This window comes from Dipodomys spectabilis, unplaced genomic scaffold (assembly GCF_019054845.1).
Source record: "Dipodomys spectabilis isolate Male_0828 unplaced genomic scaffold, ASM1905484v1 ptg000051l, whole genome shotgun sequence".
NCBI lineage: Eukaryota > Metazoa > Chordata > Mammalia > Rodentia > Heteromyidae > Dipodomys > Dipodomys spectabilis.
The window spans coordinates 12,288,045-12,407,342 of record NW_024870728.1 but is presented as its reverse complement, the minus strand read 5'-3'; the positions used below and the strand labels follow the sequence as shown (position 1 = coordinate 12,407,342).

At 39.9% G+C, this 119,298-nt stretch overlaps 2 protein-coding genes and 1 pseudogene across 4 annotated transcripts; 2 read left to right on the top strand and 1 right to left on the bottom strand.

Annotated features, from left to right (window-relative positions):
- Window positions 1-3,517: 3,517 nt before the first annotated feature.
- Usp37 (ubiquitin specific peptidase 37) lies at window positions 3,518-84,933 on the bottom strand. 3 transcript variants are annotated; one of them, XM_042679243.1, is made up of 25 exons: window positions 84,766-84,933; window positions 79,741-79,871; window positions 74,994-75,215; window positions 69,397-69,565; window positions 65,682-65,782; window positions 62,130-62,305; window positions 61,598-61,675; window positions 60,518-60,615; window positions 59,177-59,261; window positions 56,631-56,792; window positions 49,136-49,267; window positions 48,871-48,994; window positions 47,843-48,033; window positions 45,179-45,296; window positions 43,869-43,948; window positions 37,967-38,131; window positions 36,050-36,115; window positions 32,373-32,514; window positions 27,646-27,901; window positions 22,115-22,281; window positions 17,220-17,280; window positions 15,063-15,178; window positions 10,808-10,877; window positions 7,680-7,818; window positions 3,518-5,837 (listed from the first exon to the last, which is right to left on the bottom strand). In XM_042679243.1, the coding sequence occupies exons 3-25, from the start codon at window positions 75,147-75,149 to the stop codon at window positions 5,750-5,752; spliced, it is 2,940 nt and encodes a 979-aa protein (XP_042535177.1). In that variant the 5' UTR covers window positions 75,150-75,215; window positions 79,741-79,871; window positions 84,766-84,933; the 3' UTR covers window positions 3,518-5,749. The 3 variants fall into 3 exon arrangements, with proteins under 3 accessions (XP_042535177.1, XP_042535178.1, XP_042535180.1); XM_042679244.1 differs by lacking the exon at window positions 36,050-36,115; XM_042679246.1 differs by lacking the exons at window positions 74,994-75,215; window positions 79,741-79,871.
- Window positions 17,373-17,977, top strand: LOC122107484 (annotated as a pseudogene).
- Window positions 84,934-85,167: 234 nt separating the features above from the next.
- On the top strand, window positions 85,168-112,149 carry Cnot9 (CCR4-NOT transcription complex subunit 9). Its single transcript, XM_042679128.1, has 8 exons — window positions 85,168-85,550; window positions 98,613-98,792; window positions 101,660-101,775; window positions 103,013-103,122; window positions 107,015-107,124; window positions 108,175-108,273; window positions 108,480-108,571; window positions 109,919-112,149. Exons 1-8 carry the CDS (start codon window positions 85,527-85,529, stop codon window positions 110,085-110,087), a joined length of 900 nt encoding a protein of 299 aa, XP_042535062.1. The 5' UTR covers window positions 85,168-85,526; the 3' UTR covers window positions 110,088-112,149.
- Window positions 112,150-119,298: the final 7,149 nt, after the last annotated feature.

Sequence of the window (119,298 nt, the reverse complement as noted above, 5' to 3'; positions counted from 1 at the left end):
ACTCCTTTGAAGGAGAGTTAAATGGATTAGGAAACTGCTTTAGAAGGCTTCATAACATTTTGTTTAAATAGTATCCAATGAGGGGAATACATCCACTGGGACTGGATTTGAGACCTAAAAGAAAGCATGGAAATGGTACTTCATTCCGTATACCCAGTACTTACTAAGAATTCACTAAGGCCAATGCTAGACTTGAAAACTTTTACCTCACTGGGTGCCAGTGGCTCAAGCCTATAATCCTAGTTATTCAGGATGCTGGGATTTGAGGACTGTAGTTCAAAGCCAGCCTGGACAGAAAAGTCCAAGACTCTTCTCTCCATTAAACTACTCAGAAAAAGCTGGAAATGGTGCTGTGGCTCAGTGGTAGATCACTAGCGTTGAGCACAAAGAGGCTCAGGGACAGCACCCAGGCCCTGAGTTCAAGTCCCAGGAAGCAGCAAAACAAACCCTGTTACCTCCAAAAAACTTCACAGACTTCTCCATGAAAGCATCAGGAATTCAGTGCTGATGGGCTAAACATTGGTTAGCTGCATGGAAATCCTATTAGAAAACCAACACAAGGCAATATCTGCTTCAAGCAACTGGTTGTTAATGATGTCTGCAAGAATGTGACCTTTTCAGAAATAAGTCAAATCAACGTAAGGTTAATAAAGGCTTTAATTTTCACACACACAAAAAAACCCCTCCATATAATTTAAAAAGGAAACAAAAACAAGGAAGAAACTGGAAAGTATACAGAGGAACATTTCTGCTAAAACACAGATATAAGTGCCTTTCCATACAAAACATCAAGAATCAGAATCAAGTCACTCTGAACACAAAGGAAAAAAAAAACCACCTCAAATAAAGCGGCCAAAGCTGCCAGTGGTTCAATTAGGCAAAGTGCAGGAACCTCACTCATTTTCCTCTCCATGCATAAATACCAAGCCAGTAAGCAAGGGAACTTGGGGAGAGAAGGAAATGCTTGGCGGAAGGGAACTTGGGATGAGGTGTGCACTCTCATGGACTTCTTTGCCCACAGTTTAGCTGATTGTTCTTCTTTGCTCTGGCATTTGAACTGAAGAACTGGGATCCTGATCTAGACCCTCACCCACTCTTGTTCTTATGCCAGCAGGCGTATCTATACTTTGAAAGTCCAGTGTCACAAAAATGCTTATTCATACTGGTGTATTTTTAATTAAATCTTCAAGAACCTTAGACACATAGCACACGTGGAAAGCAAATAGTTTACTAACTGTATGAATGATATAACCAAAGAGACTGGCTGTAGTCATCAAATCATGCCACAAAGGAGCCAACAGCAGTGGTGGTGAAACTCAGAATAATTCCATCACAAACTCTCAAGACCTAACAAACTATAACTCTCCAATAAAATATATATATTTCTCCAGGTGTTAATAAGACAATAGAGATAGTAGGATTTTGAAGGAAAGCATCAGAAAGCTGCTACCAGGCCAGAAAGCTGTTAAGTTTTTTGTATACAATTGCAAGAGTCACTCAGTACAAAGCAAGACAGGGAGGGAAAGGACAAGACCATTTTATTGGGATACCTTTATAGTACTTAACAGGTTAATTTTACTAAAAATCTCCCTGTATATACAAGATCCACGAGTACATGGAGATCTAGTTCTGTTTTCCTTACTTAGAGCAAAAGGAGTAGTCTCTGCTGGGTCATTTCAGAGGACAGAGAAGAAGAAGGACATCGTTTTGATTCAGTGGGTCATAAATGAATTTATAAAACTTTTTTTTCTTTTGTAATTTAAGTATCTACAGCTGATTTTCATTATACAACTGTATTTGTAGTATATATGTGTATACCTACAGAATAGTAACTTCAACATGAAAGAAGTAAATCCACTTATTATTTTGCTGAAGTTTTAAGTTTTAAAGCTTTTTTCAGAAGAGGTTTATAGATTATCAAGAATAAAGGCCAGGTGGCAGTGACTAATCCTAGCTACTCAGGAGGCTGAGATCAGAGGACTGTGCCTGGGCAGGAAACTCCATTGAGATGCTTACCTCCAATAAACTACCAAAATGCTGGAAGTGGAGCAGTGGCTAAAGTGGTAAAGCACTGGCTTTGAGCAAAAAAGCTCACAGACAGTGCCCAGCCCCTGAGTTCAAGCCCTAGGACTGGCACGAAAAAAAGGAAAATAAAGAAAATGTATAGTTTAATATTTGCATCCACAGTTAAATTAATGGATCCCTATTACCACATGCTTCTTAAAATGTAAACACACATTATGTGTGCTACTGAGTCATTTAAATTAGCCCTAGAATTAACAGAACATATAAGTAAACATACATTTTTTAATCAAAATACAATTCATAACTGGGTGCCTGTGGTTCATACCTGTTCCTGGCTGCCCAGGAGGCTGAGAGCCGAAAATTACAATTCAAAGCCAGCCTGGGAGGAAAGTCTGTAAACTCTCTTATCTCCAATTAACTACCAAGAAGCTGAAAATGGAGCTGTGGCTTAAGCTGGCAGAGCACTAGCCTTGAGCACAAAAGCTCAGGGATAGTACTCTGGCCTTGAGTTCAAGCCCCAGGGATAACACACACTCTCCCTCATTCATGGGCTGCTTCCTATCCTATCCTGCTGAGACAAAACTTTTAGTGTGTCAGCCAGGTACTGGTGACTCACACCTACAATCCTAGCTCTTCAGGAGGCTGAGATCTGAGGACCAAAGTTCAGAGCCAGCCCAGCCGTTTGCTCAAGACTATTTCCAATTAATCAACAAAAAGCCAGAAATGGAGACATGACTTAAGCAACAGCACACCAGACCAGATTTTAATTAAGCAAGAAAGAGAAGGACTCTTGAGTTCAAGCCCCAATACTGGCACAAAAAAAATTTTTTATGAGTGTGTTCACACATATATCCCTATAAAGTAAGAGCCAGTCTATATTCTCAAAGTCCTAAATTACAGTTACTTAAAGGATATAAACATCTAGCCACACTCAGCTTTCCAATTCTCCATAAGAGAATAAAAACCACCACGTGTTAGCTTAATTTTCCCTTCTGAAAAATTTCAGCTAAGATCAAAGCATATGCCACCTAAGTAGAATGCTGATGGCTTACTCCTATAATCCTAGCTACTCAAGCGGCTAAGATGTGAGAACAGCAGTTCAAAGCTAGCCCAAGGAAAACAAATCCACAAAATGCTTACCTCCAAGTGACCAGCAAAATGTCAGAACTGGAGGTGTAGCGTAAGTGGTAGAGCACTAGCCTTCAGTGAAAAATGAAGAAGGAGAATGCAAGACTGAGTTCAAGCCCCAGCACTGGCCAAAAAACAAAACAAAACAAAAAAACCAAACCCAAATATATAATTGTTATCCAATTCCAATTCAATGTCATTGTAACCACACACGATATTTTGAATATGAAGGTTAATTAGTTACTGTGCAGAATGCTTGGAGCTGAAGACCCTGTCCCTACCTAATTTGTCTCTTCCTGTCCCAAATATGCTAACTTCCCCATCATCCTACTTTGGGCAAACGATCACACTTTGCAAACAAACAAAAAAAAAGAAATATATTTATTTATACCTTTAAACTCAAACACAGGATAGCTGCAAGCTCCATTTGTAGTCAAATGAATAAGTTAAAGGAGAGAAGGAAGGAAAAGGCTGACAAGGCCACAAGAATGAACAGATAGTAAAACTCAAGTCCCAAATTTGCAAGAATGAGCAGTGAAAAACTCTTATCTTCTAATAACCTATTTCCAACTAACAAGTCCTGCCCAAGATATGAAGACTCTTTTGAGTATACTTCAAAGCTACACATATAATCAAGCCATGAAATAGATTAAAAATGAAGCAGCTCCTCAAGGCAGTCTAGGCTTATGGCGTAATTTCTGCAGATGTCACTCCAAATCATTCCCAACACTCTCAACTATAGAGAGGACAACAGCTTAAGAACATAATCATCACTTCACTCATCTATGAGACAATCAGTTGTTTTCAAGCAAAACAAGACAAAGTGAGGCTTCTGGCAGAACTGAAACAAAACTTTAAATGTTAGTTTTTAAAACAAATACTGTTCTAAAGCACTCCTGCATATTCTAGTACCAGTATCACTGTGGATCATCACTAAGATGAAGGTAGATGTAGGTAGATGGCAGGAGGCAAAGCATTCGTTGGTAGTTAACTAAAGTGCCAGGCCATTTAGAATTCAAAGATCCAAAAGTTCAGAATATCAATCACTATACCAGAACACACCCAGGTTCTAAGAGTCAGGCTGAAGTTCTCCAAGGGCAATCTTCCATCTAAGATGCTTACATCTTCAATGATGATGGGTTCCAATGTTCCTGCCCTTGAAACCTGATATGGTTTCATCCCTACCTGAAGAGTAATCCTCTCACTTATAATCAAAATAAGAAAACACAAGAAAGAAAATAATGAAAGATTTCATTTTGTATTCTTAATTCTGTATAGGCCTAACGACATCTGGGCTCACATATTTCTCTCAAACTCATTCTTTATATGATTCCATAAGCTGCTTATGTTGGCTAAGTGACTAACCATACAACTTTATATTGCATCCCCACTCTGTCTCAACTTAAGAGCACCTAATAAAGTGTGTTTGTGTGTGGCTATATATATTGCATCTTTGTTATTTGTTAGTTTTTAGGATTACCAAAATCGGTCACATTTTAATTCTCACCCTGCTTTGATCATTTACTGTTTGGCTTTGCCCCTTAGTCAAGCTCTGACCTACAGCTCGTGTACTTAATTTCACTTTTGTTCCCAGAGCTCTTTAGCTTTTGTTTAGCTTTAGCAGATTAGAGTTTGAGCTGTAACACAGCAGCACACTGCTTGATGTCTCTCTGCTTTTTCTTACCCTTATCATCTCTGTTGGAAAGTCCCAACTGGAGCAATATTATCTCTCTACCTTTTAAAGTTTTGGTCAAAACTCACTAAGGTTATGCCTGCTCCACGGAAGGATGATACAGAAGAAAAGACACGATTCCATCTTAATAATAGAGACAAATATGAGGAACAGTATGTGAAGAAATCTCTTTAAAGAAAATGTGAAATGTACAATGAACACCAGATGTGGGGCCATAACACATTCCAAAGCACCAACAATCCATTTCTTCAGAATTGTAAATAAACAGCATGGGCATGAGACCCATAAAATCAAGGAGAACAAAAACCTCAAGTTAAGTGACAGAAATGCCTCTTGCAAGGACAACAAACCATCATTAGTGTAACATGGAGAGCTGGCTTTCCGGTGAACTTTACTCAAAGATACACACACAAAAGGTCACAGAGTTGAGTGAAAATTCTCAAGGAACATAAAAGTTTAAAAGCCAACTGATATGTATACATTCACACATTTCTCAGGTGAATAGACTCTGATTCTCTGACTTATCCTCCAAACTGCTGTGCTTTTAATGGCAAGCAGGCTTACATGGGTGGTTCACCTGAACTCTTTAAGGCTCCATTCATTCCATATATGTGTGTGTGTCTTTATGTACATATATGTATGTATATATATATATATATTTACAATATGTATGTCTAAGACAAAAGGAAGCGCCACTCTCGTAGGAGAAAAAGAGGACTATCAGCTACAGATGAGACCAGTTTCCATTAAATACCATGGAACACTCCGCAATTTTGTCTTTTGTTTTTGCCCTGAGCTGTCTGTTGCTCCTGCATCAAGGAGAATTCCAAATTCTCTTTGGGCAGAGTAAAGGTTAGGTGGCAGTGGGAGAGAAAATGCACATTGCCAACCCAGAGTCTGTCTTCATGAGGCTTGACGGGCAGTCTTCCCCACTTCCATGCTGAGTGCCTGAGCATTCTTTTCTGTTTCCAGCAGCTCATCAAAGATCTCCCTTAAAATAAACAAAAAATAAAACATAGAATTCAGTGAGTGGAGCAAAGCATAAACAGGAGAAAAAGCAACAGGAAATGAACACTGCACAATTCCATCTGATGCCTAATTTTTATTAAACAAGCAGCTCACATGTTGGGTATTAACCCTGGGGTGCTGATTTTTGAGACTGAGGGAAAAGGGCAACAGTGTGCTTTAATAAAAATACCATGTAGTTTCTCTTTATGTAAGTCAGATCTTCTGACTGATAAAAACTAGAAACCAAAAAGGTTTATGATAGGGTAGCTTCTATCATAAACTGCCATATATTCCATACCCAGATCCTATTATGTGACGAATAATTAAGAGACAATACATTTGTAACTTTTAAGGAAATAAAGGTATTAAACTCAAGGGCTCACTTTTGTTACCATCTGTATTATGCCTGGCCCTAGGACAACTTTTTTTTTTTTAATGTTCTGGTCCTAGGGCTTTGAACTCAGGGTCTGAGCGCTGTCCCTGAGATTCCTTTTCCCACGGCTAGCACAGTTCCATTTCTGGCTTTTCTTGAATAGTTTATGGGAGATAAGTCTCCAGGCTGGCTTTGAACTACAGTCCTCAGAGCTCAGCCTCCTAGGTAGCTAGGGTTATAGATGTGAGCCACTAGCACCTGGCCAAGACTTCATTTTACTTTAATTTTTTTTTTTTTTTTACCCCAGACAGTCATAGGGCTTGAACTCTGAGCCTGGGCACTGTCCCTGACCTCTTCATGAAACTCAAGGCGAACGCTCTACCATTTGAGCCACAGTGCTACTTCCAGTGTTCTGGTGGTTAATTGGAGTCTCACAGACTTTCGGGGCTAACTTGAGCTGTGATCCTCAGATCTCAGCATCCTGAATAGCTAGGATATTTTTCTTTCAAATTTGCTTTATATTAATTGGGTGACTATACATTAATGAACAGAAATTTAAGCAATATGGATGCAAATACAATAAAAACAAAAAAACTGTCAACAAGTGAAATGATAGGAATACTTTATTCCAAAAGAATAAGAGTTTGGTAATTTTATTTATTTTGTGCTAGTACTGGGGCTTGAACTCAGGATCTGGCACTGTCCCTTAGCTTTTTTCTCAAAGCTGGCCCTCTAAGCTGGGGGCTGGGGGCTCACACCTTATAATCCTAGCTACTTAGAAGGCTGAGATCTCAGGATTGAGGTTCAAAGCCAGCCCAGGTAGGAAAGTCTGTGACACTTTTTATCTCTAATTAGCCACCAGAAAACCAGAAGTGAAACTATGGCTCAAAGTGGTAGAGTGCTAGTTTTTTTTTTTTTTGTCGGTCGTGGGGCTTGAACTCTGGGCCTGGGTGCTGTCCCTCAGCTCTTCAGCTCAAGGCGAGCGCTCTCCCACTTGAGCTACAGCGCCACTTCCGGTTTTCTGGTGGTTTATTGGAGATAGGAGTCTCACGGTCTCTCCTGCCCGGGCTGGCTTTGAACTGCGATCCTCAGATCTCAGCCTCCTGAGTAGCTAGGATTACAGGCGTGAGCCACCAGCGCCCGGCTAGAGTGCTAGTTTTAAGGAAAAATAGTTCAGGGACAATGCCCAGGTCCCAAGTTCAAGCACCCATGACTAGAAAAAAAAAAAAAAAAAGCTAGCCCTCTACCATTTGAGCCACAGTTCCACTTCTGACTTTTAGGTGGATTTAACTGGAGGTATGAGTCTCAGACTTTCCTGCCCAGGATGGCTTTGAATGTCGATCCTTAAACGTCAGCCTCCTGAGAAGCTAGTTATAGGCATGAGCCATTAATGCCCAGCTTGAGTTTGGTTAATTTTTAGCCCATTACCTCCATTTTAGCAAAGTTTCTTACTTGTGCATATAAAAGAAGATGTAACCACTCCGATCCCGGTCACTCTGCACAGCAGCCTCTTGGATTTTAGATACCTCAAGGTCATTGTAAGTGAACCAGGCTTGCTTCTTTATATCATACACATCACTAATATAATGACCTGAAACAAATAAAATCTTGAAATTAAGGCTTTCTAAAAGAGTACATATAGGAAGTTTGAGAAAGAGAAACAAGCTAACTCACCTAACTTACCCTCAAAAATGTTACTATAGTCCATTTAGAAAACATTTACAGAGAATTAACAGGCTTTTCCCCCTTTCAGTATGAGGGACTGAACTCAGGACTTCCTGTTTGCTAGGTAGGTGGCTCTACTACTTCAGCACACCTCTAGCTTCCTTTGTGTATTGGTTGCATTTGAAATTAGGTCTCAAGTTAAATTAGCCCAGGCTGGTCTAGGCTGTGATCCTACTTGTGTTTCCTCATGTCACTGGGGATGACAGGTGTATGCCACCGAGTCTAGCCACTGACTGTGATGGAATCTCTCAAACTTTTATGCCCAGCCTGGTTCCGAACCCCAATCTCCCTATATCTGCCTTCCAAGTAGCTAAGATTGAGCTACTATAACCAACTTAATTTTTTTTTTTAATTTTAGAGACAGGTGTTCACTATGTAGCCCAGGATGGTCTCAAATTCTGAATTCTCCTGCCTCAGTCTACTGAGTGCTAAGATTATAATTGTGTGCCACCATGCTCAGTTTAAGGGATTTTTTAAATTTTGAATTCTTATTCCTGGAGGTATTAGGGTTTAAACTCAGGGATTTAGTCTTCAGTATTGTTAAGCAGGTATTCCACCATTTGAACTATGCCCCAGCTGTAGAGGATAACTTTTTTTTTTAATCAGTCTTGGGGCTTGAACTCTGGGCCTGTGCACTGTCCCTGAGCTCTTCAGCTCAAGGCAAGTACTTTACCACTTGAGCCAGAGTGCCATTTCTGGTTTTCTAGTGGTTAGTTGGAGATAAAAGTCTTATGGATTTTCCTTGCCCGGGCTGGCTTTGAACTGTGATCCTCAGATCTCAGCCTCCTGAGTAGCTAAGATAACAGGCATGAGCCACTGGTGCCTGGCGGTTGGTCAGTTGTGGGGCCTTAACGCAGGGCCTGGGTGTTATCCCTGAGCTTTTGTGCTCAAGACTAGCATTCTACTACTTTAAGCCACAACTCTATTCCAGTTTTCTGGTGGTTAATTGGAGATTTGAACCACGATGTTCAGATCTCAGTTTTCCAAGTATCTAGGATTATAGGTATGAGCTACTAGTGCCCACATTATAACTTTTCTTTGCTTCTAAAATTACAAATTAATTTTCAAAATTAATGAACAGAGATTTAATTTTTCTCAAATTCAATTTTAAAGTGTCTCCATTATTGGCCTCATGAGGAAACTATACATTATAGTTCATTATTAAATTAAGCAAATATACTAAATTTTCCTATAACACAATTATTTTTTTTTGCAAATTCTTTATTGTGATTAAGTGATTACATAATTTCACAGTATTGTGGGATGGTGATGCTTAGTTAAAGTCAAATATATTCTAACTTTCATGGGGCAAATTGTCTATCTTGGTCTATTTTGACATTACAGTCATTTCTTCCCCATCGGGTGATATGTACATTCCTTTCCTTTTGCACAGCATCAGCTGTTTCCCTCTTTCCCACTCGTTCCCTCCCTCCCATCGCTGCCATTGAGTTGCTTAGTTCGTTTTGATGAATGTCCAGTGCAGCTGATGGGTCCCACTGTTGTGTGCCATAATGCAATTATGAAGAACCTTCAAAAGTACTGTGTATTGCATGTTGAAGTGAAACCCCTCTGCATAACTAAAGATAATAAAAAATACGTAATAAAACCTTGTGTTTTGTTGGTATTGTAAGCAAATATTCAATTCCATATGAAGTAATTCTAACGTCTTTGTTAGGTGGATTAGACAGCTCCTCTTGCTAACATTTAGCTGTAGTACTGATGAGCTGAACAAATGAGTCTTTGAGAACATGAGGAAACACACAAAGGCCAAATGGATAAGACATTACATCTTCAATGGGCTAGTCAATACTTCAGAAAATTAGACAATAAAGAGTATTACATTAACTGCAAAAGAAAATTAAGAAATTATACATTTGTGTACAAAACATGAAACACATTTACCTTTGCTCTTGAGGGTCTTCTTTTTCCTGTCAGTCATGGGGCTTGAACTCAGGGCCTGGGTGCTGTTTCTAAGCTCTTTTTGCTCAAGGCTAACATTCTACCACTTTGAGCCACAGAGCCCCTTCTGGTTTTCTGGTGGCTGGAGGTATGAGTCTTATGGACTTTCTTGCCTGGGCTAGCTCTGAACTGTAATCCTCAGATCTCAGTCTCGTGAGTAGTCAGGATCACAGGGCTGAGCAACTGGCATCTGGCACACGTGCGTGCATGCGTGCGTGCGTGTGTGTGTGTGTGCTTGTGTGCATGCGCGCGCCAGTCCTGGGGCTTGAATTTAGGGCCTGGGCACTGTCCCTGAACAAATTCTTTTGCTCAAGGCTAGCACTCTAACACTTGAGCCACAGTGCCATGTCCGGCTTTTTCTGTGTATGTGGTACCAGGGCTTCATGCATGCTAGGCAAGCACTCTATCATTGAGCCACCTTCCCAGCCCTGGTGTGTGGCTTTTGAGGGGCTTGTTAAGTGTATTTTGCTCAGGAGAATTTATGTCATTTATAAATAGAGAATGAAAACAGTTTTACTCACAAACACAATCTAGTGGGTGATAAGAGATTTTATTTATTTTTTGGGTCCGGTTGTGGGGCTTGAACTCTGGTCCTGGGCACTGTCCCTCAGCTCTTCAGCTCAAGGCTAGCACTCTACCACTTGAGCCACAGAGTCACTTCCGGCTTTTTTTCTTTTTTGCTTATGTGGTGCTGAGGAATCGAACCCAGGGACTCAGGCATGCAAGGCAAGTGCTCTACCACTGAGCCACCTTCCTAGCCCCAGTGATAAGAGATTTTTAAAGTTTTTCTGATGAATTCAATTTATACCTCAGAAAGACAGACATAGAATAACAGATAAAGGGACAGACACTGGGCACTTCACTTACAAATTGCGATTATCATGATGTCCACTTACCTGAAGAAGAGGTGCTACCAATGTGACTGACGACACTGATGAGTCGGTAGGAATGGGGGAGATTTCCCGTCTGGAAAACAGAAGTGGCATGACTTCATTTTCAAGTAAAAGCAAAGGGGCAGAGTGTTAGCCTTGAGCCAAAGAAGCTCAGGGACAGTGTCCAGGCCCCGAGTTCAAGCCTGAGGACCAGCCAAAAACAAAACAAAACCAAACAAACCACATACACACACACACACACACCCTTAAAAATAAAACTAGTGGGTTAAAGTAAAAGCAAAATATGGATGTTGTTTATTATCAAAGCTCATAAACTAAGCTTTAGCACATTGGTGTAGTCTAAGTAACAAAACGAAAATTAAACTGTTTAGATCCTTTGGCCTAATTTTATCCCCAAAACTTTCCCCTAAAAAGCCAGGTGCTGGTGGCTCATACCTGTAATAAAAAGGTTTTATGAGCTGGGCACCAGTGGCTTATGCTTGTAGTTATTCAGGAGGCTGAGATCTGAGGATCATGGTTTGAAGCTAGCCAGGCAGAAAAATCTCCATGAGACTCATGTCTCCAATAAAATGCCCCCAAAAGCTGGAAGTGGTACTGTGGCTCAAGGGGGAGAGGGCTAGTCTTGAGCACAAAGAGGCTCAGGGACTGTACCCAAGCCCTGAGTTCAAGCCCCAGAACCAGCTGAAAAAAAAGTTATGTGGTCCAGATGATGGTTCATATTTGTAGTCCTATGTATTGGGAGGCTAAGACAGGGAAGATTGCAGTTTGAGGTTAGTCCAGGCCAGAAGTTCACAAGAGTTCATCTCAACCAATAGCTGGGTGTAGTAATGTGTTATCTAAGCTATGGTGGGAAGTGTAAATAGTACTGTGGTTTAGGCTGGCAGAGGCCAAAAGAATTACTTTTTTTCTTTTGTGTTATAGTATTTGAATTCAGGGCCTCATGCTCCCTCAGTTTGTAAGCTTTCAAAAAGCAATGCAAGCTTTCAAGAAAGTCCTGCACACATGGTTCAAACAGTGAAATGCCTCCAAGCAAGTGTAAAGACCCAAGTTCAAACCCCAGTAATTTTTTTTTTTCTGTCAGTCATGGGGCTTGAACTCTGGGCCTGGGTGCTGTCCCTCAGCTCTTCAGCTCAAGGCTAGCACTCTACCACTTGAGCCACAGTGCCACTTCAGGCTTTTCTGCTTATGTGCTGCTGAGGAATCAAATCCAGGGCCTCATGCATGCAAGGGAAGCACTGTACCATTGAGCCACCTTCCCGGCCCCCCTCCCCCAAGTATTTTTTTTTTTTTATTGTGAAAATACCATACAAAGGGGTTACAATTACATGGGCAAGGTAATGAGTACATTTCTTATCAAGCATTGTTGCCTCCTCTTTTGTTTCCCCTTCTCATCCCTGCCCCCACCCCCAGGCCAAGGTTGTAAAGTTCGTTTTTCAAAATAACGACTTGTACATCTCATTGTTGCAACGGGTCCATCTGTATCCCTATTTAAATGGTTTGTTTTTACCCTTCCCCTCCACAAATTATACTAACATTAAATACAATGAAAGCAGGGGTTTTACCGTGGGGGAGGGACATACAAAGCAACAAAGAAATCATCTTATAAATATGTTAGAAACAATCGCAAGAAAGAAAAACATCTGAATACTTATCTTGGGGTTCATTTCACCTAACATCAACTTATCTGACCTTTTCTGCTTGTCTTAGACATATACTAGTTATTACAAATAAGGGAAACCATGGGACCTATCCCAGTATTGTTAAAAACAAAAAGTTATGCAGATCACTCAACATGTTTACTTGTTTTCCAAACTGGTATGAATGTACATAACTAATGAAAACAGTTATATTCATCCTTAGGTAATAGACAATAGAACAAAAGAGATGTGCATTGCTAACGGGATTGCAGGATAAAATACTTTCTTCCTTCCCATTTACATATGCCACATAGCTAGATGACAGATGTACCCTACCATGTCAGCTTATTAGTTGAAATGAGGTCTCACTAACTGTTGCCTAGCTGGCCTTGAAAAGCAAGCCACCAACGCCTGGTTTAGACAGAATTTCTAAATGTGTTGTTTTTTTTACAATGAAAAATTTAAAGCTAGATGTGGTGGTGATTGCATGTAATCCAGGTCTCAGGAGGCTGAGGCAGGAGGATTTTGAGATAGAGGACAACCTGGGCTAGAAAAACTGTCTTAAAAAAAAAATTCCAGGCACATGGCTCATGCCTATAATCCCAGCTACTCAGAAGACTGAGATCCAGAGGATGGGAGTTCAAAGTCAGAAAAGTCTGTGACTCTATGTCCAAAATAACCAGAAAAAAAAAAAATCAAGGCTAGAAGCATAGCTCAATTGGTAGCACCCCTGAGCAAGCAAGCCAAGTGAGTATGAGTCTTGAGTTCCAGTATTAGTAAAAAGAAAAACAGGGCTTGGGATGTAGCTCAAGTGGTAGTGTTTGCCAAGTAATTATGAAGTCCTTGGTTTAATTTCCAGTAATAAAAATAAAGGAAACCACTTAAACAAATGTTTGATATTAGTTAGAAATTAAGTAAGACTGGAGGCCAGTGGCTCATGCCTGTAATCCTAGCTTCTCAAGAGACTGAGATCTGAGGATTGTGGTTCAAAACCAGCCCTAGGAGACTCTTATCTTCAGTTAACAAGGAGCAAAAAACAAAAGTGCAGCCAGGTGCTGGTGGCTCACACCTGTAATCCTAGCTACTCAGGAGGCTGAGATCTGAGGATCTCGGTTCAAAGCCAGCCCGGGCAGGAGAGACCGTGAGACTCCTATCTCCAATAAACCACCAGAAAACCGGAAGTGGCGCTGTAGCTCAAGTGGTAGAGCGCTCGCCTTGAGCTGAAGAGCTGAGGGACAGCGCCCAGGCCCAGAGTTCAAGCCCCATGACCGACAAAAACAAAACAAAACAAACAAAAAAAACACACATTCAAGCTGGGCACGGGTGGCTCATGCCCCACGACTGACCAAAAAAAAGACAAAAACAAAAACAAAAGTGCAGCTGTGGTTCAATGGTAGAGTGCCAGCTTTGAGAGTAAAAGCTAAGAGACAGTGCCCAGGCCCTGAGTTCAAGCTCCTGGACTGCTATATAAGAGACAGTGCCCAAGCCCTGAGTTCAAGCCCCAGAACTGGCACACACACAAAAATTAACTAAAATGTTCACTGGAGAGAATATAACCATTAGTCTTTAACAAAAAGTTTATGACATTTTTAAGTGCATTTGTGGGTGGGGATGGTTAAAGAATAGAGCAAGTGCTAACAATAGTTGTGATGGGCTGGTGGGATCCTAGTAGCTAAAATTTTTTTTTTGAAAAAGGCAATTATTTAAGGGAAGAGAAGGGGGAAAAAAAAGTGCTCTAGTTGATACAATTAGTCCAAATTTCACAATTTAAATATAGATACTATCTTTACTTGATAGAACTAAATATAATTGTGCGTGTGGTAGATAAGAACAAGATGAACAAGACCTATTTTTGTTTTGTTTTGTTCTCAATCTTTTTTTCTTTCTTTTCTCTTCTTTTGTGGTACTGGCTATAGAACTCAGGGCCTTTTACTTTGTTGTTTTTCAGATAGTCTCAAGTTTTTGACCAGACTAGCCTTTGCCTCCTGAGAAGCTGCAATAACAGACATCTACCACCATGCCCAGCCTGTTGTGAAATACAGATCAAAAGAGAAGTTGAGCCGGGTACTTGGTGGACCACATTTGTAATCCTAAGTACTCAGGAGGCTGAGATCTGGAGAACTGCAGTGTGAAGCAAATGTTTTGTTAAAAATTCAGAACTTGTGCCGCAATACTCATAAATTCATGAAGCAGTCCATATTCTTAAATTACACAGGTTGACCCATTGCAACAATGAGATCTACAATACGCTATGTTGAAAAACAAACTTTACAATTTAGGCTGGGGGTGGGAGGAAGAGTGTACTTGTGGAGATGGGAGGGAAGGGATGGTATGGGAAAAACAAAGGAGGAGGCAACAATACTTGATAAGAAATGTACTCATTACCTTGCTCTTGTAATTATAACCCCTTTGTACAGTATTTTCACAATAAAAAACTTATTAAAAAATTCAGAACTTAAAAAAGCAAGATACATAAAAAAGATAAGAAAACATGAAGATCATTTGATGGTTGCTGGAAGGCAAAAATGAACCTGTGGTAGATACTGAAAGTGGAATCTCTGATTCTAAAAAGCAGAAGCAACACCGATAATCGGAAATTTTTACTCAGGGGTGAACACTACCTCAGCATTTCTTTTCAGTTCCTCTGCTTCTGCTTCGGTGTACTCCATATCAAAAACATCCTCATTGCCAGAGTCTTCATCTGAGCCCAGTGCATCCAGAAAGGAGTTATTAAACTCTGAAGAACAGAAAGACAAAATCTTGTAAAGGTTCTTAGAGTAGACCGGATGGTAAAAGAGCTAGAGGTACACATTTTATCATACTAAGAAAATATTACACATAATATTATTAGGATTCTAATTCACTTATTATCCCATTCTGAGGAGTAACATTATAGACACAGGTATCTGTATAAAGAAATATTCCCTTTTTTTTTTTTTTGGTTTGGTCATGGGGCCTGTGCGTGTATGCAAATGTATATATAACATGATAGGACTATTTGGGGGGGGTTGAGGGAAAAGTCATGTTGTATATATTTACACACACACACACACGTTTCTCTCTATATATGTACATGTTCCATTCAATGGGTGTCTCTTGGGTTTGGTAGTTGTTTCTTTTGCTGTGAAGAAAACTTTTTTCCCTTTGTCAAGAATTGGGGTTTAAACTTAGGGCCTTGCACCCTCTCTTGGCTTTTTTGCTCATAGATGGTGCTCATAGCTTGAGCCATACCTATAGCCAACAACTAGCTTACTTGGAAATGAAATAGCTTCATGTCTTGCTGACTTTTCTGCCTGGGCTGGTTTCAAACTATGATCCTCTGGGTCTCAGCTTCCTGATTACAGGCTAGTATAACAGGCCTGAGGAACTGGTGTAGAAACTTTTTAATTTGATGTAATTTCATTCACCGATTCTTGCTCTTACTTTCTGGGTAACTAGAGTCCTATTCAGAAGATAATTGCCTGTACTTATAATTTCCAGAGTTTTCCTGTAGTACACTTAATGTTTCAGGCCTAACTTCAAGTTCTTTGATGTACTTGGAGTTGATTTTTATACAGAGAGACAGGTTAGGTTTCAGTATGCTGTAAATAGACAGCCAGTTTTGCTGCACGCTTTGTTCAAGAGGCTATCTTTTTTGAAGTGCACATTTTTGACTCCTTTGTCTGGGACACCTGTAGCTGTGTGGCTTTATTCCTACGCTGGTTTTTTTTATTTTGGAGGGGGGAGGGGGTCCGGTCATGGAGCCTGAACTCTGGCACTGGGTGCTGTCCCTCAGCTCTTCAGCTCAAGGCTAGCGCTCTACCACTTGAGCCATAGCTCCACTTCCGGCTTTTTTCTTTTTTGCTTATGTGGTGCTGAGGAATCGAACCCAGGGCCTCATGCATGCAAGGCAAGCGCTCTACCACTGAGCCACCTTCTCAGCCCCCTGGGCTGGTTTTTGTGGCAGTACAAAGCTGATTTTTCTTTTCTTTCTTTTGGTGTACTGAGTTTTGAATAGGACCTCACCCAGCTTACTTGGTTAAGCACTCTAACACTTGAGCCATCCCTCTAATATCTAAGCAGTTCTTGTAACTATGGATCGGTAGTATAATTTGAAGTCTGGTATTGTGATACATGCAGCGTTACTCTTTTTACTAAGGATTGCTCTTTCTACTTCCGATCTTTTAGAATTCCATATGAAAATCTGGACTGCTTTTTCTTTTTCCATGAAAAATGACATTGAGAGTTTGAAGAGTATTACAATGAAGCTGTACATTGCTTCTGGTAGTATGGCCATTTTCTTTTTTTTTTTTGCCAGTCATGGGCGCTGTCCCTCAGCTCTTCAGCTCAAGGCTAGCACTCTACCACTTGAGCCACAGCGCCACTTCTGGCTTTTTCTGCTTATGTGGTGCTAAGGAATCGAATCCAGGGCCTCATGCATGCAAGTCAAGTTCTCTACCACTGAGCCACCTTCCCAGACCATTATGGCCATTTTCATAGTATTAATTCTGCCATTCCATAAACATAGAAGATCTTTACATTTTTCTGGTGTCTTCTTCAATTTCTTTCTTCAAGGTTTTTAGTTTTCATTGTAGAGCTCTTTCATTTCCTTGGTTAAATGTCCTTTTATTAATGTAACATAAAGCAGAAATTCAACCTTAACTCTTACATTTCATTTAAAGTACACCAAACACACAAATTCAAAATACACTTCTCTTTTACTATTTCCACTGGAGAATTCATCTTTATTTAAGAAAAGAATTCCATTTAAAAAAATGTAATTAAAATGATCTTCATACCTTGAAGACTTAATTCTGTAGCTCTTTTGAGGTCATCATCTTCTTTCTGTTCCCAAGCTTCCTAAGGGATAAGAATTGAAGTTTAGATGTTTAAAGAGATATCAGTGCAGCTGTTCTGTGTGGAGTTTCTGTCTCCCTGCCAGTTCTGCCCCAATGTCTGCCCCAAACTGTGACCCAGCCACCGCCATTGATCGCTGCCTCCAGTAAAGGAGTCAAGCCCAGCAGAGGTGCCAGCTGGGGCCCTGTGGTCAAGCAGCTACAGGAGAAGCTGATGACCCTCATAATGTCTGGTGCCTTCCCAGACTCAGGCAGCCTTTTCAAATAGGTAGGGACTATCCGTGGAGCACCTGGCACAGTATACGAAGACCTGAGGTACAAGCTCTCCCTGGAGTTCCCCAGTGGCTACTCTTATAACACACCTACAATGAAGTTCCAAACACCTTCTAACACTCCAATGTGGACACCCAGGGAAACATCTGCAAAGACAAGTGGTCTGCCTTGGATGATGTCATGACTATCTTGCTCTCTATCCAGAGCCTGCTAGGAAAGCCCAATATTGAAAGCCCTTTGAAAACACAAGCTGCCAAGCTCTGGGAAAACCCCACAGCTTTTAAGAAGTACCTGAAAGAAACCTACTCAAAACGAGTTGCCGGCCAAGAGCCCTGACCTGAGCTGTCCAGCCTCTCCTGTGTTGTCTGTTTTTTCCTTAGATTATCTGTCCTTTTCCCTGACTTCTGTACAGGACTCTGTTATCTTGAGCTGTGTTGTTTTTGTCTCTAAGTCTTTATGATGTATATTAAATAAATAACATTTTGGTTGTCTTGGTAAAAAAAAAACCACTGTATTTAATGAGTATAAAATTAGCTTCTCTGAAAATATTTGCTAATAATGTTTTCTATAAACATTACTAGCATATGGATATTTGGAATATGACCTTCTGAGAGATAAAAAGGTTGAAAAGGTTTAAATGCAGCTGGGCACCAGTGACTCATACTTGTAAACCCAGGTACTCAGAATGCTGAGATCTGAGGATTGTGGTTCAAAGCCAGCCCAGGCAGGAAATTCTGTGAGATTCTTACCCCAGTTACCCACCAAAAAGCCAGAAGTGGAGTTGTGCCTCAAGTGGTAGAGCAGTGGCCTTGAGCAAAACAGCTCAGGGACAGCACACCCTGATCCTGAGTTCAAGCCCCAGTACCAGCACACACACAAAAAGGCTTAAATGCTTTTTTCCTCTTATTAGTGACATTTATTTTGCCAGCCAAATATAATTCAATGTAACATAATTTCTCTTCTCCTCTTTCTCCTGCCCACACCCCATGTATGTATGAATTGGGGCCTGGGTGATATCCCTGAGCTTTTTCATTCAAAGTTGGTGTATTACCACTTGAGCCACAGGTCTACTTCTGGCCTTTTGGTGGGTCAAGTGGAGATACGCATCTCATAGACTTTGCTGCTTGGGTTTTCTTCAAATTGTGATTCTCAGATCTTGGCCTCTTGAATAGCTAGGATTTGTGGCATGAACTTCCTTTCTTCTCACATGTATGTAAATGGGAGGCACTGTAGGCAATTAGCAATTGCTGTCTACTTTTCCCCCAGATTTATAGCATTTGTTAATTTTGGTGACTTAAATGAAATACTCCTACCTACATGCCACTGAATGAACAGTGGAACAGAGGAGTGTACAACTGCTTTTCTGAGATGATGAGTAGCCACCTATATCTTGCACATACTGATCCTTTATGTTACAGCAAGATGAACAATATATCCAGAAGGTATTGTTTGTACATTTATAGTTTTATTCTTGCTAGTGAAATAAAACACATAGTAGTTGTTTGGTAGCAATAACAAATGAATGTCTTTGACTGTTACTGTTTTGAATTTTCTGAGGTTTTCTTAGGAAAAAATGGTGCCATTAGGACTAAGGATTACATATAGTTCAGTGGTAGGAAACGAGGCTAGCATATTCTAGGCTCTGGGTATGTTTCCCAGTATCAGGGCAAGAAAAAATAAAGATACTTTTTTTTGGGTCCGGTCATGGGGCCGGAACTCTGGGCCTGGGCACTGTCCCTCAGCTCTTCAGCTCAAGGCTAGCACTCTACCACTTGAGCCATAGCACCACTTCTGGCTTTTTTCTTTTTGCTTATGTGGTGCTGAGGAATCGAACCCAGGGCCTCATGCATGCAAGGCAAGTGCTCTACCACTGAGCCACCTTCCCAGCCCTAAAAATACTTCTAACTTCTGAAAATGTCTCAAACTCAATGACCACTTTAATGATAAAAAGAAAGTAGACAATTTTGGCTATAACAAAATTTCCTTTTCATCTTAAAAGATAATCATCAATTATTTAAAAATTTATCGTTCAGAATAGCTTATTCTAAAATCATAAGATAAAAGCCTCCTTTTTTAGTTATTAAAAAAATGATGTAGGTAGACTAAGTATTCCTTCTTACAACCCTATCTTCACATCTGGCAAAAATAGGCTAACTTTAAGTAAGCTAATAAGAAATAAGGCAAATGCCTTTCATCTTTGAAAATGAAGTGGTAGTGAAGTTTTCCTTTATTGTACTATAAGGAATTCTTGCTAAGAAATTAGACTTTGGGAAAAAAAAAAAGCTGGAAGTAGCACTGTGGCTTAAGTGGTAGCGAGTTAGCTTTGAGCTGAAGAGCTGAGGGATGGCGCCCAGGACCAGAGATCAGGCCCCACGACTGGACCCCCTCAAAAAAAAAAAAAAAAAAAAAAAAAAAGGAAATTAGACCTTGGGCTGGGGAGGTAGCTCAGCGGAAGAGTACCTGCCTCACATGCATGAGGCCCTGGGTTCCATCCCTCAGCACCACATAAACAGAAAAGGCTGGAAGTGGCACTGTGGCTCAAGTGGTAGAGCGCTAGCTTTGAGTTAAAGAGCTGAGGGACAGTGCCCAGGCTTAGAGTTCAAGCCCTATGATGATAAAAAAAAAAAAAAAAAAAAAGAAAGAAAGAAAGAAAAGAAATTAGACCTTAATTTTTTTTAATATTAAAAAGAATGCTTTTTTTTTTCTTTTTGGAGGGGTGGTGGGTTGGCCATGGGGCTTGAACTCTGGGCCTGGACGCTGTCCTTTAGTTTTTTTGCTCAAGGTTAGCACTCTGTAACACTAGAGTCACAACTCTACTTTTGGCTTTTTGGTGGTTAATTGGAGTTAAGAATCTCATGGATTTTTCCTGCTCAGGCTGGCTTCAAACCATGATCCTCAGATCTTATCTTCCTGAGTAGCTAGGATCACAGGCATGAGCCACTGGTGCCCAGCTACTAACTACAATTCTTAATCTGATTCACTTAAAAAAAAAAAAAAAAAAAAAAATCAAACCTGGGGCTTTGCACATGCTAGGCTAGCACTTTACCATTGAACTATACCCCTAGCACCAGTCAGTTTTCACTAACATGACTTTGATTGCAAAGGAGTATACACACCATGAAAATATCACTTATAAAAGTTAGATAATGCATCTGTACAAACCAATTAGCCTAAAGGAGTAAAAACTAGGAGCTGAGAATGATAGCTCAGTGGAAGAGTTTGTCTAGTATGTATGAGGTCATGGGTTTGATACACCACACTATAAAAAAAATGAAATAAAAAATGAATAGATTACTTCATATTACTATCACCTAAATGTGAAAGTTAAGATTCAGATTACATTCCTGAGAATTTTATGTACAAATAGAACTAAGGAAAAGAAAGATTTATAATGTGAGAGAAACAACTAAAACAAATTTATTGTCTTAAAATATTGATAAAATCATGGTGGGATATCCCTCCCTCTGAGGTTTCCAAATCTCCCTCTCTCCTTGCCTTTCTTCCTTCCCTATCTCCCTCCCTCCTTCTATTCCTTCTTTTTGTGGTGTTGGTTTGAATTCAGTACCTCAATAGACAATTACTCTACAGCTTGTTTGTTGGAGAAGAGGGCCCCAGTATATAGCTCAGGCTGAAGTGGCTCTGTAGTCTAGGCTGTAATTCATGATCTTCCTAAATGCTGTAATTACAGAGCATCACTACACTTAGATAACATTGGCTCTTTCTATAGCCTGCAGCAGTTAGACTAAGAACAATCTCTTTCTTGCTGGGCACCAGTGGTTCACACCTGTAATCTTAGCTTCTTAGGAGGCTGAGATCTGAGGATTGTGGTTCAAAGCCAGCCCAGGCAGGAAAGTCTGTAAGATTCTTGTTTTTTTTTTTGGTCGGCCATGGGCCTTGAACTCTGGGCCTGGGCGCTGTCCCTCAGCTTTTCAGCTCAAGGCGAGCGCTCTACCACTTGAGCTACAGCGCCACTTCCGGTTTTCTGGTGGTTTATTGGAGATAGGAGTCTCACGGTCTCTCCTGCCCGGGCTGGCTTTGAACTGGCTTTGAACTGCGATCCTCAGATCTCAGCCTCCGGAGTAGCTAGGATTACAGGCGTGAGCCACCAGCGCCCGGCAGTCTATAAGATTCTTATCTCCAGTAAATCACCAGAAAACTGGGAGTGGCACTGTGGCTCAAGTGGTAGAGTGCTAGCCTTGAGCTGAAGAACTGAGGGACAGCGCCCAGGCCCAGAGTTCAAGCCCCAGGACTGACCAAAAAAAAAAAAAAAAAAAAAAAAAGAATCTCTAATATCCCATTTTGCTTTAGTACACAATGAATTACAGTATGGAACATGAGACATTTTGTTGCATTCGGATTTTAAAAAAATCTACTAATGTAGCTATTTCAAACTCAAAAAGTAAGTCCCAAACAAGTTCATGTACTTTTTTTTTTTTAAGTGAAATAATCTTACTGTATGATAAATCATCTAGAACAATGTCTGATAGTAATTGCCAACACATTAGAATGATGATCCTATTTCTCAAGAAAGAGAGATAGAGGAGGTAGCAGTAGGAGTCTCTTACTTGCTCTTGAAGGCTCTGAGCCAATGCCTGCTGGAGCTCTTGTTCTTCTCTTTCATGTTCCATATCATACTGCTGGAACCAATCAATCTCTCCCTGAGATCCTTCTGGAGTTTTGTTTTCTTTATTCTCATCACAATCTTTGGTTATCTCAGTAAAACTAGCAGGCTCTGTGAAGTCAGAACATAGCATTATTTTGGAAAATTCTAATAATCCAAATTTTCTCAACTACAGTGACATCTACTGTTCAAAGTATCCTAACATCTAAACCTTGTTTGTGCTATATAATTCATCTTTTTTGTGTGTGTTGGTCCTGGGGTTTGAACTGAGGGCTTGGGTGCAATCCTTGAGCTTTTTGCTCAAGGCTAATGCTCTAAGCACTTGAGTCACAATTCCGCTTCTGGCTTTTTGGTAGTTAATTCGAGATGATAATCTCACAAACTTAACTGCAGGGGCTGTCTTTGAACCTTCATCCTCAGATCTCAGCCACCCGAGTAGCTAGAAGTACAGGTAAAGGCAGCAACATAAGATTCTCAGATCTCAACCTCCTGAGCAGCTAGGATTATAGGCATGAATCACTGGTGCCCAGCAAGCACTTGTTTTCTTAAAATATCCCATAACTCCTAATGCTTTTGAAATAAAATTCCAAACTCCTAAACATGGCTTTAGGTCTTGGAAACTTGGACACTGGCCAACTCTCTATTCTCAGCTCTTCTTTCCCCATTTCATCAGCACCATGCTATAGTATATAGATCATCCTAAACTTTTTGAGGTCTATTAGCGTACCACAGCCTTTTTCATGTCTGAGCCTTTGTAAACAGTATTTCCTCTGGCTATGTCTGGAGACTGAAACCTTCCTTAGCCAGCCTTCCACTCCTCAGGTAATTTATCAAATAGCCAAATTGTTGGTCTACAAGTATTTATTGAAAATCTACTATGTGACAGGAATTGTTTTAAGCAGGGAAACCAGTGATAATTAAGTTAAGGTAGCCCTTGCTCAAGGAGCTCAAGTACAAAGGCTCTAGGAATGACCTTAGTACATCTTAAATCACTTTTTTAGTCACAGCTTTTTGTTTTGTTGTTTTTTGGTGCCAGTCCTAGGGCTTGAATTCGGCCTAAGTGCTGTCTTCAAGCTTCTTTTTTCTTTTTCTTTTTTTTTGTTGGTCATGGGGCTTGAACTCTGGGCCGGGCGCTGTCCCTCAGCTCTTCAGCTCAAGGTTAGTGCTCTACCACTTGAGCCACAGCGCCACTGCCAGCCTTTTCTGTTTATGTGGTGCTGAGGAATCGAATCCAGGGCCTCATGCATGCAAGGCAAGCACTCTACTGCTGAGCTACCTTCCCAGCCCCTCAAGCTTCTTTTGCTCAAGACTAGTGCTCACTTTAGCCACAGCTCCACTTCTGGCTCTGTTGATAGTTTAGTGGAGATAAGAGTCTCATAGACTTTCCTACCCAAATTGGCTTCAAACTGATCCTCAGATCTCAGCCTCCCGAGTAGCTAGGATTACAGGTGTGAGCCACCAGCTCCTGAGTACAGTTTTTTTTTTTTTTTTGGTCGGTCGTGGGGCTTGAACTCTGGGCCTGGGCGCTGTCCCTCAGCTCTTCAGCTCAAGGCGAGCGCTCTACCACTTGAGCTACAGCGCCACTTCCGGTTTTCTGGTGGTTTATTGGAGATAGGAGTCTCACGGTCTCTCCTGCCCGTGCTGGCTTTGAACCGCGATCCTCAGATCTCAGCCTCCTGAGTAGCTAGGATTACAGGCGTGAGCCACCAGCGCCCGGCTACAGTTAAGTTTTAAGTGCAAGAATGACACAGTGTGATTTCTGCTCTAGAAAAGTATTATTCTAGTTGCTTTGTTCATAAAGTTTGTAGGGACAAAAGTGGAAGAATCATTATTTAGGATCAGTTGTAATGATTCAGGCCAGATAATGAGAGGCGAGAGTTATTGCCATAAAGATGTAAGTGGTTGAATTTGGAACATATTTTGGAGGTACAGTTGACTGGTTTTATTGATGGAGTGAAGTAAAGGAGGTACCATTTAACAAAGAAGTTTATGAATACAGTCTTGGTCAGGGTCATCCCCTTCAACAGTCTCACCTCCCTATTGCTTGCCTTTTAATCTTAGATAGAGCCACATTTCCACTTCCAACTTTTTGGCAGTTAATTGGAGAAAAGTGTCTTTCTCAGGTGTGTCTGCTTGAGTTAGCTTTGAACTGTGATCCATAGATCTCAGGTCTTGAGTAGCTAGGATTACAGGCTTAAACCACCAGTATGAGGCTAGGTATCAATTTGGTATTTCAGAAATATCTGAGTTCAAGGCCTACAACTGACAAAAAAAAAAAGAAGAAGAATCTGAGGCTATGGTACCATATGAGCTCATTTAGGAGAGAACTTAAGTCGAGAAGATCCTAGAGACAGTGTCCTGAGACACTCAGGCTCAGAAAAGAAAGAAAACTAAGGGGCTGGGAAGGTGGCTCAGTGGTAGAGCGCTTGCCTTGCATGCCTGAGGCCCTGGGTTCGATTCCTCAGCACCACATAAGCAAAAATGAAGAAAGCCGGAAGTGCGCTGTGGCTCAAGTGGTAGAGCGTTAGCCTTGAGCTGAAGAGCTGAGGGACAGAGCCCAGGCCCAGAGTTCAGGCCCCACAACCAGGCCCCCCCCCCCCAAAAAAGAAAGAAAACTAAAACAAATAAATGAGGACCAAAAAAAAGCACAAAAGGTGCTATGGAAGATCAGCAAATTAAGTTTATAAAGTTCTAATGTTCAACACAGAGTGGCAGGAATGAAAGCCAACTTAGAACAGGAAGTGTTAACAAAATTGGCAGTGTTCAGTGCCCATTTAAAAACTGTAGTTGTGAAACAGAAGAATCCAGTCAGCATTTTCATTTTTTCCCACAACTATCTTCAGTTGTTTAGTGCAAGCACAGAAAAGGTGGCTTGTTGAATGGTAAAATGTTTTTATTTTTGTAGTAGTGGGCACCCCAGGCCCTTTTAGTTTTCTAATTATTTTTTGGATATAGTCTTGTTATTTTGCTTGGGATTGGCCTAACAATTCTCCTATAGAATATTCCATATGGAATTTCATATGTGCACCAACATGTTCTGATTAATAGCACTGAGATGGGTCTCCCTACCTTTTTTTTTTTTGGTTGTGGGGCCTAAACTCTGGGCTTGGGCACTGTCCCTCAGCTCTTCAACTCAAGGCTAGGGCTCTACTGCTTGAGGCACAGCGCCACTTCTGGCTTTTTCTGCTTATGTGGTGCTAAGAAATCGAACCCAGGGCCTCAGGTATGCAAGGCAAGCACTCTACCACTCAACCACCTTCCTAGCCCCTCTCCCTAACTTTTTGACTGGGCTGACCTTGAAAAGCAATCTTTCCCAGCTACTGACAGAAAAAGGAGGAAGGAGACAAAAAAGATATCAAAATATGGCATATAGGCTAATGAAACAAACAGAAAAAAGTTAATGGATTGAAGGTTTTATTGTTAAAGTAAGAATATGAGATTAAGCTAACAAAGAAAGGTTCCAGAAGGAGTTCTGAAATAAAGATTCCATGGGCTAGAAATGTGGCTTAAATAGACTGCCTTCCCAAAGTCCTGAGTTCCAACTCCAGTTCGGATCCCTCCTTCCCATATAGAAGACTTCAAAGGTAGTGTAGTTACCAAAGGGTCTCTGAAGTTTTAGTATATACCAGAATCATTTGGAAGAATCTAGAAATCTGTTATCAAATCAAACTGCTGGGCTGCACATATAGAACTGCGCATAGCAAGTCTGGGAAGAGGCCAAAAAGTTTTTTTTCCCCTCAGTCCTGGGGCCTGGGCACTGTCTCTGGGCTTCTTTTTGCTCAAGGCTAGCACTCTACTACTTGAGCCACAGCACCACTTCTAGCTTTTTCTGTTTATGTGGTACTGAGGAACCCATGGCTTTATGCATGCTAGGCAAGCACTCCACCACATTCCTAGCCCCCAAAAAGCATTTCTAACAAGTTACCAGTAATGCTAGTGGTCTGGAGCCATGCTCTGAGTAGTATCTGTCTAGGCTATGACTTTTGTAAATGAGGTATTAAGATAAAGAACTGACAAAATAGTCTGCTCAAGGTAACACTCATGAGGATGTTGTTAAAGGCCCCAAGAACATCAATGGGAGAAACTAAAAGACAGCTACAGGATGAGTGATACATATGAATTCTGTTGTCATGTATTTCAAAGGATATGGTATCTTTGTAAGATGGAGGAAGACAAAGCCAGGTGCTGGTGGCTCATGCCTGTAATCCTAGGTACTCAGGAAGCTGTGACCTGAGGATCATGGTTCAAAGGCAGCCCAGGCAGGAAACTATGAGACTCTTAGCTCCATTTAACCATCTGAAAACAGGAAGCAGAGCTGTGGCTCAAAATGGTAGAGTACTAACCTTGAGCAAAAGAGTACGCACTGGGACAGTGTACACCCAGGCCCTGAGTTTATGCCCCAGGACCAACAAAAAACAAAAGAAAAAGGAGACAAACAATTGGAAATAGCACTTGGTAACAAATCAAGGAACAAATTTTGAGGCTATGCTTTTTAAAAAAGAATTCTTCCTTTTAGAGACAATGAAATTCTTACTACTGAAGTGATACAATATCTGGAATTCATTTTAAATAATCTGGAGCTTAGGGTAAAGTAACTTCAGGTAATACTGATAACTATTATTATTGTTGTTGCTATTGTTATTTGTTCTTATACTGGGGCTTGAACTCAGCCTGACAGCTGTCCCTGAGCTTTTGTGCTCAAAGCTAATGTTCTACCACTTGAGTCACAGCTCCACTTCTGGTTTTTTGGTGGTTAACATGAACTAATCTCACGAACTTTCCTGCCTGGGCTAACTTCGAACCATGATCCTCAGATCTCAGTCTCTTGAGTAGCTAGGATTACAAGAGTGAGTCTACCAGTGCCTGGCTATTATTGAAACTGAGTAATATGGGTATAAAGGCTAGGAGTAGGTTCACTGTAATCATGCCTTCCCATGTTTATCTTAGCTCAATACACTTTTTCTGCATGTTAAAGAAAATGAAAGGAAAAAAGCAGAATAGCTATTGCTATTCTGTTGCGATGCATGCTTATAATCCTTGTACTTGGGAGACAGAGGCAGGAGGATCAAGGCCAGCCTGGACTACACAGAGGGTCAGTCTCAAAAAAGCAGCAGCAGAAGAGGGAATCACTTTAGGTTTCAGATATAATAATCAGCTGAATAGAATGATGAGGTTGAAGAAACAGGAAATATAGTAATAAGTCTGTTCTCCCCAAAGCTGCTTTAGTTGTAGACTGATTGTTGATTACTTTGAAAATCTCAGTGTACTGAGATTGAAATGGAAAATCAAGAACTTACTAACATAGTTCCTTTGTTAACTTTAGGATGTTGTAGTTCTGAAAAAAAAAAGAACTAAGAGAGCTAGAGGCAGGATATAAATCAGGAAGAGACAAAAACACTAACAGAAGCCATTTTTTTCACCTTAGGGCTCTGGGACACCATTAGGCTATATGATGTTTTTCTTCATGAAACCTACCTGGCTCTGATACTGCTCTGGGCTTCTCAGTTTCCACAGTGTCTGGATTCTCAGGCAATTCTTGAACTTCATCTTCTGCAAATCCAGTGTCAGGGCTGTTAGTTGGTTTATCATCATCTTCATGACTGGGTGTTGGTGAAGCTTCTCTCTTACTGATCTCTAAGACAGCTGCTAGCAGCTCTTCTTCACTCATCCTGTCAAAGCCTGAGTTCTCCAATTCAGACTTATCAGACTCTGTTTTGCATAGTTTTGCATCCTGAAGAAGAAGAGTTACTTTTCTGAGGAAGCTGAAATATCTACAATTACAACAAACTTAAGAGTTTAAAGCAGGAATCTTATTTCTAAAATCCTCCTCCCCTTTTTTTCTAATGGTTTAAGGACTTGAACTCATGTCCTCAAGCTCTTGCTTGGCTTTTTTTCCTTCCTTTCCTCATGGCTACTCTGCCACTTGAGCCATACCTCTGGTCCAGGTTTTATTTTTATTTTTCCTGGTTAGTTGGAGATAGAGTCCTGTAAGCTTTTCTGCCTGGGCTAGCTCTGAGCCACAATCCTCAGATCCTAGCCATCTTACAAGCATAAGCCACCTGTACTCGGCTAAAAATTCCTTCTTTAGTACTTTGGGTTATTTAATAATCAATAACCAACATGAAACTTCACAGGCAAATCTAATTTAAAAAATAACAGCTACATAAGAATGCAATATATTTCTTGATTACAACAAGTGATAAGTATATTTTACATAGAATTTATAAAATATATAAAACTTGATAAAATTAAATCTTTTTTAAAATCTAAGTAAGTTCTGGTATATTTTTGTACACACACACACACACACACACACACGGATATTCTGTTTATACGGATTATTCCATTCTAATGTTAACTGGTCTTAAAAGAATAAAAGCTATACTATACACACACACAATTATTTTGTGGGTAACTTTCTTTTTTAATTTCTGACTTTACTTCCCATTCAAAGTGAGTAATTACGAACTACTGCTAGTTTTGTGTGTGTGTGTGTTGGTCCTAGGGTTTGAATTCAGGGTCTGTGTGCTATCCTTGGGCTTCTTGTGCTCAAGGCTAGTGCTCTAGTGCTTGAGCCTCGGCTTCACTTCTGGTTTTTTTTTTGCTAATTTAGTAGAGATAAGATTATTTTGCCTGGTGCTGGTGGCTAATGGCCCACGCCTATAATCCAAGCTATTCAGGAGGTTAAGACTTGAGGATTGTAGTTCAAAGGCAGCCAGGGCAGAAAAGTCTTGCTGAGACTTTTTTTTTTGGGTCCGGTTGTGGGGCCTGAACTCGGCCTGGGCGCTGTACCTCAGCTCTTTAGCTCAAGGCTAGCGCTCTACCACTTGAGCCACAGCACCACTTCCAGCTTTTTTCTTTTTCTTTTGTGGTGCTGAGGACTTGAACCCAGGGCCTCAGGCACGCAAGGCAAGCACTCTACCACTTAGCCACCTTCCCAGCCCTCTGTGAGACTCTTATCTCTAATTAACCACCAGAAAACAGGACGTGGAGCTGTAGCTCAGAGTGGTAGGACCACTAGCCTTGAGCAAAAGAGCTCAGAGACAGTGTCAAGGCCCTGTGTACAGCCCCAGGACTAACAACAACAAAACAAGTCTCACAGACTTTCCTGCCTAGGCTGGCTTCAAACCACAATCCTCAGATCTCAGCCTCCTGAGTAGCTAGGGATTATAGGCATTTGGCTCAAACTACTTCTAACTTTTAAAGTAAGATGAGGATCAACTCACAACACAAAATAACTACTATAATTCTATTACTTTACCAAAGGGGTAATGTAAAGCAAAACAGAATAACATGAGATAATGCAGACAAAACACTACCAAAATAAACGAAGTATGTAATATTTTTTTTTTTTTTGGGTCCGGTCGTGGGGCCTGAACTCTGGGCCTGGGCACTGTCCCTCAGCTCTTCAGCTCAAGGCTAGCACTCTACCACTTGAGCCACAGCGCCACTTCCGGCTTTTTTCTTTTTGCTTATGTGGTGCTGAGGAATCAAACCCAGGGCCTCGAGCATGCAAGGCAAGCGCTCTACCACTGAGCCACCTTCCCAGCCCCAGTATGTAATATTTTGAGGACAAAATGTAAAAGAAATTCTAAAGGTTAGTAGGAGAAAGTAATTGTTCTATAACTGCACTTTCTTAAAAACAGACTTTTTGGTAGTTACAAAAGGCATACTTTTTTTTTTCTTTTTGTAGGTCATGAGGCTTGAACTCTGGGCCTGGGAGCTGTCCCTCAGCTCTTCAGCTCAAGGCTAGCGCTCTACCACTTAAGTCACAGCACCACTTCCAGTTTTCTGAGTGGTTTCTTGGAGGTAAGAGTCTCACTGCCTTTCCTGCCTGGGCTGGTTTTGAACCACGAACATCAGATCTCAGCCTCCTAGAGTAGCTAAGATTACAGGCATGAGCCACCTGTTGTTGTTGTTGTTTTTAAATCTCCAACCAACTGCGTGCTAGTGGCTAAGGCCTGTAATTCTATCTACCTGCAAGACAGAGATCAGGATCCCAGATCCAGGCTACCCCAAGAAAAACAACTGAAACACTTCAATCTCAATCAACAGCTGGAAACAGTGGCATCTCTGCTTGGCATCCAGCTGTAACTGAAAACTAGTACCTGAAAACTGTGCCATTTAGTTTGTGATCCTGTGTATTTTTTTTTTTTTTGGGGGGGGGGGTCGATCATGGGGCTTGAACCCTGGGCCTGAGCACTGTCCCTCAGCTCTTTAGCTCAAGGCAAGAGCACTCTACCACCTGAGCTACAGTGACACTCCAGTTTTCTGGTGGTTTACTGGAGATAAGAGTTTCACGGACTTTCCTGCCCAGGCTGGCTTTGAACCCCAATCCTCAGATCTCAGCCTCCTGAGTATCTAGGATTACAGGCGTGAACCACCGGCACCCAGCTTCTGTGTATTCTTTTATGAGAAGGGGGAAGGGTATTGCTATATGATCCAGGCTGGCTCTGAGGGCCAGAATTCCAGGTCATACATATATCACCAGGCCCAGCTTATTTGTTTCTTTTTTTTTTTTTTGGTCAGTTGTGGGGCCTGAACTCTGGTTCTGGGTGGTGTCCCTCAGCTCTTCAGCTCAAGGCTAACACTCTACCACTTGAGCCATAGTGCCACTTCTGGCTTTTTCTGCTTCTGTGGTGCTGAGGAATAGAATCCAGGGCCTCATGCGTGCAAAGCAAGCACTCTACCACTGAGCCACTTTCCCAGCCATTATTTGTTTCTTTTGGTGGTAATGTATTTTGAACTCAAGACCTCCTGCCTGTAAAATAGGCACTTTACCACTTGAACCACTATGCCAGCTTCTAATGTTAGTTAGTTTCAAGATAGGGTTTCACTTTATGACTGGGCCAGCCTGAACTTCAATACTATTTGTGGCTTCCCTTTGATGATAGTGATGACAGGAGCGCAGCACAGCCCCCAGCCATTGAAGTGAGATGTAAATCTCACAATATTTTATGCCCAGGCTGGCCGCACACCATGATCTTCTGATCTCCACCTCCCATGCATCTAAGATTACAGTCATCAGCCATGTGCCTGGCCCTTTTATTTAGCAGTACTGGCAATTTAACTTTGTGCTAGGTACATGCCCAACTTCTTTTTTGTTTCTTTCATGCTCAACTTCCTTTTTTTTTTTTTGTCGGTCGTGGGGCTTGAACTCTGGGCCTGGGCACTGTCCCTCAGCTCTTCAGCTCAAGGCGAGCGCTCTACCACTTGAGCTACAGCACCACTTCCGGTTTTCTGGTGGTTTACTGGAGATAGGAGTCTTACAGTCTCTCCTGCCCGGGCTGGCTTTGAACCGCTATCCTCAGATCTCAGCCTCCTGAGTCGCTAGGATTACAGGCATGAGCCACCAGCGCCCGGCTTTCATGCTCAACTTCTTTTTTTTTTTTTTTTTAATTTAATTTTATTTTATTTGTGAACATACTGTACAGAGGGGTTACAATTACATGGGCAGGATAATGCGTACATTTCTTACCAAGCATTGCAGCCTCCTCCTTTGGTTTACCATTCACATCCCTTCCCAGCCTCCCCCCCCCCCCCGCCCCCGCAATCCCAATCCTTCTCCTTCCCCCCCCCCCCCCCCCCCCACCGACGTTGTAAAGCTTGTTTTGGACATGACACATGACATCATGCTCAACTTCTTAAGCCACATCTCCAGCCATTTTTTGCTTTGGCTATTTTTGAGATACAGTCACACTATTTGCCTTGGTAGATGAATGACAGGTGCACACCACCTTGTGCAGCTATTGAGATGGGGTCTTGGAACTTTTTGCTCAGGGTGGCTGCAAACCATGATCTTTCTGATGCTCATCATCTCCAGAATAGTTTAGATTACAGGTATGAGCCAAGCTCAGGCCTGGATTATCTTGTGTATTTCTTGAGTTTGCTGACACTAGTTATAAAAGCTATTTGTTTGGATAATAAAAGCTACACAAGAGGGCTGGGAAGGTGGCTCAGTGGTGGAGTGCTTGCGTTACATGCGTGAGGCCCTGGGTTAAATTCCTCAGCACCACATAAGCAAAAAGAAAAAAGCCGGAAGTGGCGCTGTGGCTCAAGTGGTAGAGCACTAGCCTTGAGTTGAAGAGCTGAGGGTCAGTTCCCAGACCCAGAGTTCAGGCCCCATGACCGGACTCCCAAAATAAATAAATAATAAAAGCTACACAAATCTTTGTAATATATTTTGATGAAAAGTTACTTACTTTTTCCAGGTCTTCTTGCTGCTCTTCATTGCCTGATATTTCACAAAGTCTCTGGCTAAGGGCCACAGAACGTTTGAGTTCATCTTCACTGTCTGAATCAAGGCATAAAGCTAAGGAGTACTTGGATTTGAAGGTGAATTTCCTATAATTAAAAAAAAAAGCCCAATAAACATTTGCCTTTGTTATTCTTTTGATGTGTAAGTAACAAAACAAAAAGCTTTTCCACTATGGAAATTATTTAACAGAGAATCAAAAGAAGTAGTTTGAGCATTACCTTTGACTCACTCCTAAAAAGCCATGCTTTGAAAATTGGGTAACTTTTAATGCTAATATATATAGCATCAAAATACTACTTTGTGCCTTTTTTCTTTTTAATGAGTACTTTATATAAGTACTCTGAGTTCATGCAGGCATAACAATGAATAAATGTTTTTGACAATAAAGTGCATGGAGTAATTTTTGATCTTTTAAATTATGATCTATGCACTTAAAAACAAAAACAAAAACAGTAACATTCCACTTATCTAATTCTCTGCAGGTCAGACTTCTGGCAACCTCTACCTTCCAGAACAGACTCCAAAGTAAGAAAAAGGCTTCTGAGGAAAGCAGTTCCAAAGCCCAAGCACTTACAGGGACCCTTTCTTATCCAGGACATGGTGTATAAAATAGTGTAGCAAGTTCATCAAGAAATGAGAGCTAAGAAATGAGAGAAAATAACCACACAAAAAAAGAAAGAAAAAGGGCAATAAAGAACTATGAAGTCATTTAGTGTAAAGGTAAACTGACATAATAATTAAGAGCTTCTGAGGGCAATATCACATTAAAACACAGTGCAGCTGAGCATGGTGGCACATACCCATAATCCTAGCACTTGGGAAGCTGAAGCAGGATTACAAACAAGTTCAAGGCCAGCCTGGGCTACATTGTACGATCTTGTCTAAAAAATGAAAACAAAAAACCCATAGTGCAAAAACTGATGTACATAACTGATTCTAAACCATAAGATACATAAATATCAGTGTATTTAAGAATATAAGAAATAACAACACTTTAGTAAAGTTTTCAGACAAAATGGCTAAAAATTTGAAATGCTTAAAAAGTTACATAAAAATAATTTTATGGAATACCAGATATAATTTTTCAAGGATATCATATAAATAAGATGTTAGTGTACTATCTTCCAGGTGAGCTGAAAATAAGCTAAAAATGGCAAAGGTCAAAGAGCAATAAGTTTCTCTGATGGAAGTGAAATTCACATGTAATTCTAAAATAATATAAAATGGAAATCTAAATGTGAAAACTGTAAAAAAAAAAAAATGTATGTTTGCTGCTGAGAGCAGAGCGGGTATCACTGTGCTCCAGCCTGAATGGTTGAATTACATATTCAAAAAGGTTTGTAATACAATTCAGAAATAGCCAGTTAGCCATTTCATACCTTAAAATCAAACAAACATTACTAATTTTTTTTTTGGGTGCAGTCGTGTGCCTGAACTCTGGGCCTGGGCACTGTCCCTCAGCTCTTCAGCTCAAGGCTAACACTCTACCACTTGAGCCACAGTGCCACTTCTGGCTTTTTTTCTTTTTGCTTATGTGGTGCTGAGGAATCGAACCCAGGGCCTCATGCATACAAGGCAAGCGCTCTACCACTGAGCTACCCTCCCAGCCCCAACATTATTAATTTGTTTAACCAGATAACTATTTTGCTGAAAGAGTGATAACTGGCTAAAACTTTTCCAGGGAACCAATGCTATTCTGGTTTAAAATTTGATCACTATGATAGATCTTCTACGGACCAATTATCCTTTACTACCTAATTCTCAAATCAAGTAGACTTGGAGAACAGATAACTATGCCAAGGTATAATAATACCCAGCAAAACTGTTTCTCGCAATTATAATGACTTGGGACATAAAGAACACATTCCATTAACAATTACTGTAATTACAGAAGGCAGCTTGCCTGCATCAATGACAAATATTTATCCTGTATATGTATCACTTGTGCATTTTCTAAGCAGCCAAAGTGGTATTGCTTATTTGTATCTCCAGCTCAAGGCTAGTGCTCTATCACTTGAGACACAGTGCCACATCCGGCTTTTTCTGCTTATGTAGTGGGAAGGAATCAAACCCAGGGCTTCATGCATGCGAGGCAGGCACTCTACCACTGAGCTACCTTCCCAGCCCCTCATTTGTATCTTGAGAACGGGCAAGAGTATTCATATTAGTACTATTTCAGATTTCTAGTCATATTAGTCATCTGATGTAAATTCCTCTCTCTCACCTCCTTCCCCCACCCCTTTCTTTTTCTTTTCCTGCCAGCATTGGGGTTTGAACTCTGGGCTTGGGGACTATCCCTGAGCTCCTTTTGCTAAAAGCTAGCACTCTCATACTTGAGCCACAGCTCCAAATCCAGCTTTTTCTGTAATTAGTTGGAGATAAGAATCTCACAGGTTTCCTGCCAGGGCTGGCTATGAACTATGATCCTTACATCTCAGCCTCCTAAGCAGCTAGGATTACAAGTGTGAGCCACCAAAGCCTGGCTCCCAAAACCTTCAAATAACAAAAATTTGTCTTTTCTAAGAGTATACTTTGGAACATCAAGTTTTGGGAAAAATGAAATTTAAAGCCAAATAGCAACTAAGTGAACTGGAATAGTCTAATCTGGAACTGGAACTTTATTTTAGAGAAGGTATAATTAAAAGAAAGTAAATAATAAACATGTTTCCCTCCTTGGACAAGAATAGGTACATTCCAGTGCATGTTTGTCTTCCTAATCTATTTCAGTGTTATTTCTATTTAGTGCCAAAGCCATGAAGTCTAAACTGTCTAGCAACAGGTAAAAAGATGAATTCTATGCCTATCTTTTTTTTTTTTTTTTTTTTTTTAAACTGGGCCTGGGGCTTGAACTCAGGGCCTGGGCTCTGTCCCTGAACCTCTCTATGCTCAAGGACAGTGCTCTACCACTTAAGCCTCAGCATCACTTCAGCTTTTTCTGTTTGTGTGATACTGAGGAATTGAACCCAGGGCTTCATGCATGCTAGGCAAGCACTCTACCACTAAGCTACATTCCCAGACCCTTGAGGCTCATCTTTGAAGAAGGATGAAATCGACCAACATGATTTTTTTTTCCTTCAATCTTTAAAATCCCTTGTCATCCATTACTCAATTTTTATACATATACATATATATTTTGTTGTTGTTGGTTGTGGGACTTCAACTCTGGGCATGGGTGCTGTCTCTGAGCTCTTCACCTTAAGGCGAACACTCTACCACTTGAGCCATAGCACCACTTCTGGTTTTCTGGTGGACTAATTGGAGATAAGAGTCTCAAGGACTTTCCTGCCTGGGCTGGCTTTGAACCATGATCTTCAGATCTCAGCCTCCTGAGTTGCTAGGATTATAGGGTTGGCCACCGGCGCCTGGCTATATATTTTTAAATTTTAAGAAGTTGAAAAACAAAATAAAGGATCGTTTGAACTTACTTTGTTGTTGAAACTTGTTATGTCCTAGGCTATATCCTAAACAAGATTCAGGAAAATTCTAAAGTATGGGCAATACAGAACAATTATCATGCAAAAGGAAAAACACTAAAGAAAAAGGGCATGGGTAACCTTAGAGATTAGAGTGAGCCAAATGGTTAAAAATACAAATTTTGGGTACGCAAAAAATATAACTCACTTTGAAGGTGTAGAATGGCTGGTGATGCAGGAATTCGCCATTTGAGAGGCTTTCAATGGTCTAGAACTATCAGAAAATTAGAAAATATATAATGCATACAATTGTATTACTAAAGATATATCCTTGACTCATAAAGTGAATTATTCTGTATTATAATCTCATATATCCTCTTGGAAAAGCAAATAATTATAATCCTTTAGTTAAAGTAACTAGTAATGGAGGCCAAGACAGACAATGAAATACCATGTCCAGGTCCTCCTTTGATGTGTAATAATTGAAATAAGTAGTTTTGAAATGAAATCAAGTGAAATGCACATGAAAAGAACAACTTGGGGGAAATTATCTTGTCAGTTCTTTACTTTTTTTGTGCGGGTCCTGGGGCTTAAACTCAGGGCCTGAGTGCTGCCTTCAGTTTTTCTGCTCAAAGCTAGTACTCTACTATTTTGAGCCATAGCTCCATTTCCAGGATTTTAGTGGTAATTGGAGATAACAGTCTCATGGACTTTCCTGCCTGGGCTGGCTTTGAACTGCAATCCTCAGATCTCAGCCTCTTGAGTAGAGAGGATCATAGGTGTGAGCCACCAAAATAAAGAGAGCTCTCATTTACTGAGGACTTACTAGATGTCAAGGTCTATATGGAGAAGTGTGTATTACTTTATTTAGTGTTCACAACAACCTTATTATAGTCTCCAAAAGTAAGTCAAGAAATCTATCCAAGATCTTAAAACTATTAAGTTGTATAAGTTAGCCTGTGATCATAAAGATGCTATGCTATACTGACAGCATTGAACACTCTTCCTGCTGCTCCACCAGTAGAGGGCAGCTTGCATCAAGCAAAACATTTACTCCAGATAAAAGCCAAAAGAAAAAACAAAACGAAAACAGAAATACTAAAGACAAGACACATGCTTTTTACTAGACTTCCTGAGGACTTCAGTGTAAACTTATGAGATATAACTGACAAATCTAAAGTTGGCAAATGATCATTTGCTTTTTACCATTCCACTTTAGTCAAGAGATCTGGCTTTTAAATTTACATATTCTTTTTTTTTTCCTGGACAGGGTCTTGTTCACTATGTAGCTTAGGCTGGCCTTGGGATCCTACTGCCTCAGTCTCCTGAGTGCAGAGATTATAGAAGTACCTACACAGAAGTGCATTACTATACCCAGTGAGTGAGACCTGGCTTTTTCAGCTACTGAATAACGAAACCAATCTCCTCTGCAAATTTGACTTGAAAAAAAAAAGCCAAAAATTATTTCACCTTTATAAAGTTTTAGACCTTTATGGTGCTATCATCTTAGTGTTCAAGTAGAAAAGAACTATAGCATAACATTCCAAAGTAACCCAAGAATGCAGAAAACAACAAACACAGCATTCAGAGAAACCCTAAGGTTTTCTCAGAAACATGGAGCAAAACCTATAAAGGTTATTTCTTTTTGAATAATTTTTAGGAATCACTGAAGTTATTCACATTGATCTAACTAATTTACATTTATGAAGGTACTATCTATTTTTTGGGCTTCAGCATAACATTTAGTTTGTCAAATTTGAATATCTTAGAGTTAGCTGAGGCATTTCACTGAAAGAGAATCTCCATGGAAAGAACACAGAAATCAGTATTTTCTGTGTCCAGGTGATGCTTATATTCACAAATTTAGTTTATAGTCCTAAATAATATCTTCATAGAAGAGTAGGGACTCTTCCTAAACAAATAGGCTGTTATGTAAAGCAGCTAATACACCTTGGAAGAATTCTAAGCATCTTCTTCAGTAATTGAACCCTAAAGTTCTAAAATAAAGCAAAACTAAAATCTTCTTGGTCTGATTTTACCTAGGTTATCTAGTTTGGACATTCTCTTGGATACAAAAACTCTATTGGAAAAGGGAAGATGAAAGTATTGTCTCTTCTGGACTTACATTGCCATATGTGCATTCCAACCAAGAGTAAAAGGTGGTTTTGTATTTTCAGTGCAATGAGATGATAAGGTCAGGTATCTTGGAATGATGACTTGCTGTCCAATCTTGTTGTTAAGTGAGAGGGCCACATTGTAGCTATATCGTTTCAAATGAAGAATGAGGATTCTGAAAAACAAGGAGGAGGAGATTTGAAGATAATAATTCAAAGTCAATACTGGCAGAAAAGACCATGGACTTTTGTCTCCAATTAATCACCAGAAAAAGCCAAAAGTGGAGCTATGACTCAAGTGGTAGAACATGCTAGCCATGAGCAAAAAGGCTCAAGACAGCACCCAGGTCTTGAGTCCAAGCCCTAGGACCAACACACACAGACACACACAGACACACAGACACACACAGATCATGCTAACCATATTAGACAAATTTTGATTAAATGAAAATATTTGGCCCAACTAAACATATTTCCAACATTTACTGAATATCTGCTATGTGCTAGGTGTTGAGGTATATAGAAATAGAACCCACACTGGATACTGATGAATTAAAGAGGTTTGGGTGAAATAATTACAATTATCATAGGGGAAAAAAAAATCACAATTTATTGTAATTTTATAATTTAATAAATTTTAAAATGTAGCTAGTGATATTAGAGTAAATCCTTATTTACCTTAGTGTTTCAAATATGTGGGTTTTTTTTTTTTTTTTTTTGTAGATCCTAGACAAAAATTTGCTTGATCTATGGAAAACTGAAGACACAAACTCAAAACTTTGTAAATTAAAGTTAATGATTATACTTCTCTTTAAGAAAATATGCTAGAAGCTGGGCACTGGTGGCTCATGCCTGTAATCCTAGCTACTGAGGAGGCTGAGATCTGAGGATCATGGTTCAAAGCCAGCCAGACTCTTACTTTCAATAAACTACTAGAAAATCAGAAGTGGTGCTGTGGCTCAAGTGGTAGAGCGCTCACCTTGAGCTGAAGAACACAGGGATAGAGCCCAAGCCCAGAGTTCAAGACCCATGACCAAAAACAAAAAAAACAAAATATGCTAGAGTCAGGCGCTGGTGGCTCATGCCTGCAATCATAGCTATTCAGGAGGCTGAGATGTGAGGATCACAGTTTGAAGCTAGCCTAGGCAAGAAAATCCATGAGATTATTTCCAACTACTCAGAAAAGGCTGGACGTGGCACTGTAACTCAAGTGGTAGAGTGCTAGCCTTGAGCACAAAGAGGTTCAGGGAGAGTACCCAGGCCCTGAGTTCAAGCAGGAAGAAAGAAAGAAGGAAGGAAAGAAGGAAAGAAAGAAAAAAAAAGAAAGAGATAGAGGGAGGGAGGAAGGAAGGAGAGAGAAAGGAAGGGAGGGAGGGAAGGAGGAAGGAAGGGAGAGACAGAGAAAGAGAGAAAGAGAGGGAGGGAGGGGAAGAGAGAGAAAGGAAGGAAGCAAGGGAGAAAGGGAGGGAGGGGAGGAAGGAAATGTGTTTAAAAAGAGAAAGAAAAATAAACATGCTAAAATTCATGACCTTCAAATTCACAATGTGAAAACACAAGGATCCTATTTATCTGGCAAGAGTAAAACTACTATCCAAAATAAAGTATTTAAACTTTCAATTCATCGTTTTTGTGTGTGTGCTGGAATTAAAGCTTGAACTTAAGGGTTTAAGCTCTTGCTTGTTTTTTTGCTCAAGGTTGGCACTTCTCTCTTTCCTCAAATTATCGTAAACAAAATAAAAGGTAACGTGAAACAGGAAGATGACATTACAAAAGGGATTTTGTAGCTTAAAAGTGAACAAATTTGACAAATATTTTAGATTCTGCAAGAATAAACATAGACAATCCCTAGCACTACAAGAATATAAAATAAAACAAAAATAATTTTAAAAAAAGAATATAAAAGCTGGGAAGGTGGCTCAGTGGTAGAGTGCTTGCCTTGCATTGCATGCATAAGGCTCTGAGTTCGATTCCTCAGCACCACATAAGCAGAAAGAGCCGGAAGTAGCACTGTGGCTCAAGAGGTAAAGCGCTAGCCTTGAGCTGAGGGACAGTGCCCATGCTCCAGAGTTCAGGCCCCACAACTGACAAAAAATAAATAAATAAATAAATTATATCTATATATATATGAACCAAAACAAAAAATAAAAGTAGAAAGCTAAGCACTGGTGGCTTATGCCTGTAATCCTAGCTAGTCAGGAGACTGGGATCATGGTATGGAGAAGAAAAGTCAGTAAGACTTTTTCCCCTTATTTTTGGTGCAGATCCTGGGGCTTGAACTCAGGCCTAGGTGCTGTCCCTGAGCTTCTTTTGATGAAGGCTGGCAATAGACCACTTGAGCCACAGCTCCACTTTAGCTTTTTTGTTATTTATTGGAGATAAGAGTCACACAGAATAAGGTTAAGCCAATGGATCACACCTGTAAACCTAACTACTCAGAGGGCTGAGATGTGAAGATCATGGTTCAAAGCCAGCCTGGGCATGAAAGTCCATGAGACTCTTATTTCCAGTTAATCACTAAAAAACTGAAAGTGGCTCTGTGGCTCAAAGTGGTAGAGCTTTTACCTTGAGCAAAAAAGCTCAGGAACATTGCCAAGACCCTGAGTTTAAGACCCACAATTAATCCCCCCACTCCCTGGGGGAAAAAAAGTCTCATGGACTTTACTACCGGGATGGCTTCAAGCTGTATCCTCAGATCTCAGCCTCCTGAATAGCCAGGATGACATGAGCCACCAGCATCTGGCTTATGAGACTCCAAATAATCACCAAAAACCCAGAAGTGGAACTATACAGGGGCAGTTCATTCTGAGGACCAGCACAAACAAAATCAGAGTAGCTTTGAATATTAAATGAACCAAGATAGGGTTGGGAAGGTGGCTCAGTGGTAGAGTGCTTGCCTTGCATGCATGAGGCCCTGGGTTTGATTCCTCAGCACCACATAAGCAAAAAAAGAAAAAAAGCCGGAAGTGGCGCTGTGGCTCAAGTGGTAGAGTGCTAGCCTTGAGCTGAAGAGCTGAGGGACAGTGCCCAGGCCCAGAGTTCAGGCCCCACGACTGGACCCCTCCCCCCCCCCAAAAAAAGAGAGCTTGTGAATCAAGTTCAGAACAATAAATGAACCAAGATAGAACAAGTGTAATTATTAGGACTTAAGATAAAGAGCTATTGCGGGGCGCTGGTGGTTCTCGCCTGTAATCCTAGCTACTCAGGAGGCTGAGATCTGAGGATTGCAGTTCAAAGCCAGCCCGGGCAGGAAAGTCCATGAGACTCTTATCTCCAATTAACCACCAGAAAACTGGAAGTGGCACTGTGGCTCAAGTGGTAGAGCACTAGCCTTGAGCTGAAGAGCTGAGGAACAGCACCCAAGGCCAGAGTTCAAGCCCCACACTGACCAAAAAAAAAAAAAAAAAAAAAGATACAGAGCTATTTCATGTAGGGTTAAAATAAACGAATCTTTAAAACAAATGAACTACCAGAAAGAAGAAAGATAAGCTGGATATGAGGGGAGATACTGGCTATCCTAGCACATGACAGACTAAGATTGAGGATTTAAGTTCAAGACCAGCACAGGCAATGGTTGGTTGCAGTGATGTGCACCTGTTATCTTAGCTGGTAAGTACAAATACATGGACCGTGGTGCTGGGCATATATTTGAGATTCTATTAAAAGAATAACAAAGGCAAAAGTGGCAAGCCCTAACAAGTGCAAGATTCTGACTCTTGACTTCATGATCTAAAATCAACTAAAAAAGAAGGAAAAAAAAAAAAGGAGAAAAGTTCCCTCAGTATTTTATTTTCTAAATCAAAGATCAAACAGCAGGAAGAGATAGCCAGCTTGTGTGGTTAACTGGATTCCTCATTGACAATTGGTAACAACTAATCCTTCGCCATTCTATTTCTTTCTCCTTCCTTCTTGGTGAAACAAACAAACAAAAAACCCTCATAAACATGAAAGAACAATCTCTTAAATAAAAAGTAGACTGGTGATATGCTATGATTTATAAAGCAGTTTCTTTAAAAGCAACTTATTTTCTAGGAAGGAGTATCTTAGTTTCTACGTAAGAATAAATTGCAAAATGTAGAAGAACTAGCCTCTAGGGGTTAGATTCCAGAAACTCTACACTTACAGAAAATGGAAGCTAATATATATGAAAGTAAAACACTCTGCAGACAAAGTGCCACATAAATATTTAATGTTAATAACAATCCTGCCTGTAGTTGAGATCTATTCTTGGAAAAAACTAAAAGCTGTCCTGTAAAATACATCATAACTTTTTGTAACTAGTTTAGTTTGATCTGTTTACATAGTGATAATATAAATTAATTCTCAAGCTAGAAAATTTGTTTTAAGATTATAAAAACCTAACTTGTAATATCCTTTGAAAAATATAAAAATTGTTTTCCTATTTTCATGTACGTACATATATGTGTCTGTAGCAGATTTTTACTAATGGTATTGGAACCTACAGCAAAAGACAGAATTACACATTTTAGGCGGAGTATCCCTAATGTATAAACTGCAAAATTCAAAATGCTTCAAATCAGAAACTTCAGAATACTGACATGATACAACAGTGAAAATTCCATTCCTAATGTGACAAATACAGTCAAAACACAGACATAGTTGGAGGCACTGCTCTGCGGTATTTACATAGCAAGTGGCAAGGCCCTGGGTTCAAACCCTAGTACAACCAAAATCAACCAAGCCAGAACACACTGAAAATATTGTATAAAATTACTTTCAGACAGTAAGTATAAGGAATGTAAGAAACGCAAATGATGTCATACTTATTAGAGCTAGATCCTGTCCCCAAGAATCTCATTAATTATAGAAATATTCCAAAATTCAAGACTCTTCTGGCTCAAGCATTCTGGATAAGGGACACTCAAGCTACAGAATTGATATTACATATTAGTGAATTTAAAAGCAAACACCTGGGCTGGGAAGATGGCTCAGTGGTAGAGTGCTTGCCTTGCATGCCTGAGGCCCTGGGTTCGATTCCTCAGCACCACATAAGCAAAAAGGAAAAAGGCCGGAAGTGGCGCTGTGGCTCAAGTGGTAGAGCGCTAGCCTTGAGCTGAAGAGCTGAGGGACAGTGCCCAGGCCCAGAGTTCAGGCCCCACAACTGGACCCCAAAAAATTAAAAATAAAAGCAAATACTTGGTCCTGATAAACATTTCAAAGTCTCATCAGCCATATCTTATTTCCATGTTTTTATGTTTTGGAGTACTGGTAGTTGGACTCATGAATCATGCCCTCACACCTTTTGCTTCAGCTAGTTGTTAACTTGTTTGATTATACTGGAGTTTGAACTCAAGGCTTGTACTTACTAGGCAGATGCTCTGCTTGGTGTCTTCCTTTTGTATCTCCTTCATAGTTGGCAAACAGGCAGATAGCCCTAGAATTATAATCCTCCTGATCACTGTCCCTTGACCAGCTTGGTTTATAGGCACAACGGACTATATGCCCAGCTTCTTTAGTTATTTCTCATGCTTTTTGAATGAGGCTAGCCTTGGACAACATTCTTAGTAGCTAGGATTACAGAAACTAGATATATAGTGTTTCACTAAGTTTTTACCCTTGCTGGCCTCAAAACTACTATTTCTACTTGTCAAGTAGCTGGAATTACGGTGTGTACCATGACATCAGGAATTTCAAAATTCCAGATCTGCTCACTCTCTTATGGAAGGCATTATAGCTCTCTACCTCTACATGTCCCATCTCAGCTTTCCTAATCTCCTTTACCAATCCATCTTAGCAGGCTTACTCATATTTGTATGCCCATTTATATGCCCATTATTTGTTTATTTTTTATGGTGCTATGGATCAAACCTAAGACCTTACACATGGTATGTAAATGCTCTACCAGAGCCACATCCTCTACCCTTGTATGTATTTTAAAAAGACAACTGAATTTACCTGGGAAGTCTGTTAAATTTGTGCCTGACAAGAGCACACTTTCCACCACACTTTTCACAAGAATATTCAAGTTCTTCTGCCTACAGAAAGGCAAGAGGGGAAAATAAGAATGAAGCTGAATCAGAATTAACCAATAAATGCACATCATCTTTTCTACTATTACTGGTTCAGTGGAATGACAACTCTAAACCAGTTTATTCTTTGTGTCTTGAGTAACAAATTAAAATCTAATATTTACATGTCCTATTCCAGAATTCCTTAATGCTGTGTGTATGTGCACGCACACACGTGCTTGAACCTGGGGCCTGAGTTTTTAGCTCAAGGCTTCCATTCTACCACTGAAGCCACAGGCTCCACTTTCAGTTTTTTGGTGGTTAATTGTGAGAAAAAGAGTTTCATGGATTTTTTTTTTGTCTGGGTTAGCTTCAAACCTTGATCTTCAGATCTCAGCCTCCTGAGCAGCTCTACCCCTTTTCTTAATGGAACTCAATCTGGTGACAGCCAATTAATAACAACTACACTAAAAAGGCCAGTTTGGGATGGGTACTACCTAGAGAAAACTGAAAGGAGAAATCCTTAATATTGGAGATAAAGATATATAGGAAAATCTTTAGCATATAATAGGAATGGTAGAGAATGATTAAATCAATCAAAACGAAACAAAACAAAACAAAAAAGCAGAGAAATTATCTTTGGGTGGATTTAAGCACCCATCATTTAAAGATCAGATTAAACAAACAAAAATCTCGAGGAAAACAACCTCATGTTGCTTCAACAAAATAAGGAGCATTATTATTCAGATCAAGAGGGATCTTGGCAAATATCCACCAGTTAAAAGATCAGCTACACAACAGGCCTGATTGTACTGTAAAAATATTCTGAATATCTGTGAAAGTATAACATACACACTAATGATTCTTCCTTCCTTTTCCTATCAAAGTACATACCACCTAAGAGAAAGCAGTGGTTTTCATTTCTCAACAATTAGCACATCAGCTTATACGTAGGAAAGCCATTTTATTTCATATTACCAAATTTGAGCATGTATTACTGCAAATGCCTTCATTAGTATTTGCTTAAAATGATAAACTTAAGATTATCTAAGAAAAACTTTGTCATTTAGTTAAATATACCATGTATTTAAACATCCAATTTTCTTCAATGAATTATCAGATCAAGCTTTATAAAATAAGTATTCATAAACATTTTTCATTTGCTTCCTTTCAAATACTTTTGCTGAAATTCCACCTTGAAGAAACAAATTTCAAAGACAATTTCGTGTGATATATAAAACATAGTTTATTACATACCCTAAAGAAAAGGTCAAGAGAATCTTGAATTGAACGAGGAGGGAGTGGTTTTTTTCTTCGAGGAAGGTCAATGGAGAGATCATTAAATTGTTCTCTTTTGGGAATAGTTTCCCCACACCTGAATAATAAAAGGAAATGAATATAACTACTTGGAACAATACAAAAATTCAAATATACTAGAAATACTACTCTACTATGGAATTTCTAGTGCCAAAACAAGTAACATTAAGGACTTTTTTGTGCTGATTTTAATATCGTTTTTTAAGTTAATACAGCTAAAAATCCTTGCAAATATTTAAGTACTGTTTAAAAATGTTAACTTTAAAATTTATATATTTTAACAATACCTTGAGCTTTAAAAAAATTAAAGTATAGCTGAGGCACAGGGCTCATTCCTGCAATCCTAACTTCTTGGCAGGCTAAGAATGGTTCAAGGCAAGTTAAGCAAAAAAGTTCACAAGATCCCATCTCAACCCATATGGTACAAGCCTGTCATCAAAAGCTACATGGAACACTGAAAATAGGAGGAGTGGGAGGCCAGCTTGGACAGAAAATTCTGTGAGATGACAACTCCAATGGAAGGGAAGTTGAAGGTAGTAGCATGCACTCCTGCTGGGTAGATGAAGTATCTATCTTCCCATTGGGGAAGCCTAAAAAGCAAGCAAACTGCCGCTCAGTGGCATGCTCAGATGGGAACTGGGACCCTATCCTAAAAATAACCAGTGAAAAACAGATTTGGAAGAATGGCTCAGTGGCATCACACCAGCCTTACAAGCACAAAGTTCTGAACTGAAACCCCAAGTACCACCCCCCCCCCACATCCCTAAACAAAGTATAACATATATATAGAAGAGTGAATTAATCATTGTAGTAACATCCATATTACTACTGATGAATTTTTTTCACTTTTTGACTATATGAACACTACTATGAAAATTTTGTGTGTTCCATGCATCATATAAGCCCTTTTGCTAGGTAGCAGCATCATTTGGTTATTGAATATATTTTTATAATGCTTTTAGAAAATGGGTTCAGAACAAATACTCATGTTTACTTCTCTTAGAAGCAAAAACAAATTTTTAGACAGTTGTAGCTGACTGCTTCACTTGTCCTCTTGTTATTATACTTTATATAGCTTTCAGCCCAGATTTCTTACTGCCACAGAGCAAAGTTAAAGAAAAAGGAAAAACATATTTTTCATTCAACAAATATTTACTGAGTGCCTCTGTCAGAAGGTGCCCTGTAAGGAGACAGAGCACCATAACCTGTGGAAGGTTGGTAGTCTGAATGTAGTATTGGAAAGAACAATTTAAATAACATGGATTTGGTTTTATTAAAATAAGCAACTAATAAGGAAAACAAGTATTCTTGCATAACTTAATCTCCATGGACCAATGAAAAGACAAAGTAAAGCACTGTAGATCAAAATTACTTAACCCAGCATGGCAATGCAGGCCAGTAAAACCAGCACTTGGGAGATGGAGAAAGACAATTAAGAATTTGAGGTCCAGCCGGGCGCTGCTGGCTCACGCCTGTAATCCTAGCTACTCAGGAGGCTGAGATCTGAGAATCGCGGTACAAAGCCAGCCCGGGCAGGAGAAACCGTGAGACTCCTATCTCCAATAAACCACCAGAAAACCGGAAGTGGCGCTGTAGCTCAAGTGGTAGAGCGCTCGCCTTGAACTGAAGAGCTGAGGGACAGCGCCCAGGCCCAGAGTTCAAGCCCCACGACCGACAAAAAAAAAAAAAAAAGAATTTGAGGTCCACTTGGTTTACTAGTGAGCTCCATCCACCCTGGTAACATCCTATCTCAAATCTAAATCTCAAAAGCCAAATCCTATCTCAAAAACTTAAAACCAAAACAAATAAACTATGAAACAGAATAAATATCTATCACACAATACTGAAAAATCTCCTTGGTTCTCTTCTCAACAGCATTTTTTTTTTGTGCCAGTTCTGGGACTTGAACAGGACACTGTGTCCGAGCTTTTTTTGCTCAAGGATAGCAATTCTACCCACTGAACCACAGCTCCACTTCCAGCTTTTTGGGAAGTTTATTGGCAATAAGAGTCAGACTTTCCTGCCCAGGCTGGCTTTAAACTGTGATCCTCAGATCTCAGCCTCCTGACTAGCTAGAGTTACAAGTGAGCCAGGGGTGGCCAGCTCAACAAGCATTTTATAGAAAGACTGAAAAAAAAAAAAAGAGATTTGGTATAATCTATGAGTTTATTATGCCTGCATTCTTTCCCGTCCGCCCAGCATAGGAAGGAAAATAAAGTAAGAATTCAGAGTATTTATACCTACAATACCAGCAATTCAGGAAGTGGAGGTAAGAGGATCATGGCTTAAGACCTCCAGGCAAAAACTTAGTGAGACCCTATCTCAAAACCAAGCCTTGTGGGGTAGAGCATGCCTGGTAATTCCAGAAACTTGGGAGTTGGAAGTAGAAGGATTGTAGTCAGAAGCTGGCCCAAGCAAAAACCTAAAACCTTTATCTGAAAAAATTGAAAACAAGTGGTAGAGTGTTTGCCTTATAATCATCAGTTCAATCTCCAATACTGGAGAATAAAATAAGAGGAATTCATAGCATTTGGTATAAGAAAGCTTTAATCACTTGTGATAAAGGATTAAAGAGGGAAAATAGTTTGCTTAGAGACTACTTACGCTTTACAAATGATGGAGTGCTGAACCTCAAACTCCAAATTAGTAATAACAGGACAAGTGTATACTCTGGTAGCTGAAATATCTGGTGAATTTTCTTCTCCAAGAACAGGCTCAGACTTCCAAGTTTTATTTAACTTTTCCATATCCTCTTTTAGTTGGTCTAGGCACTGACTTAGAAATTCATGAGCATCCTAAGAAGACAATAACATCTGTCTTCAGATCAAAATAATTTATTACCATAATAACAGCCATTACAATTTATACAAAGTTACAATTTATACAATTTATACCAGTTACAATTTATACAAAGTTCTTTGAAATCAGTTATGTAATCAAGGTCAGGCTTATTTATTTAAGGATTTTAGGGTATGCATTTTATGAATAAAAGTAAATGACATCTGGAGCTGGTGACTCACACCTGTAATCCTAGCTAAGCTAGTGTTAAACAAAAGAAGCTCAGGGACAGCAACCAAGGTCCTGAGTGCAAGCCTCAGCACCAGGCAAAAAAGACATAAATGACAAGGACTGGATGTAGTTCGTGGTAGAACTTGCATAGCATGCATGAAACCATGGGTTCATGCCTAGCACTACAACAAAACAAAAAAACAAAAACTGTAAGTAAAAACATATGACAAGTTTTATATTCTTAACTATGTAGTTGTATTAACATGATGAATATATGTCTTCACACTTTACTAAAAAAATACTTTTTCACTGGCAAACTACATTTGTATATTAAGATATAAGAGTTGGGCAATGGTGGCATGCATGTGAAATTCTGACATTTGAGAGACTAAGTCTTTAGGGTTGACAGCTGAGGTCAGCCTGAGATACATAGTAAGACCCTGCCACTAAAACAGAATAAGATCAAATACACAAAAGTATTATTGAGCTGCATCATAGCTCAAGTTTTTTTCAATCCATGATGACCATACTACACAAATAACATTTCAAAATAAAAACCTTGTTGCCTATTAAATAATTTCAATTTCCCACATCTAAAAATGTTTGAAATAATTAATACTCACATTCTGCATATAACCAGAGAATCTTTCTGCTGTAGCTGAAATGGCATTTTTAACCTTCTTGAGTAATTCTTTTTTGGTCTCTGAATTACAGACATCTTTTTTAACAAGCAAGTGTGCAAAGCGTCTGATAAAATAAGACACAGAATAAGCATGTTTTAAAAAGCACCAAATGGCATAATATTTTGAAGACTACTAACTATAATACATAAAATTTTGAGTACAACAATTAACATAAATGGTCCTTTAGGAAGTACTTAACAATTACCTAATAAGTGCATTAAGTGGAATTTTCTTCCATGGGATACCCTGTTTAAGTAAGTCGTTTGCAAATGATTGGAGTGAAAACAGAGATTGCAAAATAGCATTCATATAGCATGTATTTCCCAAGTTGGAAAATCTGAAATTGAAAGAAAAAAATATATTAAATACATTAAAATATATTCAGTATAGCAAAGGTAGGTAGGTTCCTGAAGTAGATTCAATACAGCACTTTGGCATGCATAAAATCTACCATGAGAAATAAAATAGAACACATTTGGAACTACAGGAAATTTCTTGTGTATGTGTATGCTGGTCCTGAAGCTTGAGCTCATCGCCTGGGCACTGTCCCTTGAAACTTTTTTTATGTGTGCTGATCCTGGGGCTTGAGCTCAGAGTCTGGATGGCGTCCCAGACCCAGACCGTTTTGCTCAAGGGCTAGGAGTCACAACTCTACTTCCAGCTTTTCTGGTAGTTTAGTGGAGATAAAACTTTCCTGCCCCGGCTGGCTTTTAACCATGACCCCCAGATGTCAGCCTCCTGAACAGCTAGGATTACAGACATGAGCCACTGGTGCCCTTTGATCAAGGTTAATGCTCTACCAATTGAGCCACAGCTCCACTTCAGGTTTTCTGGTAATTAACTGGAGATAAGAATCTCAGAGACTATCCTGCCCCAGCTGGCTTTGAACCGTGATACTCAGATCTTACCCTCCTGAGTAGCTAGGATTACACTGCCATCCGCACCTGGCTAGGAAATTTTAACACATCATTCTCAGAATGACAAAACAGATGAAAACAGGTAGAAAAGTAAGAATACAAAAGATCTAAAGTCATTTTGTTAGCTATAGGAGACATATTAAAATGTTATCTATCATATCATAAAAACACTACTGTGGCTGGGCACCAATGGCTCACGCCTGTAATCCTAGCTACTCAGGAGGCTGAGATCTGAGGATCATGGTTCAAAGCCAGCATGGGCAGGAAAGTTCGTGAGATTCTTATCTCCAATAAACCACTAGAAAACCAGAAGTAGCGCTGTGGCTCAAGCAGTAGAGTGCTCACCTTGAACCGAAGAGCTGAGGGACAGCACCCAGAGTTCAAACCCCACGACCGAACAAAAAAAAAAAAAAACAAAAACAAACAAGCAAAAAAAACCCACTACTGTGTCTCACAGTATCTAGTAGTTTCCACTGTTATGCAGGACTGTAGTGCTATTAGGTTTATACATTTATGGCTATCATACATTCAATGTGAATTCTGGCTTTTAGCACTAAGTATTCATCTTTGTCTTATTTAATAGTTTCTGGGCTAAGTTCTACTTCTTATGTATCCAGACTGCAACCTTTATTCTTTTTCTTTTTGAGAGTGGGTCTTACTATACCCCAGGCTGGCCTCCCTTGCCTCTGGTTTCTGAGTTACAAATATGATACATTTTTATTTTATTTTATTTTTTGGGTCCGGTCGTGGGTCTGAACTCTGGGCCTGGGCGCTGTCCCTCAGCAATTCAGCTCAAGGCTAGTACTCTACCACTTGAGCCACAGCGCCACTTCCGGCTTTTTTCTTTTTGCTTATGTGGTGCTGAGGAATTGAACCCAGGGCCTCAGGCATGCAAGGCAAGCGCTCTACAACTGAGCCACCTTCCCAGCCCCATATGATACATTTATTAATGTAGTTGGTCTCAGCTGTCATAATTTTTACTTATCTAGCATGGCTTTTAGAAATATTTGAGTTTTTGAAGGCTAATCATTTTTGTTTTATTTATTTATTTTTGTCGGTCATAGGGCTTGAACTCTGGGCCTGGGCGCTGTCCCTGCGCTCTTCAGCTCAAGGCAAGCGCTCTACCACTTGAGCCTCAGTGCTACTTCCTCATTTTTGTTTTAGTTGTTACATCTACATCTAAACTTTCTACATTGCAATTAAGTCCATCTGGATTGTTTGTTCTTAGACTCACAGCTCTTATTTTAGTTTCTTTCTCTCTTCCAATTTTTTAAGTGTGATTTTTATTACCTTAGTAGAAAACATTAAGATTATATACTACACTTCTAAATGTGTTCCCTCGGTTATTTAACTTATCTCTGTAATCCAAGAAAGGAAGTATTCACTCTTTATCTTCTGGCAATGCTCCAGTCACATTTTGGATGGATAAGCTTATCTTTTTTTCAGGAAGAGAAATGCATGTAGTATTTTGAATTTTTCCATTTTAAAATCTTCCTAGCCTGAATACCATTTAGCTTGCCATAAATCTTTTTTAACTCTTTCTTTAATCAAGTCTTGAACATAATGTTCACTGTTACTTTGTACATCATATTTTTTTAATTAAATTTTTTTCCTAATCTTTAGAATCTAATAGCTGTCTTAAGATATGTTTTGACTGGGGCTGGGAAGGTGGCTCAGTGGTAGAGCGCTTGCCTTGCATGCCTGAGGCCCTGGGTTCGATTCCTCAGCACCACATAAGCAAAAAGAAAAAAGCCGGAAGTGGTGCTGTGGCCCAAGTGGTAGAGCGCTAGCCTTGAGCTGAAGAGCTGAGGGACAACGCCCAGGCCCATGACTGGACCAAAAAAAAAAAAAAAAAGATATGTTTTGACTATTGCAGGCTGACATTCCAGGTACCTGGAGGGCTTTTTTTGTTTTTGTCGGTCATGGGGCTTGCTCTGGGCCTGGGCCCTGTCTCTGAGCTTTTTAGCTCAAGACTTGAGGCACAGTGCCACTTCCAGTTTTCTAGTGGTTAGTTGAAGAGTCTCATGGACTTTCCTGCCCAGGATGGTTTTGAACCATGATCCTCAGATCTCAGCCTCCTGAGTAGCTGGAGGGCTCTTTTAGTGTATAGATGGAAGGTTTTATTTTGGGGGAAGTTCTCTTAGATTACAGTTATCAATAGTAATACTAGTGTTTTTTTTTTTCTTCAGAAGAAGAAAATTAATTATTAAATATATAAAATTACATATATATTATGTAATATATATTAGTTATATGTAATATAGCTTTTTTTTTTTTGTCTATTTCTCAGTTCAACCAGTTTTTCCCAGACTACCTGAACTTTTTTTTCTTTTTTTTGGTCAGTCCTTGGGCTTGAACTCAAAGCCTGGGCACTCTCTGATCTTCTTTTGTTCATGGCTAGCTCTCTACCACTTGAGCCACAGTACCATTTCCAGCTTTTTCTGTTATGTGGCACTGAGAAATTGAACCCAGGGCTTCCTGCATGCTAGGCAAGCACTCTACCACTAAGGCCCATTCCCAGCCCTAGGACAATTTTTAATTCTCTAGTCTCAGTATTTGGTTGATTCACTCCTACTAATGATGATTCTTTGCAGCTGTTACTTCTGGTACTAGTCATTTTCACTCCTTTCCCTATAATCAGTGCAGAAACTATCAAGATCTAAACCTATATTCAGTATTTTGGTCTCAGTATTTATTATCTTTCTAGAAATAATGTTTTTCTAAGTCTTCCCCTCATACATATTCTCTTTCATGTAGTTCTTTAAGTCTTCAGTTCCCAACTATGAGGGAAGCTTAGGCAAAAGAACATGAACCCTGCAGGAAAATGGTTTGCTTCTCTACTTGGAAGATCACCTCATCTCTTAGTAATGTTAAAGCAGTTTTTTATTATCCTTTAGACCTGGCAGTTTTCTACTCAGATGTCTTCTTTTTTTTTTTTTTGGGCAGGGGGGGTCCGGTCGTGGGGCCTGAACTCTGGGCCTGGGCGCTGTCCCTCAGCTCTTCAGCTCAAGGCTAGCGCTCCACCACTTGAGCCACAGTGCCACTTCTGGCTTTTTTCTTTTTGCTTATGTGGTGCTGAGGAATCGAACCCAGGGCCTCAGGCAAGCAGGGCAAGCACTCTACCACTGAGCCACCTTCCCAGCCCTCAGATGTCTTCTTGTAAAAGAGTTTTTGATCAAAGTGCTTAAACTATTTGAAATACTATTAGTTTCTGAAAGAGGATTGAAAGAGATGTAATGTTTAGACTTACAGGCAGTATACACGAATAAAGAATTGGAGAAGACTAGAGCATCAACACTGGACAACACAATGATGCTGTCAAAAGAGTCTGAAGGAAGAAAGTGACAGACCAGAAGTAAACTATAAAATACCCAAGAGGTGGTAAGAGGAAAATCTGGATGAAGAATGGTTACCAATATAAGAATGCTGTCAGTCCTGGAGGCATGGTTTAAATGGTAAGTACTAGCCTACCAAGTACAAGGCCCTGTGTCAACTCTAGTACTACAAAAAGAAAAAGAAAAGAAGAGAGAAGAGAGGAGCCTAGGAAGCAGACAAAAGTAAGGATAATAATCTGAGACAGATCAATCAGAATGAAGAACAAAGGAAAACATGTATTAGAAGACTACTGAAAACAGAACAGGAAAGGCAAAAACTCATAGAGAAAAGTGAAATGTTTTCTCTAAAAATTTTCTGATGTTTTCTGCTAATAAACGAAGCATCTATTGTGGATAAACCAAATTTCCAGTACTACTCATTGAAGTAAAATGATGAGCTTAATGTTGGCATTAAAAAAAAAAATTTTTTTAAAGGCAGTAATTTGAGTAACACTATAAAGCTAACAGATTTTGGAAATGGGGGGGGTGGGGTCAGAAGTAGGGTTTGGCTTAATTTGCTTAGCTGGCATTCTATCACTTGAGTCATGCATCCAGCCCTACTTTATAATGGTTATGTTGGAGATGGGAGTCTCATAGACTTTCCTGCTCAGACTGGCCTTTGTGATTTTTCAGATCTCAGCTTCTCGAATAGCTAGGATTATAGCCATAAATTACCCAGCAACAGCCTTAGGAGGGCAATTTGTAAGAATAATTTTAATTTGAAAAACAAAACAACAATAACAACAAAAAACACCTCAGAGTGCCTTCCTTAGTCTCACCAATTTTACTTCCAAGAATTTACCTTATAGAAAAATTCCATCAAGCCAGGCACAGGTGGCTCATTCCTGTAATCCTAGCTACTCAGGAGATCTGAGGATTGAGGTTCAAAGCCAGCCTGGGCAGGAAAGTCCATGAAACTCTTTTTTTTTTTTTTTTTTTGGGTCCGGTCGTGGGCCTGAACTCTGGGCCTGGACACTGTCCCTCAGCTCTTCAGCTCAAGGCTAGCGCTCTACCACTTGAGCCACAGCGCCACTTCTGGCTTTTTTCTTTTTGCTTATGTGGTGCTGAGGAATTGAACCCAGGGCTTCAGGCATGCAAGGCAAGCGCTCTACCACTGAGCCACCTTCCCAGCCCCAGTCCATGAAACTCTTATCTCCAAATAACAACCGGAAAACCACAAGTGATGGCGTGATTCAAGTGGTAGAGTGCTCACCTTGAGGTGAAGAGCTAAGGGGCAGAGCGCCCAGGGCCAGAGTTCAAGCCCCATGATGGATTAAAAAAAAATTCCATCAAGTATTAAGAAGTACATCTTTGTCTACAAGAATGTTAATTCTAGAGTATCTTATAAAGGGAAACCTAAGTGCACAATAACATGGTTGAAAGTTAATACATATGGATGCATACAATTAATGAACAATGAAAAATTTAAGAGAACATCGAGCAAACTTAAGAGAACTGGAGAAATTGCCTGGATTTTTAACACTGAACTACTGGGGGGAAAAAACAAATCCAAACCTCAAACCAAACCAAACCAAACCAAACCCACCAATACTTTGAGAGAGCTAACTTTGCTAATTTACCCATTAAAGCAACTTTTTTCCCTTGAGTTTGAACTCAAGGCCTTGTACTTGCTAGGCAGGTACTGTACCAATCAAGCACTTTTTTGCTTCAGTTATTTTTTGGATAGGGTCAAGAGTTTTTGTCTGAGGTCAGCCTTGGAGCATGATCCAATCTAAGACTTTCTACATAGATAACAGGTCTGTGCCACCCTATCTAATGTTTTGTTGAAATGGGGGTCTTGGGAACTTGTTGCCTAGGTTGGCCTTGAACCACAAACAATCCTCTGTATCTCTCTCTTGTTTCTGAGTAGCTGGTATTACAGGGCTCAGTCACATCAGGGTACATTTTTTCTTTTTTTCCTTTTTGGTGGCACTGGGGATTGAATTTAGAGCCTCATACCTACCAAGTAAGTGCTCTCTACTTGAGCCATAACTTCAACCCCCTTTTTGCACTAGTTATTTTTGAAGCTTTATTCCTGGACAGGTCTGGGCAGGCCTGGGCTTCAATCCTCTTAGTTATGATTCTCTTGTCACTAGAGATTACAGGCTAACGGGTCCACAACACTAAGCCCAGCCATTGTACTTCCCTTTGTAGCTGGGATAACAGACATAAGCTACCTTACCCAGCCATTAGTTGAGATGGAATCTTGTAAACTTCTCTTTGATTGGGCTGGCCTGAAAGCCTGATCCCCCATATCTCTGACTCCCACATAGCTAGGATTACAGAGTTTAAGATTGCCTAGTAGAATTTTTTTCCTTTGATTTAAATATATCTATCTTATAGAACTTTTGAAAGTAAAGGAACAATGAGTTTAAACACCATATAGCATTTAACATATAATAAACACTTCAGTAATGCCCTATATTATTATTACCACAGGTCTCAGCTCTTCAGCTCAAGGCTAGTTCTCTACCACTTGAGCTACAGTGCCACTTCCAGTTTTCTGGTGGTTTATTGGAAATAAGAGTCTCATGGACTTTACCTGCTGGGGCTGGCTTTGAACAGCGATCCTCAGATCTCAGCCTCCTGAGTAGTGTGAGCCACTGTCATCCAGCTTTTTTTTTTTAATCATTACTAGTCAAGAGGCTGAGATCTGAGGATCTGAGTTCAAAGTCAGCCTGGGCAGGAAAGTCTGTCAGACTTTTACCTCAAATTAATCACCCAAAAGCTAGAAGTGGAGCTATGGTTCAAGTGGTAGAACTCTAGCCTTGAGCAAAAAGCACAAGGACAGCATCCAGATCCTCAGTTCAAGCCCTAGGACCATCACTAAAAAAACCCCCAAAAGCTGAAAGTATCAAAGAGTAGGATTAAGTATATAGTATTGGAGGATATACCTTAAACTCCTATATATTTCAAAATTTAAAAATTGTTTGAAAAAAAATTGCTTGAAGCTTGGCATTATAGACACACTTATAATACTAGCTACAGGCCAGGCTAAGTTTTTAAGAGGAAGAACTAAGGCCAGCCTGGGCAGAAAAAAAGAACTGGACAAGGTGGTATGTACCTGTTACACTAGCTACTGGGAAGCCTAACACAGATTATGTTCAGGTGCATACCATAGTTGGAAGCAACTATTCAAGCAAAAATCGGGGCTGTAGGTATGGCTAATTGTAAAGGGGCCTGCTTATTAGCAAGCACAGGGTCCTGAGTTCAAAACCTCAGTACTGCCAAAAAAGAAAATTGTTTAGAGACTAAATACTGGATTTAACTTATTTATCGATATGATACTTTTTTTTATAAGTAACCTGATTTTAAATATTTTAGAACTTTAACTGTGACTCTTTCATTATTTTAACAAAAAAGCATAATTCAGTTGAATCACATGAAAAAGAAAATACAATTTACCCACCCCTGTAGTTGATGCTGTTGGTGAGAAGAAAGGGGCACTCTTGGTTTGTTCCAGCCAGTGTAATCCTGGTTATATCTCAGTTTCTTCACAGAAAGAGGCGATGGCTGAGGAAGAAATCCCAAACTTCTTTTGGCAGAGGGAGTCTGGCTTGAAACATTAGTCCTATTTAAAAAAAAAAAAAGCATAATGAAGAAGAAAAAAATCAAAATTTGAATATTTCCCCCCCCTTAGTCAATTCAGAGAAAGTAAAGGGGAAATTTTTTTTTTTTTTTAGTAAATTTTGGTAATAAAGATCATTTTGGAGAAAGAAACTCACAAATGTCAGTACCACCCCCAAAATGAACCCTCATAAAAATAAATTATTAAGTCTATTGATAGAAAACTAAATTTTACCTACTGACTTACAATCAAAATTATCCAAGTTAGTGGGTGAGATGTGAGGATCACAATGTGAAGCCAGTCCAGGCAGGAAAGTCTATGGGACTCCTATCTCTAGTTAACTACCAAGATGCAAGAAGTGGAGCTATGGCCCAAAAGGTTGAGCACTACTAGTCTTGAACACAAAAAGTTCAGAAGCATAAAAGCTCAACAATAGCACCCAGACCCTGAGTTTTTATGCTCAAGGCTAGTGATCTACCACTTGAGCCACCGCTACACTTCCTGTTTTCTGGTGGTTAATTGAAGATAAGAGTCTCATAGACTTTCCTGACTTGGCTGGCTTCAGATCTCTACCTCCTGAGTAGCTAGGATAAAAGGTTGTGAGCCACCAATGCCTGGCTCAATACTTGACTTTTTAGACTTCTTTCAATATTATTTTTGTAATTAATCTGGTCATTTTCACCTATCTTTAAATGAAGCCTTTTTATTAAAAGTTTTCTCTCTTCATACATTTCTTTGTTTTTAGTTGGTCATGGGGCTTGAACTCGGCCTGGGTACTGTCCCTGAGCTCTTCTGCTCAAGGCAAGCACTCTACCACTTGAGCCACAGTGTCACTTCAGTTTTTTTCGGGTGATTAACTGGAGGTAAGTCTCACGGATGTTCCTACCCAGGCTGGCATCGAATTGTGATCTCAGCCTCCTGAGTAGCCAGGATTACAGGTGTGAGCTACCAGCACTGAGCTGTCTTCAAACATTTCTTATGGAATGTTTAGATGTGGAGTGGAGATGGACATTCTATTATTTTGAGAATCTGTACTGTATTTAACAAATCATTTGCAAACCAAATTAATGTTGGTTCTTTCTTTCTTTTCCCTCCTTTCTTCTTTCTTTGGTCATGGGCTTGAACTCAGGGCCTGGGTGCTGTCTCTGAGCTCTTTTGCTCAGGGCTAGCATTCTACCACTTTTAATCATGGCGCCCTTTCCATCTTTTTATGGTTAATTGGAAATAAGAGTCTCATGGACTTTCCTGCTCAGGCTGGCTTTCAACTACAATCCTCAGATCTCAGTCTCCTGAGTAGCTAGGGTTACAGGTGTGCGTCACCAGTACCCACCTAAAGTTTTTTTTAAATTTGGATTTCTTTAATATTCTTCTAATAAGCAGAAGAAATATCCAAAGAGTCTAAGCCTTATGCTTATATATCTGGTGTGGTGGTCTACAACTTGACCCATAGGGGTTGTTCTGGAAATGGAATTTTCAGAACTTTTTGGCCTGACCTGGCCTCAAACATTGATCCCATAGATCCTAGCCTTCTGAGATTTTAGGATTAAACATGTGCCACGGGTATTCAGCTGAAGTTTTTGTTTTAAAAAAACAAAACAAGGACTGGGAATGTGGCTTAGTGGTAGAGTGCTAGCCTTGAACAAAAGCAGCTTAGGGACAGTGCCATGGCCCTGAGTTCAAGCCCCAGGACTGGCAAAAAACAAAACAAAAGAAAACCACCTCTTAAGTATTGAAGGTAGCTTAAAACATAGAAAACAAAGAATATGTAAGAATAACTGAAAAAAGACATCTTAATATGCTTATACATGGGAGGATGGAAAATATCCTGATCTAGAACCTGGAAACATGACTAGTCTAGGCACAACCAATAAGTAGTCTTAACTAAAATATTTCTAAAGAGTACTTTTTTCTTTTTTCCTGTTTTTTTGTTTTAGTATAGTACTGAGACTTAAACTCTGGGCCTTCATGCTTCCACTCTTTTTTGTTCATGCCTGGTACTCTACTACTTGAGCTAGACCACCTCCTCTGGCTTTTTTGCTAGTTAACTGGATATAAAAGTTTCATGGCTTAATTCTCAGATTATCAGCCTTCTGAGTAGCTAAGGTTATAGGAATAAGCCACCGGCATCCAACCAGAGTACTTTCTAACTAAAATGTTAAGACTCTACTATTCTCATAAATTTTGATATTATTTGTTCCCACAGTACCAGAATTTGAAGTCAAGGCCTTGTGCTTATTCAGATTGCTTGATGGTGTTCTACCACTTGAGCCTCCAGTCCTTGACACTCCTAAATTAGGGCATTTATTTAGTTAATGCAAATTCCATCATTTAATATTCTGAAAAGTGAATGCCTTGAATTTTTCACAAGGAATATAACCAGTGCATACCTATCTAGGTTAGTGCTGCCAGAAGAGTAATCCTTGGAGCCAGCTCTGCTACCATAAAATGATGATGATTGCAAAGGTAAAAGTCCTATAAAACAAATGAAGCAAATTAATACCTAAAATCAATCACTAAAGCTCACTTAATAATAAAATTACACTTCAGGTCTCTTATATGTAATTAATGTTCTTTTTTTTCCCTTTTCATCAAAGTAAAACTTATGAATGCTAAGAGATTAAGTACTCTGGAAAAAACTGCAACAGAAAAGCAATGTTCCCCTGACCTAACTCTGCCAGTTCAAATAGTTTCTGGCCTTTTTTTTTTCTTTTTGTGGGCACCAGGGCTTTTAATTCAGTGTCTTTTGCCCACCTGCTTTGCTTGCTCACTTTATCACTTGAGTCACACTTGAGTCCTGCTTTTTGTTTATTATTTTAGAGTTGAGTCTTACACACTTTTTTGCGTAGGCTGGTTTTTATCTTTTATCCTCTGATCTCAGCCTCTTGAGTAGCTAGGATTATAAGTGTGGGATACTGGTACCTGGCTCTAGCCATTTTATAGTTTTTCTGACTTTTTCCACAGTGCTAAGTAATGTGTTTCCAGTATTTCTTGATTTATTCATTTAAAACAGTACCAGCTGATTTCTTATTATTAGAGGAAAGTTTTAAAAATTGGATATACTTTTTTTCTGTAGGAGTCAATGTCACAATCGCAAACTACTGAAACAAACAGTTCTACTGGTCTGATCAAGCAAACTCACACTATTTATCAAGATCATGACACATTTTAGCTTTAACTTCAAAAGGTAACATAATAGTAAAATCAATAGTAGATATCTAAGTTAGTTTTAAGAATTCTGGATGATAATACAGATTGGTAAGTGTGGGAAGCTCCTGTCAAAAAGTCAGGGATAGTCTAAATTCAGGAATAGCCTCAGTGCCACTTCCAGTTTTTTGGTGGTGGAGTAAGAGTCTTTCAGCCTTTCCTGCGCGAGCTGGCTTGGAACTGCATTCCTCAGATCTCAGCTAGGATTACAGGCGTGAGCCACCAGTACCTGGCTAAATAGTATTTTCTAATAAATAGTAATATTGATGACATTTAATTCCAACCTTCGAATAAATGCTTACTTCTAAAAAGTATAATAGAAAAATAAAAAAGGATGTAAAGCTTAGATTCTTATTAAACAGAATGGAACTTTTTATTACTTTAAAATATATTAGTCAATAACTGGGTATAAATTAAGTGTTCAAAGCTAGTACTGGATTTTGAACTATTCCTGAATAATGTAGACATATATCCCAGTATAGGTTTTTATTTCTATTTATTATATAAATAGAGCATCTCCTTACCTGAGGTCCGATTTTCTTCTGACTGTTTCAAGCTCAGCTGCTTTTCTCTACTGCTGGTTAAGTATTTTCGTGAGGGATCTGTCATGGCCTTGTTATTCCTGAAGTTGATATTTTTAGATAAATATTAATATGACTGTAAAAAGATACTCTCCATTAAGAAACTTTATTTCAATTTCCAAATTCATTTATATGCTTAAGTTAGGCTATAAAGTTATTAAATGCTCAAGAGATTTATCCACCTAAAGTAAGAATTATGAAAATAACTTTTTATTACTAATAGTCAATGTATCCACTGCTCTAGCAATTAAATAAAAACAAAAGAGCATTTTCTTTATAGATAAAAGTCAAATCAGTGACAGCCAATGTAGGTTTTTCTTGGCCCAAAACAGACCAGATGAAATGATTCAACAACTAAGATTAAAAGAATCATTAAAAAAAATAAAGCTGTTTTCTAAGTGGGATGGCTTACATCTGTAATCCCAGCTACTCAGTGGGTAGAGATAAGAGTGGACAGAGGTTCAAGGCCAGCCTAGACAGCCTAGACATCAACATGGTACTCTGTTCAAATTGAACATTTTTTCAATCTTTCCTAGTGGTTATAACTCTCAATATCAAGAACACTGATCAAGCCATGCACCAGTGGCTCACACCTGTAATAAATACTAGCTACTCAGGAGGCTAAGCTCTAAGGATCACAGTTCAAAGCCAGCCCAGGCATTAAAGTCCCTGTGAGACTCTTATTGCCAATTAACCACTTAAAAACTGGAAGTGGTGATATGGCTCAAGTGGTAGAGTGCTAGCCTTGGGCACAAAGAGGCTAGGCCCAGGCCCTGAGTACAAGCCCCACAACTGAAAGGGAGGGAAGGAAGGAAGAGGACAAGGGAGGGAGGGAAGGAAGGAAAGGAAGAAGGAAGGACAGAAGGAAGCAAGGAAGGACAGAAGGAAGCAAGGAAGGAAGGAAGGAAGGAAGGAAGGAAGGAAGGAAAGAAGGAAGGAAGGAAGGAAGGAAGGAAGGAAGGAAGAAAGGAAAGAACGAAGGAAAACTGACCAAGTGTGATAAGTGCTCTAAAAGCAACTTACGATGATGAATCATTTTCCTTAGGATAATCTTCATTCAGCTCTGAACCAGATGATAACATTCTTTTCCTCTTTTCAGTGCTATGAAGAACAAAGGGCAAAAAGGGCTATTTTTAAAGAGTTATAATTCATACCATCAAAAATTATAAACTAGCATATTCAAGAATAGAATGTGACTATTGTTATGAAATATTCTATACCACACTTAAATTAATGTACTACTTATGTACAAGCTTAATTCATGTCTTTGACATAAACTACCTATGACCTAATTCTCTACCAAAAATGTACTCTCTATCTTCTATTTCAAATTTCTTTTTTTTATTGTGAAAATACTGTACAGAGGGGTTACAATTACATGAGCAAGGTAATGAGTACATTTTTTTTAATCAAGCATTGTTGCCTCCTCTTTTGTTTCCCCTTACCATCCTCCTTCCCATCTCCCCCCCTCCCCATCTCCCTGCCCTATTTCAAATTTCTACAAGGCCCAGAAGACATCTATAAACAAGTTCACCAAACAAATAGTCTTTCTTACCGGTTTTCTAACAATCCTGATCTAAGAGGTGATGTGGGTGATAAAGAAGGAATTGTCCGAGGAATAGCTATTCCACTTCCTGGTACAGTCTTAATCGGTCCTCTACCTGGATGACCAAGAACTTTTCGAAATGGAATATCATCTTTAGTTTCCAAACTTCCTCTTTTTGAAGAAGCCTGTAATAGTAATGATTGAGATATTAAAATCCTCAAGTTCACTGCAAACTTTTAAGAACACTGATTCTCACATAGGGGCTATCAAAAATATAATGGGAAACTCATTTCTTATCTAACTGATTGATCCATCCATCCATCCATCCATCCATCCATCCATCCACCCACCCATCCATCTATCCACCCACCCATCCACCCATTCAGATGTCTGGCTTTTTTGCAGTGCTAGGGATCAAACTCAGAGCCTTATATATAATAAGTGCTATTCTAGTGAGCTACATCCCCAGCCCCTATAAATGTATTTTTTTGTGTTTTTGTCGGTCGTGGGGCTTGAACTCTGGGCCTGGGCATTATCTCTCAGCTCTTCAGCTCAAGACAAGTGCTCTACCACTTGAGCCACAGTGCCAATTTCAGTTTTCTGAGTGGTTTATTGGAGATAAGAGTCTCATGGAGTTTCCTGTCCGGGCTGGCTTTGAACCCTGATCCTCAGATCTCAGCCTCCTGAATAGCTACGGGCATATGGCCTATAAATGTATTTTTTTAAAGCATTCTAGGTGATTCTAATGCATAGTTGAGGAAGAGAAATTAAGCTTAACATTTATTTTCCTGCAGTATTATTAACTTCCTAGTGAGCTCAGGTTGGCCTAGAATTTGCCATCCTCCTGCCTCAGTTTTTTAGATATTGGAATGGTCATGTACCATCACACCAGCTCTCTTGTCACATTCTTGCTAACCTAAAAGTTCCACAGCATACTGAGGCAGAAGGCAGGAATCCTACCATTATTTAAAAAAAGAAGAAGATGATACAGAAAGACACAGATCTAGCCGGGCACTGGGCGCCAGTGGCTCATGCCTGTAATCCTAGCTATTCAGGAGGCTGAGATCTGAGGATCATGGTTCAAAGCCAGCCCGGGCAAGAAAGTCCGTGAAACTCTTATCTCCAATAAACCACCCGAAAACCGAGGTGGCGCTGTGGCTCAGACAGTAGAGAGCTCGCCGTAAGCTGAAGAGCGCAGGGATAGCACCCAAGCCCAGAGTTCAAGACCCACAACTGACAAAAAAAAAAAAAAAAAAAAAAGAGAACTGATTTTTGGAAAAGGAAAATATATATCTTGATTACAAGAAAAAGAGATGAAGGTATCCCTCAGTGGTAGTGTGTGTGTGTTTAGCTTGCAGTATGACCTATGTTTGATCTCTAGCACCAACAAAAACCAAAAAACAACCAGGTGACAGTCAGTGGCTTATGCCTCCCTACTTCTTGGGAGACTGAGATCTGAAGATCAAGGTTGAATGTCAGCCTGGTGACACAAATCCTAGTAACACTTATCTCCAATCAACCACCAAAAAGATGAAAGCTGGGGTGGTAGAGCTCAAGTGGTAGAGCACTAGCCCTGAGCAAAAAAGCTAATTGACTGTGCAAAACCTTAAATTCAAGCCTTTCAACTTGGCACAAATAAAACACAACACAACAATACGAAATAACAATGACATTTAATTGCCACAATTCAAATGCCAAGTCATGTATAATCAGCAAGACAGTCCTATTATTTTGAGAGGATTCAAGTTTGGAGGAATAATGCTGGGTAGAAGGAAGATGAGAAAGTCTATTCATGTAAGAAAACCAAAGAATCTACTGTATACATAGCAAGACTATCCAGAGAGAGTAGGATGCAAACATATTAATTGGGAAACTGTTTTAGATAAACACTCTGCCAGGTATGTTTTACATCTCTACATTAAGACCTATGTGGGCTGGGAAGGTGGCTCAGTGGCAGAGCGCTTGCCTTGCATGCTTGAGGCCCTGGGTTCGATTCCTCAGCACCACATAAGCAGAAAAAAAAAAGCCGGAAGTGGCGCTGTGGCTCAACTGGTAGAGTGCTAGCCTTGAGCTGAAGAGCTGAGGGACAGCACCCAGGCCCAGAGTTCAAGCCCCATGACTGGACACCCCCCCAAAAAAAAAAAGACCTATGTGATTTTACTAAGGAAGATATGTCCAATTACTTTTGTTTTATAGAATGACAAGCTTAGGACAGAAAATTAAAAAACCTCTAAGGTCACTTGAATGAATAGCTTAAAGGTTATTTCTACTTACAAATGTGTTCATCTCAAAATAATTATGTTCAGGGGCTGGGAAGTTGGCTCAGTGGTAGAGCGCTTGCCTTGCATGCCTGAGGCCCTGGGTTCAATTCCTCAGCACCACATAAGCAAAAAGAAAAAAGCCGGAAGTGGCGCTGTGGCTTAAGTGGTAGAGCACTAGCCTTGAGCCAAAGAGCTGAGGGACAGCGCCCAGGTCCAGAGTTCAAGCCCCACAACCGACAAAAAATAGGATAAAGAATAATAATATGCATTTGCTTTGTAAAAAGCAAAGAAAAGATCTCAAAAATCAGTATGGTGTTATACAGTATAAAGGCAAAGTAGTATTTGTAGGGCTGATTGTATACTCAGTATACAGTAAGCATATTACCTTTTGAGCATTATCTCACAGAACTCTTGAAATGTTATTATACATAAGTATTAAAGGCTCAGGATTCTTAAGAAATTTCCCCAGTGTCCCCACCTAGTAAGTAGCAGCACCAAGTCTTAAACTCATATCTAATTCCAAAGCCATGCTTTAAAAAATTATACTGTGGCTTATTCTGATGACCATGAGACATCAAGTGCTGTTCAGTAAAACTGTAAGAAGGAAAGAATGTGATAAATCCCAGAAAGTCTTCCATAAAAAGTTAAAAAAGGGCTGGGTGCCAGTGGCTCATGCCTGTAATCCTAGCTACTTAGGAGGCTGAGATCTGAAGATCACAGTTCAAAGCCAGCCCAGGCAAGAATATCCATGAAACTCTTATCTCTAATTAGCCACCAGAAAACCAGAATTGGCACTGTGACTCAAAATTAGCCACCAGAAAATCAGAATTGGCACTGTGACTCAAGTGGTAGAGCACTAGCTAAAGAGCTTAGGGGCAATGCACAGGCCCAGAGTTCAAGCCCACAACCGACAAAAAGAAAGTTAAAGAGAATGCGATAGTCAAAAGGATAAATGTGGTAGAGCGCTTGCCTTGCATGCATGAGGCCCTGGGTTCGATTCCTCAGCACCACATAAGCAAAAAGAAAAAAGCTGGACATGGTGCTGTGGCTCAAGTGGTAGAGTGCTAGCCTTGAGCTGAAGATCTGAGGGACAGCGCCCAAGCCCAGAGTTCAGGTCCCACCACCGGACCAAAAAAAATTTTTTTTAAAAAAAGGATAAATGTTAGCTATGTGGAAAACACCACTGTGACAACACCAGAAATATTGAATATTACCATCTAAATTCTACTTCCTGAAACTATGTAGTATGTCTATAACTATCACTTTCTTTAAAAAGCTAAAAAGATTGACATAAACATACCTGATTGTCTGAATAAGAAAGTTGTCTATTCGTTTCCTTCTGCGATGCCCTGCTGCTTAGAATGGCTCCAAAACTACCAGATCCTTGAGGTGTTTTATTGGCTGGTAACAAAAAACAGAAAACAAAAACAAAAGTAGTTTTTTTGAAAATCACTTACTTAAAAAAAAGATTTTTGATATAACATTGAAGAAATGGAACAAAAGGAAAAAGTTAAAACCAAGGGGACTTACTAAATAGGACACACATCTGAGATATACAGTAGTTAAACTTTATAGTAATGAAAATCTCAAGCAAAATATGCAAATAATACAAATATGTGAGAATTTGCAAGACAAAAAGAAATACTAGAAATTCTCCAGTAGAGTTGGTTACTAATACTATGGAAGAGTTAAGTTCTGTATCTAAGGCATGAACATTAATACTAAATGCAGGAAATGTCAAAAATGACAGGTGTTCTTCCAGTATCCTATTCTCCACAGCATTCTCTACAAGTAACAGTGTATCAATCACAATATGTATATATATATATGTATACTCCATAAGTATGTACAATTTTTATATATTTAAGGATCAGTTTAAAATTTTTTTTTTTAAGTTTATCAAGCCAAGTGCTGATAGCTCATACCATAATCCTAGCTACTCAGGAGGCTGAGATCTAAGGATTGCACTTTGAAGCCAGCCCAAGCAGGAAAGTCAGTGAGATTCTTACCTCTACTAAAACTACCAAAAAAAACCCCCCCAGAAATAAAGCTGAGGATCAAGTGGTAGAGCACTAGCTTTCAGCAAAAGAAGCTCAGGGAAAGAGACTGAGCCATCAGTTCAAGCCTCAGGACTGGTCCAAGCGAAAGAAGAAAAAAAAGAAATACCCAAAAAACCCACAAAGGGTCTGGGGATGTGGCTTAGTGATAAAGTGCCTGCCTAGCATGCATAAAGCCCTGGGTTCGATTCCTCAGTACCAAATAAACAGAAAAAGCCAGAAGTGGTATTATGGCTCAAGATGTAGAGTACTAGCCTTGAGCAATAGAAGCTCAGGGACAGTGCCCAGGCCCTAAGTTCAAGGCCCCCAGGACTGGCAAAACAACCACAACAAAAAAGTTCTAAGAAATTCATGTTAGCTTAAACATTTAAGGTATTCCACCAATATGAATTTGTATGTACTTTTTTGTGTTTACTTTTAAAAGTATTTTATGGCCAGGCACTGATGGCTTATGTTATAATCCTAACTATTCAGGAGACTGAGATCTGAGGATCACAATTCAAAGTCAGCTCACCCAAGAAAGTCAATGAGACTCCTTAACTAACCACCAAAAAACTAGAAGGGGAGCTATGGCTCAAATGGTAGAGTAACAGCCTTGAGCATAAAAGCTCAGAACAACACCCAGGCACTGAGTTCAAGGCCCAAGACCAGCACTATATTTTAATATAGTTTCCCTACTTCCCGTTGATAATGATTTGAAATATTTTAAGTTTTCAAAATTGCAAGCAATGCATAACATTCTCTTTTTGTACTAATGAAATGATTTTGTAAAATAAACTCCTAGAAAAAGAATTGTTTTGTTAATGGACATATAATTTTAAACTAAATTTAGATATTACATCAACTTACATTACTTATAGTCCTCTACTCTCCAACCAAATGTGAGTTTGCTTCCTATCAAACTGCTGCCAATATGATTGAGAATTACTAAAGTTGAGATTTTTTTTACATGTTTAAAAGCCATTTTTCCTTGAATTTCTTATTTGAAGTTTTTGTCCATTTTTTAAAGTTGACTTTTAATATGATTGTATAATAGGTCAGACTTTATATAATAAAAAAAATGATAAATCTTAGATTTTCCTAAAAATAAATGAGAAAAGGCTGGGAAGGTGGCTCACTGATAGAGTGCTAGCCTTGCATGCGTGATGCTCTGGGTTCGATTCCTCAGCATTACATAAGCAGAAGGGGAGCTGTGGCTCAAGTGGTGGAGTACTAGCCTTGAGCTGAAGAGCTAAGGGATAGCACCTAGGCCCAGAGTTCAGCCCCCATAACCAAAAAAAAAAAAAAAGATGAGATCGTCAGGTAGCAAAGGCCATGAGTGTATCTCCAATAAACTACCCCAAAAAGCTGGAAAGTGGAGCTGTAGTAGAGGGCCAACCTAGAGCAAAAGAAGCTCAGAGACAGTGTGCAGACCATGAGTTCAAGCCCCAGAATTGGCACAAGAAAAAAGATGAGATAGCAAAATGATAAATATTGGGTATGTGGAAAACATTATTGTAACAATTCCAGAAATATTGGATATACATCTACACTACTTCCTGCAATTACCTAGTATGTCTCTAATTATAGTTTCTTTTTTAAAAAAGTTAAAAGTTCATTTCTATAAGATCACAATTGACATTAACATACTACTCAGGGGCTAGAGATGTAGCTCAGTGATACAGCATTTGCCTAGTATGTATGAAGCTCTGGGTTCCATCACAGCACCAAAATAAATAAACAAATAAAATGTGACACCACTCTTTAACTCTAGCTAATATTTTGTCTACATTTATATGGTTTGTCTTTTCTTCACTATAGTTTTTATATTAGATTCAGAAAGGACTTTTCCATCCAGAGATTGTTAGAATTCAAAACCTCTTTCCCTAATCCGGCACTGAAGGCTCATACCTGCAAGCCTACTCAGGAGGCTGAGATCCGAGGATTGAGGTTCAAAGTCCTTGCGACCCTTATCTCCAATTAGCTACCAGAAAACTGGAAGTGGCACTGTGGCTCAAGTGGTAGAGTGCTCACCTTGAACTGCAGAGCTCAGGAACAGTGCACATAGGCTGAGTTCAAGCCCCACAACTGACAAAAAAGAAAAAACAAAAACCTCCTTCCCTTTTTTTGGTGGTGGTACCAGAGCTTGAATGCAAAGCCTGTTCTCTCACTTGGGTTTTCTTGTTCACAGCGTGTGCTCTACCACGTGAGACATGCCACCAGTCCAGCATTTTGCTGGTTAACTGAAGCTAGTCTTGAGGACTTTTCTGTCCTACAGGAATTGAGATCCTTCAGATCTCAGCCTTCCTGAGTAGCTAAGTTTACAGGAATAATCATGTGGGTTTTTTTAAATTATTATTTTTAACTTTGTTTTTCCTGTCTTTTCTTTTTTGGTACTATGGATCAAACCCAGGATGCTGCACTTGCTAGGCAAACATTTTTGCATTGAGTAATCCCAGCCCCGTTTTTTTTGTTTGTTTTTTTTTTTTAGTGTGCTATATTATAAAGACTGTCATATGTTGAAATAGCCTTACATTCCACATGTTTGGAAGTACTAGCATTTTGAACTCAGGCTTCTCACTTGCTACAGTGTATACCTGGGTCATAGCTCTAGCCTTTTTCTTCTATTTTTCAGCTAGAGTCTCACATTTGCCTGGATTTACCTCTCACTCCTAAGTAGCTGGAATTGTGTGTGCATCATCACACACAGCTGTTTCTCTAAGATGGAATCTCAATAAATTTTTGCAAAGATGACCTGGCACCACCATCTTTCCTATGTCCATTTCCTAAGATTACAGGTGCACAATACCAATAAATCCTTTTTAGTCACTCAGTATAATTCTTTAAATATGTGACTGAATTAGTTTACTAATATTTTATTAGAAGCTTTTGTTTCAACATTCATCAGAAGTAATAGTCTGTAGTTATCATATTCTTTTAAAACTACCAGTGTCAGACATTAGAATAATTTATGCTCACCTGTATGTCTGTTTTGATGGACTGCATCTAGAAACAACCTCATATCCTCTGCATCTTTACTCGGTACTTTATCAATAGACAAGAAGCTGTTATCTTGCAGAGTTAACATTAGGCGGCTTTGTTTTGCTCCACTGGGTCGAAGCACCACATTTTTAATATTATGATTTAGCTGACAAAAATAAAAGGAAAATTGTATTATAAAAAATATACAAAGTATAATTATATAACAAATAGAACCTTTTATCTTCCAAGTTACATTTCCCAATCATCCTATACTAATTCAATTTATTTTCAACCAAAAGAATTCTATTTCTTGATATCTTTAAATCAAAGATTTAACATTTAGAAGATACAACATATGGGGTTGAAAGTGTGCCTCATTTGGCACAGCACTAGCCAAATGAGCAAAAGATATTGGTCCCAAGTCTTGGACTCATAAGAAAGAAAAAAAATAAGATACAAACATACACTATTAAAATCTATCTTACACAATAATGCTACCTCTATTGATCTTCTTACATTAGAGAATTCCATATTTTCAGATATTAAGTTATGTAATAAGATAAATATAGTAAGTTAAATGTCAAAGCCTGGATGATTATACTATTAGTAGTATAGACAAATTGAATTAATCTTTCTTCTTCTTCAAACAAGTTTATAAATATGTAGCAAATCACTTAGATAACTGCAGTGTAAAAGAAAATAGAAAGCTAAGCTGTAATCCTCAGAATTCCAAAATCTTAAAAATACATTAAAAGTAAACCTTTACCAACACTGAGAATCTTTCCTAAATGTCCAATCAGACTCAATTTGACTCAATCACAAAGGTCTTGAGTGCCCCAAAACTCTTTGTCTTGGGCTCTCCAAGTCTTTGAAAAATGTGCTATGAAAGCAACATCTTTTGTTTTCTCTGGAATGAAATTTTTCCAAAGCGAAATTAAAATATCCTAAAATATCATTATTACCTAAATAATTTCTACACATTAGGTAGTTTTTATTCTCTAGTACTCTACCTTAGCAGACATCTACTGTGTGTGTGTGTGTGTGTGTGCGCGCGCGCGCACACGCGAGCGCGCACCGGCATGTGTTTGTTGGTATCAAACCTTGAATACTAGGCCTTGTACTTTCATTGGGCTTTTTTTTTCTTTATCATGGTTGGTGCTCTACCATTTGAACATCCCCTCCAGTATGGTGGGGAAAAAAGTATCTTGGACTTTTCTACTCTGACTGGTACCTCAATCCTCAGATTTCAGCCTACTGAGTAGCTAGGATTATAAATGTAAACTATTAGCATCTGGAACACATATACTAGAATACTGTCTTTTACTAAAGACATATCCCTTAAACACATAAAAAATAATGCATTTCGTCGGGTGCAGGTGGCTCACGCCTGTAATCCTAGCTACTCAGAGTCTGAGATTTGAGGATTGCAATTCAAAGCCAGCCCAGGCAGGAAAGTCCTTAAGACTCTTAGCTCCATCCAATAAACCATTAGAAAACTGGAAGTGGCGCTGTGGTTCAAGGGATAGAGAGCTCGCCTTGAGCTGAAGAGTGCAGGGATAGTGCCCAAACCCAGAGTTCAAGCTCCACGATGAAAAAAAAAATGCATTTCATGTTTTTTCAGAGAATTGAACTTTGCCAATTTTATATATAAAAATACAATTTTTTATCTGTATAAAATACAATTTTATCAGATTATACTCAAATTGTACATACGTATGTAAATATGTTATCTATATATTTAAGTTTCAAAGTAAGCCTAATGTCTGAGCAGATATTTTCTAGTAAAACAGGAAAATACATAACATAAAGGCATTATATCAATCAACTTACCATCTTAAAACATTAATGTTACATACAGGAAAGTGTTTACCAGTGAATGAAAATAATCCTGATCTTAGTCACTTCAACAAAATGAAAATAAACCCATCTAGCTCCCAAATTTCAGTAACCACCCAGATGGTAAAAACTCCCAACTTCTCTTAAGTCCAGACCTCTTTGTTACAATTCTAGACCTATTGACCTTCAGAATAGCTGACACCTCAGACAATACATGTCTCCGGCCTTTACTCCCCAATTCTTTCCTCTGCTCCCTACTATGGAAATCATGAAAGGGACCGCCATCCATTTGGAAACTGGGATTTCTTGATTCTTTCCTCCCAATTCTAATGAATTAAGTCTCGTTGACTATACTTTCCTCCTCTTGCTTCTCTATCTTTTCCTATGTTCAGGACTTTCATTCCTCATCCAAAGTAACAAAGATTCATCTCTCAATCTTATTAGCTTGTCTAACTCCCAAAGACCTGAATTTATGATTATTGGATCCATAGGACCTAAGCTCCTAGTAGAACAAGAAAACATGAAGCTCAGGTTGCTACCTACCTCTTCAGTGTCTACTTCCTATCATTTTTCCTTGCTTTTTTTTGTTTGTTTTTTGGGTCCAGTCATGGGGCCTGAACTCTGGGCCTGAGTGCTGTCCCTCAGCTTTTCAGCTCAAGGCTAGCTCTCTACCACTTGAGCCACAGCACCACTTCTGGCTTTTTTCTTGTTGCTTATGTGGTGCTGAGGAATCAAACCCAGGGCCTCATGCATGCAAGGCAAGTGCTCTACCACTGAGCCACCTTTCCAGCCCCTTTCCTTGCTTTTTTTGTTGTTGTTGCCAATCCTCGTTCTTGAACTCAGGGTCTGGGCTCTTCCCTTTCTTTTTGCTCAGTGCTAGCACTCTACCACTTCTAACACAGCACCACTTCTAACTTTTCTGAGTAGTTTGCTGGAGATACAAATCTCATGGACTTTCCTGCCCAGGCTGGCTTTGAACCACAATCCTCAGATCTCAGGTTCCTGAGTAGTTAGAATCACAGGCGTGAACCACCAATATCTGGCTTCGCCTTTCTTCCCCACTCACAGTATTACCAGGATTTGAACTCAGAGTCTCACTCTAGCTAGGCAAGCACTCTAGCACCTGAGCCATGTCCCCAGACCTTTTTGCTTTAGCTTGTTTTCAGAAGGGTATCATGCTATTTGGCCAACCCTTATTTATCCTCTAAATTCTCAAGCATAAATCACTTCATTCTTTGCATGATAGTGTCTTATATTTTTACATGTGAATATGCATTTGATTCCTCCTAATTTGGGAGAATGATGTCTCATTCAGCTCTATGTTCTTTCTTAGCTCTTAGTACAGTATCTACAATCAGTAGGTGGTTGACAGATGAAGAGTTAATGTAAATTGATAAAGACCTCAGGTGAGGCTAGAATTGTTAAATATAATAATTATGTGCTGATGATGACCTACATTTGCATTAACTATTTGAACATTCAGTGTCAACCTAGGTTGAAGATTGAAAACAAAATGAGTCTATTTGAGAAAAACCTTTAGTTGAAAAGAACAATTAATAAATATATGTGACAAACTTGTTTCTATTTCTTATCATCACTTACAACTTAAAGTTGTTGTTTTTTCTTTTTTTTTCTTTTTTGGTGCCATCCTGAGCTTGAACTCAGGACCTGGGTGTTGTCTCTGAGCTTTTTTTTTTACTCAAGATTAACGTTCTACCACTTAAGCTGCAGCTCCACTTCTGGTGTTTTGGTAGTTTTATTAGAGATAAGAGTCTCACAGACTTTCCTGCCTGGGCTGGCTTCAAACCACAATTCTCAGATCTCAGCCTCCTGAGTACCTAGGATTACAGGCATGAGCCACTGATGCCTGGCTCAAGGATCTTTTTTTTTTTTTAATCTGGGCCTGAGTGCTGTCCCTCAACTCTTCAGCTCAAGGCTAGCACTCTACCACTTGAGCCACAGTGCTACTTCCAGTTTTCTGGTTGTTTATTTAGACAAGAGTTTCATGGCCTTTCCTGCCCAGGCTGGCTTTGAACCACAATCCTCAGATCTCAGCCTCCTGAGTAGCCGGCACCCGGCTTCATGAATATTTTTGGCATATAAAATAATGAACAGCTCCCAGGCCTAGTATAACCCCCAAAACTGGCAAGCACACACACACGCACACACAAATTAACAATTATAGCTCATGCCTGAAATGCCAACTACTCAGGAGGCTGAGATCTGAGAACTAAAGTTTGATGCTAGCCTAGGCAGGTACTGAACTCTAACTAACCAGCAAAGAACTGGAAACAGAGCTGTGGCTCAAGTGGTAGAGAACTAGCCTTTGAATAAAAAGGAAACCTCAGAAACAGCACCCAATCCAAGTTCAAGCCCCAGGAACGACATATGGGTTCATTACACACAGACACACATGTACACACATGTACATACACACAAATGGAAATTCTTCCTCAGATTATATTCTCAAGCATAACTTCAACAGATTCTTCAACAGATCAGTTTAGGGCAAAAAGTATACTTTGGTCTAACCTAATTAACAAATTAATTTTTGGGGTGGTACAGGGGTTTGAGCTCAGCCTCTTATGCTGGTGGTTCATGCCACCACTTTAGCTATGCTTCCAGTCTTTTTTTTTTTTTTGGGTCCGGTCATGGGGCTTGAACTCTGGGCCTGGGCGCTGTCTCTCAGCTCGTCAGCTCAAGGCTAGCACTCTACCACTTGAGCCACAGCACCACTTCCGGCTTTTTTCTTTTTTCTTATGTGGTGCTGAGGAATCAAACCCAGGGCCTCAGGCATGCAGGGCAAGCGCTCTACCACTGAGCTACCTTCCTAGCCCCTCCAGTCTTATTTTTTGCTGGTTATTTTAGCGATGGAGTCTAGCAAACTTTTCTGCCCAAGCTGCCTCAAACTGCAATTCTCCAGATCTCAACTTCCTGAGTGTGCTCACTGCCTGTAATATTTTTTTTCTTTTTTTATTGGGGTCCAGTCGTGGGGCCTGAACTCTGGGCCTGGGTGCTGTCCCTCAGCTCTTCAGCTCAAGGCTAGCTCTCTACCACTTGAGCCACAGCGCCACTTCCGGCTTTTTTTCTTTTTGCTTATGTGGTGCTGAGGAATTGAACCCAGGGCCTCATGCATGTAAGGCAAGCGCTCTACCACTGAGCCACATTCTCAGCCCTGACTGCCTGTAATCTTAGCTTGAGATCTGAGAATAATGATTTGAAGTCAGCCCAGGCAGGAAAGTCTGTGAAAAAGTCTATCTCCAATTAACCACTAAACAGTCAGAAATGAAGCTGTGGTTTAAGTGGAAGATACTACTCAGGGATACTGTTAAGGCCCTGAGTTCAAGTCCCAGCCAAAAAGAAAATAGAAATCCAAAAGGGGAGGTGTGATTCAAGTGGTAGCATTCCAGCCTTGACCAAAAAAAGCCTGAAGTCCAAGGTCTTGTGTTCAAGCCCAGAACTGACATGTGCAAGCACATGCATACACCACACACAAGCTTAGGTATATAGTACCCAAATCCTTGTAAATTAATTTGCACTAGTTTTCTCTTCAATAATGGTGACTGCTTTCTGCTTTTTATTATATACAGCCAAGAATGCTGTTGAATAATTTACAAAATTATAAAATAGGTAGCTAAAAAATTTAGTGTCATGGAAATAAGCAAGAAGGGCTACTTTGATGGTTATTATGGCATGGGAGAGTTACTTACTAAAGGATCTGATTCAAGAAGCATTCTGAATCAAAATTTGGTTAATACCTGAAATATCCTTGGAATTCCTCCAGTATTATACTGAACTACTAGGCTGACTTTATTGTCTTTTTCCACAATTTCAAAAAATCCTTCTTTCCACTTTGTAATTCCAGTCTGCATACTTCGAATTCTGACAGGACCATGTATCTTCAGAGGAGACATTTTCTTTAAAAATAAATTGCTTCTAGCCGAAGTATAAAGCAAAAATATACATTCACCTGATAGGTTCTAGGAAAGAAAAATAACAAGTTACTAATGATTAAAAAAGACTTTAAAAGAGAATGTTTAATAAACCATCTTATGTCCAAAAAGAAATGTATTCTTTATTATGTATTCTTTATAACAACAAGAAATTTAGAAAAAAAACTTCAAAAGAGAATGCTTAATAAACCCTCTTATATCCATTTCTCCATTTCAATAAACAATTTTTATGATGCATCCTTAAAGGCCCTGATTAGTTGTAGAGCACAGCTAAGAAAGCTAAATTAAAGCAAGCACTGACAATCTAATGGCTGCAACTAATCATTTTTAATTTCTTCTGTACATGTTTTCTTCTTTGCCAAGTGTCCAATAACATTTCACCATTCATGAATTAGGTAATGTGTTGATATATCAACCAAGAGTAAGAGTTCACTCTCAATGTAACTGTCTTCACTATTAAAGTGTTGGTTCTTTTTTCCTTCATGAATGCTAACAGGTCTTGAATTTCAAATAAAAAATTTTTTAAATTTCAGTCATATGACTCTAATTCTTAGAATGGAATTTCTCCCAAAACATCAAATTCATCAATAGTATAAGCATATCAACATGTACAAAAGACATTAAATTAAAATTTTTAATCAAATTTATTTAACTTTTAGAATTACATAAAAAAAGAATTTAACTTCTAATAAAAACAAACAAAAGCCAGACCTTGGTGGGTCATGCCTGTAATCCTAGCTACTTAGGAGTGTGAGATCTAAGGATTTTGGTTAAAAGAAGCTCAGGCAAGAAAGTCTATGAGACTCTTACTCAGTTAATAACCAAAAAGCCAAAAGAGGAACTATGGCTCAAGTGGTAGAGCACTAGCCTTGAACAAAACAGCTCAGGAATAGCACCAAGGTCCTGAGTTCAAGCACCAGCAATGACACAAATAAAAATAAAAATGAAAAACCTGCTCTAAGAACCAAGTAACATTTTAATATTACCATTACTACAAAGAGTCTTCAGTAATTTTACCTTTGACAAATAATTCCTAAGTGAACTTTTTTTTGTTTCAGTCCTGGGGCTTGAACTCAGGACCTGAGTATTATCCTTGAGTTTTTTTACTTAATGTTAGTACTCTACCACTTGAGCCACAGCTTCACTTCCAGCTTATTGTATTATTATATTATTATTATTATTATTAGGTGGTTAATTGGAGATAAGGGCCTCAGACATTCCTGCTCAGGCTGGCTTTGAACTGCAGTCCTCAGATCTCAGCCTTCTGAGTAGCTAAGATTATCAATAGCTAAGCCACTAAGACCTGGCAACAGTAAGTTTTTATGTAGTTTCCTTCTTCCCAGCCTTTCTGATTCCCTTTGTGGCTATAAAGATCAAGATTCAAGCTTTGCTCATACCCTCTTCTGACTTCTTCACTTGTTCCCTCCCCCTATACTGAGAGCTTTCAAATCCTCCTTTGTCTTCCAGTTGTACTCTGTGCCTCTAGTAGCACATTTATCACCCAGTACTATAAACTTTTTGTTTCTCTACTATTTCAAGATAGAGAATATATTGTTTAAACTCATCATCCCCATTAAGACAGTGTATGAAATCAAGGAACCAGAAATTCATTGTTTAATAATGAACAAATCAACATTATTAATTTTATTCAATTTGTTTTAAAAATGCACAACAGGTATGGGAATCATATCTATCTTTTTTTTTTTTTTTAATGCCAATACCTGGGTTTAAACTCGGCCAGGATGCTATTAGTATTTTCGCTCAGTAGTGCTCTACCACTTGAGTCACAGTTTTGCTTCCAGCTTTTTGCTCGTTCACTGGAGGTAAGACTCAGAGTTTCCTTCCTGAACTTGAACCTTAGATCTCCTGAGCAGCTAGGATTGCAGGCATGAGCCACTGGAATTCTACACTGTAGGATTATACTAACTAACCTCTTTACAAGGGTACTTATTGTAAGAATTATCTTATACATAATCATTGTGAGTAAACCTGTACTTTTTCTTTTCTTTTTTTTTTGGATTCGGTCGTGGTGCCTGAACTCTGGGCCTGGGCACTGTCCCTCAGCTCTTCAGCTCAAGGCTAGTGCTCTTCCACTTGAGCTACAGCGCCACTTCCGGCTTTTTTCTTTTTGCTTATGTGGTGCTGAGGAATTGAATCCAGGGCCTCATTCATGCAAGGCAAGCGCTCTACCACTGAGCTACCTTCCCAGCTCCTACCTGTATTTTTTCTATGTGTGTCCAAACTTCTCCACTAAATGCAAAACTATACTCAAGCCTTGTAAAAAATTCAATAAAAGAGAAATTGCTTATAAATAAAAATATGTGGTTACAATTATAATATTTTAAAAATTGATAAATTTACCCAAACTTGGATTTATTTATTGCTCAATGAATCATTCTGTATTAAGGGTCATATCTCATCAGATTCCCTCATCTTTCTTTATATGTCATTCTTTTTTTCTGTCGGTTGTGGGGCTTGAACTCTGGGCTTGGGCACTCTCCCTGAGCTCTTCAGCTCAAGGTAAGCACTCTACCACTTGAGCCACAATGCCACTTCTGGTTTTCTGGTGGTTTATTGGAGATAAGAGTCTCAGGGACTTTCCTGCCTGGGCTGGCTTTGAACCGGATTCTAAGATCTCAGCCTCCGGAGTAGCTAGAATTACAGGCATGAGCCACCAGCACACAGAGTATATATATGTCAGTCTTTAGATCATGCCAAAATAAAAACAATACAAAACTCCAAAATCTTAGTTGCTTACCTTATTAATACTGTCATTATTAAACAAATTTTCAGATGAAGATTTCAAAGTTCACCAAAGTATATGGGAAATAAAAACGTTAGTGGGCCAGGCATTAGTGGTTCACACCTGTAATCCTAGCTATTCAGGATGCTGAGATCTAAGAATCATGGTTTTGAAGTCAGACTGGGCAGAAAAGTCCCCATGAGATTCTTATCTCCAATTAACCACTCAAAACACCAGAAGTGGAGCTGTGGCTCAAAGTGGCAGAGCACTAGCCTTGAGCAAAAGAGCTCAGGACAGTGCCCAGGCCCTGAGTTCAAGACCCATGACCAGCAAAACAACATCAACAACAACAACAAAACAAAACATAGTATTGGTAGTTTCTATTTCTGTCTAATTCTCAATGTCTCAAAATACCCTGATGTAGAATTTTAATTATCTAAGTAATATTTTAGACATTTTCTTAACCATTTCCACTACCAATCTTGCTTTTTTCTAAGGAATAAAAGTAAAAGGTGCAGGGCAAAATCAACAGAAATAATTTAATGAAGCCTTTTCTTAATGCTTCAATTTACTGCTTGCTTTTATAAATGAATTTTTATAAATGAATTAAAAAGAACTACCTTTATACATTCATCACATAATCAGGGATTGATTTCCCTATTTGATAAGTGAAAAAAAAACTAAGTTTCTTTTTTAGTCTGATGTGCATGACAATAATAATTGAACTTTTTATAAACCTAAGACAAAGCTTCCTCTTTCATTTTTTAATTTTTATGTTTTTAATGAGAGTACTAGGGCTTGAACTCAGGGCCTGGATCCTATCCTTCAGCTTTTTTTTTTTTTTCTCAAGACTGGTGATTACCATTGAGATGCAGCTCCACTTCTATTTATTGGGTAATTAGGGATGAGAGTCTCATAGGTACTTGTTCCCATGGTGGCTTCCAACTTTGATCCTCAGATCTCAGACTCCAGAGTACCTAGGATTACAGGTATAAGCCACCAGTGCCTGGCAACAAAGCTTTTTTAAACTATGTTTTCCTAATTCTCCTATCAAAGCAACAATAGGAAAAAAAATCTAATTAAAATGAATTATTCTCAGCCAGGTGCTGGTGCCTCATGCCCGGAATCCTAGCTATTCAGGAGGCTGAGATCTGAAGATTGTAAAGCCAGCCTAGACAAGAAAGGCCATAAGACTCTTCTCCAATTAACTACCAAAAGCAGAAGTGGAACTGTGGCCCAAAGTCGTAGAGCACAAATCTTAAACACTAAAGTTCAAGGACAATACCCAAGGCCTGAGTTCAAGCCCTAGGACTGGCACAAAAAAATTAGATTAAATTTAAAAAAGAAGGCTGGGAATGTGGCTTAGTACCACATAAACAGAAAAAGTTGGAAGTGGCTCTGTGCCTCAAGTGGTAGAGTGCTAGCCTTGAACAAAAGCAGCTCAGGGACAGTGCCCAGACCCTGAGTTCAATCCCCAAGACTGCCCCCCACCACTGCCACCGCCAAAAAAAAAAAAGTCATTCTGTAAGCATATTAAAGAGATTCCCTTTAACTAAACATTTTCACAATTAATATTACTGTTCAAGTCTGAGCATTCCATAATAGTTCCATCAGTTATTTTTCAACCTTGCTCACTTAAGCTCACATTTAAGGTACTGCTTTGAAAATATCCTCATCCTCATAGCATTTAGCATATCATGATAAAGCAAGCTAAAACATAAAAATGCTGCACAAAATTAAAAGAAAACTGTCAATTCTTTCCAGCTTGCACACTCTTGAGAACATATCCATAACAAAAACATCACTTACTTTTACTGAAAAACCCTATGTAATACCATTTCACCTTTTATTCTGCTCCTTGTGCCAAAGGCAGTGCGTTCTTCTTGGGAAACTACTCATATTCTGCAGCTATGCCAGTTCTCCAGGAGCCATCAACTCAGCTAAAGAAAATATAAGTGTGCCTTTTTAAAGATAATTTAACATATAGAAAATTAAAACTTAAGGAAAGTTATTTATATAACAAAGATGAACTCTTTAAAACCACAATCACTTACACTTGCACATACACATACACATCCTATCAACAGAACGTTAAGAATATTATCTGCTGTGGAAAATGAGGGACTATCTCAGGAGCCTGCACCTTCATCAATTTATATCTTGGTTTATTCTTGCTACATTTTGAAACTAAAAAGTTAGTAGACCCTTTGTTGACTTAGTCAACACTGTTACATTTTGACAGCCCAAGCCCTAGAAACAATCACTTCTATAATGTGTTGATACAAATTTGCAAAGGTGGGAAAACTTGATGTCTTTGCTTATCTTTGGAAATGAAAAGTAAGTAAAACTTGTTTTTCAATTTTAAGTCTCTATAAGCCTGAAGTTTCTCCGGAATTCTATCCAGGTATATCTCTCATTAACTACAATATCAACTTTAAGCTATTGTATTCATTTAGTAAAAAGTTATCTACTAAATTATTCCAGTTGGAAGGCGCTATGGTAGGAGATATAAATGTGAAGATGATACAGGTAAGCCATAGCCTCACTAAGGTTCTTAGACCTTTTTACTCTTGTCCTTTCACCAAGATTCAGGCAAGAAATCTTGGTGTCAGCTTTACCTTCATTCTCATCTATCCAACACCCAACCCTTCTACAGCTTCTTCCCTAATTCAGAAACTCATCACTTTGGCATCACTTCACTCAATATGTACTTAAAGAACTAGCATTTTAATAAGCACAGTGCAAAGTACCTCACATGCAATGTTTCACTTAATTTTTAGAAAAGTTCTAGAGAAGCCAGGTGCTAATGGCTCACATTTGGAATCCTAGCTACTCAAGATGCTGAGATCTGAGGATCATGGTTCAAAGCCAGCCCAGGCAGAAAAAGTTAGTGACTCCTGTCTCCAATTAATCACTAGAAAACCAGAAGTGTAGCTGTAGTTCAAAGTGACAGAGTACTAGTCTGAGTGAAAGAGCTCAGGGACAGCCCTCAGGCCCTGAATTCAAGACCAACAAGAACAACAAAAGAGCATTCTAAAGAATAGGATTGTGTCTGTTTTCCAGATGAGGAAAACTGAGGCTCAGAGATTATATAATTATGTTCAGTCACAACAGACAATGCTATGTTTAAGGCTACACTCAAAATTTTAAACCACTACCACAGTTCATCCTCATCCATAAATTTTGTCAGTCACTTTCCAGCATCCATTCTCACAGGATTTTTCAATCAGTCCTCTTCTTTACAATATCCTTTCTAAAGAACTGTTTGTATCTCTTAGAAACTAAAATATGCACTACTCATCTTCTTAACTTTCTCCATAAGTGGGAAGAGGACAAGACACAGACCACTCAACTGGAATACTTTTTCTTTTTTCTTTTTGGTGGGTTGTGGGGCCTGAACTCTGGGCCTGGGAGCTGTCCTTCAGCTCTTTAGCTCAAGGATAGCACTCTACCACTTGAGCCACAGAGCCACTTCCAGCTTTTTCTGCATATGAGGTGCTGAGGAATTGAACCCAGGGCCTCATGCATGGGAGAAAAGCACTCTACTACTAAGCCACATTCCCAGCCCTGGAATACTTTTTTCATATGTACTGCCAGCAAAATGAATACTAAGGGCAAATACTACTGACACGAAATTCCTTCCTGAACAGTTTTATTCACTCACTACTACCTAGGAAAGGAACTTAACTGTCTATGGTTGGCATTTATATGCTAGCTAATTTTTATAATCTTTTTTTTTTGTAAAGATACTATACAGAGGATTACAGTTAGTTACATGAGTAAGCTAATGAGTACTTTATAATCATTTTTAACAGCAATCTTAAGAATTATTAAACTTTAAACTTTCATTCCTCATCCACCAGGAACTGACATAAATATGGACTTTGATCTGTTTATAGGAACCCCTTCTTCACTAACCTCATAGTCTAACCTGTTGCTAAACAACATAAACCACTGATCTGATTTTCAAGAGCTTTCTTTCCTAATAAAAAACTCCTAAGACAAATATTACAAAAGAGATAGTGTGGTAACTGAAGGAGAGAGGGATCTTCATCTCAAGCTTTGTCTAATATTTAAACAGTGTGTGTGTGTGTGTGTGTGTACCTGTGTTTGAACTCAGTGTCCAGAGCTCTTGTTTTTCTTGCTTACTCGTGGTTGGCACTCTACCACTTGAGCCACAGCTCTAGTCCAGCATTTTGCTGGTTATTTTGGAGATGGAGTCTTACAGGATTTTTCTCCCTGGGTTGGTATGGAACTGAGAACCTACAGCTGGGATTACAAGCACGAACCATTAGCTCCCAGGGCGTTGTATTGTTGTTATTTTGTTTATACATTACTGGGCGGGTGCTCCATCACTTGAACCACCTCCCTTCATCCTAAAAACTGAAAGATTTTATTATACAAGAGTGGGTAAAAGTAACCGACTACTAGATAATTGTTTGCATCATTCCTCTTTCCATCCTCTGTACTGGAATTAAACTCAAGGCCTTGAAACTCAAGCACTTGCTAAGGCAAGTGCTCTACCAATGAGCTACATCACCAATTGTAGTGTCTTTTAAGCTGGTGTTTTTGAAAGACTTAATGGTTCTATATCAAGTTCTAGTTTAATTCATTTAACCAATTCTTGAATAATGAAATTGAAATAGTCATTATTCTAGGAGACAGATTTAAATAGTACAAGTAAATATATAATTACAAGTTTTAAAAAGTTACATAAATTAAAATGCAGGTCATGATGAGATTATGATTTAAGACCTGAAGGTTAAGAGAAAAAAAAAAAGGCTTTTTAGAGAAAATATCTTAATCTGAGAATTAAATAAGTTGATTGGAGGACAGTGGTAAAGGAACAATTCAGGTCAACATAAAAGTATGTGCAAAGGCTCTAAATTGGAAATTAAAAGCACTATGTGTGGAGATCAGTGAGAAAAAGGAGACATTGCAAGATGAAGCTAGTGAAACAGGCAAGAACCAAGTTATAAAGTCATGTAGATAACCATAAGAGTTTCAAACTTTAGCCTAAAGGTAATAAGCACTTAGTAATGGGAAGTCCACTATAAGACTTTAAACAAATAAATGATGTATTACTGCTAAATGAATGAAGGTTTGTTTGGGTTTGGAGAACACACTGGAAAGAAAGAAAAATGGAAAAAAAAAATAGGGCAACCAGACCTGAAAATACTGTTATGCAACTTATAATAACAATTACAGTAACAATGCTAACTTGAAATTTTTCATGTGATCAACCATATGTTGACCACAGTTATTTACTTAGTCCTCCTAACAATTCAATAAGATAAGAACCCTTATCATTGCCATTTTACAGATGAGAATGCTGGAAGCAAGAAAGCTCAAGTCTAGGTAAAAAAGGATTCCAGTTTAGAAAAGTCACAGTGAAGATATACAGAAATAGATCTATAACATACTGGAAGAAAAACATATAGGACTTGGAGAAGATATTGATAATATGGAATGTAGTGGTCATCAAGTTCCTAACTTTTAACATGATAAATAGATATGACACTTAATGAAATGGGGCTATGGAGGGAAAAGAATTTGAGTACAGAGAGACAAATCAAGATTTTGCTTTTCAGCATGTTAGGTTCAAAATTCCTAAGAAAAAAAATCAAGTTGAGATGTCAAGCAGCCAGTTGACTATTTGGATAAGGAACTGAGAACAACCAGAATTGCTGGAAATAAAAATTCTTAAATCAGGGTGATAAAGTACACTGTATGAATGAATTATGAAAATGTTACAATGAAACCTCCACTGTACAATCAATGTAAGCTACTAAAAAAATCTTTAAGAAATTTAAATCACTAATATATAGGTGGAATTTAAATCTTAGGGAGTGCTGAAACAGCAGAAGAGAACCTAGTCTGAACCCTATTCTTCACTTTATTTTATCAAACATCTCCAATGATTACTCTCCTGTCACTAGGTTTTCCATTCCTCCTCCAATTTTACCTTCCAGTAGAAAGTAATATCATGCATGCCTTTTTTCATCACTTAAAAGATTCATCACTTCTGTGCAGCTATTAAACATCAACATTCTCTCAATGATTCATCCTAGGTCTCCTTTTTTAGTACTATACTCTTCTTAGGCAATTTCATCCATATCACAACAGAGGACACACATGCACACACACTAATTTCTGGCTCAATATCTCCAACTATTTAACAGTCCCTTTTAGATATTTCTTCAAGCAAGAGGACTTGTCAGGCACTGCGACACACTCCTCCCCATAGTAAAAAGTCATTTATACATGGCTGAAATTCTAAAAGAACACCACGAAAGCACCCATAAGTCAACTCTCCAAAACACAGGACTTTTTTCATCAACCCACATTTTCTTTCACGGGTCATGACTTAAATTGGCAAACCCGGTGTGATGACTAGAGATGGAAAGCAACCTCACGCACGACAAAAATACAATCCCTGCCTTTCAAGTGACGGATGGCTAAGAGGAGGAAGGAGGTGAAGAACAGTCAAACAGGGCGAATGAGTACCCGGTCCAAGGCCCGAAGGATGTATGGAAGTCACCTGAAAAGGCAGCAGGCCTGGTGAGAGAGCAAGCGGCAGGCGAAGACAGCCCCGTAAGAAGGGGCAGTTTCGGGATGCAGGGGAGAACGAGTGACAGCACAGACCGAGTCAAAGGAGAGGGAAAGTCGAGGGGGAGAAGGAATACCTGCGAGCCCCTAGGAGCGCCCGGCGGGTGGGGTGGGCTGAGCCGTGGGGCGAACTCCAGGAGAGTGAACGCCGAGTGGGCGGACCGCACGGGGTAGGGGCGGGTAGAGAAAACGGCTCAATTCAAAGGCTACCAAGGCCCACCTTACCTGAGCCGGAAGGTCTGCAACTCCGGGACAAGTCTGCTGGAAGCACAGAGTTCACGAAGAAGAGGAGCAGCCCGGGACAAACAAAAAAGAGAGAGACGCCAGTCCGAAAGAGCGAGGTCGCTCACTCCCTCAAGACAGGGAGAACGGCTGATGGCGGGAACTGTAATCACACGCAAATACGTACGCACGCACACTGGACGCGACCACACCAGGCGCGTGCGCGCAAGCCTTCAAGCGCCGCCCCTCCCACCCTTCGCTCCGCCCCATCGCCGAGTGCCTTCTACCCCGAGAGCCCCGCCCCGGCCATGACCATAGTACGCATGCGCACTTTTCCTTCGCCCAATTTCGACCTCCCACCATTTCCCGTTTACTCAGCCCCTTTGGGCATGCGCAATCCTTGTCCTCCGGAGGCTGTTGGTATTTTTCCCGCCCTTCCCTGGCCTTTGGGTGGAAGGTCAGAGTTCACGCTTCCCCGGATGCCAGCTTGATTCCCGGGGAATATGCAGACCACCGTGTTGTCAACGTCCTCCTGGTCCGGAATCTTAAAAGGATAAAGAAAATGCCCTGGGGCTGTCCAATTGACTAGGCCGACGGCTGGAGGCGGGAATCTGTGTGGGCGGAGCTAGGGGTCAGAGGTCAGAGGTCTGCGAAGGGGGCGGAGCGAAGCGGATGGCGGCTCCTCTTCGGCTTCTGAGGCGCTGAAGCTGGGACGCGGGTCGGACGCGCCCAGCGGAGGAAGGAGAGCGGCGGCCGCTCCCAACATGCACAGCCTGGCGACCGCCGCGGTGAGTGTCTGGGCCCAGACGCCTCCTTGGCCCGGCGTTTCGGGCCTCTTCGCTGTCTCTGTGTCAGGCGTCGCGCAAGCTATTTCTGTCCCCAGCCCGCGAGGCCCGGGGCCCTGGGTGCTGTCCCCCGGCTGTGGTGGAGGCGGCCCCCGCTCTCCTCGCCGGTGCTTCTCACGGCCTCCCGTGCGTGCGGCACATTTCACTTCCCTCGTCAGCACTAGGCCTGGTCCCGCACCCAACGCGCCTCCTGCGCGGCCCCGGCCGGCCATTCATTGATTCATTGCGCTGAGCGACAGTTTGAGGGCGCCAGTTGTGTGCCGGGTGCCGGGCGCCCGCCGAGCGGACGGGAATTCCACGGTCAGTCCGGCGAGGCTCGTGCTCCTCGAACTCACCGCCCAGGCACATCCCAGTGGGAAGGACATGGGGATTCCAAGCTCAAGCCACTTGCTTTGCGGGGTGGAAAGCCAGAGAGGCCCAGAGAGCCTGCATAGTTACTGCGTCGGACTTAACGTTTCTCAGCGTTTAAAGCTCCTGTTACCAGCATGGTCTTAACTAGAAAGACGAGCCGGGTATTGTAATCCTGTGGTTTTCCATGGGCATTTAGGGAGTCTAGACTCCTCGCCGTGGTCTACCAGGCCCCTGTGTGTGATGTCCTTACCCACGTGTACGGCCTCGGTATTTGTCACACCTTTAGCTCCAACCAAAAGTACTTGTGCTTTTCTACTCCAGGGTTCCAGCTTTTTTTTTTTTTTTTTCTGATTAATTGGAGATGAGAGCCTTTTGGATTTGCCTGCCAGGGCTAGCTTCGAACCCGAGTAGCTAGGCTTAGAGGCGTGAGCCACAGGTGCCCAGCTTACGTTACTGATTGAAAGGCTGAAGATGAAAGAAGTGACCACTGAGCTTACTTAGCCGTAATCGGGAAAAGGATCATTTAGTCACCTGCCTCGGAAGGCTAGTTCCTTTAAAAAAAACAACAACAAAAACACAAGAAGTGATTGAAGGATTCAGTGTACTGAAATTACAATATCAGACAAAAATGATAAAATTACTAAGTAGGTCAGGAAAAAGCCTTAACATTAAGTGTACAAAATGAAAAATCCAGCTGAATGTGACTAAGCAGTAGGAAACATTGCTTCTTGAAATCTGATTCCTGTCAATTTGCTATTTCCAGAGACAGTATTCTGCCTCTTGTCACCATGTTTCTAAGTGTTTGTAATTAGTCTAAGTGAAAAAGTGTCCTTTATAGCTTTCAGTTAGGTGATTTAAATTTCCCTAGCTTTTTGTTCCTTCTTCCAAATTACAGCTATAATTTGAGAAGAGTCAAGTTGGAAGATGTGGTTGCTGCAGGTAGAGGACAGGCAAGTTAAACAAGGAAAATTCTTCCAAAATTGGTTTGTTGATCTCCCAAAATCTGATCATGTCCTTTCCAGAGTTTGTACTTTAATAACAAGCCACTCTTCCTTGTATCCCTACACTCTGCACCTACTTAATTCTTTTTATCTTCTGTTGCTTGGAACAGCCACTAAAAGAGTGTTATATTACTGATAGTACTCAGTACTCATTTCTTCAATTAAATTTACAATGCTTTATGTTAATTTAAATACTGATTTTTTTTCCCCTCCTGTGTCCACACTAGGGCTTGAACTCAAGGCCAGATGCTTTCTCTTAGCTTTTTCACTCAAGGCTAACACTACTACTTGAGCCACACCTCCACTTCCAGCTTTTAGTTGGTTAATTGGAGATAAGAGTTTCATATACTTTCCTGCCTGGGCTGGCTTTGAATCTTGGTCCTCAGATCTCAGTCTTCTGAGTAGCTAGGACCTCAGGCATGAACCATTGGTGCCTAACAAAAATTTCATTGTTTGAGCTAAAGGTGTGGCTCAAATGGTAGAGCACAGATGTGATTGAGCAAATCAAGTGAGAACAGGGTTGAGTTTAAGCTGTACCGGCAAAGCAACAAAATTTGAACTTTAGCCAGGTGCTGGTGGCTCACACCTATAATTCTACCTACTCAGCAGGCTGAGATGAGGATCACGGTTCAAAGCCAGCTTAGGCAGGAAAGTCCCTGAGGCTCTTATATCCAATTAACCACCAGAAAACCAAAGTGGAGCTGTGGCTCAGAGAGGTAGAACACTAGCCTCTAGCAAAAGGGCTCAGGGACCAGCGCCTAGGCCCTGAGTCCAAGCCCCATGACCGACAACAACAGAAAATTTAAACTTTTAAATGTACTTTCACTTCTTATACTGTTTGGACTACAGCAGTTCCAACAGGTCCTTTGTATCACTTATTGACTAGACTCTTCAGTGATGAGACTAAAACATAAAAAGTGAGCCACCTCCTCAATCCCTCATGCCTATCCCCAATGTCCTATGGTAATCTCTCTTTTAAAATAACAGGTAAAAAGCTGGGCGCTGGTGGCTCACGCCTGTAATCCTAGCTGCTCAGGAGGCTGAGATCTGAGGATCGCGGTTCAAAGCCAGCCTGGGCAGGAGAGACCATGAGACTATCTCCAATAAACCACCAGAAAACTGGAAGTGGCACTGTAGCTCAAGTGGTAGAGCGCTCGCCTTGAGCTGAAGAGCTGAGGGACAATGCCCAGGCCCAGAGTTCAAGCCCCACGACCAACAAAAAAAATAAAAATAAAAAATAAAATAACAGGTAAAGGGGCTAGGAAGGTGGCTCAGTGGTAGAGTGCTTGCCTTGCATGCATGAGGCCCTGGGTTTGATTCTTCAACACCACATAAGCAGAAAAAGCTGGAAGTGGTGCAGTGGCTCAAGTGGTAGAGTGGTCACCTTGAGCTGAAGAGATGAGGGACAGTGCCCAGGCCCAGAGTTCAGGCCCCGTGACCAGCAAAAAAAAAAAAGGGGGGGTCAGGTAAATTGTCCTCCCAGTTATAGATATAGAAAGTACTATTAAAAGGAGAATGTGATTACATGTGAATTTAGGATGCTGTTTACTAGGAGGGGATAGCACAGATAATGAAATAATTGGAGAAATAGCTTATTTAGACTGGAAATTATTATAATAGAAATGGTTAGTATAATAGACTCCTGTCATGAAATGTACCCTTTATATGTATATTTTTATTGCTGCCGCCACAGAGCATAATTTCCTTATTTTCCCCTATTTAATAAGGACAGAAATACAACACTAGAATATTCTAAAACTTAATGAGAGCCAAAAGCAGAGCTATGGCTTAAGTGTTAAAAACACTAGCTTTGTGCACAAAAGCTCAGGGACAGTGACCAGGCCTCAGGGCAAGTCCCAGGACACAGACACAGATATACACAAAAAATTAATAACAAAATGCTTAGTGGTTACCTAGGTACATTCAGTAAATAATTTGTTCTTGCCTAAGTAAAGTAACAGATTACTTTGTTATAGACCTTGGAGGTTCCTTCTTTTTGGATATTGCTAGTGAAACAGCTAAAATTAGACCTTTAGCAAAATGAAAGAGTTACAGTTTCAGGGAAATTTCCACTAAGTCCTCAAAAGAAAGATTAGGAGGCAAGACCACATGTAGCAAGATTGGAGTAGCTGAAGGCAGCTCCACTAGAGGGAGATGCATGAAGCTGTGAAACTTCCTTAGCTGCATTGGAGACATGAGGATGGAGATCCCAGGAACATGGATTGTCTGCTAGAGAAAGCTACAAGCAGAGAGTAGAGCCAGCCCTAGAGACTATGTGCACTACTGCCAACAAGGCCATATAGATGGGATTGCCTTTGCCTCTTTCAATTCATGTCCTGCCATTGTGTGTCTCAGATGCTAGATATGGAAGTATAGGATTTAATGTTTGTCAAGCTGAGTTTTGATCTAGCTTTGGTCCCATTTCTACCTTTTGTGTCTCCATTCTTCTCTTTTGGATAGAAATGTTTACTTTGTGCCATTGTACCTTATATTATATAATTTTTTTATTTTTTGTCAGTCATGGGCCTGGGCACTCACTGTCCCTGGGCTCTTCAGCTCAAGGCTGGCACTCTACCACTTGAGCCACAGCACCACTTCTGGCTTTTTGGTGTTTAATTTGAGATAAGAGGTCACAGAGCTTGGAGCTGGTGGTTCATGCCTGTAATCCTAGCTACTCAGAAGGCTGAGATGTAAGGATCACAGTTCAAAGCCAGCCTGGGCAGGAAAGTCTGTGAAACTCTTATCTCCAATTAACTACCAGAAAAATCAGAAGTGATGCTATGGCTCAAAGTGGTAGAGCACTACTAGTCTTGAGCTGAAGAACTGAGGGACAGCACCCAGGCCCAGAGTTCCAAGCCCCACGACTGACCACCACCCTCCCTCCCCCAAAAAAAAAAACAAAACAGAGGTCACAGAGTTTCCTGCTCAAGCTGGTTTCAAAACAGATTCCAGCCTCCTAAGTAGCTAGGATTACAGGTGTGAGTTTGAAATTTTGAGAAGTTATTTGTTACTGATAATTCTGACCTAATGAATGGATTAATTTCTTGATGGATTCATAATATGATGTCATTGTTGAGAGGTCGTAGAAAGAAAGAAGTGGAAACATTTGGAGGAAACAAATCACTGAGGGCTTGCTCTAGAAAGATGTGTCTTAAGTTACTTTGCTTCTGGCTACTATGAAGTGAGCAGCTTTCCTCTGCCATGCCCTTCCTCCATGCTGTTTCTTCCTTGCCACTGGTCTAAAAGTATTATAGCCAGTTGACCATGGAATGTGAGCCAAATAAGTTTTATCTCTTTAAAAATAGGGGAAGAGTGACAGGCGCCTGTGGCTCAGGCCTGTAATTCTAGCTACTCAGGAGGCTGAGATCTGAGGAGCTCGGTTCAAAGCCAGCCTGGGCAGGAAAGTCCATGAGACTCTTATCTCCAATTAACCACTAAAAAACCGGAAGTGGCTCTGTGGCTCAAGTTGTAGAACGCTAGCCTTGAGCTGAAGAGCACAGAGACAGCGCCCAAGCCCAGAGTCAAGCCCCACGACCGACCAAAAAAAAAAAAAAAATAGGGGAAGAGGGAGTGGCTGGTGGTAGAGTGCTTGCCCAGCATCCTGAAGCCTTGGGTTTGATTCCTCAGTACCACATAAACAGAAAAGGCAAGAAGTGATGATGTGGTTCAAGTGACAGAATGCTAGCCTTGAGCCAAAGAAGCTCAGGGACAGTGCCTAGACCCTGAGTTCAATCCCCAGGATTGGCAAAAAAAATAAAAAAATAAAGTTCTCTACTAGCCAGGTTCACTCCTGTAATCCTACTCAGGAAGCTAAGATCAGAGGATCTCCTTTCAAAGCCAGCCTGGGCATGAAAGTCCATGAGACTCTTAATCTCCAATAAATTACTGAGGAAAAAAAAAAAACAGAAGTGGTACTTGAGCAAAAAAAAAAAAAAAAGCTCAGGGACAGCGCCTCAGGACCCACAAAAAAAATTCTTTACTGATTTTCATTGGCAATTCTAACATTCCTAAATTCTTTTCTTTCATTGTTCACTAGTTACAATGGTATTGTTAATCATTTTTGTTGAAGCTAGGATATATTCACAGAGGCTCTCTTTGGCAAGTGGAGGAATCCTGTGCACTCCACAAGATCTAATTCTCTGTCTTATCCCAGATCTCTCATTGACAGTTTAGGCAAATTGTGTAACTTCTCTTTGCTTATATTTTTTTATTTTATAATGTTATGAGGATAATTAGGTTAATACTTTACTACTTTAAAAGTATTTTTTCTTAAAATGTCATTATATTGACATTCAAAGCTACATGTTGAGTACAGACTTGGGAAAATTACTTCTGTTTTAATCTAATCCATTTTTTGAAATTGTTACATATCAAGAAAACAAAAAGATACTCTTCTTTTTACGTAACTATTAGGATCTTTTAGAGATTAAGGACCAATTACCAGTACTATGTGTTTCTGACAATTGGAGTTAGCCATTGGTGACTCATTTAGATATATATCATGATTAAGCTAGGGGGAAAAAAACCTTAACTAAATATAAGATTCTCCTGCAATCCATCAGTACCACTTTTAGGCATCTATCTAGAATATTACAAGTCAGATACAGTAAAGACACTTGCACATCCATGTTCATTCCTGTACTACTCACAATAGCCAAGGTATGAAAACAATTCAAATTTCTACAATGGATGAGTGGATCAAGAAAATGTGGTACAGGGGCTGGGAAGGTGGCTCAGTGGTAGAGCGAATGCCTTGCATGCCAGAGGCCCTGGGTTCGATTCCTCAGCACCACATAAGCAAAAAGAAAAAAGCCGGAAGTGGCACTGTGGCTCAAGTGGTAGAGTGCTAGCCTTGAGCTGAAGAGCTGAGGGACAGCGCCCAGGCCCAGAGTTCAGGTCCCAGGACTGGACCCAAAAAAATAATCTTTGAACTGTATACTTAAAATAAATGTACTTACAATTTGTATGCAAATTATACCTCAATGAAATAAATTTTTTACTTTAAAAAGTAAATATATTTAATTTCTGAGATTTTAGAGCTAAGACTGGTTATTTAATACAGTATTCCACTTTAACCATGATAAAATCGAGGATTGGAAAGTTAAATAATTTCTCTTAAGCTATATAGTTCTAGAAATGGCTATACTATGTTTTGAAACCATTGGACCTCTCAATCCAATATGCATTCAACTTACATTTTTATGTTGTCACTTGGAAGTTTAGATCTTTCCTATTTTATAATTTAATAAACAGATTCTTAATTTTAGATCCATGATTGCATTGTAAGGAAACAGTTTCTTAGTGCAGTTTCTTAATACAGTTTTGCAATTGTATTTTTCTTTTTTTTTTTTTTTTTTGTCGTTGTGGGGCTTGAACTCTGAGCTTGGGCAGTATCCCTGTGCTCTTCAGCTCAAGGCTAGCACTCTGCCACTTGAGCCAAGGGCCACTTCCGGTTTTCTGGTGGCTAATTGGAGATCAGAGTGTCATGGACTTTCCTGCCCGAGCTGGCTTTGAATTGTGATCTCAGCCTCCTGAGTAGCTAGGGTTATAGGCGTGCGCCACCGGCGCCTGGCACAATTGTATTTTTCTTTCATGGATTCAATTCCTTGGTAGCACATAAATAAAAAAATAAATAAAATTAATTTATTAAGATAAAAAAAACTGTCCCTTTTTAAAAAAAAAAAAAGATTTGTGGTTTTCATTTGATTCTTTAGACCCAAAAAAGGGTCTAGACCATATCCATTGTTAATGTTTTAAAGTTAGATGATCTTCCAGTAGGCAAATCATACAGGTGAATTTGCTTATCTACTACTACTACAGGGCAGAATTGTGCTAGCTACTACCTTGACATCTGTATCAGCCACTGCCTCAGTAATTAAAGAGTTGTAGCACATCTGAACTAGGACTCTGCTTTATAGATGATCCTTTTTTTTTTTTTGAGCCTGGGTCTTATTATATTGCCCAAGTTAGTCTTAAGCTCCCAGCAATCTTCCTGCCTCAGCCTTCTAAGTAGCTAGGACTAGAAATACATGCTGCAGTGTCCTTTAAAAGGAATGGGAGAAGCCAGGTGCTGGTGGCTCAGGCCTATATAATTCTAAGTATTCAGGAGGCTTGGGTTCAAGGATCGCAATTCAGAACTAGCTGAGGTAGGAAACTGAGACTCTTATCTCTAGTTAACCATCAAAAAAGCTGGAATTGGATGTATGTCTCAAGTGGTACAACATTAGTTTTGGGAGAGGGAAAAACAAAAGCCTCGGGACAGCACACAGGTCCTGAGTTCCAGCCCCAGGTCTGGCACAAAAAAAGTACAAAACAGTTTCTGTTCTTCCTCACAGTGTTCCTTTTACTTCACTTCCTGTTTTAGAAAAAAAAAATAGTTTTTAGGTTCTTCTGGTTTTATAATCCTTGAAATTTAGAAGGAGAATATGATATGTTTTGAGTTTTTATTGTTATCTGCCAAATGAGAGTTAGGCTTTTGATGTTTGGGTTAGAAAAAGAGTTTGTCAATTGGTGATGAGTGAGGCTTTGTATTCAATCCCCAACAAGATAAAAAAAATTGTATTTGAATAAATTAATACATAGTTCAAACTATACAAATATTTTCCCTTTTCTAAAACTAGATTCCTATGTGTGCTATAAAATTGTGGTTGCCACAAACTAAATTAGTGCCCTCTTTCTCTTTGAGCCATAATTTGATGACATAATATATTCATAATGTATGTTAAACTATTTTCCTATCACTAAAATATTAAGTGCTTTGTAACCTCAATAGTTAATTTTCTCTTAACATTAGTGACATTATTCATGGTAGTGTTCTTTCAGATTCTGTTGAACTAAATAAGTTTTACCAAGATTTTTTTTTGGGGGGGGAGGGGTCCAGTTGTGGAGCCTGAACTCTGGGCCTGAGTGCTGTCCCTTAGCTCTTCAGCTCAAGGCTAGCGCTCTACCACTTGAGCCACAACACCACTTCCGGCTTTTTTCTTTTTGCTTATGTGGTACTGAAGAATCGAACCCAGGGCCTGATGCATGCAAGGCAAGCGCTCCACCACTGAGCCAACTTCCCAGCCCCAGTTTTACCAAGATTTTTATATATTCACTATCTTTATTGCCTAAGTTAAAGAAAATCATTTATTAGAAAATCATCTTTAAAGCCAGGCGCCAGTGGCTTACTCCTGTAATCCTAGCTACTCAGGAAGCTGAGATCTGATGCTCACAATTCAAAGCCAGCTTGAGCAGGAAGGTCCATGACACTCTGATCTCCAATTAGCCACCAGAAAACCAGAAGTGGAGTGGCCCGTGGCTCAAGTGGTAGCGTGCTAACCTTGATCTGAAGAGCTCAGGGACAGTACCCAGGCCCAGAGTTCAAGCCCCACAACCGACAAGAAAGAAAAAGAAAGAAAGATTAGCTAGAGCTAATCTTTTCTGACAGAAGAGAAGCAGTATTAGTGAAGAGGTTAAGCATGAATAGTGTCTGACAAAGTCAGTACTCTAGGTATTGACTCCTATTTTTATGTAAAAAGCAGTTGTATTTATCCCTGGATAGGTGGATATTCAGTTCTAGAATGCTATTAAATTGGTAGTGAAAATCAACAGAAATGACCAAAAAAAAAAAAAAAAAGAATTACAGATAGGCACTAAACTGCCCTACTCTTACTGAATGGTTGCAGAACCCATAACACCAAGATAGTGCCTGTGAGGGCCACATTAACACCCACCTGGTAGAGTGCTAGCCCACTTAAACCCAGGTTCATGGAGACTACAATATCCACCAATAGGTCACAAGTTGGAGTATTTCTTGAGGACTTGGTGATGGCCTTGGAACCCAAGTAATCACAAATCATTGGCCTTCCAGAGTACCAGCCCACTTCTAGGGACACCATTTCTTTTGCTGGTATTAGATCATCTTTGAAATGGAAATGTAGAGGGGTTAGACCTGGTTTACAAGAGTCATGGTGTGGAGGGATATCAAATGCAAGTTGCAGGCTGGCTCTTAATAGAAGTGATGGAGTGATAGTGGTGTAAGTATGACAAGATTTTGGGGAGGACTGGAAGGAATGAGTACTGATTAATCAGCATATATTGATGATGGAGCAGTATCTATGAAATCTCCTTTAGTTATTAGATTGTGAGTTGTTTTTTTTTCTTAAGAGACTGTCAGGGGAACTAAAACAAGTTTACCCTGTTTCTGGTGTGTGTGTGTGTTTCTGGTGTGTATGTGTGTGTACATACATGTGTATTTATATGTATGCATGCATGCCAATACTGGGGCTTGAACTCAAGGCCTGGGCACTGTCCCTGAGTTTTTAGCTCAAGATTAGAGCTCTATCACAGTTCCACTTCTGGCTTTTTGCTGGCTAATTGAAGATAGGAATTTCATGAACTTTGCTGCCTGGGCTAGCTTTGAACTAAGATCCTCAGATCTCAGCCTCTTCAGCAGCTAGGATTATAGCTGTAAACCAGTGCCTGGCTTTTAAGGTGTTGTAATGCTTTAAGATATTACTGTAGATAAACATACCCTTTCTTCTGGTAGCAATGACATTTCCAAAAATACTGTGGTCTTTAAGTGGGGAGCTTAGCTAACAACATAAAAAGGGTCATGTTTCAAGGGCACTGTTTTTGGAAGAGAGGGGAATTACCTTATTCTTTCAATCATATTATTGTAGGAGTATTTGATTCTTGAGGAATACTAGTGGGAATTACAAAACAGCTTTTAGCAGATTACTGTAAAAGAAGGCTTAAGTTGTATAATATTTTCAGCTGTAATTTGTGGTTCATTCTATGAGGCAAGTGGAGTAATAAGCATCAAACTAAAAGCTTATAATTAGGCTTCCATTTATAGAAGGACATTATTCAGGTTGGATAAAGTAAATTTGAGTCCATTTCAAAGTCTTTCTACTTCATTCTGTACTTCGCAAATACAGTTCTTTCTGTTTCTTGCCTTTCAATATCTGTGATGGGTAGGTTATCACTTCATCACCCTGAGGTATATTAGAAATATAGTTTAGAAAAGCATTAGGATATGCCATTTGAAAACTGGGTAAATTGAGCAAGGTAATTCATCTGTGTATTAGTGACGTCATTTGCAAGTATGGGTGACTTTAATACCCTTTTATTCTCCCTGATTTAGAGGAAATTATATGTGAGAATGTTGGGCATAGGGATAGAAATCATCCTGAATTTATTAGAAATTTATAGTTTAAAATGTAAGATAAATCATATAAAATAATATTTATCAAAATGAACTCTAGAAAATGAAAATGAAGCTTTTTCCTTTATTGCTTTGTTTTCTTTTGTTTTTTTTATTTATCTGCCTTTGAGGGAGGCATAATAATAGAAAAGGTAAACCAATGCAGCAGTGATACTCACTAGATAGTATGTGGAAAATGAACTGTAAAACTTGTGTGGGGCTAGGAATGTGACTTAGTGGTAGAGTGCTTACCTGCATGAAGCCCTGGGTTCAATTCCTCAGTACCACATAAACGAAGGGCTAGAAGTGGCACTGTGGCTCAAGTTGGTAGAGTGCTAGCCTTGAGCTTCAGAAGCTCAAGGACACTACCCAGGACTGGCAAAAACAAAAAACAAACAAACATAAAACCCACAACACTTGGGGCTGGGAAGGTGGCTCAATGGTAGAGCGCTTGCCTTACATGCTCGAGACCCTGGGTTCGATTCCTCAGCACCACATAAGCAAAAAGAAAAAAGCCGGAAGTGGCGCTGTGGCTCAAGTGGTAGAGCGCTAGCCTTGAGCTGAAGAGCTGAGGGACAGCGCCCAGGCCCAGAGTTCAGGCCCCACGACCGGACCCAAAAAAAAAAAAAAACCCACAACACTTGTGGTGGGGACAAATGGGAAAAACAGAGAGTACTCGTAAAGGAAGGAGTGACTTGATCCAAAAAGAAATGCACTCATTACCTGACTAATATAACTTAACCTTTCTGTATGTCATCTTTATAATTTATAATAAAAAATTTAAACAAAACAAAATTATGTAAGAGCCCTGTGCCAGTGGCTCATGCCTATAATCCTTGTTACTGAGGAGGCTGAGATCTGAGTATTGTGGTTCAAAGCCAGCTCAGGCAGGAAAGGCTGTGAGATTCTTTTCTCCACTAAACTACAAAAAAAAAGAAGAAGAAGAAGAAGTGGAGCTTTGGTTCAAGAGGTAGAGTGCTAGCCTTGAGCAAAAGAAGCTCAAGGACAGAGCCCAGGGCTTGAGTTGAAGTACCCAGGACTGGAACCAACAAAGAAAGAGTGTAAGTTAAGGAAGAATTTGTAATGTTTTTTTCTAGTCTACTATTTTATTTTCCAGATAAAACTAATTAAGAAACACAATTACAGTGCTGTTTGACAAACGTTGAAAATTAGAGAAATAAATTTAGAGGAAATGTTGTAAATCTTCAGCATAGTAGTGAAATCAAGTTCTATAAATCTATTTGTATAGTTCCTACATGAGTAATGATTGTCTCCAAAGGGATATAGATGGAGTATATACAAGAATCATAAGGAACAGCTTTTCCATATTTTGGAATTTGTTCCATGGAAGGGATGTCAGTAAGGAGGGACCAATACTGGACAGAGAGATTGTAATTTTTTTCTCTCTCTCAGCTATTAGAGGCATGTCGTTAAAATGTTTTAAGTATGAGGAATATAATTATTGTGTATAATGCATGAAACGCCTATATAGATACCCAGCCTTGGACATAACTACTGTTTACTTAGGTGTCCTTCTATGAATCTGGTATATAAATATGTGTGTATGCATATATTGTTGTTTCCTTTTTAGTTGCTTTTCATTTAGTATCTGTATATACTAATATGTAGAAAAGAGGTTTTTTTTAAAAGTGCTACATAGTATTGCATTATAAAGGTGTACTGAGATATATTTATCCTTTTTTTTTTTTGGTCAGTCATGGGGCTTGAACTCTGGGCCTGAGTGCTGTCCCCAAACATGTTAATTTCATTTATATCAAATGTATATATTCAGAAAAGCTCCTCTGAGGGGCTGGGAAGGTGGCTCAGTGGTAGAGCACTTGCCTTGCATGCATGAGGCCCTGGGTTTGATTCCTCAGCACCACATAAGCAACAAGAAAAAAGCCAGAAGTGTTGCTGTGGCTCAAGTAGTAGAGCGCTAGCCTTGAGCTGAAGAGCTGAGGGACAGCGCCCAGGCCCAGGGTTCAGACCCCATGACCGGACCCCAGAAAGAAAGAAGAAAGGAAGGAAGGAAGGGCTCCTCTGATATTTATGGCCAGTATATTCCCTCTAAGGAATAAGCACTATTAGCTACAGCGCCCAGGCCGAGTTCAGACCCCACTACCGGACCCCAGAAAGAAAAAGAAAGAAAGAGAGAGAGAGAGAGAAAGACTCTGATATTTATGGCCAGTATAGGCTGAGATGTGAGGTTTGAAGCTAGCGTGAGTAGGAAAGTCTGTGAGACTTTCATCTCCAGTTAACCACAAAAAGCCAGAAGTAGAGCTGTGACTCAAGAGGTAGAGTGCTAGCCTTGAGCACAAAAGCTCCGGGACTATGCCCAGGCCTAGAGTTCAAGCTCTAGGACTGGCCAGAAAATAAGAGAGGGCGGGGGGGGGGGGGGGTGGAGAAAAGGGAAGAGTTGGTTTAATTCTAATAAACTCACATTTACTTTACTGTTTCCTCCTGAAGCCTGTGCCTACTGCACTGGCTCAAGTGGATAGAGAAAAGATCTATCAGTGGATCAATGAGCTATCTAGTCCTGAGACAAGAGAGAATGCTTTACTGGAGCTAAGCAAGAAGCGAGAATCTGTCCCCGACCTTGCACCCATGCTGTGGCATTCATTTGGTACTATTGCAGCACTTTTACAGGTGAGTGTGTGTGTGTGTGTATCCCATGTTATTCAGCTATCTTCATCACACTTCTGTTTTCTTCTACCTTTGCTCAAATTATTTAGAAGATTTTAGAAGGATGATTCTTAAACATATTTTTATTATTATAAAAGTGATGTACAGAGTGGTTACAGTTAGTTACATTAAGTTGGGTAAAGAATCCATTTCTTTTTGGGCAGTGTCACTCCTCCCCTCACTTTCTTGTAAGAACCTATTTTAGAAAATTCTGTGGTATTGATTCAAATGTGGATCCTTGAATCCTACTCAAGAGATTCAGTTTAGTCAGTATGGGGTAGACCCTAAGATGTATCCTAAGATGTAAAGATGGATACATTTACAAGTAAAAAAAGAAAAAGTAACTGAGCCAGGTATTGGTGGCTCATGCCTGGCTGAAATCTAAGGATCAAGGTTCAAGCCAGCCCAGGCAGGAAAGTCCATGAGATTCTTCACCTCCAATTAACCAGAAATCCAGAAGTGTCACTGTGGCTCAAAGTTGTAGAGCGCTAGCCTTGAGCAAAAGAACTCAGGGACAGTACCCATAGACACTGAGTTCAAGCTTCACAACTGATCCCCCAAAAAAGTAACTTTGTTTCGGGCCAGATGATTTATTGATGAAGAATAAATTAATAAATACAATCTCCATATATTTAAGTAGTGGAATATTCACTTCTTAAAGTGTTGCCCCTAATTCCTAATTTGTGTGTGTGTGTGTGTGTGTGTGTGTGTGTGTGTATGTATGTGCGCGCGTGCATGCGTGCCAGTACTGTGGCTTGAACTATGGGCCTAAGGTGCTGTCGCTGAGCCTCTTTGTGCTCAAGGCTAGCACTCTGCCATGTGAGCACAGTTCCACTTATGACTATTTTTAGTAGTTTATTGGAGATAAGAGTCTCATGGGAACTTTTCTGCCAGGCTGGCTTCAAACTGCAATCCTCAGATCTCAGCCTCCTCAGTAGCTAGGATTCCAAGTGTGAGCTATCAGTGCTTAGCTAAGTGTGGAAGACTCTTATCTCCCATTAACCCCCAGAAAACTGGAAAAGGAGCTGTGGCTCAAAGTAGTAGAGTGCTAGCAGTGAGCAGAAAAGCTCAGGGACAGCACCCAGACTCTGAGTTCAAGCCCCATGACTGGCAAAAAAATAAAGTAAAACAAAATGAATTGTATTCACCAAATCACCAAATTTTGATAGAGAGTACATATATTCAATGTTGTTTGTATATATATGTAGATTCCTTGTCCTTATTTCTCCCTTTTTACAGTTGCTACCTCTCCAGTCTCAGACTTCCTTATAAGCCATTATATTTGAATTATTCTTCATTATAACTGAAAGCAGAATGCAGATAAAAGAGGAAGTTATAAAAAAGTAATTGTGGAAGTAGTCCTGTGGCTTAAGTGGTAGAGTACTCATCTTGAGCTGAAAAGCTCAGAAACAGTGCCCAGGCCTAGAGTTCAAGCCCCATGACCGACAGAAAAAAAAGGAATGACATATAAAGATGAGTGAAACTGATGAGCTATGACCCTTAATATGGGATGATTCATTGAACAATAAATAAATCCAAGTTTGCTTTAAAAAATTATAATAATTGTTCCTCATGTAAGAGACTGCAACTGCAAACTCTAAAGTAGAAACACTGGTAACCATACTTGTTCCTGTAGAAATATTCCTTAAATTTTTATTTTTTTTTTTATATTTTGCCAGTCCCAGGGCTTGAACTATGGGCCTGCCTGGCCACTGTCCCTTAGCTTCTTTTGTTCAAGACAAGCCAAGCATGCTGCCACTTAAGCCACAGCTCCACTTCCAGCTTTTTTGAGTAGTTTATTGGATATAAGAATCTCACATAGGGGTTGGGAAGGTGGCTCAGTGGTAGAGTGCTTGCCTTGCATGCATGAGGCCCTGGGTTCGATTCCTCAGCACCACATAAGCAAAAAGAAAAAAGCCGGAAGTGGTGCTGTGGCTCAAGTGGTAGAGCACTAGCCTTGAGCTGAAGAGCTGAGGGACAGCACCCAGTTCAGGCCCCATGACCGGACCCAAAGAAAAAAAAAGAAAGAATCTCACATAGGGCTGGGAAGGTGGCTTGGTGGTAGAGTGCTTGCCTTGCATGCATGAGGCCCTGGGTTCGATTCCTCAGCACCACATCAATAGAAAAAGCCACAAGGGGCACTGTGACTCAAGTGGTAAAGAGCTCCCCTTGAGCTGAAGAGCTGAGGGATAACGCCCAGACCCAGAGTTCAAGCCCCAAGACCAACCAAAAAAAAAAAAGAATCTCACATAGTTTTCCTGCCCAGGATGGCTTCGAACTGCGATCCTCAGTTCTCAGCCTCCTGAGTAGCTAGGATTACATGCATGAGCCATCAGTGTCAGGCTCTCCTAAGAATATTAAGTAGACTGTTGTAGTTAGTTGGTTATCTTTGTGATCAAAGGAATGAATATTATTTCTGTTCCTTTTTTTTCAATTTTGTGAATTTTTTTATTATTATGAAAATACCTACATAGGGGTTACAATTACATGGACAAGATAATGAGTGCATTTCTAATGAGTACATTTCTTCTTTCTTTGTTTCCCCTTCCCATCCCTTCCCATCTCCCACCCACCCACCCCACTTCCCCGCCAAAGTTGTAAAGTTTGTTTTTCAACATAACTATTTGTACATCTCATTGTTGCACTGGGTCCATCTGTATCCCTATTTAAACCATTTGTTTTTTCCCTTCCCCTCCACAATCTGTTCCTTTTTAGATGGTTTAGTTTTTGCAGGAAATAAGTTTGTCTTTGTGGTGTTTCTTCTGTAAAATGGTAACTATTTTTGTAATTAGCTATTTGTTGTTCATCTGATACTAATTTCCATTTTTCAGGAAATAGTAAATATTTATCCATCTATCAACCCACCCACCTTGACAGCACACCAATCCAACAGAGTTTGTAATGCTCTGGCATTACTGCAATGTGTGGCATCACACCCAGAAACCAGGTAAATGTATTAGTGAGTTGGTAGGGGAATATTTTATTGAATACGATTCTTTTGCTGAGTGATGAGAAACAGGACAGTATTATTGTATGTGTTTCTGTGTATGTGTGTCTGTGTTTTCAGTACTCTACTTTTTACCCACTCATAGCGATGAGTTTTTTTTCCTTTTCATTAGTTTAATGTGTTCAGTATTTTTTAAGTATTTCCATGTGTCTACTTATGTTTTTACTTGACAGTTTACATTCTACATTAAAGTCTGGTTTCAGCCTTGAGGGAAATGTGTTAAGTTTTAAAATGTAGCAGAATATAATTCCATACTTCCACATGGGAGTAATTTTAAAAATCAAAAAAATTGGAGCATAAGTAGATCAAACTGATTTAATGATTTGCTAGTATTTTAGAGAGCAAAAAATACTGCTTAATTATACTAAAACTGTTCCATAGCAGCGATTCAAGCCTAAGTATAAAATCAGCTTCTTCTACAAATGAAAGTTAACAGAACAGTGTAAAAAGTTCAAAAATAGGCCAGGCGCCAGTGGCTCATGCCTGTAATTCAAGCTATTCAGTAGACTGAGATCTGAAGATCACAGTTTGACGCTAACCCAGGCAGAAAAATCCCCTAGTAGCATTTTACCTATTTTTTAAAATTCAAAGTTGGATATTGTAATTAATTTTTAAAATACTTGGTGCTGGGCTGGGAAGGTGTCTCAGTGGTAGAGTGCTTACCTGGCATGCATGAGGCCCTGGGTTCGATTCTTCAGCACCACAGAAGCAGAAAAAGCCAGAAGTTGGCACTGTGGCTCAAGCTGAGGGACAGCGCCCAGGCCCAGAGTTCAGGCCCCACATTGGACAAAAGACAACAAAAAAAAAAATACTTGGTGCTGATTATAGCCTTAAGCATCTTAGCCTGGACTAGTTTTATTCAACATTGTCATCATTGACGTTTTGGGTGGAAAGATGAAGACAGCTTACTGCTAATTATACTCTCCTAGTTATCCAGTGGCCTCTGTCCATTGGATGCTAATAGCCCTCAACATTTCTTTCTTCTGGCAGCTAAAAGTACCTCTAGATTTTGCTACATGTCTACTAGAGGACAAAACTAATCCATCTGAGAATCTTTCCAAAAGATTGCTTGCTCTGCTAATATTTAGGCCTTACAGATGATTGGAAATTTCAATATTCAAGATACTTAGAAATTAACCTTGTGCTTTGAAAGTGACTTTTTTTTCTTCTCTTTCAGGTCAGCTTTTCTTGCAGCACACATCCCACTTTTTTTGTACCCCTTTTTGCACACCGTTAGCAAAACACGTCCCTTTGAGTATCTTCGGCTTACAAGCCTTGGAGTTATTGGTAAGTTATTAATTTTTTTTTTTGCAAGCCTGAAATTGTAATTCACAGTAGTGGTTTAAGCTGGGCATTACTTGTTTTTTCTTGTTCATTTTCATCTTTGAAGTCTTCTCATTCACTAATATATTAATTTATAAAAACATGGTAACTCTTATTAAGCACCATTCTAAATGTTAGCAGGCTTTGGGGATCAATATTTAGGATTCAGTTCAGTTTATATATAAGTAGGAAGAGTAAAGATAAGAACTTTATTTAAAACAATATTATATGACAGGAACAAGAATTTAAATTCCGACTTTATTCTTTTGTTTATTTTTTATGGTTTTTCTCACTTCTGAAATTCTCAGGTTTTCTCCATGGCTTTAAGGATGTACCATCTGCTATTTCATCTAATTAAACTTTTTCATGATCAAATTAATGTTTGTATGTTCATTTAGTATGGAAGATAAATGTAAAATACATTTCACTCAAGAAAATATTTAGGCTGGGTGCCAATGGCTCCTGCCCGTAATCCTAGCTATTCCAGAGACTGAGATCTGCACTGTAACATTCCCCGTGAGATTCTTATCTCCAATTAACCACTCAAAAAGTGGAAGTGGAGCTATGGCTCAAAGTAGTAGAGCAATAGCCCTGAGCAAAAGAGCTCAGGGACAGAGACCAGTGCCTGAGTTCAAGCTCCACAACCAATAAAAAGATAGAAAGTAGTCACTTCAGATCTTAGACTGCTGGATAAAGAACTAACTTTGGTCTTACAAAATATAATACATTTGATGAGACATGCCTGTGATCCCAGCTACTCAGGAGGCAGAAAATCAGGAGGACCATGACTTGAAGCCTACCTAGGCAAAAACTTGGCAGGACCTCTATCTTGACCAGTAGTTGGCAGTCATGGTACATACTTGTCATTCTAACTATGAGGAAGATGTAAATAGATTCAGGTTGAGGCCAGGCCGGGCAAACAGTAATTTTAAAAATTAACAAAAGCAAAAGAGACTGCAGGTGTAGTTTAAGATGTAGAGCATCTGAGTTCAAGCCACCAAAAAAAAAAGAATACATAACAAGGTTTATTTCCAAATCACTCTTCCATGTTTTGTAGTTTTTGTTTAGAAACTGACTAAAGAAGAATATTGATTATATACACTTTGTTTTGTTAGATTATTTTTATCTTCAAAATATAGTCAATACCTGTGATTATAAACCATGAATTAGGAATTATAATTGTTAAATTGGCTATTTCTCAAATACAGTCTATTCTACAGTTTGTTGGTGGTGGTCATGATTTTGTTTTTCTTGAGACAGGTCCCACTGTGTAGCCTAGAGTAGCCTACAACTCACAATCTTCCAGTCTTAGCCTCCTTCCCTAATACTTGGATTATGAGCATGAGCCACTACACCTAATTCTTAACCAGAACTTCATATATTTCAAATGAAAAAAGGGAGGGAACTATAAGTTGCTAGGGGAAAAGTCAATAAAATTTGTAAATTTCTAACCAGACTAACCAAGGTAGGAAAAAAAGGCATAAATTACAAATAGGAATAAGGAGGGTACATTATTACAGATTCTACTGTCACTAAAAGGATAAAGGAGTTTTTGCTAACAACTGTGCTTAAAAATTGACAACTAGCCAGGTGCTAGTAGCTCACGTCTGTAATCCTAGCTACTTAGGAGGCTGAGATCTGAGGGTTACAGTTCAAAGCCGTCCCTGGCAGGAAAGTCCATGACACTTTTATCTCCAATAAACTACCAGAAAACTGTAAGTGCTGCTGTGGCTCAAGTGGAACACTCACTTTGAGCTGAAGAGCTCAGGGACAGTGCCTGGACCGAGAGTTTAAGCCCCACTGCCGACAAAAAAAAAAAAAGACAACTAGCAGCTTTTTTTTTTTTTTGTCGGTCGTGTGGCCTGAACTCTGGGCCTGGGCACTGTCCCTGAACTCTTCAGCTCAAGGCCAGCACTCTACCACTGAGCCAACCTTCCCAGCCCCAACTAGCAGCTTTTGATGACTCACACCTGTAATTCTAGGTATTAGGGAAGTTGAAATGTAAAGATCGTAGTTCAAAGCCAGCCCAAGCAAGAAAGCCCATTCAATTCTTATCTCCAATTAACCACCAAAATGTTGGAGATAGAACTGTTGTTCAAGCCCCAGTACTAGCAGACACAAAAAATTAACAACTAAATTGAAATAGAATTTTTTTTCTTGCTTTCAAACAAAGTCTATATATCCCAGTTTGACTTTTCTGCCTTAACTTTCCCCAGTATTGGGATTATAGACATGTATCATCATGCCTGGTTATCAGATTTTATAATTTGTAATACTGGTATTTGAATTTTGTATTTGGTAAGCAGGCATTCTGCTGCTGAGCCAAGCCTGTAGGGCACCCCACCCAACCCCCTTTTTTTTTAATTGTGCTATTTTGAGATGAGGTTTTCCTCTTTACTCTAGGATGCACCTACCCAGAGTATTTTAGGCTTTCTACTACTGTTACTGAGATTAACAGGTACATAATACTACACCTACCTTCTTCACTGAGATGGAATTTTGTAAAACATTTTTGTCCAGGCTGGTCTGGACCTGCAGTTCTTCCAATCTTGGCCTCCCATGTAGCTGGGATGACAGGCTTCTGCCACTGCAACTGGCTATTAGTTTGAGAGAGGGGATCTCAAGAACTTTTTATCCAGGCTGTTCTTAAACCATGATTCTCCTGAATTTAGCTCTTGAGTAGCTAGGATTATTGATGTGAGCTACCAGCACCTAGCTAGAAAATTATTTGAAAGACATTATTTGCCAAATTATAGTTCAAAAATAATACTTGGAATATTTTTATTAATTTATTGTCATGGGGCTTGAACTCTGGGCCTGGGCACTATCCTTCAGCTCAGGGCTCTACCATTTGAGCCACAGAGCCACTTCCGGTTTTCTGGTAGTTTTGGAGATAAGACTTTTCCTGCCTGGGCTGGTTTAACCGAGATCCTCAGATCTAAGGCTCTTGAGTAGGTAGGATTACAGGCATGATCAGGACTGGGAAGGTGGCTCAGTGGTAGAGCGCTTGCCTTGCATGCTTGAGACCCTGGGTTCGATTCCTCAGCACCACATAAGCAGAAGAAAAAAAAAGCCAGAAGTGCCGCTGTGGCTCAAGCCTTGAACTGAAGAGCTGAGGGACAGCGCCCAGGCCCAGAGTTCAGGCCCCATGACCAGACCCAAAAAAAAGAAGAAGAAAAAGGATTACAGGCATGAGCCACCGGTGCCCAGCTGAATATATATATTTTTTTTGGGGGGGGGAGGGGGTCCAGTCATGGGGCCTGAACTCTGGGCCTGGGCGCTGTCCCTCAACTCTTCAGCTCAAGGCTAACACTCTACCACTTGAGCCACAGCGCCACTTAATACATTGACCCTAAAATTTTCATAGAGAAGCAAAAGAAATGATCCTTGTATGTGTCAGTTCTATGACTTAAACATGGGTCTGATATTTCTTTTTCATTTGGGTTTTTTGTTTTGTTTTGTTTTGCCAGTCACGGGGCTTGAATTGGACGCTGTTCCTGAATTTCTTTTGCTCAAGGTTAGCACTCTATCACTTGAGCCACAGCACCACTTCTGGCTTTTTCTGAGGAATCAAACCCAGGGCTTCATGCATACTAGCCAAGCACTGTACCACTAAGCCACACTCCCAGCCGAGGGCCTCATGTTTTTCTAGGCTTTTTACTCAAGGCTGGCACTACTATTGGAGCTGCACCTCCAGTTCCATGTTCCTCTTCTTTTACATTTATGAATCTGATTCCCTGACATAGAAACTAGTTTGTATGTTATGTTACTTAAATTCTGCAACTCACTTAGTAATCAATATAAATTTAACTGGAAAACTTTACTTAGTGATTTTGTTTCTGTATATTTTGTTTAGGGGCCTTGGTGAAAACAGATGAGCAAGAAGTAATCAACTTCTTATTAACAACAGAAATTATCCCTTTGTGTTTGCGCATTATGGAATCTGGAAGTGAGCTTTCTAAAACGGTATGTGCTTTAAACAGTTTATCTTTTGACTTCAGCTGCTTCTTTGTGGTCTTGGAACATTTCTTGCCATTTTTTGGCATTTTGAAACATATAAAGATATCTTTTGTCTTTTGAAGAAAAATTCTTATAAAAGGATCATTTTGTAAAAACCCAGACTATGGAGGTTGAAATGGGAAAATACCTAGTTTGAGGCTAGTTGGAGCTACACAAGCAAGACCCTGTCTTAATACAGAAAAGAGAGAGAGCAGGTTAAACACTAAATTTCTTCCTTTTCTATGAACTTACATCTCTACAAGTAAACTGTCAGGTTATTATTTATTTTTCTGAGAATTTTGTTGTCATATCTTTATTGTTTTCTGATACTTGAATGTGCAGTGAAGTCTTAGCCAGCCTAATTTTTTGTGTGTGTGAAATAAAAAGATCAAATAGTACATATATACAAATAAAAGGAAGTTTCCTCCTTTCTCAGCCTCTCAGTTTTCCTCAGCTACCACCTTCTTATAAAAAGCTGATGACTCCTGAAACTTACCCTTTTAGGTAAAATGAGAATAATGGGTTTTATTGGGGAAAATACAGTATGTAAAGCCTTTAGAACAAACCCTCACAAAGCCAGGTGCCAGTGGCTCATGCCTGTAATCCTCTAAATACTCAGGAAGCTGAGATCTGAGGATCTCAGTTCAAACCCAGCCCTGGCAGGAAAGTCTATGAGACTCCTATCTCCAATAAACCACCAGAAAACAAAGTGTCACTGAGTCTCAAGTGATAAGAGTACTAGCCTTGAGCTGAATTGCTCAGGGACAGCGTCCAGGCCCAGAGTTCAAGCCCCATGACCACCAACAACAACAACAAAAAACCTCACACATAGTAATGTTCAATACAGTAGTGTTTATTATTTATTATTAACTCTTTGTACTATGTGCGTATAGTTGAAAAAAATTGTTATCTACAGAGTTCTCTGCTATCTCAATCACCAAATGATAATGCTTAGGAAAGTGGGTAGACAGTTGAACAGAAAGTATGAGTAACTCTTAGGACTTCTCTTTATTCCAGGTTGCCACATTCATCCTCCAGAAGATCCTCTTAGATGACACTGGTTTGGCTTATATATGTCAGACATATGAGCGTTTCTCACATGTTGCCATGATCTTGGTAAGTTCTTTCATATATTCTTTATAACTTACTTAGGACTGCATAGCTTAGTCTGTTAGCAATTAGCACTAGGCAGCTCTAGTTTTCTAACTAGAAATAACAATAATTCTTAGGTGTTCTGACCTCTGATATCAATTAAAATTATTTTATAGTTCTTTTGTGTGTTTTTTTTTCCCCTTCCCCTCTCCCTATTTGGGGTGAAACAGGGTAAAATGGTCCTGCAGTTATCCAAAGAGCCTTCTGCCCGTCTGCTGAAGCATGTAGTAAGATGTTACCTTCGACTCTCAGATAATCCCAGGTAAACATTTAAGGATTTATAGGACTTCAGGGAAATACTCTTCTGAATATGTTTTTCAACTTTTTGTATATATTCACCTATATGCACGTAGTTATAGACAGATAGGTCTATGTATATCTTTAGGACAGAGAAAAGAAAAAACTTCCGTCTTGTACCGAAAAAAACCCAACTTTTCAAAATCTGTAGTGGTAAGTTTAAAATCTACCAAAGTTGTATCTTCCCATTGTAACTTTCTATCCTACTCTAAAATTACAAAGATGAGACAATTCTAAGGGAAGCCTTATTACGCATTACTTGTATGGTTTGAGCTGCTGTTGCTGCTCCAAGTGAACAGAAATAGAAGTATACTTTCAAAGATCTCTCAGAAAGTACCGTAGCCCAAAGGACTCTTAAATTGTATTTCCAATCTTCTGATTCCTGTAAGGTCTTTCAGCTAATTATTTTATTTCCCTACATTCTTAGTGTTTCTGCCAAAATCATACATTGTAGGTATAATGCATTTTAGAAATGTTTGACCTTTGCTTTGTAAATCCATAATTTATGCTGAAAGCTACTTGCTCATATTCTGCCAAGCCACATGATGGAGTTGTTTTTGTATTCCTAAGAATGAGGATCACTTGATTTAATGTGAACTCAGTCTCCTGCCAGTTGGGTTATTGTAGCCCTACGATTTTGTCCACACATTCTTCAGTGATTCCTGGTTTTGCCAAAGTTTCTAAGCTATAACTTAGTGTAGAATAGTCCTATCCAGAGTTAACATCTATCTGGCACTGGTAGCTCATGCCTGTAATCTTAGCTACTCAGGAGGCTGAAATCTGAGGATCATGGTTCGAAGCCAGCCCAAGCAGGAAAGGCCCTCAGATTCCTTTCTCCAATTAACCACCAGAAAACCCAAGATCTTAAAATATAAAACTGAAGCACATTGTGTAAAGACATAAACTGATAAGCTAGGGGTAGAATTAAAACCCATTGATTTGTCATATAAGTGAGATACCCTATCTGCTATTGTACTGATTTTTTTAATGTTCTATTTGCTATAACCTATCTATTCTAAAAAGAATTTTTGGTAGTGCTTACTGTAATAAATCAGAAAGCAGTTTGAGATAGTGAGCTATTGAATGATTTTATTTCACTTTGCTTTTACATGGAATTCTGCATTGAGGCATCATAGAGATCTCTGAGCCTAATAGAGGCTTTGGAGAATTTGATGACTTCTTAACGTAACTTGATGGAAGCATAGATTCCCAGGATACTGTATATTTATGGCTAAGAAGGGGCTCATTCCCAGCCCCAAAATGTCAGTTTATTTGTTGGTCTCCCTGGTTGGTTTGTTTGTTTCTGATGTAGGGCACGTGAAGCACTCAGGCAGTGCCTCCCTGACCAGCTGAAGGACACAACCTTTGCCCAGGTGCTAAAAGATGACACCACCACAAAACGCTGGCTTGCACAACTGGTGAAGAACCTGCAAGAGGGCCAGGTCACCGATCCCCGGGGTATCCCTCTACCCCCTCAGTGATCCTTCCCTGTCCCCTACCACTCCTCCCCCAAGTTGGGGAAGGGAAGGGGATCCTACAAGGAAAACAGCTCAGGTTTTATCGCCAACCCGGAGTAGACAACCTCAATATTGAACCGCACTGGAGAAAAGGGGCAAGGTACCCTTGCTGAGGTGTATAGGCTGCCATCAGGCTGCCTTGAGGACCTGGGCTCCCTATGCTACTCCCAGGAAATGGGCTCCTGACACAGCAGTCCGAAATCACAGCCCCAGAAGGGTGTCAACACCAGCAAATGCTGTATTTGCAGCATGCCCAAGATGACCCTGATCCCCAGCCTCTACCTAGCCACTGGTAGAGAGGAGAGACAGTGGTTATAGCAGCAGAACTCTAGGCATGGTGAGCGCCTGGGACCAAGCCATGTGGCGTTTTTGTTTTTGTTTTTTACTTTGCCTTCCTGGAAGACTCAAGATGTGTCTCTTAATTCTCTCTCTCAGTATTTGTTTACTTTGGTTTTGTTTTAATCTCAGAGAGAGGTGTGTTTAGTGGACACAGCTGTAATTTTCAGCAAAACTTTGTCAATTGGCACTGTTTACAAGTCTATTAGCTGCATAAGCTCAATAAAAAGTTGGTCTGGGCATTACATCCCCTCTGGCAGGCCAATAGCTGCATCGAGCTGCTGGGAGAGATGGGAGGCAGGGGAAAGATATAAAGCCAAAGGACAGCAGGAACCCTCCGCCTGTTTCCCTCCTCCCATTCTTCTACTTTCAGTCCTGGATTCCATGAGGACCCTAACCTTGTTTCTGGCTTTAGCTGCTAGCTTTTTTCAAATCTTAGTGCTTTTCCCCTTTTTCACTTTCCTCCTATTAAGCTTACAACAGACGTCTTAATTCATCCAGCCATTGAAAGGGTATTTGTATTAAGGCAGAAGGGATAAAGGATCGTTTTCCAATCCAAGACCTCAAAGATATTTCCCAAATGTCTTTTAAAAGGGCAGCACATGGGATTAAGATGATAAGCTACCTGATCACATTTTTTAGTGTGAATTTTCGTAGCGCCATCTCTTCATGATTATACTTGAAGCAGTATTAGTTGAGTTTATTTTATTCAAATATAAGATGAAGGGCTGGACTCAGCTTACTCAATCTTTTTTTGTTGTTTTCTTTTGACATGTTTTCTTTCAGTCTGTGGAAATTACAGAGATGCCACTAAAATATTCTTCACTTGTTTGTATTGTATTGGACAATTCCTCTCCCTTTTCTACAGGCTTGACTATACTCCAGTGCAACCCTTCCCCTGTTAGCACCTGCTCTCATCCTCACCTCTGAAGATGGAATTGCTGATCCAATTGTAGAGAGGAACTAAGTCTTTTATGTGCACATCTCACATGTGTGATATGTCAGACAAGTTTAAGAAGGGGCCATAAGGGGCAAGCTCAGATAAACTTGCAGAGGCAGTTTTGCCAACCCAAGGGCTCTTTCAAGCCGACTTTCAGAAAGGGAGTCGGCCTTGTCAGTTGGCTTCTGTCTCTAGAGCCAGGAAAGTAGTAACTTAGTAGCCTAGATGTAAGAAGGGTAGAATAAGCACTTATTCCCTTGCCTTCCAAAATGAAGAGGAGAACCAAGCCAGCTCTCGATCTGAAGAGGAGAGGTCTTGGAGAAAGCAGAGATGAGCATCGACTGGATAGACGTCTTGACTCCTTCAGCCCATAGCCTAATGTGGCAAGTCCAACTAGGCTAACCTGATTTTTGACAGCCACCTTCCTGCTGAGCCAAAGTTTTCTCATTACCCCTCTACAGGGGAAACAGCTGAGGCCCAGGGCCTTGCTCCCTGGAAAATTCTCTCTCCATCTCTCGGTGCACTGGCCATCTTACTGTGCCAATGGTGTCTTAATTCTTGCCCATCTATTCTCAGCTGGCCTTGGAACCCACACAGGAGTGGGTGGGGGAGGGGTGTAATGGGTATTCCTTGTGGTTGGTCCTGATGTGTGTATTATATAGAGACCCCTCCCCTTTATTTTGTGTTTTCCATCCTTTTCACTCCCTCAACAGGATTGAAATAAAACATGCTTCTGGTTTTGTAAAAATACTTTTTTCCTTCTAACTAGAGGTTTTGTTCTGTCAGCATAAGGTGTCTAAACACTTTGGTTAGTGGTTCTTGTCATGCCTCTGTCTACTTACGTGCACTGTCCTGTCAAGAGGACAGTGATGATTCCTTTGTAGCAGAGTCCTTCAGGAGTGTAAAAAACTGCAACTAATGTACAAAAACTGGTACTATCAATTGGCTTTAAAGCATCTTTTCCAAAAACATCCTAACTGCTGGTTTTCATGCCAGTCAATAGGATATTTCTACAAGGGAAGAAATAATGCTCAAAACATTTTATTATGGACTTTAGTTTTTCATCTTTGGAGTTCAAGGCTTAGAGAACATCCTATGACTTGTTCCCAGGCCTGTCTCTCAGAACATAGCCACCCTGATTCCAGCCTTTTTTTTCAAGGGCCTGTGGCTATTGCAGTGGTAGGACAGGATAAAGAAAGGGACAGAAGTCTTCAGAGAATGTCTTCCTCACTATATACATGAGATTTACCTACTCACTATTCCTGTTGCTTAAAGGCTAGGAAAAAGAAAGTTGTTTCTACACCGCCACCGCCCCCACACACACAAAGAAAAGGCAAAAAGCTTGAATAATGGTCAAACCTGACATACATAGAACTCTTAACTAGAAGTATGCATGTTTTTTAATTGCACCTGAAGCATTTACCAGAATTCTTCACAAGAAAATTCTAATGCTGGATGGTTCATACCTTGTAGCTACTCAGCAGGCTAAGACATGGAAGATCATTCAAAGTCAGCCCTAGTAGCCAGGTGCTGGTGGCTCACACCTGTAAAACTAGCTACTCAGGAGGTTAAGATCTGAGGGTCTCAGTTCAAAGCCAGCCTGGGCAGAAAAGTCGACAAGACATCTCCAATTAACTTCCAAAAGGCCAAGTGCAGCTGTGGCTCAATTGATAAAATGCTAACACAAAAGTCCAGGCAGGGACTGGGAATGTGGCTTAGTGGTACAGTGCTTGCCTAGCATACATGAAGCCCTGGGTTTGATTCCTCAGTACCACATAAACAGAAAAGGCTGGAAGTGGCACTGTGGTTCAAATGGTAGAGTGGTAGCCCTGAAAAAAAGAAGCTCAGGGACAGTGCCCAACCCCTTAGTTCAAGCCACAGGACTGGGGGGAGGGGTGGAGCCTAGGTAGAAAAGTCTGCAAGTCTCAATCTTCAATTAACCAGCAAAACATCAGACTGAGATATGGCTCAACTAGTAAAGTGCCAGCCATGAACAAGAAAGGCAAGCACAGGAGCACAGACCCTGAGTTCAAGCCCCAGCACAAAAAAACAACAAACAGTAGTCTCAAGGTAGAAGAAAGAATTGGAAAGATCCTAGATCTATTCACATAATCAAACACAAAAATATGTAACTTGAAATTCATATATTACAAAAGGCTGAAAGTCACATTTCATGTGGAGAAAAATAGTAAATTCAAAAAGAAACATCTGCCAAAATAAAGAGCATGCCAGGCGCTGGTGGCTCAGGCGTGTAATCCTAACTACTCAGGAGGCTGAGATCTGAGGATCAAGGCTCAAAGCCAGCCCTGGCAGGAAAGTCTGTGGGACTCGTCTCCAATTAACCACCAGAAAACCAGAAGTGGCTCTGGCTCAAGTGGAACACTCACCTTGAGCTGAAGAGCTCAGGGACAGTGCCCAGGCCCAGAGTTCAAGCCCCACTACCAACAAAAAAATAAGTTTTTAGTAAAAAAAAAAAACAAAATTTGCTGAAAACCAGTAAATTGATAAGCCTCTGGGAGATTAACCAGAAAATAGAAAAAGACTAGATTATCCCAGTTAACTGGGCATGTTACTAGTGATTGAACTTGGAGGCCTAACTTTGCCTCAGACAGCAACCCTTCTATCCCTTGTACAATTGGCAGCATTGCTTGGCCTCCAATACCTTTCAAGAACATTATAGGGAAAACTGGAGACTGTAGACAGAAATTCAGATACCAGCTACTTGGGAGGTCATGAGGCAGGAAGAAAACCACATAGGCCAGCCTAGCCTTGAAATTGTGATTCTGCTGCCTGCTTGAACCTTCGTAATGCTGAGAGTGCTGAGATTGCTCAGGGGAAGGAGATATTGAGGCCAGCTCAGGCAAAATCTAAGATCCTGTGTCAACTAAGTACTAAGGATCGCAACTGCAATTCCAGCTACTTGGAATACAGAGGCAAGAAATTATAGCCCAACACTTGCTGAGCAAAAGCCCAAGACCCTTTCAGAGAACCTATGATAACATGCCTATAACTAGCTACTCAAGAGGCTGAAATCTGATTATCTCAGTCCCAAACCAGCATGGCAGAAAATCCAAGAGACTTGTGAGGCTTGAGCTTGGAGTCTGGACGCTGTCCCTGAGTGCTTTCACTCAAGGTTAGCTCTCTACCACTTGGAGCCACAGAACTACTGGTTTTCTGGTGGCTTATTGAAAATAAGTGTCTCATAGTAAGTAGCTAAAATTGCAGGCGTGAGCCACCAGTGCCTGACTCCAAGAGACTCTAATCTCCAGTTAACCAGCAAAATTCAGAAGTGAAGCTATGTCTCAGGTGGTAGGTCAGCCTTGAGTGACAAGCAAGAGTGCAAGGCCAAGTTCAAGCCCCAGTACCAGTGTGTGTACATGTAAACACACAAATACATTGAAATCATTCTCCCTGAGACATTCAGTCTCCCATCATTTTCCAGCCAAGTGTCATAAGCCAAGAAAATAAGATTGTACAACCCCCCCCCAAAAAATCCTCAGTATATACTGACAATATGATTATATAAAGATAGTCCAAAGGAATCTACAAATTCTTAGGATTACTATGTAAACTGTTCATAATACAGAACATAACAGAAACCAAGTGTTTCCATGGATTGGAAAACTTGAAAGTATACCAATTATTTCAAATTAATTTTGTTAAACTTAATATTTTTTGGGGTGGGGGGGTCTGGTCCTGGGGCCTGAATTCTGGGCTTGGGCACTGTCCCTCAGCTCTTCAGCTCAAGGCTAGCTAGCGCTCTACCACTTGAGCCACAGCACCACTTCCAGCTTTTTTCTTTTTGCTTATGCGATGCTGAGGAATCGAACCCAGGGCCTCAGGCATGCAAGGCAAGCACTCTACCACTGAGCCACCTTCCCAGCCCCTAAACTTAATTCTAAGTAAAATAGCGGTAAGTTTCTTTTTGTGAAAATTGACAAGCTAATTCAAAAGTTTCACAAAAATAGCCAAGGCTTTCTTTTTTTTTTTTTTTTTTTTTGGGGGGGGGGGGGGGTCCGGTCGTGGGGCCTGAACTCTGGGCCTGGGTGCTGTCCTTCAGCTCAAGGCTAGCGCTCTACCACTTGAGCCACAGCGCCACTTCTGGCTTTTTTCTTTTTTTTTGCTTATGTGGTGCTGAGGAATCGAACCCAGGGCCTCATGCATGCAATGCAAGCGCTCTACCACTGAGCCACCTTCCCAGCCCACCAAGGCTTTCTTTTTTTTTTTTTTTTGGGGGGGGGGGGTTCCGGTCGTGGGGCCTGAACTCTGGACCTGGATGCTGTCCCTCAGCTCCTCAGCTCAAGGGTAACGCTCTACCATTTGAGCCACAGTGCCACTTCCGGCTTTTTTTCTTTTTGCTTAAGTGGTGCTGGGGAATCGAACCCAGGGCCTCATGCATGCAAGGCAAGTGCTCTACCACTGAGCCACCTTCCCAGCCCCCAAGGCTTTCTTGAATAAAAATAAAATCCACTCTGAGATAACTTACTAGTACATATATTTTGTTTTTTTAAAGTTTTGTCTTACAGAGTATTATATGTCATTTTGTACTTTTATCTACTCTCATTGATCTTCTGTTTTTTGCTTGTTGGTTTATCTTGCCCACTTCCCACACCCATGTAATGAGTAAACTATCAGAACTGGCTGGAATGGAGGAATAGCTATATATTCTCTTTTTAAATTACATAGCCTAGTCTCACATTTAAGTAGAAGTCTCATATTTAAGTCTCATAATTAAGTGGAATCTATTATTTTGAGTTGACTCTCAGCTACCAAAAAGATGCTTTAGTGCACATATTTGAGTTGTTTATGGAGGCTGGGAAGCAAAGATGTTTAGGTGTCATTGTCCCTACATGTCAGAAGCAAGGTCTAGGTGGCAGAGTGAGAGTACCATCTTTGCATCTTCCTCTGCCAGCTGCTTCTTTGTTTTAATTTAAGGCATCTTGGCCTTTTCTGGGCATAGTTCCCAGAAAGTCTCTCTGCTGCTGGGTCCATGATCAGGTTTCTGAATCTGTTAATAAACAGCAGTGGGGGAAGGAAATTACTAAAGCAGATGGACAGTTCCTGTACATGGGGCTCTGCTGCTTCCTCTCTGGATCTAATGAGAGTCTGGCATTTTCTCGAATGTCACACCTTCCAAGCACTCCTGGAGGAGCTACCTGTACTTAGCTCATGGAGTCTCTCAAGTCCCCACTCTCAGATCAGCATACATGGGCTGAGGAATACTGGCATATTTATGACAATACTGGAACCGCATATTAGAGATCTGCCAACTGCTGGTGGCTCACACCTGTACTCCTAGATACTTAGGAGACTGAATTCTGAGGATCATGGTTTAAAGGCAGCTGTGACAGAAATGTTCACTGGGCAGAAAGGTTTCCATGCACATATGCAAGCACACCCATAAACACACACACATGAATATTTTAAATCGACACTCCAGAAAATCCAGAGGGAGCAATAATGTTCCTCACAGATCACCTAGAAAGAAAGAAGGTTGAGCAGCATTAAGATGATAGTGATTCAGAAAGAACTGTTAAGTTTAAAGGAAGAGTACAGGGCTGGGAATATGGCCTAGTAATAGAGTGTTGGCCTAACACGCATGAAGCCCTGGGTTCCTCAGTACCGTATAAACAGAAAAGGCAGGAAGTGACGCTGTGGCTCAAGTGGTAGAATGCTAGCCTTGACCAAAAGAGCTCAGAGACAGTGCCTAGGCCCTGATTTCAAGCCCCAGGAATGGCAAAAAGAAAAGGAAAAGAATAGAGTGTACTGAGTTAGATAGAAAGGTAACTATTTTGCTTGACTTTCACTATTAAAAACTAAAATGTAACACAATTTCTGTTATTCAATTTTCTACAAAATGAAATGAGATTGAAACAGATAGAATGACTAAAGAAAATTTCATTTGTTGTTATAACATCTGGTTATTTAGGACATCTGCATGTCTGAATCAATTTTTCCTTGGTGTGTTTGGCAAATGGAGAACATATTTCCTTTCTAAATTGAATTTATTCTAATAATTGCTATTCTAATGGCATGTTGATTAATATTTCTCCCATTCTGTTATTTTATCAAATAAAATAGAAATACTATATTGGAGTAAAATAATAAACTGCTTAATTTCACAATACATGCTCATATACAAGCTCTGAGAGCTAAAAAGGGGGGGGGGAAGGAGAATGATATAGAAGAGGAGACTGTGAAGGTGAAGCTGAGAAAAAGGAAGGGATGATGTCAGGTGAGTAGAAATGAGAGTGCAAGACTAGCATGGCCTCTTAAGTCAGAGCTAAAACTAGCACAGTTTATGTTTTGGTGCCTCTACTCCTGCTATTCTTCATGAGTGGCTTCTGTGTTCATGTCTACCCTCTCTGTACTCTTTCTCCATCAAAACCTGCTGTCAGTAAAGAGTATATTAATTTAAATATAGTATTTAAAATCATTAAAGCTTCAAAAATTACCAGTCATAACCAAGCATAATGACACATACTCATAGTCCCAGTTCTCTAAAGGCTGAAGTGGAGGATCACTTGAATCTACAAGACCAGCCTGGGAAACATAAGGAGACCCCCCACTTAGAAAGGAAGGAAGTGAAAAAGGAAAGAAGCAAAGGAAAAAAGAAAAGAAGGGGGGAAAAAGTAACAAAACTACCTCAAGAAACTAAGCCAGGGACTGAGAATATGGCTTAGCAGTAGAGTGCTTGCCTCGTATGCATGAAGCCCTGGGTTCAATTCCTCAGTATCACATAAACAGAAAAGGCCAGAAGTGGTGCTGTGGCTCAAGTGGTAGAGTGCCAGCCTTGAGCAAAAGAAGCTCAGAGGCAGTGCCCAGGCTCTTGAGTTCAAGCCTCAGGACTAGGAAAAAAAAAAGAAAGAAAAAAGGAAACCGAGCCAGCCAGGAACTGATGGTTCACAGCTGACATCATAGCTACTCAGGAGTCTGAGATCTGAGGATCACAGTTCAAAGCCAGCCTGGACAGAAAAGTCCATAAGACTCCTATCTTCAATAAACTACTCAGAAGTAGAGCTGTGGCTCAAGTTGTAGAGCACTAGTTTTGAGCACAAACAAACTTACACTGGGCGCCTGTGGCTCATACCTGTATTCCTAGCTATTCAGAGGCTGAGAAATGAGGATCATGGTTCAAAGCCAGCCCAGGCAGAAAAGTCTGTGAGGCACTTATCACCAATTAACCACCAGAAAACTAGAAATGGCACTGTGGCTCAAAGTGGTAGAGTCTAAGCCTTGAGTTGAAGAGCTCAGAAACAGGACCCAGGCCTAGAGTTCAAGCTCCACGACTGACAAAAAAGAAAAAAGAAACAAAACAAAAAACTCAGGGACAGCTCCTGGGTATTGAGTTCAACTCCCAGGACTGAGATAAATAAATAAATAAACTGATCCATGTAACCAGTGCCTTTTACTTGTTACCCTAGCAACTAAGGAGGCTGAGATCTGAGGGTCAGAGGAAAGAAAAGTCTACAAGATTCTTATTTCCAACAAACCAGAAAAAAAAAAAAATGCCAGACAGCCCTGTGCTGATGGCTCATGCCTATAATTCTAGCTACCAAGGAGGCTGATGAGGATCGCAGTTCAAAGCCATCCTGGACAGGAATGTCCATGAGACTTTTCTCTTTAATAAACCTCTCAAAAAAAGCTGAAAATGGTCCTATGGCTCAAGTGGTAGAGTCTAGCCTTGAGCAAAAGAAGCCCAGGACAGTGCCCAGGCCCTGAGTTCAAGACCCAGGACCAGAAAAAAATAAAACCAGCCTGGAGGTGTAACTCAAGGCTCTGAGTTCAAGCCTAGTATTGGCACAAAAGAATAACAAAGGTAGCAGAGTACATTGTAATACAGTGGAGTCCCCAGATAGCATTGAGAACTAGAAATAGAACTTGGCCTGCTACCCACAA

What these genes read in the sequence shown, in the direction of transcription:
- Usp37 (XM_042679243.1), bottom strand. Translation starts at nt 75,149, where the DNA reads ATGTCTCCTCTGAAGATACATGGTCCTGTCAGAATTCGAAGTATGCAG. An exon ending in TTTCTTATTCAGACAATCAG is followed by an intron (nt 62,306 to 65,681) that starts GTATGTTTATGT and finishes TTACTATTACAG; the next exon opens with GCTTCTTCAAAAAGAGGAAG. An exon ending in CAGAGCAGTATCAGAGCCAG is followed by an intron (nt 22,282 to 27,645) that starts GTAGGTTTCATG and finishes CTGACTTCACAG; the next exon opens with AGCCTGCTAGTTTTACTGAG.
- Cnot9 (XM_042679128.1), top strand. Translation starts at nt 85,527, where the DNA reads ATGCACAGCCTGGCGACCGCCGCG. An exon ending in GCATCACACCCAGAAACCAG is followed by an intron (nt 101,776 to 103,012) that starts GTAAATGTATTA and finishes CTTCTCTTTCAG; the next exon opens with GTCAGCTTTTCTTGCAGCAC. An exon ending in CACATGTTGCCATGATCTTG is followed by an intron (nt 108,274 to 108,479) that starts GTAAGTTCTTTC and finishes GGGGTGAAACAG; the next exon opens with GGTAAAATGGTCCTGCAGTT.